Below are 144,179 nucleotides of genomic sequence, written 5' to 3' on the forward strand. Positions count from 1 at the left end.
TTATATATATATATATAAAGAAATACAACAATATTATGTTAGTTCAACAAATTATGATATCTTTAAAAACTTTATGATTAAATTAAAATCAATTAAAATTAATAATATTTAAATATCTACTCAGCTTTCGAATAAAATATTCCGGTAATATTAAATTTGTATCAGATTTGATATTAGTTATTATAGTTTTTCAAAATATAAAACTTACATGTCTTGCACATACCTGTCTCCCACATACCTGAGCTGAGTTACATATTTATTATATTTTGACTAAACATTTATGAATGGATAAAATTTAGTATTTAACTACACATTTAACTACTAAACTGAACTATTCTACATTAATATCTGAAATATATGTATTTATTAGTTTAAAGAATCAGCTATTTTGGCACTAATTTTATAAAAAAATAATTTATTTTTCAATGTTTATTATCGATTAAATTTGTGAATATAAATATATTTTTATGGATATTCTATTACTTTAAAAATTTATTACTTCAATATTTATTTAATAAAATTTAAGTTATTATTATGTATTTAAACAATGTATAATCAATTTAAGTCAATTTAAAGATTAATAAATTGTTTTGATTAAAATTCGGTTAAAAGTTAGTTTACTAGAAGTTTGTATATAATTTGAATATTAATTAAAAAACATTAAAACAATATTTTATAACTTGTGATAAAGTCTAATGAATGGGAGGGCCCTCCTATTGTTTTTAGCTTAAAATACAGTATTTAATAATTACTATTTAACGCATGCGTTAATCACTACTACACGTGTACTTCAATTGAATTGTTATTGTTTTGATTGAATTGTCATTTAGTGTATAAATCTGTAGTCATTTTCCCGATTGTGTCCGCTGTCCGTCATTTGGCCGAATGTCTCACATTTTGTCCGAATTTCTCGTCAATATATTGGTGTTGTCGTTAGTGTTTGGGTTAGCGATTCCCAACAGCGACGACAAGACTCATAAGCAAAAACAAGACGAACATTTGCATGAGTCCAGCGATGGTAATCACAATACAGACTATGATCACAAAGCGTTTCTTGGAGAGGATGCCGACGAGTTTGACCAATTGTCACCTGAAGAGAGTAAAGAACGATTGGCCAAAATTGTGGACAAAATCGATAAGAACAGCGATGGACTCGTCACCACCGATGAACTCAAAGAATGGATTCATTACACACAAAATAAGTATATCATTGATGACGTCGACAGACAGTGGAAGAGCCATACGGGAGACGACGATTCAATGACTCAACTTTTATGGATCGACTACAAGAATCGCACCTTTGGTTTCTTGGAAGATATGACAGTCAACTCTGTATCAGATGTTAACACTTATAAAGAAATGTTGAAGTAATCAATTGCTTATACTCTCTATTATTTGACCACTTTTTAAGATAATATTTTGAATTTATTTGTTAGACGAGATGAAAGACGATGGAAATTAGCCGATCGTAATCAAGATAACTCTCTTAGCAAAAGTGAATTCTTGGATTTTCTTCATCCCGAAGAAGCTCAACATATGAGAGATGTTGTTGTCGATGAAACACTAGAAGACATTGATAAAGATGGTGACGGAAGAATATCAGTTGACGAATATATTACTGATATGTATGCACCCGATGCTTCCGCAGACCAGGTGCCCGATTGGGTAATTAGAGAGAAACAACAGTTCAAAGATATTCGTGATAAAAACAAAGACGGATTTATGGACAGAGATGAGATCAGAGAGTGGGTTCTTCCTCCTGATTATGATCACTCTGAAGCTGAAGCCAAACATTTAATTGCAGAATCGGACACCAATAAGGTTTGTTATATATTATTACCGGTTATAGTATAATATTTTCTACAATTTTTAAATATTTTATCTGTAATATAACCATATATAGGATGGAAAATTAACCAAAGATGAGATATTAAACAGTTATGATGTGTTTGTCGGCAGTCAGGCCACTGACTTCGGCGAAGCCCTTCTACGACACGAAGAGTTTTAAATAGTGATTGCATTCAACTGGTCTCGTATTATATCCATTCAGACAGTTATATATTAATAGTTTCTTAGTCTAAAAATGGTCACAAACTATATATGACTATATATGAAACAAATTCTGTATTTTATTATTAATTTATACAAAACAAAAAGTTTTATATTAAGTTTATATTTGCTAAAAAACTATATTTAGTGATATCGTTGCTTATATCTTATAATAATATAGATTTTATGCAACATTTCTCAAATCTATTACTGACTTTTTATCAGATCTGACTTTAAATATGTATTACTTATAAATATTTTCAAAAAATATTTCTAGTCATCCAAAGCATCTGTTTTTATACTAACACTGTATTGAAACACCAAAAAGTGCCAAAAGATAGGCAAATCATGTATTTATTAGTACTTTTCCTTTTTCTTACTAATGTATTACCGGTAATAAAATTTTATTAAAATTTATTATTTAACATTTTTATTGACAAATAATAAATATTTCAAATTTTATACATTCATGATTTAATAAAAATTAAGCAATAATAATAATTAAAGAGCATAATTATTTGAAGATAATTAAATTGGCATAAAAAATATACGTTTATATTAAGTTATAGATAAAAATATATTTATCTTATATATAGATTATTTTATAAGTAAATTATTATTTTTGTTTTCAAAGGTATTTATATTACGACAAGAGGTTATCAAAAAATAAAATAATTGTTTCGTATAAATCACATGACTTTTGCCTTCAATTTATTTGAAAGCAAATAATATATTAAATAAAATAGAAATTAAAAAATTAATGTATTTTATGTATCACTTTAATAGTGACTTTATCTCTGCTTTTTCCGCGGCTTCCAGATATGTCTGTCCGTCGGGAGTGCGGCCACTCTTGTGTGCGCCGCTGGTAATCATGAGTCGCACACATTCCGTGTGTCCCTCCCATATGGCGGCCAACAGTGGACTTATGCCGTGTTTATCCACAGCCTAAGCGTTAAAAATCGGGTCAATCAAAGTGATAGTCGGCGCCGACTATACTATTATATATTTATGACTTACGTTAAGATCAACTCCTTTACTGATTAGAAACTCAATGATATCTGTGTGTCCATAATCGGCGGCGTAATGAATAGCCGATCGGCCGTCCAGTGAAGCGTTGACATCGACTTTCTGTTGGACACAAAATATACAAAACATCGTTAAAAACAACAAACAATTAATACAAGACATGACTCGTGTCTCACTTTGGACTCAAACTGCTCTATAACTGACTCGAGGTCACCGTTCTTGAGACTCCAGATCAGATCGGATGAACTCATGTCTGACCACTTATATGACCAAAAAATCGGTAAACAAATAGACACTCAATTGGACTAAATGTCACTCAAAAGTCAAAACAAGACTCACTTGACTTCAGTCACGAATAACGTCAACGCCTTATAGTTATTGCAATAGTGTTGACAACAGTCAAGCGATTCATTCAATAATTGAAAACTTAAAGCAATGTATTGTTATTTAATAGTCTTATAACAACTGATTTCAATGTAATTATTAATTCAATATTTTCCATAAATTATTGTTATTTTAAAAGTAGTTTTAACTTTAATTAGTTTTAAGTCAATTAATATTTTGGATAAATTTTGTTATAAAAGTTTACTATTAATACAATAATTATTACTAAACATGAATAAATAGTTTTTAATTAACATTTTATTCATATTAATAAATTTTTTAAAAGAATAAGCATGTTCAATTACACTATTATGTCAATGTCTATCATAATACTGTATAAATAAAATGTGTATAAAATATCGTTATTTCTTTTACTATACCAGTATGTCTTTTTTGGTCAAAATCGGGAAATATATATATATTTAAATTGATAGCTCAATAAATTTATCAATAAATTATAATATATTTTACACAAAAATGATAATTTACACAAAAAATATTGGTGTGTTTTTATATTATGATAAAATTATAGTTAAAATAATTTTGACGTGAATTGATTGATAAAAATTGGTTCATGTCTTTGATTTGCAAATTGACTAAACTTTTATTACTATTTTTGCAAATAAGACATCAATTTAATAATGTGTAAATGCCTTCCGAGATCTACCGTACTAACCGAGACTAACAATCGTTGTTATAATTTATTTATAAAATCACGACAAATCTGATGTCATCTCTTTAATCGACAATTTTATAAAAAGCCAATAAAAAACTGATTTTTCCAAAAAAATTATAATAAAATTATTTCTTGATTTTAATGATTAATAATTTAACGATTTATTAAATTTATAGAAATAATAATAATATTAGTAGTAGTATAATGATAAAATATAAAAATATTAGATATACTTAATTACACTAAAGAGTAAAAGACAATCAAGTGTTGCATCGATGATAAAACTTGATCGCAAATGAGTGACTCAAATCAGGGATCAAATTGGACGACAAATGACTCGTCACAGTGTACTTTAAAGCCGTTGAGAACGGCATTCGTAGCCTTTTCACTGAAATAGTTGATTAGATTAAGATCTTCTTCACTGATTAACTCAATCGTTAGATTTCGACTCGACATTGATGTGGAAACTAATGACAAATACATTTCAAATTAATTGATTTAACATTGAATTGAATGTCAATTTTGCAAACCTTGCGGTTGAGTATTAGACTTCAATTTAGACTTAAGAAGAAGTGGTTTCTTGATATTAGCCAACCGTTGGCCATAAGTTCGTTGTCTTTCATTCCAATCGCTTTGTTCAATGTTGTTGTCGATGGACGACACGTCTATTACTTTGGCCACCAATTTGTGTAATGTATTATTTAATTGGTTCTGTTCTGTGCGGCCGTTGAGTGTGCCATAAGTCGGTGACAGCACTGGTGGCAAACAACTGTTATATCGCATATCATTTCCATCTAAAACAAAGATCAACAACAATGTCAACAATGTGTGACAATCAATACAAACATCAATTGATAGATACCGTCGGGTGAAGACACGGGATTGTCCAAAATGTGTGTCCTTTCGTTGATTTCGTCGTCCGACTTCTTTGGCAAACAACATGACGACAGGTTTCCCATCGCTGGACACCAAATGTCGCAAAGATTACAGTCAATAGTCAATAGACAACACAATAATTGTGGATAAAGTGTGAGACAAACAATCAATAGTACGGTATTTGCATTCACTTTACAAATCAAAAGTCATTTAAGGGTTTCAATAAACGACTGCTTTGTGTTAACGTTGTTTGTCAACAGTTTGACTGAATTACGATATACTGTATTACATAATGTTTAATAACTTTATTTTCATTTAATTGTTATTCAAATGATAATTAAATTGTATATCAATTGAAAAATGATTTCCAAATCAAACTAATTAAGTGATCAAAACTGTGGTTAAATGTTATCATAATATTGTCTTTTCAGTCAATGTGTAGACCGTATACATTGACAGCGCATGCGTTTACAATTTGAAACATTCAATGAATAACACATTATTTGCATTCAATTGAATTCAATTATAATTAATTGCAATTCAATTAATATTCATATCTTATCTAATATTTAGAAACAATTATTTTTTTGTTTAATTATTTTAACATATTTTGTATTTGAAAAATTCAATATAAAATTCACTAATAATCAATATTCATATTATTTAAATCATTTTGTATCCACAAATCAATTATTTACTAGAAATAAAAGATTTGATAATTCAAAATATTTTTATAATGATTTTCATCGATAATACTATAAATTATTGGACAAATATTAAATACACAATATTTTAATACTAATTATAAATTAAATTATAATTAATTGTCAATTTAAGTAAAATTATAGCAATGTATATCATATGTTATAAATATTATTAAAAACCTAATTATAGAAAATATTTATTTGATGTAATTTTTGATGTGAAATAACATTTATTTTTTCAATCAATTACTATTCAGATCATAGAATATTCTTTAATAGCGTAATGTAAACACAAAATTCAACAAAATATTTGATTATAAAAGTGTAAAAACAAACAAAAAATTCATAAATAAAGCATTGAATTGAAGTCATTTTATATTACTTTTTCATCTAAATATCGGATATTTTTTATATTAATATATTATTTGTGTGAACGGCTATATAATTATTAACAATTTTATTTTAACTATAATTAACTTTACACTTAACCTTTTAATATTAAATTAATTTTTTTAACAATTAATGTAGTAATTATTTAATTATGTATCATAAAAAATATTTGCATAATTTTATTGTTTAGATTTAAAATTATATTACAGTGTTTTCAATTATGAAATTACTATTTAGATCCATGTTTTAATAATAGTTTATTATAAACAGTATATATACAGTATATATATATCTATAGTACTATATAATTTGTTCAATGTTTGTATCAAATTTGTGTGACGCAAACAATTAAATTTAATGTGTCGGCGATTATTAATAATTTTAATTTATTAAATAAAAAATAAATAAAATATACTTTTTATAATACACTGAAAGCGCGTAAGTATTGTTGCACGTGTTAACTATTTCTTATGCATGTTGCTCATGCTACATTTTATTACGTGGAGATCTAACGTATATTTAATAAATTAATAATTATTAATAATCTGGAGACACATTAAAAGTAATTATTTGTGTGACGGAAATATACACAAAAATACAAATATTTCCAAATTATATAATTGTATAGTTGTTTAGATTATTTATTTCAATATTAAACTGTTAACTTAAAACAATGATTGTATATCTGCTTAATTGCAATACATTTACTAATTGCATAATTATTAAAACGATAAAATTAGTAAAATGTAGTTATTATGATTGCAAATCTTTAAAATATAAATTGTATTTAATTTTTACATGTACTAAAATTATTTTTAAGATTTAATGGATTGATCTAATAAAGTCTATTGAGATTTTATAATTGTTATAATATTTTAAACTTAATAATAATTTAATCTACTAAAAAATATTTACTAAAATATAGATAACTTTAGGGTAATTTTTAGTAACTTGTTTAGTGATTTTTAATTACATTGACTTAGATTTGGTGATCTAATTATAAATTAAAAAGTTTATTTATCAATGTATAGCCGACACCCTATTAACGATACAATTATTAATAAAAAAAACAAATCATCGATGAATTTGATATCATTTTGTAATTTATTTTTTAATAATAAAAAAATATAAAATTCAAAGAATTAATTGATTTTTTGGGATCTCTTCTCTCACTTAAAGTTAAGGCTTTTTCTTACTATAAAAACCAATAATAGAGTCATTGATGACATCATTGAATGAAATGCAATGATAAGAGAGTGTAATCACAACACAACAGTAATAATAATAATAATAATAATAATAATGAAAATACTAAACAAATGTTTGATTGTTTGGTCCAAAAGGTTAACAAATGAATTGACACTAAAATGACATTTGTTTTGATTAATTAAATATTTATTTATATATTATTATATTTTTATAACAATTAAAGTGAATATTAGTTTTATATATAATAAATTATTTTTCTATACATATATTATATATAAATCAATTGAATATATATTGAAATAAATAAATAAATTTATATTTTGCTGAAGAAGTCATATATTTTTGTAAACAAAAGTCAAACTCAAGTCAAGACATGAATTGTTGACAAACTATGAATCAAAACAATGGTTTGTTTGTCAACATATATGTCATTAAATATAATGATATAATTGTTTTGATTGTCATTTAGGATCAGTTCCGCCACTTCCTCCGCGACGTTGTGTTATATCAATGGTTGGCCACTCGTCGTCACGCGCATCGACGTCGAGTCCACAATCGACGGTAAGTTCATCGGACGCCAAACTTCTCCAATCGGTTCCTCCGCCGCCACAGCACTCAAAATATAATGATTTAATAAACCTTCGGATGGATTGCAACCAAAATGACAACTCATTACTGGCCAATCAATTTGCGGGACACACCGTCTTCAACAATAACCAATGGTCTACAACAAGACCAGTGACAACATCATTGGCAACTCCGCCGCCGATGTCTTCGACAGCCAATAATTCATCATATATTCAATGGCAAAACCAAAGTGTTTGTCCAACAAGTTTAATGACTCAACCGCCACCTCCAACAGTACGTCCTTCAATGTGGTCAATGAGTGGTCCCTCAGTGTCTGCAACTAACCGCACGTCCGCTTTCTTTAATTATTCTTATTCTTCATCTGCCGGAGTATTGATTCATTTTGTTTGCTTTTATGATTAGCTTTTAATAGTATATTATTGATAAGTGGCTAAACATTATTAAACAAAACTTATTAATATTAATAGGTATCACCTGTTAGTCCAGTGCATGGATTGGCACCGATTGCCACACAATTATCTCATAGTCTTTCGGCTCCAACTTTTTCCAGTAATGGTTTCTCAAACACAACATATAATTATTCATTTGTAACCAACGATAGCAAACAAACCATGACATCAAATTCAACAACTTTTGAAGACATTAAAAAACTTGTCACTAATGGTAACTCAAATGTTTACCAAACGCTCGTCAGCAGCGATTCAAAGTCAAAAAGCAAAGACTTAATTGATTTAAATGATAACGAAAATAAAAATGTACTTCAATTGTTTGATCCACTGAGTCTTAGAGATGAAAACAATGAAAATGAATTAAACTTTTCCAATAATTTTGAATTGGATGAAACAGATAACACAGACAACGATGTCATCGGCAAAATGAAATCGCAAACAATGGTTAGTGTTGATCAACCACAGTCTGCATTTATGGTTAGTATTGTTAAGTTATTAAATAAAACAATGATCTTAAACTAAATTATTGTTATTTCCAAAAGGAGAGTAAAAAAGATATAAAAGCTCAAAAAGACGATAAAAATAAGGATACAATTAGTTATAATGATATTAATGAACCATTTCGTGTGACAACAAAGAAGTGTAGATCTAATGAAGAACTGGACAATTTCAGTACTCAACTCATTGCTTTAAGACAACAATTTAAATATAATGATTACATTAGTAATTCAGGACTTGTTATATCTCCTACTCTGGACTCACAACGGGATACTTCATTAAGTGTTAAACTTATTATTGAAACACAACTATCCCAACAACCCGTTTCTTTTACTTGTAATGTCGAGACCAGTATAGAGCACATTATATCGCATGTTATCTGTACTCTTGTTGAAGATGCATCTAATGTGAGTTGAAGATTACAATTGAATGTTATGTTTCGATAAATATCTTTTTAATGGCAATTTAGGTAAAAATGGACGATTATGTACTAAAAGTTTACGGATTAACAGAATATTTTGCAGCCGATTCATTATTAGCCAATTATCTGTATATTCATCAATGTCTGAAATTCGATAAAGATGTTCACTTGAGTTTAGTTTACATAAGAGAATTGAATCGACTGTTTGCTCGAACAATGATTGACGACAATAACATTGACTTTACCGTCGATGAGATTATTCCGAAAGCAATTATATGGAAATTTAGTGATTTAAATACAGAAACTATCAATATTTTACTCGAAAACTTTGACCGAGAGATAAGCAAACTGAGAGCCGACGCTAGGAGTATGTGTTTATTAATTTCTAACTAAATTTAATTATTTAATTTGATTTGATTTTAATTTTGAAGTGTCGAGTGGTGGACAACTACAGTCACAATCGATCATTCAGACAGTGAAAGCCATTTGTACTCATTTATCATCATTAGAGACAATAGCGTTAACGGAATCGGCCGTAAATTTTTCACAATTATGTAACGCATTTGGGACATATAAACGGGATTCAATAACTGCCTTAAATGATAACACAAACGATATTAAAATAAAACAAATACCAGATTTTGATGCAAAATTATGGGAGATATTAGATAATGCATTGTGTAAATTGCGAACAGCTTTAATACAACTCATTTATATCTATTCGCAAACATTTCCCGTTGAGTTTGAAATTGATTGCGATTTACTCAGGAATAAGAAAAAAACCAAAAAAGACATTTCTTCATCAATGGACACTCTTTTATGTTATATTGGGGTTTGTTGTCAATTACAACCAGAATGGATGTCCACTTTCAAGGAGTATAAAGTAAATAAGAAATATTTGTATATTATATATATATAAATTAATTAATTAAATTTTGAACGATAGTTAAGGTTTCGACTGATTCACGGCGATCACAATCTATCGACGGCTACCACCAAAACTGTCAGTACGACTAAGTATTTATTTAATCGTTTGACATTTGATGAATGGTTGCCATTTGATTGGCCCATATTTAATCTTCCTCGTGAAGTTAAACTTGAAATCACTTTAATTGGCATAAAAAATTTATCACAAACTGATGGTAATTCGTCGCCACCAACAGTTTCATCGGGAACTGGTCAAGATAATAAAATAACTGTTGCTACTCAAGAGTTGGGTATTGGATATTTGCAGTTGTTTGATCACAAACAAGTCTTAGTTGATGGACAATATTTGATCCCATTGTGGATAAATTCACCAGAGTTTTCAATTGAAACCGATGCCAAACTTATTAACTCATTTTGTTGCGAAAAAACCAATCCAATTGTTCACATCTGTTTTCCCGAAACCGAATTCGAAATTCGATTTCCAGCAATTATTTGGGATCAATCTAGTGATGCTTCTAAACTTAGGCGAAGTATTAATTCATTGGATTCGGCCACACAGACAGAATTGTATCAATTGTTGAAACGAAATCCATTAGAGACAATGTCTTGTGGTGAAAGAGAACAACTATGGGATCGAAGGTATTATCTCTATGATTGTCCCGAAGCTCTTCCTAAAGTACTTTTGGCGTCACATTCCTGGGAACCGACAGCTTTGAGCGATATCTATCAAATGATGCAACATTGGTCACAATTATCACCTATTGATTCAATGCAACTATTGATGCCCTCTTATCCAGATATTTATGTCAGACAAATAACTGTTAAATGGCTTAAAAAGCTAACTTCGGATGAGTTGTGCGATTTTATGCCACAACTTATTCAAGCCCTGCGGTGAGTCAATTAATTTACATAATTTATTATAAATATTACTAATTTTCATCAATTCATTATTAATAATATTAACGATAAATATTATAGTTTTGACGCTTATATGGATTCGCCGTTGTTTTGGTTTCTTTTGGAGAGTGCATTGACTTCTGTTCGTGTTTGTCATCATCTCTATTGGATCCTTAAGTGCAATATTAATGACCAAACGTTTACATATCGGTCTCGAATATATTTGAACTCATTATTGGCAATAATAGGCAAATCGACAAATTTGATGATTGATAGACAAGAATATCTTTGTCGATCACTTTCACAGATCTGCGATCACGTCAAGACTGCTAAAGAATCACAACGGCTTACAACACTATTAAACGAATTGGAATCAGTTAACGATTATTTGGTTTGTTATTTGACTTATTATTTAACAAAATATAAATAAATCTTAATTTTATTGTTTAAAATATTATAGATTGAAAATCCAACTGTTTTGCCATTGACTCCATCAATGCTTGTCTGTAGTATTGATGTAAAACTTTGCTCATATTTTCCATCTAATTCTTTGCCGTTAAAACTTGTGTTCAAAAATCCTGACACAAAAACATCTTTTTCGTCACTTGAGGCGATCTTTAAGGTCGGTGACGATTTAAGACAGGATATGCTATCGATGCAAATGATTCAGATTATGGATAAAGTATGGCTTAAAGAGGGTTTAGATCTACGAATGGTGACCTTTGGATGTATGGCCACTGATTTTCGTAAAGGATTTATTGAAATGGTTCGCTATAGTGAAACTCTGCGTAAGATTCAGTTAGAGCATGGATTGACCGGTTCTTTCAAAGATCGACCCATTTATGAATGGCTACAAAAGCATAACACATCTGAACTCGAGTATCACAACGCAGTCGAGAATTTTACCTATTCTTGTGCCGGATATTCTGTGGCCACATATTTGTTGGGTATTTGTGATCGACATAATGATAATATAATGCTTACAACTTCTGGACATTTGTTTCACATTGATTTCGGCAAATTTTTGGGAGACGCGCAAATGATGGCCGGTATGTCTTCAATAATATATAATTTATTTAATAAATTAATAGTAAATATATTAAATAAGGCATAAAACGAGATCGGGTGGCCTTTGTATTAACTCAAGATATGGCTTATGTCATCAATGGCGGTGATAAGCCATCGAAAGCGTTTCAATTTTTTGTTGATCTTTGTTGTCAATCGTTTAACTGTTTGCGACGTAACGCAAATTTTTTGTTATCTTTGTTTTCATTGATGATGTCATCGCGTATCTCTGGTCTTAATACTGAAGCCATCAGATATATTCATAAAGCACTTATGCCTGGATTAAGTGAATCTGAAGCCATGTCTCAGTTTACTCGTATGATTGAGGAATCATTGCGATCACGTTTTACTAAATTTAACTTTTTTATTCACAATTTGGCACAATTAAGGTATTAACTGTTGTAGTAGTAAACAGAATGTGATTACAAATTTTAAACTTAATAATAAATTTTGAAAAATATTGAATTGTGAAAATAGGTTTACTGGTGACCATAACGATCAAATGCTATTATCATTTATACCCAAAAAGTTTACCAAAGAATCGGACGGAGAGATTACGGCGCTTGAAGTGGTCGACTGTTATAAGAAGTACGAACAGGAAAAAGTCTATTACTATAGTATTAGAGTTGATCGACAGTTCCAACCCGACCCCAGTTTTATTCACCGATCGTATAGAGAATTCATTGAATTCAATGATAAGATCACTGTTTTGTATCCTTTGGCGAAATTTCATGTATTACCGCGATCTTCGAATTTGATCCGTTCAAACACTAGAGATGTAGCCGTTCAACGAATGCACGAAATCAAGCAATTTGTGTCGGGATTAATGCGTTTGGCTCATGAAATATCTCACTCAGACATTGTTTATACATTTTTTCATCCATTGCTCAGAGATCAGGAGGGAGTTAACACATCGACTACTATTAACATAGCTTCGCCTTCAAGTAATTAATGATTGATTTAAACTTTGCCTAATGTTTGGACAAAAAGTTTTATATTGTAATAATATTATTACTATTTTAGGTCACATTTATCCGTCAACACCTCATTCAGTATCACGTCGTGACACACTTTATGGACCAACGATTACTGGTCAGGTGAAGTTGTCCATTGTCTACAAGAATATGTCTTTAGTCATTATGATAATGCACGCCAAGAACTTGCAATCATGCCGTTCAACTGCACCCGATTGTTACGTTAAGACTTATCTTAATCCTGATCCAAGTAAAGTGACAAAACGCAAGACGCGTATCATTAATAAGTCATGTCATCCGACATTCATGGAAATGATTGTTTATCACGGAATACCAATTGAAAAACTTCAACAAAAGACACTTCAGGTTTATAAGTGTAGTAAAGTTAATGACAAATAATTACTAATTATTTTTATATGAATTATCGATAGGTTTCTGTTTGGGATTACGATAGAGTCACTGAAAATGTATTGATTGGCGGAACGCATATAATTCTAAATCAATTGAATTTAAAACGTGAAACTTGTGATTGGTTTGCACTTCAAGGAAATTAGTCTATTTTAATATAAAAAAGTTTTATTATTTTCATATATATTTATATGCATTAATATAATGTTTAATAACTAACTCTAATAAGAAATTATACTTATATTTATTTACTTAGATTCTAAAATATTTATTATTATTTATTTCTTAAATATTATTTACTACTATTGATATTTTGTTTTTTAACTAATTAATCGTGCCTTTAAAACGCAATCTATAAATATTTATTTTGCAAATATTGTAAAGTTTGCTAATTTTTCTTTATAAAAGTTATATATTTACAAATATTTTTATATGTTTTAAATAATTCTAGATAAAATTTTTAATACAATCATTCAAAGTATTAATTAATGATTTTAAACAAATATTTTATATTTATATTTACTAAAATTTGTATAATTTAAAAAGTTAACGATTTAAATAAAATTCTATATATAAATTTTTATATAATTATTTCAAAAAGTGAATTAAATCAACAATAATTGTCAAATAATTTTATTGAAATTCAAATTAATTAATCCGAAACAAATTACACTTTCGATAAAATTAAAGCCCATTTTTCGAGAGTTGTATTTATTGTCAATAAATATTATATATATATTTATATATATATTTTTGAGGGAACAGTTTGCCTATTAATAAATTAGTTAATAAATATATTTACAGGATTTACTTTTAACATTAAAATTTTAATAATGAATAATTTAACAATAGTTAAAATTATATTAGTAATTTTTTAAATATACAATAGTTAAAAAAATTTTGTTAACATTTTGTAAGTTTAGATAATGTGACCTCAATTAGGAAAATTCAAATCTCGAAAAATTGGCTCAAATTTGTTTTATAACAGACAAAACTTTTATATTTTATACAATGAATGTAAATGATTGAGATTATCATTTGAAAAACAGACAGTAATTATATATAAAATCTATAAAATAAATAATTAATACAAATATGTTTATATAATAATAAAAAGCATAAGCATTTTTTAAATTTATAATAATAGCAAATAGCAATAATACATGAATTTAATGTTATATAAAAAATTGTGTAAAACCTTTGACACCAAATGGAATGTGATTTTTAAAAATTATCAAATCGTTAAAAAAGTTGCATAAAAGCCATTAACAAATCAATGTATAATTTTATATATTTGTAATAAATTTGTACAATTCATTACTTGTGGTGAATTTTATATATATATAAATTTTCTATGCAATAGTTTACAATAAATGTTGATATTTAATAAAAACTAAATATCAATTATTTTTTAATAAAATTATTATACAATAAAACAAATTTTAAGTGCTAATAATTATTTATAACCGACAAGTTTACCAATATGATATATATATATATATATATATATATATATAATTATAGTAAACATCAGTACATTTAAGCAAACATTAATTGGTGCGTAAGTTAAATGATTTAAATGCATAAATTAAGTCAAATATGAGTCTAAAGTTTTAATGGGGAGGGAATGTTCACAATTGGCAGTAATTTGTTGGTTGTGTTTGTTTTTTAATATCAATACTCTAAATAAATAAATATATATATATATATAATCTTCATTATATTTATTTTTATATAATGTTAATATTAAAAAATATTATATAATTGTACAATAATTTAAATAAGTCACAAATAACTTAATAAGAATTAAATAAGATTAAGAATAATAAATAATATAAATTTTGACTCACATTATAATAAATATACATAAATATAGTGCAAATTAAAGTGAAAAACCATAAGAAAGACATACTTTTCCACTAAATATAAACATAAATAAATGAATTGTCAAATACTTAGAATAGTTATTTAAATACATGAAAATAATTAAACAAATGTCAAATTTTTCTCAGTTTTATTATTTTGAGAAACCCTACACCTTATTTGTGATCATTATGTATTGATATATAAATATATCAATTTATATATCAATTATTATGTATATATATATACTGTATATAAAAACAAAATCTCTATATAAAAACTCTATAAAATATAAAACATAAAACAAAAAAATAATGCACATTTAAAGTAATATCTAATTAGATTATTAGATTATATATCATATACTAATTAATTCTTGTATATATAATATTAGTTTAAGAATTATTAAAGTGAGAAAAAATACAAAAGTGATAATACAGTGAATATTTTTATTTAAAAGATTTACAAGTTTTTAGAATTTTTAAAATCATAAATATAATAATATATTTATTATAACTATTAATATAATAATAAATGTACGCAAAAAAAATTGCTGATAACTTGATTCTTAAAAACGAATCGATTTATAATAATAATAATCAAATTATTTGTGTAAAAATTATGGACTTTCATAACGATTTCTTCGACCGTTTAAATATAATAATAAATTTTATCGAAGAATGAAAAATACAAAATTAAAAATAAATGATATATCAATTGATTTAATGATAAACGCTTGTATAAAGAGCTATACTGTAATGATTTGTAATAAAACATATGTCACCGTAAAAAACACTAATTTTTAAGTATCATCTCATCAATAATTTTAAATATTTTTTAAAAATTCACCGATTTGTCAGATAATTATTTAGTTATAATTACAATAAATAATAATTGATATTCAAAATTCATGATTCAAAACAAACCATTCAAATTCAAGAAGAGACAAATGACGAGTAAAGACAAGAATAATGCAATTATTTGTTTTCATTGAATCGTTTGTTGCTTTCATTAAATTTATATAATATATATATAACTTATATATATAACGCTATACTAATATTTCAATTATTATAATATACTATTAGATTTTAATTTAACCTCTTCTATCATTATATATATATATAAATAACCATTCGTTGAAATTTAGTTACCATTAAATTAACCAAACATTTCTATATTTACTTAGATATTAAAAGATCACCAAAAAATTGACTGAAAATAATTAAAAAAAAAACAAAATAAGTTACTTTGTTTTATTAAATAAATAAATTAAAATAACAAACCATAATTAATAAGTAGACTTTACTAGAGATGGTTGACAAATATGGTATTTATTGGACTACCATATCTTCATCGCATTTCGGTATATCAAAAATTTCGGCAAAAAGTGGCGGCAGTTTAAGTCGCGTCCAATTGGATCTAAACCATTGCAAATGATGCGCGTGTTTGAGTCCCAGGGATCGTAGCTCTTGTAGTTTCATCATAAGCTGGGGAAATGTGTGCGGTTCGCTCGGGTGGTTGCGTCCCATCTGCAACTTCAATGCCTCCATAAGCTTCTCCTGACTGTGATCTATGGCTTTCGTATCATAAATACTCGACCTCTCTGTTGAACAAATTATTCATAAAATAATTTATTTAGAAATATATTTTTTAAAATCTAATATATATATATATATATACAGTAAAATATATTCATAAATATCTCAATTCAAATTGATGTTCATTACAAAAATTAATTGCAAATGCTTTCATTGAAATGTTTAAAAATCTATTGAACTTTAAATCTATACTAAGATCTAATATATACTGTATATACTCTACAAGTTATATAAATGCCATAAAACATTAACTATTATTCATTATAAGATGTATTGGTTTAATGACACAAATATAATGACTGTATTTAAGTTAATTTTAAACCAAAAGCCAGCATTCATTGAATTTTCATGCATTCTCTGTACAAGTAATTCAATGTTAAAACTCAATTAGTTTATTGATGTTTATATAACTAATATTTATATAAACTTTCAATATTTATATTTGATTTTCTTAATGACATCTTCTCGCATAAAATCTTTATTAATATATGATTACAACATAAAAATATTATTTCTTTTATGATAGTCATTGAGTAAAATTGTTACGATTTATATTACAATATAATACATCTAAATATACAATAATATATAATATGCTTTTAATAATATATAAAAAATAAAAATTGTTTGCTTCTAATTATATTACAAAGTAGAGTAAAATTTCTTTACAAATACATTCAATTGTTTTTAAAATATTAGAATTTAATTAAAATTAATTTAACAAATTTAAACCATTAAATGTTGTATTAACATTAGACTCATATTAATAATTAAATTTTTAATATATTTTAGATAATTAATTAATTAATATTTTGACCTTTTTATTAGATTATTTATGCATTTTATGGCTAAAAACAAAGTTGGAAATCAGGTTTTTCTATTAATTTATTAATAAAAAAACAAAGATAACTCTAAAATAAAATCAAATATTTTTTCTTTAAAAAAACGATACAAACTTAAAATATCTGGAGAGAGCAATACAATTGTGAGATTAGGTCTACAAATAGCTTTTAAAAAATACTATTAAAATAATATTTACAAATTGGAAATTTACACTTTTAGAAATCAAAATGTTTCAACTTTTGGGCAAATTGTATACATAAAAAACTAAATCATATAATAAAAATACACTATTTCTAACAAAATAAATGTATTTTACTGAGAAAAATGCTTACAGTTTTACTGCCATAAGACATAACCAAATAAAGTATATATAAAGCTATAAAAGTCACGAAACATTAATATCGCTATAATTGTTAAACAAAAGCGAAGGTTAATGGAAGAGAACTTTCAAAAACATTGCATAACATCTCTATTATATTTATATAATATCAGCTCTTTTTAAATATTAAAAATCACATATATATATAACCCTTTATTTTAAAATATTTTATGATTCAATTTTAAATATAATACTCATAAAAATATAATAATAATAAATAAGTTGGATTTTTTTTATAGAGAACATAACTTTATAATAACAATAACTTTATTGGCCTAACCCTAAAATTAGTTGAAGTCCATAAAGATCAAGATAACTAAATGGGAATCTTAATGGGAAACTTGTTTTTTTGTCGATAGTCAGCACATTATATCAATATCTGATGACTGGCTAATCATATCACTTGTGAGCACAATAACCGTTCAATGGTTTGTTAAAAAAATATTAATAAACATTTTTATCGATAGATTTGATAATTGTAATCATATGAGACAAAAAAAACATTTTAAACCACAAAAATAAGTTACCATTACTTTGCAATTCATAATAATTATTAAAGGAAAACATAATTATGACTACATTATATGGTTATAAGATATGCATACATTTATATTATGATAATTTTAAACTACAGGTATATATAATTTATTATATTTGCTTAAAACTAGTTTAAATAAATAAGACATTAGTGTCAGATATTTCGTAAACTTGTGAATCAACAAAAACCTTAGGAAATCATTAATCAAAAAAATGTGTAATTAATTTGCTTAAAAATTGACAAATAATTTTTGAACATCTATTTTTAAGATTAATTATAAACCTGGTTTAGTATATTGTGAATTATAAATTGTAATTTACAACTAATTGTTTATATAAGACATGGATATAAATATAATAAATGATAATAAATACCTGATTGTAGTAAAACGATTCCAGCGAAGAGACCAATTTCGGTGTCGTTTAATTGAAGATTGTTTAACACAACCATAAAGTTGAAAATATTTGCCACAAATTCATGCTATGATTAAACAGACAGCGAATTCAGATTTCAGATAATCTCCGATAAATCCGTTTTATATAATATAAAAAGTTTTTGTTGTATGCATTCATAAAAAGACACAACAAATAAACAAACAAACATTTATATATAAAATATTATAAATAATGTTATATTAAAAATATAAATATATAAAGTAACAAACAAACAAACAAATGAAACAAAACATTTATAAAAGTAATAAAAGAAATAAAATATTAAATTAAAATAAACGATGAAATGAAAGCTTACGTCAAACATGAGCTCCATTTGTTGTCTTGTGATGTATGAGCCGTCGGCAAACGTCAATGTATTGTCTACAGTGTTGATCATCCTCGAGATGTGAACCAACCAGATCTCCACAAATCCTAACTTAATGAGTATCAGTTGATCGTCTTGTGACAGATCTATAAAACCGGGAACACGTTTGGCAAACTCGACCACCCGTTGTATGGATGGCGTCACCAATACAGCAAAGTGTTGCCACATAACTATTTTCTTCTGCTCTAACGAATCGGCCGCTAACCCTGAGTTGGATGTCGGTGTGTCCTCACCACTACTACCCGTCTGGTAGTCATCCAAACTCTATAAATTATTTAACCAACAATTAAATTAGTTATCTAATTAAATAGTAAAATATCGTACAAAAATAGCTGGTTTTCGTATCAATCCTCTAGTTTTCTCCTCAGTGTAGGCACAGTTTGCGTGATGTGCTTGTGATATGGTTAGGATTATGTCATACATCGCCAACTGCTTGTTCTCCACGTCTCGCGATGACTGGTCTGCTTCTGATTGTGTAACCCGTGACTCTTCTCCCCTCTCACGCGACCTTTTCGGGACCCGACCGTATCTAACAGCTATTTATAGTCAAACATACATTTTATTAATAAATAACATAAAATAACATATTTAAACATAATTAGTCAAAGTTATATTAATAAATTTGTTTATTATTTTTTTTATAGAAAATGACAACAAATTTATGATTTGCTGCCAAATATAACAGTAAGTAACCTAACGTACCCTTAATAGATCACATCATTTAATATTTATTTAATTAATTTAATACTAACTTTTCTTATGATTTAATTGATATAAATGTCTAAATTAACTCTTTGAAAATTATTTAATTCAAAGACACTGTCTTAAGTAAACATATCTATTTAAATATTTACTTAAAACAGTATACAAAAAATATTTAATTAAATTCATACATTTGGTCAACTTTCACTTATAAACTAAAAAAATATGATAAAATATTAAAGAGAAAAAAATTAATCAATTTGTTAGTTGAATATAAAGCCAAAGACTGGGAGTTAAGGCTATGAAAGCATCACTTTTTATCATACAGTCATTTCAACAGTCATGCCATTCAAATGTTGTCTAAAATTAGATCCCAATGTCTCTAATGTTTTTGTGAAACACGAGTTTTATGACATAAAAATCAAAACAAGTGCCAAAAATATATAAAATCGTGGTCTCAGAGGCACACAGTCTTCTCCTGGCAAGACCTTTGGCCAAACTCCAGCCCCCTATATATACATAGGATATATATATATATATATTTAGGGGGTCCCATCCTATCCAGACCTTGACTTTAACATTCATTCATTAAATTAATGTTTCATTTATAAGATAAATATTTTTAAAAAATAAAGTGACATTAATAATAATAATATAAAAAACAAGAACTAATTGTATGCAAACTATTTAAATCTAAACACAAGTTAACACTTTTTTCTCTCTAAAATAAATACACAATAAATAAGAAAGTATTTCAATATATATAATAGTAAACTTAGTTAAGTCTTAAAATAATTAATAGACTTATTTAAGTACATTTATATCACACATTAATTTAAGTGCCAAATAACTTAACAACAAAAATATAGAAATCATTTTCAATTATTAGTTGTATTTAACTATCATTTTTTAAAACTAACAAAAAAAAGTTTGCATCAGTTATTCATTGTATAACTAAATTATATGATAATAATGTTACGAAAACATACAATCTCTGGACATCCCGACGGCCAAACATTTCTTGAAACGACAGTATTGACAGCGATTTCTGTTGAGACGAATCACTAGACATTTGCCATCTCTTAAACACCGGTACTCTATTTGCTTCTGAATTGATCGACGAAAGAATCCCTGAAATAGTGGATCAGTTAGTAGTCATCATATTTTAAGACAATTTAAAATCAATTGGTTTGACACATACTTTGACGACAATCAATCAAATTAAATGACTTAACAATCAGATCATATGATTATATTAAAGTTTTATTATTTATGAAGAAATCGTATGAATTATTATAATAAGCTTTTTATATATTGTGAATAAATTAATAAATACTTTTAATATACTATTATTATTATTATTATTATTATATATATATATATTTAGTAATAATTTTTAGTTATTGACTTTTTTTGAAACAAATAAAATATATTTTACAACAAAACACAACAATAATACTAATAAATTAATTAATAATAAATAATGAATTTAATTATTTAAATATAATATAATAATATATAAAACATACAATTAATTTAATAGATTATTATAAATCACTTAATATTATCAAACACTTGTCAAACATTGGATTCAATGTATGACAATATTAATCAATACATAGAATATAATGTTAATAATAAATATTGGCATAAAAATAACTTTTAAGTTTAAAACAAATAAATAAATATAAATAAATAAATAAATAAATATATTATTATATTATATATAAAATTGTTATGAAAAAAGCCAATCAATTGTTTTATAATAGCTTTTTTGTAGACAAAGAGAGATACAGTCAACACCACAGCCCTTACAGAGCATTACAGCCACGCATACACTCTATGGAGACGCCGACTCTCCATAGATGTCATACCTTATATCATAACTACCCGTTCCTATCATCAACACTACTGTATTAAATTTAATATTAATTATACATTTCTGCCCAATAATTAATTATTTATTTAATTGATTAATATTAAGAGTTTATATATATAGTTATAATTATATCAATTTATTAGTATCATTAAATTGTTGTCATATAATTGTAAATATATATTGTATTTTGAAATAATTGAACTTGGTATTTGTCTAGATATCAATATTTTTTAAAAGATAACCTTGTTACAATATATCTATTATATAACTTATTATTTAATACATTAGACATCAATGCACTTTAATGTTTATTAGAAATGGTTTATTCAAATACATAATGTAAAAAATTACAACAAATTATAGAAATATTTATTTTAATAATATTATAAGTATATTAATGAAAAAATATTTTGTTTGTGTTATTATATAACTATATTATACTGTATTATATAACTTATTATTTTTTGATATAACAATTATAAATAATAAATAAATGAAACATTATATGCAATTTTATTTGTTTTATTTCAATTGTTGAAATACAAGAACTACTACTCAATTGGCAAATACGATATATAAGGCTATCTTATTTGAAAAGTTATTGCACTAATATTAATCAAATTAAACACAAAACACTCATAGATTATATTTCATGTAAAACATTGGGTAAATAATAAGATTTGCTTAATAAAAATCAACGAGTTTTCTAACCGATTTGCATGTCTATTGGCGTGAACTCAATAAAAACATATAATATTTAACAATAAATAAACAAAACAAAAAAGTTATTAACTTATTTAAGACTGACTTCTAGATAGAAAAAATAACATGAATTATGAATTTTCTATATTATTTATACAATATAATATTTATATAATATAAATATTATTATTATTAATAATAATATGAATAATAACAATAATTAAAGATTCAAAGAAAATAAAGTGAAATTAGGTTTATATAGTTAATATGCATTGGAGAGTATATAAAATTGACTTTTAATTATAAAATATATGATAAGACCAATTGGCAAATAAAATCTTAAGAAATATTATAGTTTTTTCATAAACAACAGCAACAACTAGTCTTAAACACCAATTGGCGACCCATTGGCGACCCAATGGCACCGATTCACATCAATTCCGGTTATATTATGATCACTGTATTCAGTGTTAATTTGAATACAACTTAAACTTGTAATTGAAAGCAAAAGTGAAAGTTATATAATTTATTAGGAAGTGTTTCAAAACTATAAAGTGTTTCAAGTTTTCGATTTATAGGCTATAGTATAGAGTATGACCTCATTTGGCATAACTTTTCAATTCATGTGAAACTTTCAGTTATGAATGTTTATGATGTTTTGTAAATTTGTATGTGTATGTGTATGTCTGTGTGTGTGTGTGTGTATGTATATGTGTATGTGTATGTGTATGTGTATGTCTGTGTGTGTGTGTTTCAATCTGACAAGATATCTAAATAGTGTTTTATTTAATATAAACATTAATATAACACAATTTAAGCTAGAATTGTGTATACAAATACACACACATACACACAAACTCATAATCCTTTAAATTAATAAAAATATTTTAAAACGAAATTTTCAAATAAAAAAAATTAATTGAATTGAGAAATTATAGTACAATATTTAATAATTTGTACTTATAATACAGTATAATCACAGTATTGAAATTTTGTTTAGTTTTTTAAATGATAACTTAGCTTAACAAGATTTAGGTCAAAATAATCGTTTATTGGCTATCAATTAGATCTCATTTTATTTTGATTAAGAAAATTGATAATTAAATATAACATTATACTAGTAATTTTGCAAATTTATTATTATTGTTATTACAATAACTATTATTTTTTTAGTAAAAATTCATAAATTAGTGGAAAAAATACATGAAATTAGAGAAAACCGGAATTAAATATAACAGTAAAACAAAAAATATATTTCTCGTAATAATTAATCATAAATCTAACTTAAAATACTATTAAATATTTACAATATTAATTATTAATAATTTATTAACACATAAATAATTTGAAAAATATTTAGAAATGAAAAGTCTTTTACTGAGTAAACATATAATTTATTATTTTTAATTGATTGTAGTCTACTTTAATTTAGCAAAAATATGGTCAAACATAGTAATATTAAAACTATAACATGGTTTGTCACACATACCTTACAGCCCTCACAACTGGTCACTCCATAGTGATAACCGGATGCCTTATCGCCGCACACTTTGCACGGAACAAATGATTTGGTCGGAGTATTGCTGTTAGAGTCGGCCGCAGCAAAACTATTGTGATGTGAATCTGTATAATAAATAATATATATTAATATCAATTAAATGACATTATTATTTATATATTAATTTAGTGATACATTTTTAAAATGTACACTTTTTAAACATCAAATCAAAAATTTAAAACAACATTTGTATTGTTCACTATTTAATTTTACTGTTTTTTATATTTTTCTAATTTTATCTATTAATGGCATATTTTTTATTATTTATTCATTTATAATGTATTATTAAAACAATTTAATGTAAAAATGTATAATAATAATTTACCAAATTATATATATAAAATGGTTAGTATTTACAAAAAAATAGATTAATTGTATTTAATAAATTAATGAGCAAAATTTTTAAGCAACACTTTATTATATTATATTATAGTTTTAACGCTTATTATTTTAACATACATACACACAYACACACACACATACATACATACATACATACATACATACATACATACATACATACATACATACATACATACATACATACATACATACATACATACATACATACATACATACATACATACATACATACATACATACATACATACATACATACATACATACATACATACATACATACATACATACATACATACATACATACATACATACATACATACATACATACATACATACATACATACATACATACATACATACATACATACATACATACATACATACATACATACATACATACATACATACATACATACATACATACATACATACATACATACATACATACATACATACATACATACATACACTTAAATATTATTTGTTTAAAACTTAATTATCGATTTAAATATTTTTAATTTGAATAATTGAGAATATAAAAATTAAAGAACAATATATTTTTGTTAAATAAAATACAATTATAAAAATATTACTAAATATCAAAATAATATTTATATTAATTTAATGTACAATTTGGCCTTAATTTATCTTTTGAAAATTTAAATATATGTAAAGTAGAGTATATTATTATATAGTAATACTAATATATAATATAATGTTAAATAGTTACGTACTGTATATGTAATGACAACAATAATAATATTAATAAATTAGTTTAACTTAAATATTATCTATATAGAGAAAGGTATAATAAAAACAAAAATTTCAAAAATTAGAAGAAAAAATTAAAACAAGTCGATGAATATATGCGCAAAATATACTTACAGTATATAATATATATATATATTATATATATTATATTAAATACTGTATCATAAGTATTATTTAGTATAATAACACATAATAAGCAAAATATAAATAAAAAGAGAGTGAAATGGCAAACATTTAATAATTTCATTTCCGGGTTGACCTCCAATAGCGGGACACAAATAATAATGTGTGCAATGAAATACTTAGATATACTGTATCAGAGATATCATATGTGACTATTGAGATAATCGGGACATTACAGCATTTATTACATATATTTGTGTTAAACATTATCTTAATCTTTTTGGGTCTCATTTGGGCCACTTGTTTATTAAGCCATATAAATGGTGATTAACACCATTGTAAATGTATTGAGACCACTAAAATCATATAAATTGATTTTAATTGTTTAATTATCAAAAGACAATCAACATTTAAATTTCAATTTCATTATAAAATTTAATTAAAAAAAAAATGACTATATTTTAAAATAAGTATAATATTAGCATATTATTTTGAAATAAATATTGTCTAAAACTTCAAATCATTAAAAAACATTTTTATGCTAATTTTATCTCAAGAAACCATAAATGCAAATAAAATATTTTTATCAATTTATATTAAAAGAGCGAAATTAATCTAAGAAACTAGTCTTTCCTATTTTGCAATTGATTTTTATTAAATATTATTAAATAAAATTAAATATTTTATCAATACTGTTCATTACATTACTAATGATAATTATAACTATTATTATTATTATTATTATTATTATGTTTTCTTCCGCATAGTTTATTTTTCATAATTCTAACTATCAATAAAAAGCTGGTTTTTGTTAAATAAAATATATCTATAATTTACATTTATAGAAATTATTCAAAATTTTTACCATATTTTATAATAAAAAATATCTTAACAATTATAAATTAGTATTTATTAAAAATTATAACTTGAAAATATTATTATTATTGTTGTTGTTGTTGTTGTAATGCCTCTCTATTTTTCGTCTCCTTATCCCTGTTTGTATATAATATTTTCATTTCATTTTTGATGCCCTGAGAGCCCCTGTAGTCTGGGGCACAGGGCTTCTAATTCTTAGTTAAGCAGACATAGCATGTATGGCATACATGTATTTTATATACTATGCAAAACAAGTAGCTTATAATTTCTCTTTTCATAGGAACCAATGGTCATCACTAACCGTGTGGTTCACTATCACTGAGTGGTACCAAAACACTTATATTACATCTTATTTTTTGTTTGTCTTTTAAAATCTAGTTTTATATTGCTTTTCAATGTCTTATCTCATAAATTGTTATATAATGTTATACCCGTATTATGTTATAAGGGCTTTAATGCTATTATAAACATAATAATTATATATTCATTGTTTTGTTGTTTGTTTATTCACTTAATGATATTTTTCTTTCCCACTTTTCAATCAAAAACATAATACAGATTATAATCTGCTATATAATAAAGTTCAATAATTTTGATGTAATTAATATTTTCAAAATGATTTAATAAAATAAATGTAATTATTATATCATTCTTCATTCACAATTTAATATTATTTAATCACTAGTTTTATTTTTTATAATATAAAAACATGAAACTAATAAAATACATATTATTTTTTTGTAACAAAAGACAAGAAATTTGCTAACAGGTAAGTGCATTAAAAATAAAAATTTAAAGGAAATTTCATAAATATTAAATTATGTTATTCATAAAACGTATATTTCCGTAATTTAAAAATTATAATAAAATTGTGAAAATTTTTTAATTAACAAATTAATGTTGAATATGTATTTCAAGTATTTGAAAGCATTTTTTAATAACTATTTTTAATTTATGTCTAAAAAATTCAAACACAAATATATTTTAACATTTATTTTAATTATGCTTAAATTAAATATATTTTAATTTTGCAACTTTTCCTAAATCTCTATATTTAATGCAATGAATAATATTAAATGCCTAAAAATTTTGCAAATATTTTTACAATAATAAATGTTTATTTCAATAGATGATAGTCTGAGAGGTAGAAAGCGGGAGAGAGAGAGTAGTAAATTGTGTGATCACTGATCATACATTGTTCACTGTTACTAGAAATAGCTGTAAACCATAGCACCATATCGTAGTTATTTCATGGGATAGTTGGGTCGCTAAGAAATATATGAGAGTGAGAGGAGGGGCTCATTGATCATACATACAGAAAATTTAAAGGAAAGAGAGAGAGAGAGAGAGAGAGAAAGGTATATGTTAGAGACAAACTGTGTTTGTGCTAAACATTATTTTTAAGCCATATAATAAAAGCAAACCATAAAAGTAAAATTTGATTCACACACACACACACACACACACACACACACACACAGAGAGAGAGAGAGAGAGAGAGAGAGAGAGAGAGAGAGAGAAATAACTGTATCGAAGACTTGAAGGCAATACTTAGTGTCAATGACCTAAACCATCCTCGAGATGAACATCTATTGGCTTTTTCAGTCCATCACAACTACCAGTGCTGAAGCTATAGCATCGCTACAATTTTTAATGCCTCACCGAAGCGTTTGTGTCAAAATATTTATTTTTATAATATAAATATGGCTTTAAAAATATTAAATTTGAATATAAGTTTTATTTTATATATTTTAATTATAATTAATGATAGGCTCAAGATTTAAGAGTTGACACTTAAGTGAAAAAATTAATGAGTCTTTTAAATTATTGACTTTAATACATGTATTTCATTTATATTTGATATTAACATTCATATTTTTGTAAACAATTAAATTATTTATATATAATTAATAATTAATTATTAGTAGTTACTAATTGTAGTGCATTAAGAGTTTAATTAACACGAGTCCTTAATCAACAAATTGTGGACAAAAATTATTTATATAATGTAATTTAAAAAAAACCTTAATACTGTATTTAATAGTTTTCTTTTTGTGTTAAGTCATTAAAATACACATTTATTTAAATTATTAAATTAAAACTAAAATACATTGTTAAACCAGTATATTATATTATACTGTATTATATAATATTGGTTGAAATAATTTTATATACATTAGTTTTTTTACTACAATATATGCATATATTGCATAATTAATTATACATTAATTTGCAAAAAAAACTGCATATTGTAACCGAAAATACAACATAATAGTTTGTGATACAATTAAGTAAGTTATGTATTAAATGCTTAATATTATTATATATTATTTTTTTATGTTTAAAAATAATTAGCACCTGACTATTTTGTATTATAGTTATTATTTTTATATTATTTTTATATTACAATTTAAGAAATACATTAAATCATTTAACATTATATTCTAAAATTATTTTAATTAAATATGATTGATATTACTTACTAAAAATGCAAATTAAAATATTTTATTTACTGTATGATTTATTACATTTTATATGCAAATTTTAAATATGCAAAAATTAATTATTTAAAATCAATACTAAATAAATAAATTTATAACAAATCTAAGTTAAGATTAAACTTTTTTTGTGCAATAAAACAAATTATTGAGTTGAATACAATATTTAATGATATTTTTTTGTAATTTTGTAATAAAAATAAACAAGAATACAGTATAGTATCGTTTATATAATAAATTATTTAAAAAACTAAAAATTATATCATATCTTTAATTTCACATTTTTCAAATAATAATGGAAAATAAATATTTTAAAATCATTATATAACTGTTAGATCTAGAATTAGATGATATTTACCAATAAGTTTAGTGCAATAGAAAATGACATCAAATAAAGTAACATTAAACAAATCTATAATGTAATGGCACCTGTAGTTATACGTAGTAAAACATAAATATTACTTCAATTGTAATTATACATTTAATCAGATATTATAAAATAAATATTAAATATGCAATATATTGATAAAGATAAATAATAAATGATTGATAAACAATATAAAGAAAAAGATAAAAACAATTTTTATTATTATATATCATTATTAAACCAATAGCAAGATATTGTGATAGTGATGTAAAACCTTGTATATTGTATAATATAGTGCAATAACTAAAAATATTGGTATTATATAAATGCTGTTTGAATGGCAAGTGTTGTTCACTGTGTTTGGGGTCAATGTCTCATCACTGAAACAACTTTCAAAGTTTGTTGAACTCTCTCAGAGAGAGAGAGAGAGAGAGAGAGCTTTAACTAAGAATTGGATGAACGATACGATTGAGAGAATATCCACTGTATATATATAAATGTTTGGTTCATGAATACCACCAAATTTTTAGATATCACAAACACATTATAATATTAATGCCAATAATTAGCATTTACTCTCAAATACCTTTATATATGACTTAAAATAAGTAATCACTTATTATTTAAGTTATATAAATACTATATAAACTTTGTTAATAATATCTAATAAATTAATCAAATTTCATTTTTATTTTATTTTTAAATAATCAGATATTTTAATAAAATTAGAAAAAAATTCTAATTAAAAACATTTTAGACTCTAAAATTTAGAGTATATTAATTATCGGATAACTATGACTTACAATTTTATTAATGTTTTATATATAATTTTATTATTTTACAGTACTTATTCGATGATTATAATAAAAATAGCATACTATTAGAATTTTGATTAAAAAATAAATAATTTACTTTAAAAATTTATTAAAATATTTGTAATTGTTAAAAATGTATGTTAGTTAATTTAGTCTAAACCTATAATTAAATATGTCTACTGTTAATATTCAGTATATAATAACTAGTTATTATGAGAATAGATATATTGAAAATAATAATAATTTTAACTACAGTATCGCTTCTAAATTTGATAGTTATTCGAAATATCATCGAATCAATTAATATACAATTTTAAAATAAAATTACTAATTTCAATATAATGTAAGATTCATATTAATTTGTTTGAAAACTTTTGAAAAAGTTTAAAATATATTAAATGTTATTACAATTTAAATAAAATATTAATAATTAGCAATCTTTAATAATATGTTATTTCAGAATTGCGTGTTTAAATTGATTTTATTTATTGAAATTTATAATTAAATAAATATATAAGTAGATATTTAAAATATATAAATATAATGAAAATATAATATTATTTGTAAAATAATTAATTGATAAATAAAAAATGATATTTAATAAATAGAAATTTAAATAAAATACTAACTGTAGAAGAATTTTGATACTAATGTTCACTTAATTGCATAATATTTAATATTGCTAATATGAAATAATAGTATATATATATCATATATTAAAAAATAATGACATAAATAACATTAGTCAACAAAATTATATTTTTAAAATAATATAACAAATTGTTCTGTAATGCAAAACAATGAAAATAAAAAATGTAATAAAATATAAAAAATAATGATTTGATTGGACTGTCATTACTAGAAACGACATTATAATTGTATAGTTAATGTATTTGAGACAATAGTGACTAAATGATAATATATTGATGAAAAATTTCATTGTCAGTGTTGCCAATGTTGTCAATGGGTGTAAACCAATAGACTATATGAAAAAACTGGCTGACAATCAACATATTTGATGTATTTTCTGCTACACTGTCATGTCATAGACCGCTAACACAGAGTCAACTAAGAGATCACCGCACACACCAATTACAGGTATATACACACAGGTATATAATATATAGTATGAGTGTATTGGGTAATACCTTATTGAGTGAGTCCCGGTGTACTGTATATGTTATACACAAGTAAACCATTTAAGGCAACGAACTCTCACTTAAAAATATTTAACGACAACGAACTCTCAATAAAAAAAGCTGTCAATGAAATAAAGTACCATTTGTTTGGCCGATAATAACATACATAAAATGATAATAATATTGAGAAACACTTTTTTACAGTATTTATACAAAACATTTCAATACCAAAATGTAGAGTGTATTCAATTTTAAGTACTTAATATCTAATAAATACTTATACAGTATATACAGTACTATATAATACATGTATTAATATTATTTTTAATTAATTTTTTACTTATAGTGAAGGATAAACTCATTGATAAATAATAAATTTTGACAAAATTAAACAAAATATTTTTAATGATTATATTTATTGTATATGTTTTCTAATAAAAATATTATATTTTTTAAAATAAATTTTTTAGTAAAACTTTTTAAACTAATCAATAGATAAATTTTAATGCAGTATTTTGAAACATCAATACATTTTATCATAATTGTAAATCAATGACGAAAATTTATTTTTTTTAATTTTTCGTATTTTTATTCTGATTTTTATCATTACTTTATGTATCTTTTGAACTCTATTTTTCAAATGTTTTTGCTTTACTTTTTACTTTAAGTTTATTAGACTTTTTTGTCGTTGTTATTTAGTATTATGTAATTCAATTATAATCACAATATATAATACAGCAAATATTAAAACTTTTATGAAAAGTAACATGATTAGACAAGTTTAACAAACAATAAAATATTCAATGAGATTATATATGGTATATATATAATCACATAAATTAAATTTAACAAATAATACAATAAACATTATTTTTTATATTTAGAGAAAAACAATATAAAAATAAAGAAAAGTAAATAATTTTTTTATTTATCATTTTTTTAAGGGATATCTTTTATAAAAATTATCTGACAATTGCATACTTAAATACTATTATATAATGATAAAGTATTTAATAGTTTTATTATTATAGATTAATAATTTTATTTAAACTGTAGGAAATATGTTATAAAAAACAATCGTTTAAATGATTTTGAAAATTTAAAATATGAAATTTTTGTTAAAAATCCCTATTGAATTGATTATAAGTAATTTTTAAAAAATAATTGACAGCGCTATTAATTAGACAAATCTTTTACAATTTCTAAAAATATTTAATGCAAATGATAATCGTTTATAGATATTATCATTTAATATTAATTCACTGTATATTACATGTGAATGGAAGGGAGAGACAGATAGAGAAATTAAAAATCATGAAATAAATGGATAATATATTAAAATTAATATTTGAAACATATATATATATATATATATATTAATTGTATATATTCTATTTAATAATTGTAAAAGGGTTTGTATTATATATATACTATATTTATATACTTATATATAACTTGAAATTAATAGTATAATTATTTTTTTAATGAACAATAATTTTGAAGAGAGAGAGAGAGAGAGAGAGAGAGAGAGAGAGAGAGAGAGATAGTATAGTTGGTATACGAGATCGATGTCCCTTCACTTGAAAGTTGAGGGTTTAATGACCTGCGGAAGCAAACCTCTCTCTCATAGGCCGTTGACATTGAAAAGGTAACAAAACTCTCAGTGTGTTTGGTTTGATTGCATTGAATGTAAAACGTGTGCACAACATATACGAAGTTATTATATAATGTAATTTTATTAATAAACTGTATATTCATATGTATGACTACATAACACCCCATCACATATGCATCCCAACCCTGAACTTGACACAAATCCTAAACATTTGTCTAATAATAACTCATTTACTTTTCACAAATAAGTTATCCTTTAATATCATCCATTTAATCGATATTCAGATTAAAAAAACACTTTTCAATTGTATATCGATTTTCAAAATAAATTATTGAATTAAAAACAAATAATGAGTTGTGAAAATAGATATTCTATGATTGATTTTAAAAAATATTTATTAATTATTTTAATTTAAATAATATAATATATCGATATAAATAAAAATGGCAATTCAATATTAAAAAATATTATTCAATTCAAGATTGTCTAAAAAAATATCAATAGTTGAGATCAAAACCAGAAATACGACTCATTATTGATGGGAACACAATGTTTGTCTATTTATCATATAATATGATATTCAGTGACCAAAGCAATGTATGCAATACTTAATAGCATTTAAGAGATAAGAAAAATATAAGAGAAATAAATTGAATCAATGAATACCTTGAGAAATGTTAGAGTTTTTATTTCTTCCACTTTTGACTGCTTTATGAGTCGGTGAAGAACTTTCGGCTAATTCTCGTTTTGTTTCATATATAACAGTAACCGGCGTTTGGCCATTAGTGCGGGCAGTGGCAGATCCCACATGCATACCATTACTGGTGACAAGTGGTGGTGAAGTGGCCAAAGCCGGCGGTGACCCATTCATAGGGTTTCTATTCATTGGTGTTATGAGAGACTGCGGTTCAGTTCCCGGATAGGGTGGTAACGGACCGTAGTCTTTGGCCGTATATACGCCATCGGAAACTGAGTTGGGATCATAAATACATGGCTTTTCATCGTACTCTTTCTTAATCGGCTCATAGAAAGACAGGGGAAAGTCGTTCTCAAATAATTCTGAACCTAATTTGACGGCAGATTCTGGAGATGACGTCGAACTCGTGACCGGAGGTAATACACCACACGAGCCGTCATCCAGTTTGAAAACATCCATTAATTTGAGTCTTTTTTCGGCAAAACGGTCGCCGATATGTGGACATGAATCACAAACAGTGGCCGAAAGTTCAGATTAAGATCCTCGTGTCAGATGTGATATTGAATATAGTATTTGAATCACTAATCAGTTATTAAATAGTGACACACTTTATCATATAAAACAAATATAAAATCCAAACAAATTGTGTAAACGTATGAATATAATTATATATATATATAAAATCCCGGATTAATTAATAACAAATAAAAGACGCGATGATGTTATTGATGGTAAAAGTTTGCAAACAATTTAAATATCAAAACTTATCAAACCTTTTACGTCTAATTGAAACAATGTTTTTACTCAATAATAAATTTAATAATATAAACACTAAAAAACAGATTATAAAAATAAAACTTTTTTTTTAACTAAATAATTAAGTCATACTAAGGCACAGGTATCACATAAAAAAGCATTTGATATATGAAGTGTACATTAAGGCAAAGTCAACATCAAGTTTATATGAAAACTTTATGTGAAAATCAAAACATTCAATGTATAGATATGTTGTGTGGACTAAACATTTTTCAAAGTGAGAGCGAGTATTACTATTTAGTGAGAGGAGAGAACAGTTGTATGAGAGAACAGGTCGACGTCCTGATCGCTACTAACACTGACTGACTAATGCCAAACACATCCACCAAAAAATGGTATTCACTTTTGGTGAGCCAACCCCTCGCTATGTGGCCCACCATTAGGTATACACAGACTTGTTCTCCCAGTCTTTTCTCTATTCATTTAACTCAATACAACAGTCTTGAGTCGCACACTATCTCACATACGGAAGCGATATTATTGTTGAACAAAATTATTATAATAATTAAGTGAAACAGTTATCTTATATTTTTTAGTGAAATTTGGGATAAAAAATCAGTTTAATGTTAACAATTATAATTTATAACTTGTTTAATCCAAATTTTCACCAACACTTATATGTAATGCAAATTTTATATAATTATATCATATTTTTCATATTAAGTTAAACATATATTTATTTTACTTATATATTATATTAAGTAAATAACTAAAAAAATAAAATTATCATTGGTTATAATTATTTTTTTATATATCATACAATAACATAAATGCATTTAATTGGTATTATAAGTTTACAATTATGTCACGTTTTCAATAACTATTTTTTTAAATTTAAAGTAGTACTATATTAGAGGTATATAATTATAATGAAATACATTAAAAATATTAATACAATATTAAAATTAATGTATAAAAGTGATTATTTATAAAATCTCTTGATTTTTTCAGATCACTTATAAAGTAAATGTTTATTAAAACCAAAATTATAGTTTTACATTAAGTGAATGACTGAAGAAATCAAGAGTAGAGTGAATGTAAATATACACTAATTAATAGATAAAAGTGATGGATAAATGGTAAGTCAGTAGTTGTGTTATAAAAAGCTATTAAATGTAGGGAACGGGTGCTTTAAGAATGGGTGATAATATTGCTGTACGGTCTGGTTTGACGGTCTCTCTCTCTCTCTCTCTCTCTCTCTCTCTCTCTCTCTCTGTATGTATGTATGTACTGTATTCATATGTAATGGCAAATTTAAAATGTTAGCTAATGCATAAACTGTTTCAATAATGTGGAGTCCAATAGTAGAGGCATATATATATATATATATATATAACATATGACACAACAATTTATGTCAGAGTCATGGCTTTTGTTGAGACTTTTTTTTGTTATCCGCCGCCGACTTTCTCACAGGTATGTTAAATTGACGTAATTAAGTATTTTTATCTATTTATTTTCTATACATAAGCTATTAATTTATATTAAAACTAATTTAATATTTATTTTTTTGTAGTTGAAAAAATTTTCGGCGCCTTCGGCGCCAAAAATTGGTAGGGGGCCCCCTAACTTTTTGGCTTCATGCCAGGGGGTAAAAAGCCAAAATTTCTATCTTCAAAACATTAGAAAACACGACTATTGGTGTATTTGCAACACTTTGAATCCGCTGTTATTTTTTACCCTAAACTCTATATCTACAAACAACCATCACTTTTGGTTTTTGCCTTAATTCATGTATATATAGTCTATAGACTCAACTTTTATTTTTGGTCTATATTTCCATTTAGCTCTTAATGTATTTTCCATCAATAGGTAGAACCCCGGGATGTTAGCGCACAACAAACGGCTTCTCAGAAAAAATAATAAACTAATGTTTAAAAAGAACCCATTTTTTGTTCATTCAATGGCTTCAAGGTCTGGACAGTTGTACTCTGTCTATACATTGACATTATAGTGAATATAAGAGTGGACTACAAAAAATAACATTTTAGTAAAGGGGATAAATCTGAAATACTACCTGAGCTGTACCTGTAGCTATACTCTACAATTTAATATGCTATAGGCTATAGCACAGACTGGTCAACAGCTTATTATTTAAATTATATATGAATTTGTATTCACACAAAAAAACATTTGCATATATTTTTATAAATAAACTGAAAACATATAAAAGACTTTTCTAACCAAATATAACAAATGTTTAGAATATCAGCAAAAATAGAGTAGAATTAAAATCATTTAAATATAAATATTATTTCGTTTAATTGAATATTATAGTAAAAATAATTTTATTAACATTTATACTTAAACGCTACTCTATTATAAATACTATAATAACAATATTATAAATATTTTAGTATAATTAAAAGTTTAAGTAAAAATTTAGTAATTTTACCACAATTTTATCATATTATAGAATACACTTAAAAGATTAAAAGATAATTATTGTAAAACTTTGATAATCTCATTAAAGAAGAAAGAAAAATTACAATTATAATTAAAATTGTGATACATTTGGTCATTAATAGATGTTTTTGTATATCGTATTAGAGACCAAAAAAGCAATAAAAGTTAAGAATAATTGGTAAAGAAAAGCGATTGTTTGCGATATACAGTACACTAGAGAACAGTAAAGCAATTCAATATACCTGTGCTTTACTACAACTACAGGTGCACTTGTGCTTATAGTTTTGGCTCATTTTACTTTACTTTATTTTACTGTCGCTTTCCTAATGCTTTTCATTGTATTATTTGTGTGCTTTTGTCCAAAGAATAGACCAAACAAGGGGAGAGTGAGTGAGTGAGTGAGTGAGTGAGTGAGTGAGTGAGTGAGTGAGAGAGAGAGAGAGAGAGAGAGAGAGAGAGAGAGAGAGAGAGAGATTAAAGTAAATGAGAGGGAAATCTAGGATTTTTCTATTTTTTCTGAAATTCAATTCAAATGCTTAAAATGAGAGATTGAAAAAGCATTTATTATAAACACTGGTCTATTGTACCTATTTATACAAAGTTTGTATTACAAACCCTATGTCTCCCATGTCTGACCATTATTTAAATATTTAACAGTAAACAAATCAAACTGTGTCTAAAAATACAAACATTTTATTAAAAACGTTTAAAACTAAACTTTCATTGCTTTTATAATATCAATATTAACTAATTTATTTCTAATTTATTTCAATTAAAGTTTTAAAAAATTTATTTGAAATTTATTTGAAAAAATAATTTGATCTGTATTACAACTATTAGCTAAAAAATAATGTTAAAAAATAAAATAGATCTATAATATACTGCTATTTACAAACGTTGAGACATTAGTCTTAGAGATTAAAAAATTTCAAATTATCTTTTTTTCTAAAAAAATCACTTTTAATTTCAAACTTTTTCAAGTTATTAATTACATTTGTAATCATATAAACAAATTTAACTCAGGCTTTAAAAAATAAATTCAAAAACATTGAAGAATTAAAAGATACATCTATAATATTTATACATAATGTCGGTTAAACAATAAATATATTATATAAACTTATATTAATATTTTTATAATAATAACCTGTAGGTAAAATAAAATAATTATATCTATAATTGACTATAAGCCTGTATATAGTAATTTGCTTCAAATATAAAATAATAAAGAAAAATTGTAAAGTTTTACATTTTTCAATATTTAGTATTTCTGATTTTAAAATGAAAATTTTGAGTTTATGTTGTAAATAACGATTGGGTCATAAGTCATAACTGTTAAGATAACTTCAAACTTAAATAGGTTTTATAAAAAGCAATGTTAAGATTTGTAAATTACTTTCAGAAATTGTCATTTTTAATCTAAAAATAAATATCACAACTGTTACATATAGTCTTACAAAAACATTTTTAAAAAGTTATTAGTTTTAGTTCATTTAAGTAATCCATTCACTCATCCCATTAATTTATAATATTATATTTTTATATAAATGTCACCAAACTATAGAGTCCATACCATTAATATTTGGTTATTTTTATGTTTAAATTTTTCTCATTAATATATTTATTACAAACAATGATTAATAATATTATGAATAATTTTATAATAATTAATTTAAAAATTTTATTTTATGATTTTATAAATTATCATAGTTATATATTGCTGTTAAAAGTATGTAAAGTATATCATATATAATGCGGAAATTTGCCGAAAGCTATCATATATTTACTGTAAATTATAGTTAAGTTTAAATAAAAATATTTTGAAAGAAAAATAAAGTTTTAGCACTCAATTCTGTTTAACCCTTATTTGAATGCAATGTCGTCCATAACATAACATATTTATTAAGCAAAAAACATCAAATATGAGGTCTGGTTTCACTTTAAATTGAAATTATAATTTAGATTTTGTTAAATAATTTAATTTTTTTGTTGTTTGTCATTGTTTTCATTTTGTTTAAATCAATAATTTAGAGAAATATCTTATTAATTTTATTTTTGTTTAAAAGCATACAATATTTGAATATATAGCCTCATTATTTACGATAATATTAAAATATTTTTTTAAGCTTCGACTAATTAAAAATATTTTTTATTTTAAAATAATTGATTCAATATAATTGACATAAAAATTAATGATTAATAAAAATTACCAAAACCGCCAATTTATTTTTTGCTATTAATATTAAATTATGCTAAAAAATCTTAATTTTATATAATATATAAAATTTTTAAAAAGTTATATTAATTCACCATATTATAAGTTATTATAAATATTATATCATCAAATATATATATAGTGAATAAACAATTTTACTTTTTTACTTCTAAACATGTATATAAACATAAAACTAATTTAAACATTTATATATTTGGATATTATGTATGTATATTGTATTACATCAATATTAAGTTTGTATTATATTTAAAGTCATTTTACATTATTAGTTATTGCATTAAAGTTTGCTCTAACAATACATCAGGTCATTAGTGATAACTATTGATAATTATGGTTAATTATATTGTATTTAAATAATTATTTTTTTTTGCAAATTTATACTATAAAATATTTGTGTGTGTCATTAAATAATAAATATATTATGTACCTAAAAACTATACATTTTACTTATATATATTAAACATTTGTACCGCATATTTATATAAGTTACTGATTCTTTGTATTGCACAGTATATTACAGGTATTTATAGTTAAAGTATTGTCATTTACTGTATTTTAATATATTAATAACTTGAAAGTTTACAAATATTTTATTACAAAGTTAATTTTTACAAAATTGCAATATATAATATAATATCTAAAATATTAATAGCATTTTAATTTATAGCATTTAAAAAATAATTAAATTAGTCGAAATGTTTGTTAGACACTGAGAATATATTGACCACTCCTTAATATATATTTTTGATAAAATTTACACAAAAAAGTAGAACACATAAGTAAAAAATACATAAAAATTGGGACAAATGTTAGGTATTTTGTGTGAAAATGTCAACAGTTATACTATAAACGGTATATTCAGACATAAGTATATTATATTACTGTACATAAAATAGAGGAGACGGTGTCTATGAGTGTGAGAGAAACGGATTGAGACTAAATAGGGGGCAAACGGTATTCATAATAAAAAAAAAAGGTTTTAAATGCAAAGTGAAAGGCTATTATCAATAGCATAAAGCAATGGAAATAACAATTATTATTGTAGTGAATCTCATATCGATTTTTCTGATTATTTACTGATAGAAATTGAACGGAAATGTTGTGAGAAAAGTGTGTTTTAATATATATAAAGAAACGTTAAGTCAAGTGTCAGTCGGGGTTTGGGGTAAAGATTACGGTACTGAAGAACCATCGTGTGTACAGTAATTTACTTTATTTTACTGTACTGTACTGTACTATACCATCCCAGTGCTGGCATCCGCTCCCATTACTGACTCCCTTTCAATTTGGGAACAGTCATAACAGTCATAACAGTCATAACAGTCATAACAGTTCCATAACGTTTGTGACCCGTTATGTAAAAACTGGACTTATAATCAATAATAACATAAATCAGGTTTTGCTAACATATGTTGTTTGTTATCGTAAATTGCAAACACTTTTCCCAATGAAATCACTTGCCATTTGGGACTTTACTCTCTTTTGTCAATATAGTCATATAAAACACTTGTTCACCGAAACAATTATTTTTTAAGTTTTAATTAATCCTAATATTTTGCACAACTATTCAAATTAAAAATATTTTGTTTCTAATATTATATTAAATATTAATATATTTTTGTATTTAAATTTTATTAAATTACTTGACATTCTAAAAAATATTATATAATTAAATTATAAAAATAAATAGTATATATATATTAAAAAAAAATTATAAAATATAAATTAAAAATAATATTGAATGATTACTCCTTTGTATTTTATTATTATTATTTATAATAATCAGCAATCATTGGAGTGTTATTTATAACACATGGGCAGTATTTTTCAAAATATTGATTAATCATATTTAACAAATTAATCTTAAATTACAATATATTATATAATTATTATTAACAATATATACTTTAAGTATTATACTATAATAATAATCAAATATCTTGTACCGTAGTTGAACTGTCATGTTATTTTGATAAAATAACTTTTAAAAACAAAATAATATTTTAAAAATAATCTATTGTATAGTTAAATTTTTTTCTTAATACTTAATAACAAAAACATAAACATTAAATAAGTAAAAGAAAAATACATATAAAATAGATTTACAGAAAAAATATTTAATGAAAATCGATATTGATTTTAACAAAACTATAGATCTAATGATTTATATATATTTTTTAAAAACTGTATATAATTTTTATAAAAAACATGATTAAGTTTTGGTGTCATTTGTAGTGAAAGTAACTAAAGAGTATTGAGAGATACGAAATGAGGGCAAACTTGGCCTCAATTTCGTCTCAAAAGCACTTTATTTCCGATTTAAAAATGAGAAGAGAAAGAGAGAAAGAAAGAAAGAAAGAGAGAGAGAGAGAGAGACCTCTTTTATATTTATTTGCATTGTTATTACTATAAGTTTAAATACCGGGCCACTGGGAAAATAGGCTTTTAATGGGGGGGACAAACACTGTATTTAGGTTATGATTTCACTAGTTTTATATTCAATAATAATGATAATTCAATGTTTTACAACTGAATTTATTACAACACATTGAAGAAAACAAGTGATAATTTTAATTAATATAGTTTTTAAGAAAACGCAAGCAATTTTTTAAAATAATTTTTTAGTTTGTTTTATTTTAGTTTTATTACTACATCATTAGTTATTACATAAATATATATATATATATATATATATAGTATATATTAATTTGTTAAATAAAACTACTATTTACTATAATAATTTTATTTAAAAAAACTAAAATTATCATTTAAAATAATATTATAATATTGTATTAATTAAATAGCAATCAGTTAAATAAAATTGACAAATTAATTGAAATATTTTGATCACTAATACCTCGACTGCACTTTTGATTGCTATTATTTCAACAGAAGATTTATAAGTAAGTCCTGTCTAATGGATTAACTGAATGAACATTACATATGAATTACATAATTTGAATATAAGATAAATTTAATATAACTCTAATAATATATCGACATATTGTATAACAGATATTTTATTAAATTTTACTGTAATATCAGACAAGAGAGAGAGAGAAAGAGAGAGAGAAAGAGAGAGAGAGAGAAAGAGAGAGAGAAAGAGAGAGAGAGAGAGAAAGAGAGAGAGAGAAAGAGAGAGAGAGAGAAGAGAGAGAGAGAAGAGAGAGAGAGAGAGAGAGAGAGAGAGAGAGAGAGAGAGAGAGARAGAGAGAGAGAGAGAGAGAGAGAAAGAGAGAGAGAAAGAGAGAGAGCGAGTAACTAAATTATGTTATTTATATTTATAACTCAATATTTAATTGAAAAATATAATCAAAAAATAACATTTTATATTTTATTATCTAAATTGTTGTTTAATTAGTATAATTTCTGTTTATTTTATTTTCAAACCAAAATTATTTGTTAACATATTTGTTAAACATCTGTCAATTTGTCAGTGAATAGCAACCTATTGTCTCGAAATTTCCTCAAAAAACAGAAACTGTAAAAGAGTTATATCAATATATATTATGGATTTATAAATATATACCCTAAATATTATATTAGTTATAAATTAAAATTCATAGTAAGGCGTTGTTCACATATTACGTTCGCATTTGAGGGGAGGGGGGTTGACCAAAGCGAACTTTTGCGAACGAGCGGGAGGGGATGGGTATAGTCTTTAAGAACGTTCGCATTTAGATAATATATTATTTCTTGTGGTGGGGGGGGGGGGTAGCGGTTAAGGACATGCGAACGTAATTTTTTTAAATGACTACATGCGAACAATTGCGAACATAGGGGAGGGAGGGGTCTAGATTTCTTAAAAAGTGCGAACGTAATATGTGAACCACGCCTAATAAATAAATTGATTTATATTTTCTATAATTATTTATAGAATAATTAAAAGATTATTAAAATAAAAGTGAAAGTGAAAGTCAAGCTAAATATAAATTCATAATAAATTCATTGTTTGTTTGTTTATTGTCACAAAAGCTTTACAACACAATACTTTAAAGTATTATTGAAATATTTATACTATTATACATCAAACGCGTGTATATTATTGGTTTACAATAGAAAATCAGTTGAAATACAAATGAAATGTTAAATTAGAAAAAAACCCTTTTATTGTAGAATTCAACCCTTTCTTAGAGGAAATTTGTCTGAGATTTTCGTTCATAAACTAAATTCAACCAAATAATGATATATACGTTAAATGAATATATTAGGTATTTAATACATATAATAAAGTATTTCAATAAATATAAATATAAGTTAAATAAATATATGACAAAAACTTAGTATACGTTTATTTTATATATTGTGTTATCTGTATATTAATGATATTAATTATTATGTCATAATCATGTAATTTAACAAAATATCTTATTATTATGCATTAATATTTCAAATATTTTTTAATTTGATAATTTATAATTAATTTTATAAAACTATTCTGATTTTTTAAATAGAAATTTATAATATAAATTGAAAAAATCATATGCAATAAAATACAACATTTTTATTAAATAGAATTATAAGGATTTTAGTTAATTTACAATTTAATATAGTGTACAATAAATATAAATTATAATTTAGTAAAATTATTTAGAAAAATTCTATCTTAACAATGATATTGAAAAATATATATTTCAATTGTTTAATTAATAATTTAAGAAATATTATTAATTTTATTTTTAAATTAATTAATAATAAATTTTCAAAAAAAAACTTGAAAAGTTTTGTTTTCTGAAATCTATACGAGCCTTTTTAGTGTGTATGTGTGTGTGTGTCTGTAGCATATTTTTTTGCGAATTTTGAAACTCTGACTTCAGATTCGGTTAGAGGACTACTAATAATGAATTGAAAAGTTGCATTAAAATTTTGATATCTCTTCGGAAACAAAGAAAATGGCGGCCAAAGTAAAAAAAATTAGGTAAAAATTTTAACGTTTAGAATTGTAAAGAACATTAAAAATGGCGGCAAAAATATAAAAAATGTTAAGAAAAATTTTTTAAGTATAGATTTGAATAAAACATCAAAAATAAGGATAAAAAAATATGCATTAAAATTTTTATATCTACGGGAACAAAGAATAAGTATAAGCGGCAAAAGTATAATTATAGATTATTATTTTGTTATACTAAATCATTTGAGTAGTTGTTTATTTTGTCATACCGAGTCAATTGATACTCTACATGTTTAAAGTTGTATTTATTTTGTCATGTTGAGTCATTTAATACCATACATGACAATATTTATATTATGTACACTACATATATAAATTAAGTTCGTATCACAAAAATATTGATATCATTAACTTTTAACTTTAATAACTTTTTTATTACATAAGAAAAAACAACAAATTTAGTATCAAAACAAATATCAGACTAACTAATTTCTAAGATAATTGATAAAATTTAATAAATTATTAAGATATCTATAAAAATAGCTCAAGAAGTAAGAAATGGTAAAAATATTAATTACAAAAAGTATTTTCGTGAAAACAAAACTTAAAAAATTATTAACAAAATAAGTGCATTAAATTGGTATAAACGATGTTAATAGCGAGTATTTCCTCCGCTGACATCTATGACAGCTTGTAATCTTCTGGGAACACTTTGGATCAGTTTTTCGGTGACTTCTTGTGGTATATTTTTCCAAACATTAAATAGTGATTCTTTAAACACAGAAAAACTTTTTCTTTCGCTTTTTTGAACACGTCTGTCCAATTCATCCCATAAATGCTCAATAATATTGAGGTCCGGGCTCTGTGGTGGCCACTCAAGTGTCTCAATATGGTTGTCAGACAACCATTTCTTAGCCAATTTCGATGTGTGTTTCGGATCGTTGTCGGCTTGAAATACAAAATCGTTGTTAATTTGGAGATCTCTTGCGCTCTGAATCAAATGTGGGGTCAAAATATCATTAACGTAAACATAGCGATCCATAGTTGATGGTATTTCCACCAAATGGCCGACTCCCTGGCCTGTCATACATCCCCACACCATCACTGATTTTGAGTGCTTTACTGTTGGGCATATATTTTCGGCATTTAAACTTTCGCCTCTCTTTTTCCACACTCTTTGGCGACGTTTTGTGTTAATTATCTCAAATTTAGACTCATCTGACCACAAAACCTTCTTCCAGAATGACATCGGCATCCGGATGTACTTTCGTGCAAAGTCTAACCTTTTTCTCTGATTTGTTAGGCTTATCATTGGACGTCTTCTAGCAATACCACTGTAATAACCTATTTCACGGATCCGGCGTCTAATGGTGTTGTTATGACACAAAATATTTTGGTCGGCTAACTCTTCCCTTATCTCATCGGTGGTTAACTTCTTATTTTTTGCTACTATTCTACTTAAAATCCGATCTTGTTTTGCATTTGTACACCTTTTTCGACCACTTCTTGTGAGATTTTTAACTGTCCCGTACTTTTGGACTTTTAGTACAATCGATCGGACAGTATTATCTGTTGTTGCAAACACATCTGCTATCTTTGCGTATGACTTTCCGGTGCTGACTCTCATATCATACATTTGTTGACGAATTTTATCTGAAAACTCTTGTATTTTAACCATTTTAATGATAATCACTGCATTTACTACTCATTTACATGTATTCAAATCAATAACAATGCATTGGAATCAATTGGTCCCAACAATGTGTCTGAAATCACGCGCGTTTCAAAAACACGAAAATAATTTTTGTACTCAAATTATTGACACCTATAACTTTACCTTGATATATTTGGTGATTTAAATATTAGTTTTTACCATCTAGTATATCAATTTAATTGTGAGTTATTACTCTCTAGTTTGATACTAAATTTGTTGATTTTTCTTATGTAATAAAAAAGTTATTGAAGTTTAAAGTTAATGATATCAATATTTTTGCTATACGAAATTAGATAATGTTTGTACTGTATTTAAATTTTTATATGTTATTATATAGCCGCTATATTTATACAAACTAATGGTTTTTAATGCTATTCAAGTTTTTTTTTCTGAAAATGCTTTCTAGCATTCTTAACTGGTTTTATATTAAAATTGGCAAAGTATGTAAATTAAATGTTATTTAAATTCATAGCGTTTAAAAAACTAAATTTTATTAAAATTATTTTGTCATAAATTTAGATCATATGTTGTTTGTTATAACTAAGAAAATAAATTATATTTATTTTGATGTCATTTAGATATATAATAAAAATAGACTAAATTTAGATCTTTTTTATCGATCCATTTTTCATATCATTAAAAAATTAAACAATAATTTTGTCATATATTGCAAGGAAAATATAAAATGTTTTAATAGAAAAATTATATCATGTTTTCTAATTTACAGTATGCTATTGTAAATATATACAATTGAATTTTTAAGCAATACAACAAAATTTCATATATCATTTAAATTATATATATATATATGAGTATTTGTAATTTTAATAATTATATATTTATATACATATTTTATATTTAGTTAGATTATATACACAATAATAAACATAAAAATGTGTTAAGAATTACTTGTGTTAGCAAATGAGTATAAATGGGTACATAATATATATATATATATATATATAGAGAGAGAGAGAGAGAGAGAGAGAGARAGAGAGAGAGAGAGAGAGAGAGAGAGAGAGCGCGAGCGAGAGGTATTCAAGAGATAGTTGAGTTCAATGAACCTCAATATATATTTTCATTTATATATATATATATATATATACTGTTATATATTTGTATATACCGTATATAGAGAAGCAGAGAGGCGCAAGAATATATATATATATCTAATATAATGTTATATAGAATTATAAGAGAAAATTCAATGTACAGTACAGTAGAGTACATTTCTATCGATTAATAGAAAACTTAATCATAAATCAAATTCTCATATATTATGTTAAATATTATAAAAACTTCAATATTACAAATGTTAACTGTGTTTGTAAGTCCATATTATAATTATTTATATAATTAAATTCATTTTAGATATAAATCATTGGTTTTTTTAATAAATAATTTTCAAATGATAGCTTAAATTGACGACAGTTTCATTAATAACACAATGTATATAATTATTATATGCATATATTGTTATAATTATGAAAAATTAATCGTAAGCTCAACTCAATTGGTAAATATTAATATGTCAGTAAAAACAGATAAATATTTGACAACAATAATGAATGACTAAATTGTTAATAAAACAATAATTGAAAAAAAAGATCAAACCTTTAGTTTCGCATTTCAATTGAAGGGCTTTTTTGATTTCTTGATTTGATTTTCTTGAGTTATTAGTCTTAGATGTGTTGGCAGTATTTGAAGTGTTAGAGTCAGATGTAATAAATGATTCTTCGCTAAGACTGACCGTTGAGGTGACAATCTGTTCCTCAGATATGGTTGAAGTATTGTTGGCCGACTTGCGAGACACTCGCTTTGGTCTTACGCTCGCCTGTATTGCTGTCATTTGTTTTTTTTGTTGCGATTATGACTTATGATTTTTATAAACCCGTTTACCCGATAATATATTAAAGTTTGATTAGTCAATTGTTTTCTTTTTTGAAAAATATCTGTAAAAATATATAAATTTACAATTAATTAAATTTAATGATTACCTGTGAATGAAAATGTTGTGCAATAAAGTTTATTTTACTATAGAAATGCAATAACAAATGTATATTTTATTTATACCAAATGGGAATCAATTCTTTTATCAAATAATTACAGAATATTCTTAATTATTTAAAGAAAAATTATTCTGAATGTGTAAACTTATAAAGAAATAAATAATACTCTAATGAAAATTATAAATATATATTTTTGTAGAATATTTTATGTAAATATAGTAAATTAATTTATACTAATATTTACAATAATAATAATAATAATAAACATAAGAACAGGTAATCACAAATAAATAAACTACTATACTATACTGTATCAATTTACTTACATTTAAATTATAAATTGTTTGCGTGGATAACTGTTAATTATTATATAAAAATTGATGTCATAAACAAAATATTAAAACAAATAAAATGATTGTTTGTTTTGAAAGACCGAAAGATGTAAAAAATAAAAGTAAAATATATAGTATTTAATCGGCGATTAATTTATGTAGATATGACTCGATTGAAAGGCATAGTGTTTATGAGTCGACGCCTCCTTTTTGAAGTTACATTTATTTACAATTATACAAAACGTGAACACAATTTATGTTATTAATAATTATATAACTATATTTTATATATATAAGCAAATATTTTTGAGTCAATTTTAATGCAGACCAATGTAATAGCTCTAAATGATTGGCAAACGAGGTGTATATGAAAATAAGTGCACAAATAGATATTGAAAGTGAGTTAAAATCATATATAACGCGACTGCAAAACACATCCCTCTTATGGAGGACTCTTGTGATGTAAGAGTCGATGCTTTTGACAGTATTTGTTGGACAGAATCGTTGGCTTCTGAGTTCGTGAAGATATAAATATCACTTTTGTCAACAGCACTGGTAGATAGCAATGGCATTGTTTGTACACATTTGCGCAAACGTTATATTCAATCTATGAATGAATATACTGTATATACAGTACAATATTCTACGGTATGTACCGGAGCTTTAATAACCAGTGCTTCAGTTCATTGAATTCTTACATATATTCTCTATCCATTTATTCAGTCATTATTTTCAATCTTTTATTTATATTTATTTATAAATATCTTATTCATTCATTTATTTAATATTTGTTACTTTGTATTTTTCAGTTAAAAATATATAATATATTATAATATCTTAAATGATAAATTTTTTATAATATTCTGTAATTAAAATTGTCACTAATTTAAATAAAAATATATTAAATCTATACAGAAAAAAATATTTTCTATTATATCATAAAAATAAATTGTTAATATTATGTATATTTGATAGCTAAATAAGTAAGGTTTATATAATGCTGTTATAACATTATCTTGTGTTTGGTTTAAATAATTAAATAACAAGGAAGTAATTTTAAGTATATATGTAAATGTAACTTATTTGACAAATTGATATAAATTATTATTATACATTTGTTGCAATAATAACTTCAAATTAATAATAGAAAAAATATGTTTAAAAATTTAGTATCCAATATAGCAAATGTAATTTTACAAAAAGAGAAATAATATGTTAGACTTATTTAAAAAGATATTTTATAATTAGATAAAACAACTGATTTTATTTAATAATTACATTAATTAATTAGTATATATATATATAACATATATTAAACTTGTTACTTAACCATTATTTATGCAACACTTAAATATATTATATTAACATTATTTGTTATTTGAAAATTAAAAAAACAAATAACATGAATTCTATAAAAAATACTCAATTTTGTAATAAATAATTTTGAATAATTAATTACAAACGTTAATATTTGAAATAAACTATTGTACACCTAATAAATAAAACTATTAAACAATGAAATTATTAAACAATATAATGTCTGATAAAATAAAACCAATATTTTAACTACCATTAAAGACTGTATTTACTTTATTAAATAATTTAATAGTATTTATATGTTTTTATAGATAAAAGTGTATTTAACTATGAAAAAAGATAAATTTAGATATTAAGTGACAAATGTGTCGTTAATAATGAGCAATAAAAATATAACAAAATATCTTACAGTATAGCAAAAATTACTGTAAAAACTGTTTATTATTTATGTACTGATAATATTTTGTTAAAATGTATACTCAAAGAAAACTTTATTTTCCCAAAATAATGATTAATGACAGTGAAAGTAAGTATGATGTCAATGATATGCATAGATTATATGAAAATATTATTACAATTTTTATTATTTATTAAAATTTAATTTTTGTTTTGTAAAGAGTTTGTCTATTGTTTGGTTTGATTCACACAAGAATTAATAGAAACGATAACAAGTCGTTCACACTTTTCCAACACAATTAAACCCTATATATATTATATTCAACAATAATATCACTGATTGTGTATAACGTTTTTTACTACTTTTGTATTAATATATTAATATTATCTCATTTACACAAACCATTTGTTTGACATCAGTGAGATTGAGTTTTTCTCAACTCAATGTTTCAATAAATACAGATCACATATATTATAGTATTAAATAAATATAAATTATATCTTATTCAATAGTGTAAGCAATGGCAATAAGACATTCAACCTATTATATTATTTTAATCTCACATTTCATTTGTGTGGTGAATATACAGTATATACTTGTAGTTAAAGCAGAAAAAATATAACTCTCTCTCTCTCTCTCTCTCTCTCTCTCTCTCTCTCTCTCTCTCTCTCTCTCTCTCTCTCTCTCTCTCTCTCTCTCTCTCTCTCTCTCTCTCTCTCTCTCTAACAGCTCTCTGTTTTCCTCTAAAACACAATACATCACTAAAATGTTTTTCCTTAGGCTCCGGGCTTACACATAGACTTCATAGAAGTTCATTGACTATTGCCATCGACAACTGCATCAGCAAAATCAATAAAATATATAACAACAAAATAATAAAAAATAACATTATATAATAGGTTTATACAGTATTGTACATTGCATTGCATACAACTACAAACAAACATCACATCACTGGAAAAGCAACATCTTTTTGATGCAAAAAATAACATTTCTTTTAGAAAGTAACCATCATTTTGATGCTATATTAATATATATATATATAAATTAAATTTAAATATATTGTATGTGTCATTCAAATATATTTTGTTATTTTAATAAAATGAAAAAATAGACAAAATATTTTAAAGTATTATAAAAAAATATATTTTATTTATCTCTTATTCTTTTGCAAAGACTACTGAAGTTAGAATCAGTTGACTTTCTTTTACATATTTCTTGCATTAGATGACAATGAGAGCATAGTTTGCAGTGATTCCATGTATTCTTTACACATCTTTTACAGACATTGCAGTGTTTGTATGGTTTTCCATCTCTTGCCGTACAATCATTGCATTGAAAACAGTGTTTATTATTTTTAGACACATATTTACAACAATAATCACAATAATAATATCCATCAGCTTTTGGTAATTCAATTAATTTAAGAGAAATGTTTGTAAATATCCTGACCGGCGAACCAAACTTTCGACCAGAGTTTGTATCATTAAATTTATTGTGATTTTGATAATCTACCAAATAATCAGACATTAAAAGACCGGGTATTTTGTCGGTTATACGCTTTTCGTTAAAATAAGGAAATATTAACATTATTGGAAGTGTTTCATTTTCATCTGCAATCGAGTGATATTTTCGCCAAATATCACTAAACTTTCTTAAAGTTTTGGCCATTGCTTCAATGAGACCACCAAAAGGTGGATCGACTATAATAACAATCGATTCTTTAGTTGATTTTTCAATAAATCGCATAAATGTGGTCTCATCTCGAGTACCATTGAAAAAGTAATTATTAAATAAATTAAATTTTAAAAACTTTTTAGGAGAATAAAATTGTTTATATCTGTCGTCGATATCTAACAAAATACTCTTAATGTTATCGATTCTTCCGGATGTCAAGTGTTCATGAATTGTTGGACAACCTATACATATAACTGATGTAAATTTGTTTTTAACAATAATATCATTGACTATGAATTTGATGGTTTGGTCGGCAAACAAATATTGAGCGCAAAACTTATTGTCAGTCAAACTTGTCATCAATTTTGTAGGACTTTTCAACTGTTGTTCAGTGATATCACTAACAATATAATGTGTCTTATGATCAGACAATACATCTTCTGTGCCAATAATTAGTGAACAGTTTCGACAAAATTTCAATCCATTTGATGATAATTTCATCAAATTTTTATCGTAAGAGTATTTCAAATTGATTTCATTTTTTGTTTGTTGAAGTTGTCGTTGAAATTTGATTTTCAATTGTTTCTTACATTGAATTGTTTGCCACTCTTGTGCTGTCAAATAAAACGGACAGTCCTTTCTTGTCCGACAAGAAGAACATGAATAGAATCTCTTGTTTTTGTTGTCGATGTCTTCAAATAGCAAAGTTGGTCCGTGAATGCACTCGGGATTGACTAAGAGGTCGGTATCGATGAGCCGAATGCGGCCAACACTTGTCGACGACTTTGGTTTCATCTGACCTATCAATTGATGGCCACTCTATCGGCGATCACTTGTTGTCATCCAAAACACGTTTGTTTACATTCACTGCATTCACATAACATGTTTCATACAAAAACACATTTCACGCAAAATCCCCAAAACGTTGTTTTATAACTAAAGACTATATGTTTAGAAAATAATAATATATTAATAATTAAATTATTATTAAAAGTTATTATGGATTATAAAATAAGTATTTACTATACAATGTTTATTAAATTTAATTTGATTTTCATAATTATTTTCCTAAAATCTATAGTTTTTAAAACTAAAAATATAGTCTTTGCTTACTTTAGCCCTATATTTAAGTGTTTAGGGATTTGTCGGTCGATTCCGATAATACACTGACTGTTAGTGTTTGAAATGATTTTGAAGATAATGAGGAAACAAGTGATTAAGTGATGATTTCAAACATCATTGAAGACTATTTAACATCAATTGAGACCAATTGATGACCCAATTGTGTCGGCAAACATGTCAATTGGTTAAGCAATTAATTAACAAATTATGGCAATTGTAAGTAATCTCCTAATTATCAAATGAATATGATTTGTGTATTTCTTGTCATCCATTGGTTATTATCTCTTCATTTTATTTATTGAGACACAGAATGAGACAAGAATTGGTTTATTGAGTGTCAATGAATCCAACCATAAGATGCGGATCATTGTCAATGGCAAACAACTTATTATACAAGAGTGCTATCATAACATTGATGACCACAATAAGGCGTTAAGTCGTGAGTCCATCGACGACAGGTCCACACAATCATCAGATGAGGTGATCAGTGGTGTCACTAATTAATTTTTTTTAATGTCATTTATTACATTTTATATAATTAAATACAACATTTTGTGTCATATAGTCTAATAAGATGACCAGTCGTTTAGTGATCTTACACCGACACGAGTCGTTAGGTTTGGGTCTATCAATAAAAGGTGGTTCAGAGCACTCGTTGCCAATACTGATCTCACGTATTATCAGCCAAAGTCCCGCTGATATCAGTAAACAGTTGTTTATTGGCGATGAAATACTAGCCGTTAATGGCATTGAATTTGATGGGACGACAACACATGACGAAGCATTAAAACATTTGCGACAATCGGGTGATGATATAACACTAAAAGTTAGACATCACAGAGTGGCCAATATTTATCGAAGAAATTGGCGTAAAGATGACAATCATATTATCGATTTGCCAAATGATAATCCTCTGATCAGGAAGACATCGACACTTGACTTAAATAAAACAAAAGAGTTGTGTAAATGTGATGTCAAGTCAACCAATTGGAAGGAATGTCTACGAATGGAACTCTTCTTATCGAGTCTTTCACAATACGTCTCGTTTAGCGACAAATTGCGTGATTCGGGATTTGAAGTAAAGGCCATCAATGGACAGACAGCTGTCGTTCAGTGCGATAATCAAGATATGTGTCAACAATGGTGTCAAACAATTACTAATGACATTAACAATCTTACATATAATCACGTAAGTCAATGATTAAAATGAATTACTGGTAATTTTAGTTGAGTTTCTAAGTTTTATTAAATTTCAGATGAAACTCATAAATAAATCGTTGCCAAAGTCAGAACAGATACTATTTATGGGTTGGATTGCAGAATGTCAAACAAGTGGATACCAACCGAAACAAATCTATAAGTGGTCTCAACAATATCTCGTTGTGAAAGGAGGTTTGGTTCATGTATTGAAGAGTCCGCCCGATTCACTAATTGAAAACAATAATAGCAAACTGACCACTGATCTGATTAGTAAATCATTATATTACTATAATTGCTATCAATCGGTATTTCGGTGCATCAAATCAAATGAACAATTGGATGATAGAAGAAACACTTTTGTTATTCAAAGTGCCGATCAGTCATCGGTTAAATATTTTGCCGCAGAAACTAATGATGATTTGGTTCATTTTAAGAACGCATACCATAGAGCTAACTATCATTCCGTTACACAATTAGGGGTATAAATAATATATATTATTTAGTAATGTATTTATTAATAATGTTTTTTTAATTAATTTTATTAAAGAGCAAAACATTTTCGGTTGTTTGCGACAAAAAGTCGACTTCGCTAACACTTGACTGGTGGATGGGGTTTGCTCTGTTTGACCCCCATATGAAAGAGTACAAATGGATATATAAGTTTCATCAATTGAAACACTCATCAGATGACGGAAATCATAAATTGTCGCTCACTTTTGTCACAAATCCCAGCGATAGTCGTGTCACTGAAACTCAACTCATTGAATGCAATCAATTACAGAATCTCTTGTATTGTATGCACGCTTTTCTCAGCGCTAAAGTGGCATCAGTTGATCCAAGATTTTTGCAATCATCTTAAAAAAGAGAGTATTGTTTAGTATTATTGTAGGATATGCTTAGCATTTATTTATAAAATGTATATTTATTATGTAAAATATTTTATTTTGCAATTTATTAGCCAAAAGTCACTGATTTTTATTATTTATATGATAATTGAGTGCAACGAGTATTAGTCAATTTATACACAAAAAAAAAACAATTATTTATTTGGGTTTTTAAAAAGAATTAAATACAGTATTTATATTTATTATAGTAGTAGTAATAATAATATACAATATAATATATATAAATTATGTATTAATGTAATTGATAAAAATGGATTGAATTATTTGCCAAAGCTTATTTATACACGAATTGTTATATTATGTAATAATTTTAAATATATTGTTAGTTTTTTTTATACATTTTTGATAACATTTTAAATTAATGATATTCATTATAATGTCATTTTGTTAGCCTTTTTGATGAAGCCTTTTGTTAAAATAATAATTTATATTTACTATTGAAATGATGGTGCGTTAGAAAATTGACTAAAGTTTTGCAATATTAATTTGCCTTAAATTATATGTTATATATGGGCCATAAAAATATTTTGCATTGTGTTTTTATTGAATAAAACTGATTATTAATAAAATTTGTTACTTATTTACAACCATCATCAGGGTCATCTATTTAATAAATCAATTAAATTAGATAAGTATATATAAAGAAGTATTTCATTAATTATGTCCGAGTGGTTTTCTAAATAACTTTTGATCTGGTAGAGATAAATTATTTCTGTAAAAAGTTTATAATTTAGTTATTTTCGCGTGATAATAACCACTTTTCATTTTTAAATTTAAATCACGTGATCACATTTTTAACGGGATGTTTGCAAACCACTGTCAAAACCTAACCTATAAATGATTAATGATAAATGATAAAAATTTTATAGCAAATTTGTAAATCTTAAATTGATAATTTATGGGAAGAAAATTTTTTGAAATTGGTCGAATAAATTTTCTATGACTTTTCGAACTTGTGGAAAAACACATTATATAAAATAGTCGAAAATAAAATGACGTTATTTATGGATAGTAGACAATTATTAGATTTTACTACTATTACTTTTTCTAAAAACAAAATTTTTTTATGTCGAATATTTTTTCAGATAATTAAATTACACTAAAAAACGCAACATTGTAATACGATAATGTAATTTTTATTTAAATTTGATTATCTAAAAAAATATTCGACATAAAAAATTTTGTTTTTAGAAAAAGTAATAATATTAAAATCTTTATCTAATAATTGTCTACTATCCATAAATAACGTCATTTTATTTTCGAATATTTATATAATGTGTTTTTCCACAAGTTCGAAAAGCCATAGAAAATTTATTCTTCGACCAATTTCAAAAAAATTTCTTCCCATAAATTATCAATTTAAGCTTTACAAATTTGCTATAAAATTTTTATCCTATCATTATAGGTTAGGTTTTGATATAGTGGTTTGCAAACATCACGTTAAAAATGTGATCACGTGATTTAAATTTAAAAATGAAAAGTGGTTATTATCACGCGTAAATAACTAAATTATAAACTTTTTACAGAAATAATTTATCTCTACCAGATCAAAAGTTATTTAGAAAACCACTCGGACATAATTAATGAAATACTTCTTTATATATAATAGTATTTTATTAATATGTATAGTATATAACTTACAGACACATCGGGGAACCATTGGTTCCCAAACACCATATTGTGTACAAAGAGCATATCTGGGACCAACTAATAGATAATTGTGAGCACATGTTAGGGCACAATGCCTTCCGGCTAAACCAGTTGGTAGGCACTGACCAGTTAACAGTCCATTATGTGCCGGTATTGCAATACATTCTGTGATAAGTTTATAATTCATAATATATGCAAATATTAAGGAATAGCTTACGTCTTAAACAGATACCAATACGTCCTCTCCATTTGCCATTTGAATTACACGTTAACGTTGTTGTATTTCGTCGACCGGCCATTTGATAACCTCTTTTGCATTGAATCAAACATTTAGTACCAATTTGTCCGCGAAAACAAATATCATTAGGTTTAACCCCTCGGGAAAAATTAAGAGATCGACAACTATCTGTACTATTAGTGGGACTTATAGTTGTTTGAATGCATTCAAAATCATCGGTTGACTCACTCCATGTGCCATCTTCTTGACATTTGACTACTTTGGTCTGAGAAATGTCTAATAAGAAAATGATATTTTTTAAATACATCAAAACAAACAATTAAATACCCGATTCACACGATAGTGTACAGGATTGATCAAATAGACCCGGAGTACAGGCGCCACTCATGATAACTCCTTGACCCGGACTTAATGGTGGACACTCTTTAGGTTTACAAACGGCTGGTTTATCAGTCCATTGTCCGTCGGGATTGCACGTCACAGTAGTTTGTCCATCTAAGTTGAAGCCATTGGAACAGCTGAATGAACATATGCCCGACGGAGTTCCCGGACTGCATGTTCCCGATGCTGTCCCGTGTTCGGGATTACCAATATTTGGACATTCAATGGTTGTATCGGCAGAAAGTATAGTCTTATTACTATTCATACCATTTGATGCTTTATTTATGAACTCATATTATATTTTGAATTTTTAAAAAGATATAATTTATATTAATATGAAATAAACTATTAAACAAACCTTGACTATATGTAAGTATTATTATTAAGGAAATTGAGAAAATTGAATGAAAAATTGTGTTAAATGTGTTTAACATTGTACTGTATTGTATATATAAATTTATATAAAATGTATTTATTGTTTAATAAAATTGTCATTTTTATATCCACAACAAAATTAATATATTAATTGTAAATTTTTTCTAAGTGTTTATTCATATTATACGATAATTATTTTTATGGATGTTTAATTATTTTATTAATTATGGAAAATTTTAATTGTTAACTGCTTGTAAAAATGGAAAAGTTTGTTTAATTATTTTTAATTTTTTGTTTATAAAATATTATTTATTTACTGTGTTATCCATTAATTATTTATTCATATGCTTTATAAGTACTGAATAAATAAATATCAAATATTTGACAGAATCAGAGAAAGATATATATATACAGTATATTCTCTATTAAAGCTTTAAGCAAACAATTTATATGAATATTTTAAATAAACATTAAAAATCAAAACCCTTTAATTTAAATATATACGACACTAACCAATACCTTTAAAAGTGAAAATTGTAATTAAATTTAATAAATTGGATAAATTGATAGACTTTAGACGTACTAATACAAGTGGGCGGTGGGACAGACCATTGACCTCTTCTGCATAATATCGATCCAATGCCTACTAACTGATAGCCTTGATTACATAAGACACGACATATATGTCCCTCAATTCCTGGCACACACCAGCCTTTTGTTTGACTACCCGAAGGTATCACTATAGGAGGACATTCTGTAAACAATACATTACTTAAGATTTAGTGTTAAATTATTTACAAAACTATTACCTCTTAGACATCGAGGAACTTGTCCTATCCATCGTCCATTTGATCCGCAAACAACCGTTTGATTGCCGATAAGTCTGAAACCTCTATTGCATTTGATAGCACATGATTTACCGATTTGTGGTAAACGACAATCACCATAAATATTGCCTCCAATTGATTTGACAATAATTGGAGGACAGACACCTGAACTACCAGAGCCAGATACTGTAGCTTTGCTATGAGCCAAACATGTTATTTTCATGTTAAGTATATCAGGATTACTCCATTTACCATCCGAAGTGCAAATCACATTTGGTATAACTGGTGTCAATTTAAAACCTAATAAACAATTGAATAAAATTATATTTATTATTTTAATAATATTATTATTATTCATATAATATGCAAACCGTTTGGACAAATAAATTGACAATTTTGCTTATAAATGCCTGGAGTACAGACACCTTTTAGGGAACCGTTAGGCTCAGGTCTAGTCAAAGATGGACATTCAACTGGTTTACATTTAGGAACTGCTGAACTCCAACCTTTAGATTCACATTTTAATTGCGAGTTTCCCACTAAAATATATCCATTTTGACAAATCACTTGACATATTTGAGACTCGGTTGTACCCCTCACACACTGGCCCTCAAAATATCCATTTAATGGTGGATTAAGTGCCTGACATGTTGTTTGTTCAGACATACAAACCGGTATATCTTTATCCCATTTACCATTTTTTAAGCACTTGATATCATATATTTTGCCATTTTCACACATAATTTTACAAATTTGATCAGGTTCACCAATTGCACAATTTTCTAGATAAACACACGTTTAATAAAATGATTAAAATAACATGTAACTAAACTGTAAACAGTAAACTGTACCTGATAATTTGGAATTTTTAATATCAGAAATAATCGGACATTTTATAACTTCATTTTTAATACATTTGGGACAACACTGTCTGTCCCACTGTCCGTTTGTCAGACAAGTATATATTGAATGTCCGTCCAATTTATAATTTTCTCGACATTTGTATTCACATGTTTTGCCACTTTATAAAACACAATATTATTATTATATGTATTAATAATATAAAAAAGTAATTTTTATTTAAAAACCTGATTCCCGACTCACATATACCCGTCCGGATACTGTTATCTATTTCTTTCAATCCTTTAAATTAAATTATAAATATAATGGCAATGAATATAATTATAATAGTTATTTACTATATACCTGAGCAAGTTATGGCAGTATATTCACAAACAGGTAATATATGACTCCAATTACCTATTATTTTAAAGAATTAAATGATACCTTAAATAAATTATATAATATAATAAAAATACCATTTCTTTTACAGGTGATTGTCTTTGATCCCATTAATCTGTATCCCTTATGACAAACAACACTACAATTATCGCCTGGTTTACCATATTTGCATTGTTCAGGTATTTCAAAGTCTATAAGAAAAATAGTGGTTTCAAATATATAATATAATTGTATTTATTTACTGTATTTAAAAAACAATAAATAAACCTCCGTTTTTAGGTACAACTAGTTTTGGACAATTTTTAATACATTGAGGAATATCTTCTAAATTCCAGCCATTTTCAGTGCAAATAAGACTTTTGTTAGGTCTAAGTTTGAATTCATCATAACATTTGACAATACATTGGTCATCAAGTCTGGCATTTTTACATTTGCCTTCTGTATAGCCATTATTCGGTGAAGTTATAGTCGAGCACTTTCTTTGACGGGACACACAAATCGGTAATTTTGATTGTGTCCTAATCGGCAATTTTGATTGTGTCCAACCATCTTCAGTACAAACAATTTGTGGTATATATGGAGTCAATACAAACTCTGAATCGCATTCAATACTACATTGTTGATGAAGATCAGGTCGTTCGCAGTGACCACTAATAAATCCATTATTTGGTGCAATTATATTAAAACATTTTGATTTTACATTTTTTATTATAATTTTACACTCAGGTATGCTTTGTGGTTCCCAACCATTGTTAGTACATCTGATAATTGGTGTGTTAGGGACTAAATGATGGTCAGAATCACAACCAATACTACATTGTTGGTGAAGGGATGCGTGATTGCAGTGACCGCTCAAATAACCGTATTTCGGTCCATCAATATCTCTACATATTTGACCTGAAAATTAAATAAAATTTTATTTTTTGACTAATTTTTTTGGTCAAAAAACTTACTTAGAATTAAATTCATTTTAAACAATTCAAATATAAGTATAAATGTTTGTTTGATAAAATCCATATCATTAATATTTGAATTAAAGTTATTTATCCATTTAATTATTTTTTATAAATTAAAACATTCAAATATTATAATATTATTTAAAATTATAATAAATAACTTTATGTTATATTAAACAGTATTTATAAGAGAAAATTTAAATGATTTATTTATTCAGTTTATTTATAATTAAATACAGAATTAAAATGTTGCGTTAATTTAAATCATTTTCTATAACCGTAAATACAGTTATGTTTATTTAAAATTATTAAAAAAAGTTAAAATCAATTAATTATTATAACATTATAAAGTATAATATTAAATAAAGAGGATTAATATAATTAAGAGATTAATATTACAAAATATTAAATAATTTAAAGTAAAAAACTTTTTCATTTATCATTTGATCCGTTGATAGCAATAGGAACCACCCTTTCTTTGCCCATCAAAAGCGGTAATTGTTGTTTGTTGGCCACAATAGTTAACACACCATTTGGTTTGAGACTTGAAACGACATCCTCTGGTTTACATCCATCGGGTAAAGCATATCTGCGAGTGAACTCACGTGAGACCCATCCATGACTATCACATCTCTCCTCATGTTTTCCGTGAATTTGAACACAATTGCCAACTGTTTTGACCTCAATTTCTTCGGGCTTGAAGTGACTGACATCCAAATTAACTGAAAACTTGTCGGCCGTGTTGGCCACTTGTGATGAATCAGTCGATTCATTAATTCTGTTCATCGATCGGTTCAAGACATCGTCAAAATCTTGTAAATCGAGACCAAAATGTTGTCCAAACAAACTTCGCGGCCAATCATACCGATCGCGGTATCGGCGGTTCAAAAATGGATGATTTGCTAAAAACAAGTCCAATGACATCGCTTTGATAACAATTATACAAATTATCAAAAAAATTGCTATAATATCGAAAAAGTGTTGAAAATTTTCAATTTATTTGTCACAACTTTAAACAAATTTTTTTTTCGTTTTCACTGTTATATACTTCAAGTGTTTCACTGCACGGCTTATATATAGTGTTATGCAGTGAAACGCGAAAACTCTAGAAATGTCTATAAAATTTGCTGTCAATTCATTGCTATGTAAATTGTATACTAAAATTGTATGCCTTTTAGCCATACATTGCAATCACTTATTGTAACGCAAGTCTCGAACATTCATAAGCATTGACTTTAAATGTTGTCATTCAAAGCATAGCATAGAGTTCGCGAAAATTCCAGTGCTTTCGACTTCACTGCAAAACACCTATATATATGTTGAGCTCCGGTTTGACTGACATTGCATTGAAAAAAAGTTAGAAAAGTTATATAACTTTTGTTGCGATTATCTTTCAAATAAATTAATCAATTGTTTGTTTTTTGATATATATATATATATATATATATATATTTGTGAGTCAAGAACTATATTATAATTGAAATTATAATTACGACATAATGATGTATCACATGTTGATGCCGTGTACGCCATTTATCGACTATTGGCCCGAGACTATGCTAATGCTGGACACGGATCAGTTAGCAAATGCAAAACCAAAAAATCAAATGAGACGACCAAATGATGATAACCGACAAATAGCTAACTCATCACAAATAGCTAATAATGTCCACAAATTTATTATTCGTTTGGATTGCAATCATTTCAAACCAGAAGAACTTGAAGTCAAAACTGACGGCAAATTTTTAAAAATTCATGGAAAACATGATGAAAGATGTGATACTCACGGATGGATTGCACGTGAGTTCACCAGAAGCTATGCTCTGCCCGATGACTGTGACTCCGATACTGTGGTCTCCAGTATTAACTCGAAAGGCATTCTTACTATCGAAGCGAAGAAAAAGTCGAAAGTCATTGAAGGAAATGAAATCAATATTAAAATAAATGTCATCAATGGTAACGACATAAAGGATAAGACAAATAATACCGATAACAACACCAATAATTAGATAATTGTTTCAAAAAGTTATTTAATTTAATTTGAGTGCATTTATTACAATATTATAAGTTACTATTTTTTATGTTTGTTATTGTAATGCATTTGTAATTGTATTTAATATTATACTGTATTTTATTTGACAATACTTAATTAAATATCATTTTATTAATAAAAAATATTGTATTTATTTATTTATACCGGTATTATCTATTAATACTATTGTAATTTATACTAATGTATATATTAATAAATCATACATTAATCAATTTAACTAAAACTAGATATTTATAATAAATAAAAATGTTAATTATATTTGTATTAATTATTAATATCAAAGAATTGTGGAATTTTATCGATGACTTCAATCTTTGGTTTTGTTACTAACTTTTCTGCAGAAGTTTTGTGATATTTAGATAATGTTTTAATTGAATTTAGTTTTTCGCCACAGTTTTGTTCATTTAATAAATTTTCTGATTTTTCAATTTTATTATTTTCTTTGTTCTGCTTATTATAGTTAATATTTTTATCATTTCTGCGAACATGTCTTTTATCGTACAACTGATCCGACATCAGAGTTGTTGAAGACTTTTTGTCTGTTGAATCATTTGATGTTTTATATTTTGGCGATTTGTTTGAATGACTCTTTTGTTTATATTCTTCGTTATTATATTTTTTAGTCTGTAATTCAAATGAATTGTTGAATTCGTCATTAAATTCTTCGGGAACATTCAGATTGTTTGATAATCTCAATTCATTTCGATAATTGGGAACCGTTTGCGAACTCTTAAGCAAATCATCGAAAAATGCTTCCGATTTGTTTTCATCGTTGAAAATAATGTCCGATATATTCAAGAAATCTCTGTTTTTCTTCAAACTCGTTGTTTTAATGAAATCATTTTTCTCATTCAAAAACTGTGACAATAGTTTTCTGTCCTCTAAGTTATTAGTATTGAGAATTGCTTTCGAGTCTAAGCTTTTAGTTTCATTGACTCCATTATAGGTCACATATAACTTACGATTGTCGGCACAAAATATTGGCACATCAGGTGCTAAAAGTTCATTTGTGTCGCACTTTAATCAATAATAACAATAATAAATGGTTTTAATTTAATAATTTATTCAAATAATAATATTATATAACTTACAAATTGAATGGAAAAATAATCGGAATCGTATCGGGGATTAAATTCCATTAAAATTGGATTTAAGACTTTAGCGCAGATTGTCGATGGCTTAGACTTAACATTGATGACCAATCCGTTTGGCAACTTTACATCAAATGTTATTCTTTGCTCTACTCGTATCTCATTGAATGTCATATGCAAAACATCACAATTAAGATCCAATGCCTTAAAAAATATATTTAATAAAAATTAAAAGTTAAATTAATAATTAAAAAAAATACTAAAATTACAATATCTGAATTGACAGGAAAGGCTTCAAATGCTGTATAATATAAAAATTTTTTCTCTAAAAGAATTTCCAATAAATTTTTCAGAGTTTGTGATTTCGTTATTTTGACTCTTTCTTTCGGACCGTCGCTAAACATAACGGTCAGCGACCGGAGCGCTGGACTACTGAATTGGGCGACAAGATTATGATTATTACGATTTGGTGTCAAAGATATATTTGATTGAATCCATTGAATAGATTGCATTTGTGTCGATCGCATGTCTTTTTGTCGACATTTTATGGGATGAGATTCATTTGGACTACAAATAGTTGAAGAATGGTTTAGACTATTGAGACTATTATCACAAATTAATTTATTTTTATTGATTAGCCTTTTCTTTGGACTTAAATTTTTCAAAAGTTTTTGTTTATAAATTCTTCGATTCATTTGATTATTGGTTTCAAGTTTTCTTAATTTTTTGAATGCATTTTGTCTGTAACGAGAACTAGTTATTGGATTGACTTCTTCTAAATTCTTAATAATTGGTGAATAACAACACTTTTGGGCACTTTTAACAATATTTTCATGAAAGGCATTGTCACTCATATTGTTGTTGTAAAATGACTTTAGAAATCGTTTATAACAATCATATTTCATTAAATTATAAATCTGTAAATAAATTAATAAATTAATAATAACAATAAATAAAAAATTAAAGTAATTTATTATTATTATTATTATTATTATTAATACCTGTTTTTCCGGTACAGCAAATAACTCTTGTTTGGGATCTTTGAGATTGTCTTCTACTGAATGAATGGCAAGACTGTCGACATTGACTGCATCTGAAGCCCCGGCACTCAGGTATTTATTGTATATATGTTTTGCAAACTCCACCCTCTATTCAATAGTAATGTTAATAACATAATGTAATAAATAAGTTATATTTAATTATAGATATATCAACAACAAAATTGTTTATAATAATTAGAAAAAACTTACTTTTTTATTATCCGTAATTTTCTTATACTTTTGACAACACATCCAAAATTTAAGATTTTCAATACTATACTCTTTATTGAGAAACTCCTATTTATATATAATATAATAAATAATATGATTGAAATTAATCAGATTTGTTGCTTAAAAGTGTAAAATCAAATCAAACCGAAAACAATTTGACACCAGTTTTGTCGTTCAATAGTTTGTCGAAATCATGGATCCAATCGCACAAAAATTTAATATCTTTTGACAATTCATTTGTTAAGTCCATTGCATTCAATATATATATATATATATATTCTATACTTTTATCATTAAATTTTTATTAATATACAACTAATTTATTTATTTCTAACAAATTTAGCAAATCTAATAAATAGTAATTTATTAAATTTGTATAAATATTTAACTTATTTTTTTTGTATTTATATATTTGTGTGAATTTAAAAAAAAAAAAATAATTCACAAAACTTTTAAACCGTTTCACAATATTATACGACAAAAATGTTGTTTGAATATTGAGAGTCAAAGAAACTATTGGCTGAACTAATGCTTCAATTGAGGAACAGATGTTAAGGAATGGCATAACGTATGGATAACTGGAATGACTGCCACACGACCTATCCGTGCGTTTCAATGCATCAGTGCTTTCCATTGCACCAGTAGTTTGGTTTTCACTAGTAGTTTGTCTCACATAAGAGACATATTATACTAATGATAACTTTTTTGGTTTTTAAAAAATTATTATTTGAATTTTATAATTGCCTATAATTTAACGATATGTTAATTGTGTAATTAGTTATCTAATAGAGTATATAATGCAACTATGATTACAATTAATAGAGTATTTATTAGTTATATTACTTTTATATACTAATTATATAAATTTAATTATGATTACATACTTAGGAATAAATAGATTATTAAATATATTAACATCTTAATAAATTTGAATAATAGTAAAAACATTTTTACATAACCTTTATTTTAAACATTATTCAAATTATTACAATAAAAAATAGTGTAACTAAATAACTAAAATAATGATAATCTTTAAATTAAAAAATTTAATCTTTTGTTTACACAAATTTTTGTTTAACAAAAAAACAATGTAAGAGGAAATCCATACATACGGATGTGCAAAGATCCCACTCTCTATAGTATAGACTCTATATATAGTCAACAAATTATTTTAACATTAATAACAGGAGGCTAAATGTCAAAATTAATAAATTAACAGTAATTATTTCAAAAATTTTAATATAAATTCTATACAAATGTTTAAATAAATTTCCTTTTGTTATTTCTATCTCATTGTCATAATTATATATTTTTAAAATACATTAGAAATGATATTACAATTGAGTTTTCTATTGATAGGACTGTCGGCAAACTTAGGTCAAGAGTGGACTTACGATGGTATGTATAGAGACTCTATAGTGTATCTAATAATTATTTAATAATAAATAAAGTATTTATTAATAATTATTTAAAACTGTATCAAATTGTTGTTATAATAGTTGCTAAAAAAGCCAAATAGTTATTTTTATTATTATATTTATTTTTTAATTGCATTAATTTTGATTAGATTGGATGATAAAAATAAAATTTCATTTTTTTCTTCAAATCTCAGGCGCTTATTATCACTTAAAATATTTTTTATTTTAGAAAAATTTCTCAATAGTTCTATTATTAACTCAATAGTTGTCAAAAAAAAATCCAAATAATTATTGAAATAGTTATTTATTTATTTTTAAATATTTGCAATCATACAAGTGATAACTGATTCGCTTGTTTTCAGCATATTTTCAACAATGATTTACACAAATATACTAATTATTTCTGTTGTTAACAACAAATAATATAAATTAAAACAGTTTTATATAATTTTGTACCACATATTGTAATATTTTATATTTTATTTTAGTATTATAATTTAAAAACGACGTTTATTATAACAAAAAATGCATTTCTAGCCATTTTTTAAATAAAGTTTTCAAAATAGTACAGTATATATTAGTTTTTTAAATTGTATAATACAAACAGTACATTGTACTGTATTATACAAAGTCAAAATTCAAAACTTTATATTTTCCAACCCTGGTATTTATACAGTTAAATATGAGTAAAAATTTATAATTAATAAATTTTAGATATTGTATGTATTAAATACAGATTAATAGATAATTTATAATCAGTGATTATATGATAAGTTAAAATATATTAAAATAGTTAATATCACAATTCATTATTTTACATATTGTTAGATAATTAGTAAATTAGATAATACTTTACATATTTTTTTGTCATCATTTCATTTCTACTCTTTTAGTGACTTTTAAGACTAAATAAAAATTATTTTCTTTTTTTAATTAATATTTAGATAATATTAAATTTATAATTAATTTTTAAGTTTACTTATATCGAGTAATTATTTGACATTTATTTAAATTTATTTTTGATAAAATATTTTTATACTAAACAGACCAAAAAAGTTGGAAACTATTGTATCGAAATTGTGGTGGATATAGACAATCGCCAATTAATATCAACACTAAACAAGTTATTAAAAACCGTTCAATTTTCTTGAAATTAGTTAATTATAAAACACCACAATTCAATATAAATGCCAATAATAATGGACACACAGGTTAATTAATACTTATTTTTTGCATAATATATAATATAAAAATTATATTAAATACTATTTTACATAATCAGTTACCTATTATACTGTATTGTACAGTATATAAAGTTAGTCAATATTTATTTTAATTATTGAATTGAATATTTTTATTTAAAAATTTGTATATACTGTACGTAATACGTATCTAAACACAAAAAACAGTAAGATTTACATTAAACTCTCGAAACCAAAGACCTGAACTGACGGGAAGTGTTGTCGACAACAAAGTCTATGTGTTTGAAGAGTTACACATTCATTGGTCTGATAATAACTTAGAGGGTTCTGAACACTCAATAAACGACTATTTTTCATCGGCTGAGGTTTGTTTGGATAAACGTTTCAATACTAACTAAATTAATGTAACAAAAATTATCAATTATTAGATACATTTTGTTCACTTTAATCAAAGATATGACAGTTTGTCGAAAGCCAGAGATCAAAGGGATGGCTTAGTTGTTCTCACAGTTTTAGTGCAATTGTCTAGAGTTGACAACAAAGCCATTGAACCACTTATAAGAGTTTTACCACAAGTTTCGCGATATAATAGTTCAGCAATCGTTAAAAATGCCTTAATATTAGAAAAGTTATTACCGATAAATAAAGAGATCTTTTTCACATACAAAGGCTCACTGACTACACCTCCATGTAGTGAAACCGTAAAGTTTATCATATATGCTGATCCCATACGTATTAGTCCTTTTCAAGTTTGTATTATAAAGTAATTTATATGACAATGAAATTAATCAATTTGTTAAAACTTTTTTTTAATAGTTAAGTCAATTTAGACGATTACATGAAAGACCTCTGAATGGCAGAAGTTTAAAGATATTTAGTAATACTCGAGATATACATCGCAAGAATAGTAGGATTGTTGAGGTATCAGATGTTAGATTTGGTGACACAAGTTCTGGTAGTGATGTCGATGATTTCGGTGGCAATAATGATATTGATTACTAAATGAATATTATTAGGTATTTATAACAAATAAATTATATAAAAAAAAATAAATTATTGAAAACTGTATTATACTATCGATTTATTTGATAATATTCTGCTATTCTGATTACAAAATAAAATACAGAATAATATAAATAAATAGTTGAAAGTTTGTAAACTCATTCGAGTTTTATTTAGTTAATTGAAATAAAATAATATGCTTTTCTCGTGAATTAGTTTAAAAAATATTTTTAAATTTACGAATTTCTACAATTGAACTACTATTGCATTAAAACACAAATTGATACAAAAAAAAACTTTCCAAAAAGATATTTGATTTTATCGTTTTTTAAAAAATGAAGATAACTTTTAAGTCATTTGATTCGTTCATAAAAAGTGAGACAAATAATCAAAATGAAAGTCTGAATAATGAGAATATGGCCGACAAAGAGGTGACAGATATGAGGATAACGGGTTCACTCATACATATCTATGACGCGTCTCTATACCTAAAGACAACGCTAAATGATACGCGATATCAATTGGCCCAACAGTTCATTGAGGACATCCTATCAGATCCGCCGTCACCACTCAATGCCTTCATTTCAGTTCATATAATTGTAGGTCAATTAGAGTTTCATCGTAACTATCTGTCGGCTATTAATATAGTATTTATGTATTACTGGGATATTGTCCGCAACGACAACATTATTAACAAGATTTTACTCAATTTGGAGAATAGCTTTCAATTTGAAAATACATTTATCCGCGAAACCATTGTTAGGGCCGACAAATGTCTCAAAAAAATTGAAAAAGAGATGACAACTATCAGTAAGACTATAATGACGGCGGATATCATTATTTGGAGATATTGTGAGGAATTGAATCAAATTAAGCTTTGGTCCGACAAAACCAATGTTAACAGTATAACTAAAAATAATTGCAATCAAGTCTTTAATATTAATTAATTTTTATATAATGTTATTAATATATAATTTTTATATACTGTAAATATATAAAAACATTTTATATAAATTCAATAAAAATAAAAAATATATATAAATTAAATTTGATAGTTTCGAGTTTTATTTAACATAAATCAATGATTAAATTATTACAATACTTAATAATAATAAGTATTACTTATTATGATTATAACTAATCGTTTTGGTCATAATCTAACGTTTAATTAAATTTTGACTGAAATGCCAAAACGGTTTGCGTTAAGAAAACAATTATGATTTCAATTATGTAATAAAATATAAAAAATTTTGTTAGTTAGGGTGCCTTCTCTTTGAATGCCTCTTCAATCTCAGCGATCCTGCGCTCCATTTCATCCTTTTCCTTCCGAGACTTTCCTTTTTCAAATTTGGTTCTCTCTTCAAGTGTCATATCGGCCAACACTTTGGTGACAACACCGGTAGCTATTGTATTAGTTTTATCTCTTATAGTGAATCTGTCTCCCTGTTCAAAGATCATCGGTCGTAATAACTGTCAAAACAGATTCAATACCACATTACTAATAAATAATTTCAATTGGCATTCGTTTGGGACATACCTTAACAGACACGTGTGAATCTTCTCCGGGAAGCATCATATCCTTACCGCTGGCCGACAATTCAGCCAAACAATCCCATGTTTTGCAATACATTTGGGCTCTTTGGGTGTTGAGAAATGGTTTAGGAGTACCTCCCTCTTCCTTTTTAAGCATATATATCTGAGCCTCGACCACATCTGCCGGTCTGAATGTGCCCGGAGCTCCTACAGCCATTCCACGGCGAACTTGATCTCGTTTAAGGCCACGTAAAAGTGCGCCCAAATTGTCGCCGGCAACCGCCTCGTCTAATGTCTTGTGAAACATTTCAATACCGGTGACAACTGTTTTATGAGAGCGAGCGTAACCTAATACTTCTACTTCGGTTCCTTTTTTAAGTCGGCCTCTGTCTAAACGACCCGTTACTACAGTACCTCTGCCTTGAATACCATAAATGTGTTCAATAGGCATTAAAAATGGTTTATCTATATCGCGAATGGGTTGTCGAAAATGGTTATCAATTGTGTCCAAAAGTGTAACAATTGAAGTGCGGCCGATGTCATCTCTTTTGCCTTCCATAGCAGCCAAAGCTGATCCAAAAACAAATGGCACGTCGTCTCCCTTATAGCCTAACTCAGTCAACAGTTCTCGTAACTCCATTTCGACTAATTCTGTCATTTCAGTGTCAGCCGCGTCTACTTTATTCACATAAACAACAATATCTTCGATACCGATCTGTTTGGCTAATGTCAAGTGTTCTCTAGTTTGAGGCATAGCTCCGTCGGTGGCGGCGACCACAAGAATAGCCGCTTCCATCTGATTGGCGCCGGTTATCATGTTTTTGATGTAATCTGCGTGTCCGGGACAGTCCATATGCGCGTAATGACGGGCACCGGTCGCATACTCCACGTGTGCTATCAATACAATCAGATTAATACAAATGTCAATAACTTAAGTCTGAACGCATTCAAGACAAACCTGTATTGATAGTAATGCCTCTCTTTCTCTCTTCGGGTGCATTATCAATTTCGTCGTACTCTTTAACTTTGGCCAACTTTTTCTCGGCCAACACCTTAGTAATGGCAGACGTAAGTGTTGTCTTTCCGTGATCTACGTGACCAATGGTTCCGATATTCATATGCGGTTTATCTCGTTTGAACAGTTTAGGACCACCAGGTATTGGAGGACCAGCTGAAGACAGACATCGTTGAGCTGACAGACAACCAATCGACAAGTATTTGGCGGCCAAATGATTGCCGAAACCACTTTTCAGACACAACAACAACGAAGACATTGTTTGTTTTCTTCAATCAATTAACAGCTGATAATGTTTTAGGTAAGAAAAATGTGTGAAAAATGTGATATCAAAACAATGATTGCATCAGAAATATGGATCAAATGGTGACAATTAAGACAATTGTGTGGACACACATGCAATTAATACCCGATTTTATTGAAGGAGTGTCCGACACGTGACTCAAAGTAAATAATAATTCAATTGATTTAAAGACAAATAGACTTTCCGTTTGTTTGATTCACTTATTTGTAAACAAAACTTTCGGTTTAGAAATCAATTGGTATTACAATTGATATAATAAGTGCAGAGATGGCGATATAAGTCATCATAAATTGACTATAATTTGTCATCAATTTAACTATTTTTTAATTAAAACAAATAATAATTTTATTTAAAAATTAATTTAATAAATTATTTTTTTCAATGTTTTTATAAATTTATTTTTCCAAAAAAAAAACAATTACAATTATAATAATTATACAGTAATATAAAGATTTATTTTGTGTTATGTATATCAATATTAATAAATTATTTTAAAAATATTAACAACCTTTATTATAAATTAATAGTACATATATACTGGTAATTGCTATCTTAAATTTATTAATAATATTAATTACAAATGTAATTTATAAATATATTCAACATTAAATTATAAATATGTCAAATTTATATACAATCTGTTTATATATATATATATATTTATAAATTATAATGAAATATATTATAAATTATGACTAAAAATATAGAAACTCATTCGTTAATGTATTATTTAATTTTAATATAATAAAAATGTTATTAAATATTTATTTACATAAATTTTATTTAATAGAGAATAACAAATTTAATTATGCCAATATTATAAAGTAATAGGTTAAGTATATATACTAAATTAAGTTTTATAATGATAATTAGTTATTGTTTGATTTAATCAAATTAATTACAAATATATTTAATTGTATTATATAGCTATAGTCATATTAATTATATGTTTAATTCTATTTATAGATACTTTTTTGACATTTTGTGTTATTGTAATACAGTATACGATTGCTTAATTGACAATCAATATTAATATCACGTTTATGATAATCACACAATTATCAAATGGAAAGTATCTCATATTGAAAAAATAATACTTAATTATATTTAATTTTATCTAAATTTTAACTTTTGATTATTGATAGCAAATATAAAGCATTAGATAGAAGATGGATGTGACCATTAGTTATCAAATTTTAAAAATTGTATAAAATATTTAATATTTCATTATCTTATCCAAGATTTTGGTCGATTTAAAAACATTTAACTTTCTATCAAATCGATTATCCCATATATACTCTACTGTACAGTATTGTCTAATTCAATAATTTCCAAATAGTTTATAATCCATTGTAATTTAAATTTTGTCGAAATAACTAAATAATGTCAATTACAATACAAATAAAATTGTTATAATTAATGTATTTTAATATTTTACGTTATTAGCATATTTCAAATGAAAACCAATTTAAAAATAAGACTGCACTTTAGATTTTTTTATTAGTTTTGATTTTATGGTTTTATTAAACATTAAATAATGTATATTTTATAATCTCCAATAGATATTATCCATATATTACAAAAAAATTACAAAATAATATTTTAAAAATAAAATGTATATAAATTGGTAAATACACGGTTAATCAAAATGTATATAAAGTATAATCTAATACATAATAAAGTATATATTATATATAATCATAAGTATGACATTAGTTAATTTTCAAGCTATTGGGTAATTTCAATAAATAGCATTTTAACTAATTAATTAATAATTCATCAATGTATTAATAACGTTTATAGTAATTAATTTTACCTAAATGTCAAAATTATATTTGTGACAAATAAGGGCACAAATAGACTTAAATCTCACGGAATGTTTAATTATTTACAGATAAACAAATTGATTACATAAAGCAATCATTTATAACAAATATGTATTTAACTAAAAGGTAAGGTTAATGGGTAACTAAATGGTACTAATTGTTGGTATTGTCGGGTATTAGCCATTAATTTATGTACAGATGCCTCATGACGTCTAAGCTTGTCTTTGACGATAAAACTTTTGCCACAATTTTCGACTTCACATTTAAACGGTCGAGTATTGGTATGTCGTCTCACATGAATTGTTAGTTTATTATTATATTTTGAAACATAAGAACAGTTAGGAAAATGGCATTTATAGAGCCGGACACCGGTGTGTGTCTTAGAGTGTCTCAATAGTTCAACACTAGTGGCGAACTGTGCGCTACAGTCACTCCAACCGCAATGAAACAGTTTTTCTCCGTTATGTTTTTGAACGTGACTTTTAAGAGCTTCGGCATTGACTGCAGTATAATAACAGTGCGGATATTGACATTTAAATACCTGTTGCCCAGTGTGTGACATCATATGAATGGTTAGATTTTGCTTTTTATTGAATTTGGCGTCACATCCCTTCCAATTGCATTTATATGGTCCTTAAAATTATATTTTAAAATATAATTACTGATAATTTATCAAAAAATAACAAAAAAAATGATAGATTTATAGCTTGCCTTACTTTGACCCAAATGTTTATAGACATGTATGACTGCGTAACTGCTCTTTTGTGTTTTGAATAGACATCCATCCCATTTGCATTCATACCAATTGCCATCATTTTTCACTATTTTATTGATATATTTTTCAACATTTTTTATCGATAGTATACCATAATTAGAGTCTTCGCAGACATCGTCACCTCCTTTGATGGCATCGACAGTCATTGTTTCTTGTGATTCAAAATTATTCAAATTAATAGTCGTGTCCTCCAATTCACTGATAATTACTTGAGGCACTAAGAGATCCATTTCGTCATCATTAAAGTCATTATCATCTTCCATGTCGTCGTTGGCAACTAACGGTACGACTTCTTTATTATTATTGTTTGGAGAAAGCAAAGCACTGATAGATCTTTCATTGAATTCATTGCGAGCTAACTCTTGTTTGTCCATTAAATCATTGGACAAATTATGTACTTTTTTAGTATCTGTAAGACTAATCTCTAAATCGTTATTTTGATTATTTTGAATTAAACTCAAAAATGCCATATTTTGTTCACTAATTGATTTTTCCAGATTTTTCTTAGCGTGAATTGATTTGTGATCTTTTAATTTCCAAGAATCGGTAAATTTTTTATCACATTCATCGCAACTGTAAGGACCTAATGAAAACACACAATCATTAGCTGAAAAATATTCAATAATAATAATAAAGTTATGTATATATCTTACGTTCACCGGTGTGTGAGCGCACGTGACGAACCAAATGATTGCTTTTATTTGATCCATAATTACAGTCTTTCCATTTGCAGAAATAAAAAGTGATTCCATTGACTTTGCGTCGCTCAACATATTGTTCCACATTCTTAATAGACATCACTATATCCACAGGACTTTTACCTTTAAAAGTCAATCTATTCGTAGGCGGTGTTTGAAGTGTTGGCATTGCTGGAAGTGGTGGCGAACATAAACTTTGCAGTAAAAGTTTGTTAGGAGTATAATATGTTAGATTGGGTACAGTAGTCACTGGTGTTGTTGTGGTAATATTACCAGTGTTTGGTATTGATGTATGATTGGTGCTTACAGTAGTCGATACATTAATATTATGACACAGTTTGTGATCTCTTAACTTCCAGCCATCGGTAAACCTTTTACCACAACCGGGAACATCACAGCAATGGTTTCGATCATTAGTATGACTGCAAATATGACGAACTAAATGATTACTTTTGTTACTAGAATAGGAACAGTTAGGCCATCGGCAAAAATAACGGGTAAGACCGTCCACTTTTTGGCGCTCGACATACTGTTCAACATTTTTGATAGACATCACCACTTTCTTGGGGGTCACTTGTTGTGTCATTTGTTCGTCACTCACATTAAATGTAATTTTGTTGAGAGATGTATTGGTCATTGAATTGGCATTATTTGTCATATTTGTCGAACCATTCGCCATAATTTGCATCAAACTGTTCACTTCGTTAACGATTATCTTATTGTCAATATTATCATTAGTTTTATTGTTGAGATCAAAAAACAGATCGACTGAATTTCTATTATTGGTGCCAATAGTGTTAATCACTTTTCTATAATGAGTTAATTGATGCTCTTTTAGTTTGTAGGCATCACTAAATCGTTTGCCACACTTTGGCCACTCGCACTTAAACAGGCGCTCATTCACTGCCAGTCCATGTAATGTCTGTATATGTTTTAATATTGTATGACAATTATGAGTACTGTAACTGCAACTAATATTTTTACATCTATACCACTCTTTTCCATCAATAAGTATAGTATCAAAGTATTGTCCAACATTGCTGACAACTTGATCAGTACCGGTAGTTGTGGTCACATTATCCACATTATCAACAGTTGAATCGACTTCACTAACAATACATTCAGGTATTAACAAACTTAAGTCACAATTTGAATTGTCGTCATCGTCTTGAAGATCATTTTCTTGCACTTCTTGACTTAGATCTGTTCTAACAATAGTTGTTTCATTCATCTTATCATCAGTTGAGGAGTCATTTAGTCTTTTGTTATTTGCATTAAGCATTTCAAAAAATAGTTTTAATTTTTGATCATTTTTGTTGACATCATTGGAGGCACTGGCAGTAATAGACATTGCTTTTCGTTGATGTGTTAATATATGATCCTTTTGTTTCCACGAATCGGTGAACTTTTTGTCACAATTAGGCCAACTGCATGAAAATGGTCGTTCCCCGGTATGCTTACGTATATGTCGTACCTAATCAATACATATTATAGTTATTATTTTGGTACATAAAATATCAATATTTAGATACATATTATTAAATTACAGGTATTTAAAAAAATATCATATAATTTGTATTTTAGCATACCATAATTATATAAGAAAAAAATATTTTAGTAATTAATGTTTGTGTTGTTAGTTAATTAAGCGATTATCTTAAACCAAATAATATATATTATATAATTATATATACGTATTAAGTGTATAATCAAGTTTATCATCAATTTATTTCAAGAGAAAATTTATCCAAATTCTGTTTTTTTCTTTATATTTTGAGATTTATTATTATTATTATTTGTTAACCAAAAATGGACTTACAATCAAAGTTCAATCAATTAATACTATCTATCATTTAATAACTATTTAATAATGTGTACAAAATTTAATAATAAAAACTAATATAATTAAATTATATTATTTAAAAATGTTTATAATACTAAAAATCCATTAATTTGTAACTTAATATCTAATAACAGTAATATTTTTAAATATAGTCAAACTTGAAAATATTTGTTCAATTATTTAGGTGTTTATATGATATGCCCACAAAAAATGGAGTTCAATATAATGTTAGGGCGAACCCAAACCCGCTTTTGGTTGGGCTCTCAAAGATTAGACTGTAAACTGATAGCTGCGGGGGGTCTCTATCAGTCTCAACCAAAAAAACATGAATTCCTCAATACTAGGAGGGGTCGCTTACATACAGCAGTCAACGTATCATATCATTTACAATTTAATTTTTGCTATCACTATAATAATATTATTAATTATAAAATAAAAGAAAAATTTCTATAAAAAATTGAAATCAATATATAAAATAGTAATAAAAACATAAGTTTACTGTAAAATTTTAATAATATAATAGATTTAAAATAAATAACAAGTACAGTATGTGTACTGTATATGTTTAACCCATAATAAAGGGTGTATTTGTGTTATTTTATTTATTATATTATTAAAAAAAATTTGCCTAAATATACGACAAAATATATGTTAAAAATTAAGTCACGAAATGTTTAGTTAATCCCATATCTAGATATGAGTGAAAAGAGAGAGGTTTGTGACAAAAATTTAGGTCAAACCCATGCATTTGATAGAGGAATAGGGTGTATACCATACATGAGTGAGGCATAGGGTGGGGGCCACTCTCTACTTAATGGGGGAGTAATTGGCAACCATTAAAATGGTGGTCAAAATAATTGGCACAAATGGCTAATAAATTAACACATATTACTGTTTATTAGGATTTTATGGATTAATTTAACAAATATTGGATTAATTAAAGTGATAGACAGAGACAAATAGACAAATTTACCAAATGGTTAGATTTATTGCTGGCGTACTGACATTGTTGCCATTTGCAGTGATACCAAGTAATACCATTAATCTTTCGGCGTTCAACAAACTCTTCAACATTACGGATACCATCGTAAACATGGCCAGCGTTACGGCCATCAGTGTTGGCGGCCATCATATCGGTATCAGTTCTAGCGATCAACACTTGTTTGGCACAATCATTGACACTAATTGGTGGTAATTCACTGTTGATATCATGTCTTTGATTATTATCATTGGGACTCAATGTAATACAAAACTTATGGTCACTTTTGTCGACTGATTCTTGTGTTGTTTGTTGATCTCTCTTCAAATGTGTGTCCAGAAAGTGGTTGTCTTCAAGTTTTATCTCCCAATCGATGTTTTGTCGCTTAATATCCAATAATTCAGACAATAAATTGAAATCATTTGCCATAATTTTGTCGACAAATACATTAATTTTCACACATTTTGTTTGACATTTAAATCGCTGTTTATATCATATATACAGCAATGATATGAATCAATGAAATACTTTTGGGAAATACAGTGACAGTAATGTTGTTGTTATGCAAACACTCATACACTCAATGAATTCATTTTGAAGGCGTTTCTAACAATACGGGACGGTATCATCATTACAACAAACTTTATATTTATATCATATTTAACTAAATTATTATTATTTCTATTAATTAGTTAAAACAATTAAAATATTCAATTTAATTCAAAATATAATTTAAAATATTTATAATAGTTATTTCAATTGTATATAATTTGTTTAACTTAAAAATTCTTATCAACTCAATAGACAAAATATTGAATACATGTATAAGAAGTGTTTTAATTTTATTTTTTAGTCAAATATTTAAATAAAAGACTATTACTTACAAAGTTTGGTATACAAGTTGTAGATAATACAACACATATGCAATTATTTTATATTAAATTATTTTTAAATAAAAATATCAGTGACTAATTCAATAACAAATATAGTACTAACAGTTGGAAAAATATTCATAAAATGTTTGTTCTCTAATATTTTACTCTCGAGAGAAAACATACTAAAAATCTTAAGTAAAAAATAATATATTTATAATTCTTTAAAAGTTAAAAATAAATTGCATATTATTGAGTCTCAAATTATAATAATATCTGAAAAGCTATTTATTTATCAATTATAATTACTACAGTATGATTATATAGTTATTTTAAAATTAATCAATTATATATATATATATATATATATATCAAGAGTATCCGGGTATTTTGTTAAATATATTTGACCCACAATAGCATATTAAGTGATCATCAAAATACTCTTTTATATACTTTATTTATATTAGTGTTGTTTATTATAATAAATTACTGAAAAGATGAATTTGAATAAATAATTTATATTTATATATATTCTATATTTTAAATAACAACTAAATTTAACTCTAATAAAATGAAAATTTTATTTATTTTACTTTTACTGATAAATTATAGTATAATTAGCTATAGTTTTCCAATAATATTAGAAGCGAAATACATTTGGAAATATGGGGTGAAATTATTATTATATATTTTTATATACTGTATTTGAATAATTGATTGATGTATTTGTTTTTACTACAAAAAGGACCCCAAATTTCTATACCCGTATATAAATAATATACCGGCGGATGAATGGAGACAAATACAACATCGAAAGGTTGGCTCTTATTCATGGCTCAGAAACAATCTACCATTCTTTGGATAATTTGAATAATAAATAGTATTATTATAATAATTTATTATCAAAATCAATATTATATATACCAGTATATATATACTTATTAAATATTACAACTTTAAAAATTATACAAATTAAATATATATATATGCTATAAATATGTTATATTTTAAACTACAGTAATATCAATATTACAGCAAATAAACATTTTGTATTACAGCAATAATTATTCAATTTGATATATAAAACAATTTGTGCCATTATATGGCTTAACAATACACATAACAGTAAACAACTATAACTAAATTTACTAAAATACATATAAAAACATTTTTTTCTTATTTAAACTCTTTTTAATAAATGACAAAAATATAAAAAAATAAAATCGTATTAATAAAACAAAATATAATCCATTATATTTTAAAAATATGATAAGTAATATAAATCTGCAATTTATATCAATAATGAATATTATTAAGAAGATTCATCAATCAATTCATGATAAGTAATAGAAAATAGATTATTAAGAGACTATAAAACGCTTGTTTTGTGACGATTTTTATGCAAACGAAGTGTCTTCTCATTGAATGCCTTGAACTGACAGTTCTTATAATTACATTTTAATAGTTGTGGGGCTCCTGTATGTGACATTTGATGATTGATTAGCTGTTGTTGGTCAGCAAAACTAGCGCTGCATTGATCCCAATTGCAGGTAAATAGACTAATATTCAGATGTTTCTGAATGTGTGTCATTACATCCTTTTGTTCGTGTGATCGGTATTTGCATTGACGAGGATTCCAAAGACAGACATACCATAAGATTTTATTATATTTTCTTTTAGTGATATATTTTGTAAAGCAATCATTTTCAGTCTTATCTTCATTAGTTCTCTCGTAAAACATTGTGTTTTCTACTTCAGCTTCTTCTTCATTAAAATGAGTTTCCGGTTCTTCAATCTCTTCATCTTCGTTGTCCTGAACATCGTCATCGATGTAGTCGTCATAATCTTCTTCAAAATCAACATATCGTGGATTCTTTTTGGCCGTTCGTTTAGGAACATCTCTTCTCTGACTTGTAGGTGTAGTGGCGTACGGATTGTCATCATTGGTTCCATTCATAAAACTTGGTTTAAATATTCTTAATTTAGAATTATCGTCGCTGTAGTCATCAAAATAGGTCTGATCGGTGACGTGTCGTTTAGTATTTTGTTGATAAGTATTGACAACTTTAAAGGAGTTCCTATTACCGATGCGTTTCAAAATAATCTTAGCCTTTACGCCGTGATGTATACGCAAATGATTTTTAAGATTACAGGCAATCGTAAATGGCTTTTGACAATAACCACATCTGAATGGCTTTATTCCTATAAACAGATAAATGAGAGATCAGTCTGAAAAACATCAAACAAATTCAAATGTTTACCCAAATGACTGCGGATGTGATTGACCTGAAAAATCATAATTTACATTAATATAAATAAAAACAGTTATCAATTGATACATACGATAGCACCCGACCATTTACTACCGTAAGTGCAAGTCAATGGTCGGTCTGGTTGGTGGTAATGACACGAATGCCATACTTTTCCGTGTTTTCTTGTGGTCATTATGTATGTCCGGACACTTTCTATACTGCTGTCAATTTTACTCACTTTCACTGGTGGTATGGTTTTCTTCTTAATCATCTTCACTGATCGACTTATCCGTGTCGACACTTTTGGCACTATTGATGTTGACGTTGTATTTGTCATCAACTTATCTTCACTATCGTTGTCAACATTTGTGTTATTGTTTTGATTTGTTGTGTCAATATTTATGTCATCAGTGATGGTCAGTCCTGTTTGCGGTGGCGATCGGTTATGTGTGGCCACAGCAGTAATACCATTATCTTCACTATGCGAATAGCATTTGTCGATTGAATGCTGGTTTAAATCCAAGAAAGTGATTCCATTGACTTTACAGATGACAGTCTTGCAGTTCATTTGTTTGGCCATTATTTCGGTGGACAAGTCATCGACGATACGATTACACGTGTGTTGTGTGTATGTGTCGTGAATTGAATCAATCATTGACTGCAATATTCATGTATTCAATGCATTCACTGACAAAACAATAACAAAAGAGAGACATGTTTTCCAATGTATTTCCAATGTATTCAATGTATTGCACTTTGGCTTAACATTTCAACCACTCGTCAAACATATATTTAACGCTTTTTAATGCTTTTAAAGTATGTTTGTATCCAATCAATCAAATAAACAATCAATTAATTAATCTATCAATCATTTTATGCAAACATTAATAACAATCAAATAAAACTGAATGTTAGTTATTTAAAATTCATTGATTAAAAAAATATTAAATTAATTTATTATAAAAATTTATTTTATATATTTTAATATATATTTCCAACTCATTTCTACCAAATAACCAAAACTATTATCAATTTTAAACAATTCCAAACCGATAATAAATTTAAATTTTTAGATTTATTAACTATATTTTAACTAAATGTTTACCCAAATTATGGTAATTTTCAAATTATCACATTATTTTGTCCATAAAATCAATTTTATTATGTTATATCCAATTGACAATATTTTCTAACCATATCTAATAAACTTAACTAAGTTATACTGTACTGTATTATAATAAACAGTTATTAAAATGATCAATGTCGTTTTGAATAGACAACTAAACAACAAAATAATGAAAATCCAATTGAAACCAAAAATCTTTATTTAGTTTATATTAATTCAATTGAAACAAATAATTATTTGGGTTTTCGGAAACACTTTTTTCGTTTTATTGTCCAATTTATTTAACATATGAATTATTATTACAATTTATATCTATTATTAGTAATTTAAAATTATTGTTTAGTAGAATAATATGTTATAATGTAGTAACATATTTATTAATATAAATTTTTCAATATCATACACTACTTAAATCTATTAATGGATTTTTATTCAAATTGTTACATACTGTAGATAAACAATTATTTAAATAAATTTAGTTACAGTATAATCTCAATACACAATAATTAACTTTTTTTTATAATTACCGTAATACCAAAATATGCTAAATCAATATTACAGATATACGTATAGACTTATATAATATACAATATATAGACTACTATTGTTAAACCTAAATATTACACCCAAAGATAACCAGATCATATTGTAATAATGGTATTCAAATCAATATAAATATTTTATTTAGTAATAATCATATACGGTATTTATGTGGCATTATATTTTGTTTAAATTTTTATTATAATTAGCAATTAATTAATTATATATTTATTTTTAATTATTCTACAGTATACTCGATAATTATAAATATATAACTGAATAATGTATTCTATAGGATACCAAAAAATTATAAGAATCCATGATTACAATTAAAGTAAATATACTTGTATTGTATGCAAAATTTATTTTATTAATAATTGGTTGTCAAAAAATAATAATCTGTTTTAATATACATTTCAAAAATAGTTGACTTTATAAGTATAAAAATAAATTAATTTTTCAAAAATTAATATAATTAAACAGTAATAGTTAAACAGTATTCTAAGTTACTAAGATGATATTAAATATACACATTTATTTATTATTATTATTACTATTATACAGTATGTGTGAACTGAATCATAATTAAATAATTATCTGTAATGGTATCTACAAAACTGTACCATTATTCATAAATCAATCTAATCAGTAAATAATAAAAATTTACTTTATATAATTAAATAATTTAGAAATGAGTTTTTTAAATTTAAAAATCAATCTCAAATATAATTAATTTATAATTAAATTAAAATTTCAAACAATCATGTTTTATAATAATAATGTTATTATTATTTTGAAAAACTTATTGTACTGTTTAATGACAGATATTATAATTTATGACATATTATAATATCAATATTGTTTTATCGATTAAAACTCTTTAATGACTGATACCATTAGTGACTAAATGGTTGATCAAATGGACATTAATTTTTTCGATCACTTTTTGGTTTTATGTACATTCTTGTGATTGTTTAGATTGGTTTTCATCGCATATCGATTTCCACAGATATTGCAACTGTTAGAAAAAAGTTTGAATAATCATTTTGTTTCAATTAATATAAAATCTAATAATAATGTAAAAATTTTCATTGATTTTCTTACACATATTGTTTGTCGTCGAAGTGGACATTCTTCATGTGATAGATAATAGACGTGGCGTAAGGCGTTTCATAAGTACAAAGTTTACAACACCTCCAAGTTTTTTGATCCCTGTGCTGAACATTGAAGTATGGTTTGACACTTTTAATGCCTACAATTGTTGGCTTCTTAGTTAGCAAATTGTTATGATTGTCGGATACCTTGACTTTTAAATTATTATTATTGTTATCCATGTTTTTGTTGTTGTCTTCCACTTTAAGTTTAGGACTTTCCGGTCGAGTCTTAACAGAAATAACTGACTTTTTCGTATTTCGGTTAATAACATATTTATTAGTGATTTTATCGACAAATGATTTCTTCTTTTTCTGAGTAATTACTTGTTTTACTTTGTTTTTAGTGAATCCATTAGTTTGTTGCATAAGAGCACTATTTGTTGAGCAATGTTTAGACTTTTGTTGCAAACTTTGTTTTTGACGATGAGATCCATTGAATAAATTATTTGTGACATCACTTTCATTAGTACTTTCATATGGATTCTGGTCTTCATTATAAGTGGTAATGTCTTGTGATAATCGACGTTGTTTTCTGGCGACGTGTACTTTATGATGATTACGAAGATTGGATGCAATGGCAAAACTTTTATCACAACCGGAATATTCACAGACAAATGGAAAGTATTTCATATGATTTCTGATATGATTTGCAATGGCATTCCTCCAGAGCGACTGATAGCTACAGTTCTTCCATTTACATAAAAACAACTGACGACCACCCGATTTGGCCACTGATAAGTACTGTTGATAACTGTCTAAGTTTTGTTGGCAATCCATTAAATTTTCTTCTTGTTTGATATAATTTTCACAATTGTTTTGCGGTACTAATGAAAAGTTACGGTCGAAGTCATCCAATAATTTTTGACAATTGTCTTCATAAGATTCTTCTAAAGGATCTATAACTTCTTGTTTGACTCGATTTAAATCGTAATTATCATCGGAAACATCATTATAATAGCCATCAACCTTATGATTGTCAATAATAGGTGATTGTTGGTCATCATCCGGGCTATCGCTGTAATAGTAGACATGATCTTCGCTATTGCTATCAAAGTCTCGGCTCAACCGTAAAACGGTATGTCCTTTGACTCTACATATAATCGTAATATATTTGGCCATTCGGTCACCTTTTTTACAGCATTTACTATTAGTTTGGTGTCTATATATATAATAATTTCAAATATAAATAATTTTTTAAAAAATAATAATATATTATCTTAAATATTATATTATTAATTTATTAATTGAGTATATAATAAATATTCTACTGTTTTTAGCTTAATATTTTAAAATAATGATGAGTCGGTTAATATTAAAATTAAAACAAATGAATAAACAATTATATTATCAAAATTAATATAATGCTTTAAACAATATTAATTATAATTATATATATATATATATATATATATATATATATATATATAATGTGACATTTTATTGATTATTGTAATTTACAAATCAATCAAAATTATGGTAAAATTGAGGAAAATAATCGTATATTTCTTTGAATTATTAATTCACACATTTTATGCTACATTTACAGCTAGTTTTTAGACACATAACGCACTGGAAGTATAGCACACACACACATACAGTACTGTACATTACATACCGTTTGACACCATATAAACCAGTTATATGTAATAAAATCAATGTTTTGAAAACTTTTTATACAAATGGATTAGTAAAATATTATTGAAAACATATTGTAATTTGAATACTTATTTATTATGTTTTTAATATGTTATCGCAATATTTATTGCCAAAACAATCATGATTTTCACTATAATTAAACTTTTTTGCTATCCGTTTAGTGACACCACTTATATCATTAAACTTTAAGTTAGTTTTTAGTTATATTTCTATTAATATTGATATTATTAACATTTATTACTCTACTATACATATACAATGTAATTAAAAATTTATTATTAAATGTGGATATATATTTAATAATAATTGAATTATAATTTATATATCTTGTATTAATACATAAAATTTACAATATATTAGTTTGTTTATAGTTTTTTAATCAAGAAATTTGTTTCCATATTTTATGAAAATTATCATTTAAAATAAACTACTGTATTATATTATTGTAGTAATTATCAAAATTATTAAAATAATTTTATACTAGTTCTACATTTATCAATCAAATTATTTTTATTATATAAAAAATAAATTACAAGTATAATTTTTTTACAATAAAATCTATACATACTTTATATACAGTATATATAAATAATTATTTTGTTTAATAATAATAAATGCAATAAAATAAAATAAAAACTATTATTTGATAAGACATAAAATTTTTTACAAATTAAATTATAGTTATAATTTATGATCCCTGCATGCAATGCAATACAGAGTAAATACATTATTTAATTAAAAATATTTATCAAGAATAAAACAAATCTGAAGGTCGCCTAAAAAAATTACTAATAATATATATATAAATTTTTAGTTTATCCTTCGATATTATATGATCCATATAAGTAGTAATTATTTTTGTAAAATATTAATAATAAATTTAAATTTTTAATGATTAATCACGAAAATATATAGCTAACAGTTATTAATACAACAGTTAACTGTTATATAACGTATAACACACACACACACACACACACACACACTATATATATATATATATATATATATATATACGGTAAAAGATTAAATATATATATATATATATATATATATATATATATATATATATATATATATATATTGAATATACAGTATATATACTGTATATTAAGTTAAAATTATATAAATATCAATTTCTATTTTTGTCTATATATATAATCTAATTTTGACGTAAAAATGCTAGAAACAGATATTTCAAAATTACATTTTTATTTAATTAGTAACTATTTATCATAATTTATATTTATAATAAATTTTACTTATTTTTCATGAGTATTACTAAAATAAATGTGTACTGCATAATTTATAACATTAAATCATTAATATTATAATATACTATATATATATATTGACTATATGCCGTACATACAGTATATAATATATGCAAAATTAAAATTGAGTTGATAGCGGATGAATTAATAGTTTATATATTGTTATAAACTAAAATTTTAATTTACATAAAATAAAACCTTGAGTATAAATAAACAATTACATTTACCTGCTGAATTTTGTAATCACTAGAAATAATAAATATTTAAAAAAAAACTAGTTAATAATACAGTATTATTACATTAATATATTTCACGAAAATGTTTAATAATACTGTAAACATTAACATATAATATCTCATACAAATGTCAATATTTATATTGGCTTAAAAATAATATATAATCATAAATATACTATCAATTTAAATTTATATATACTTTAGTTCGTGTACTGTACTTAATCATAATAACATTTTACTACAGTATAACTGTATATCTATGATAGTAAACAAAATTATTTACAGTACAGTATTGTATTGATTTGCTATAATTTTACTAAAATCCAAATTATTTAATGTTTAAATATTTAATAAAGTTTTAGATAGTTTATAGCGTAATACTGTATTTTATATACTAAAATAATAATAATTATATTATTGTAGTAATACTGTATGTAATTGTAAAGTAAATGTTTTCCTATACTAAAAATACAATTACACAGTATTTAAAAAGCTTTGAATAATTGAGTAAATGCTATACACTTTATAATAAGTCATATTAATTAATTAAAATTTTAATTATACAGCACATAATGTGTCTTAAAATTAATCCTTATATTATCACATAATATAATGATTTATAGAAAATTAAAAAGAATATATTAAATCAAAATTCTTTAATATTAAGCTATAAATGTTACTTAAATATTAAAATATACAAAAATCAATACAATAATGTTAATAATTACATGAATCTTTAGTTAATATTTTATAATTATAATTTTTAATGCAATAATTATGTTAAAAATTATTCTAATAATTTAATATATATTTGAAACAATAAAGCAAAATATAAAAAGGTATTCATTAGATATACTATTTTAATATCATTTATATATAAAGAGATGGCAATCCTTGTATCTATTTTTTTAGATGTAATATTTGACTTATGGTTAACCACATCATTAAATGGGATCAATCATATCTTTTATTAAAACAAAATTAATAATATTAAGGTAAGGTTTATAGAAAAAGTTATATAACTTTGAGTACGAGAATATCCGTCACACAAATCAATTAAATTTATTTTTAAGTCAATTATTCACAACTATCATTGGTCACAATATACATATATAAATATCATATATATTTTCAAATCGATAATTTCGATATACATAAAATTATAATTCGTGTTAACTTAACTTTCCTAAAAGTATCTTAACTTTAATAAATTATAGCATAAACGCATAAAAAAGTTAACTTAATTGATTAGAGGGGGTGTGAATGGGGTTCGGGTTTAAAGTTTTCAAAATATACATCCTATTATATCTATTACAGTATACCTCATATAATTGGTTTTTATTTAATTAATAATTAATCGTTAAATTAATTGCGATATCATTTTATCAATTTACAAGCTATAAAATTGTAAGCTATAAAATTACAAAAATTATAATAAATATAGATATATATAAAGAATAATATCTGAAAAATGTTTCTTTTTATCAAATCTATTGAAATATTAATTAAGTTTATTTAAACAAAATGTCATTAAAATTTCTAACTAATTTGTAATATTTATTATAATAATTATAATAAATATAATAAACAATATTAGATAAGGACTATAAATAATATCTATAAAACTGATTGAGTTATACAACATTCATCAATGTATAAAACAAATACCTGTATTTAAATTTAAAAAATAAATAAAACGTTATTTATAAACAAGCATTACGTTTACAGTACACTTGAATTATATATATATTTAATTTCAATTTAATTGTTTATATAATGAATTAGTATTATAACATACAGACAATAAAATTAATTACTTACCAAAATGTAATGCAAATTATTCAAATATAAAATTCAATTATACATATTAAACATACTATATATATATATATATATATATTTATCGACATACACTTTTGAGGTTAAAATAAACTCTTAAATCATAAAAAATATTACTAAATACTAAATAATTTATCTATAATATTATTGAATATAATAATAAAAATAAATTAATATTATTAATACTATATATAGTATGTTTATGGATACAATATATTGAAATATTATGAATTTAGCTAACTAACTATCATCAAAATATTAGTATTTTATATTATTGTACTCTATATATACAGAGTATATAATTTATATATAACTATATAACTTATATGATTTGTTTGAAATAAAGTAGACTTGAATTTTCAAGTAAACAACAGAGCATTTGTGCCATTTTTTCTCTTATTTTTTTGTACAACACATAACTCATAGAATAAATTATTTGTATAAAAAAAAATCATATATAAAAAATAGTTTTAAAAATTTGTATATTTTTTCTAACACCAGTAAATGTAATAAATATACTCAACAGTGAATATGAAATACAGTAATAATAAAATACAATAATAAAAATAATTTTATTATTATTGAATATAAAGTATTATATCATATGTACAGATTTGTTTGGCTTATATAAGTTATACTGTATATTGATAATACTTTAGTAATTTATATCTATTTTATTTAAAATAATTCATATTTTCAAGTACAGTATTACAGTACATACATACATACATACATACAGTATATTTGTATTATTTGAATTTAGTTGCTTATTAATAAAAAATTACTGTTAATTAATTAAATTAATTAATAAAAAGTTTCCAAGGTTTTAATAATAAACTTGGTGCATATTTTAAAGATACAATATCATTGAAAAATATTGTTAAATCACATGAATTAAAATTTGCTAGACTTAGTAAAGTATAAAATTAATATAATTGATAAAAATATTCGAGTAATAAAAATATATATCAATTTTTTTTCTTCATAAATAATCATAATTTTATTTTATCAATAATACCATTTTGATGATAATAAGTACAAATTAGTTCATAAATACGTAAAATATTTTACCATGTTTTAATAATATTCAAACATTATCAAGGTAATTACATTGACTTAAATTAATTATATCATATTGTTATTAAAATAAACAATTGATATATTGACTATAATTTTCAATTATATTTAAATTATATTATTTATTAGAATCATATTGTTTAATTTATTTTCATTTATGTTTTATAGACATAAAAAATAAAATTACTATCACTTACCTTGCTTAGTTACGTTATATGCACCCACTGAAAATGTGTTGTAACTGTGTATTCATAATATCTAGGCTTTCAAATTGATTTATGTTATACTAATAATATTTATTATACTGTATTATACAATATGTTAAATGTTTTAAATATAAATATGTGTCGTTTTATGATATCCTGGTGAATGTGCATTGGCTCACTTAATATCAATTAAAATTTATATATTAAATAACAATATTTATGTAAAGTTAAACTACCTAATTTTTTCAAAATTTAATAACTAATAATTTTTAATATAATAAACAAATTTTCAATTTTAATATAGCCTATTTAGAATTTGAATAATTAGTTATTTTTAAGTTTTATAATTATTAATTTAATTTTCATCTAGATAAAAATAAGATATTAACAAAATATTAATTTTTTTAAACAAAAAATATTATTTTATTTAAATTCTCATTTTAATGTGTCATTATTAGCACATTAATGTAAAAGTATAATTGAATAGCTAATTAATTGTTGTAATTAAATATGTAATGTTATTTTAAAATTTATCACTAAAATGTTATATAAAAATATACATATTTTAAATTCTTTAAAAAATAATATTTCTAATAATATTTCTAATAATAATAATAATACGATAAAATTAAATTATGACTTTTGTGTAATCACAATCAATGTTTATTTCAGAGCAATATTATCTGATATATCCATGAGCTTTTATGATTTAAAACTAATTATTACAATATGATATAATTTATATAAATATTAGATATAAACTGTGAAATATTTTTTTCTAGTTTAATATGAAATCACAAATAAGGTAATTGTAATAAATTTCTCTAATAGTAATTATTTATTTGTGTTAATTTTTAATTGTTACATGGTGACTTACTAAAAAACAAGTGTTATATCATATTGATACTGTTTTTAATAATTTGTTTAACCTTGCTTAATTTATACACTAAAATCTATTCAAATAATTTTATAAAATGGAATTATGATAATTTAATTTTATATCTTTTAAAGAATTTTTATAAATTATTAATTATAAATATATGTTTTTAATTAAGTCAATTAAAAACATATTGTAGTATTTATAAGTGATTTATTAAATTTATATTCTATAATGTCATCAATTGACCAAAAAATTGGTGCAAATCATAACATATATCGTGGACTTTATCCGATACGAGAAGTGAAACAATATTATCGGAGAGAGTTTGTTAACGGAAAACCTCTGTATATCTGTTTGTGGGGCGACTGTGACTTCAAGACATGGAAGTACTCACAACATATCGCAAGACATATTCATTTGAAACACATCGGTATTAAAGAATTGAAATGCGATGAAAAGGGATGTGAAAAGACATTTAAGAGACCGGAAAGTCTGGTTCAGCACCAGAAGAATCATTTGTGTGGCTTTGGTATCGATTCACTGAAGATGAAAGACCCGAACAATGTGTGCGGAGTTAAGAATATTAAGAAATACTACTTCCGAGAGTTGGATAACGACTACTATGTATTTGGATGCAAATGGACGGCCTGTGAGTTCGTGACCAATAACTCGGGTAGTATTAGAAGACATGTTCACAATCAGGTATTTTATTACAGATACTATATTTTATTATTATTACTACATTTTATATAAATTTAAAACAAATTATTATTATTATACAGTATTAATTTCAATGATTATAAAAATTAGTAACAAATCTAATATAATTTACTATTAAAGCTATCAAATTTGAAAAATATAAGTAAAATTATGTTAAATCAGTAAATATTATAACTATATTAATAGCATATATGCCCGCATTCTTTGGCCAATAATAATAATAATACTACTGTGGATAAAATATCTATAACTTTATCGAAAAATACTCCAATAATTGATTCAAACAATAATTACAATGTGGATCAACCAATGGTTGAGATGATAGAACTGGATCCACAATCAATCATACCTAAGATAAACAATAAAATTAATTCAGTAATTGATGGAAATGATGACAACTTATATGACAATCCGACCAAACCTATTGATATAGAGGACGATATAGAGGCCAACGCTATCTACAAGTCAACAACTGGTGGTTTATATTCTTTGAAGAATTATTCAGATCTCTATAGAAAAGTCAAAATCGATGGCGAAGTGTATTTCAAATGCAATTGCAATCAGTTTACCACAAAAAGTCAGATAAGTCTTGTGCGACATATTTGGACAGACATCGGACGCAATGAGTTTGACTGTAATGTCAACGATTGTGACGCAAAGTTTGATAACGAGTTTAGTCTTTATAAACATAAGAAAACTGAACATAACTTTGAATCAAATAATAGTAATATAACTTCAAACACATGTCTCGATAAATATAACGATTCAAAACAAACTCACAATTATTTAACACATAAAAGCATTTCTGATCCATTAAATGGATTGTCAAGTGTTATCATTACACCGATTCCTCGTAATGTTAGCATTACTCCCGTATCACTTGTCAATGGCCAACCATTGCCGCAATATTATGACACTTCTTATATAAGCAAAAGTGTCACTCAATTGGTGCCAAACAACACACCTCTTGAAAAGTTTAGTCATTATTTTATTAGAGTTTTAGTTAACAACGATATGATATATGAATGCAAATGCGGATACTATTCAACAAAATGCAGTCATGAACTGATCCAACACATCCAAACAGATCATAAAGAGTTGTACGCATTTGACTGTCAACAGTGCAGATCTACTGTTAACCACAACTCTAAACATTTATTACCAGTAGTTCCCACTCATACATCCTTTCCATCTATTCCTCCAAAGCCAATAAATAGCATAATATATACAACTAATAAAACAATTAATACTTATGTGAATATAAGTGATCACTTGGTTGTCAATCAAACTCAAGTACCGGTATTTTCTAACAAAACTTCTGTCATTACATCACGTTTTCATACAATTCCTTAATTTTAAATTAATTTTGTTTTAATTCTGTAGTATTAAATTGTTAATATTTTAATAATAAAATAAATAATTTTATTAATTATTAAAAAATATAAATACTGTAAGTAAAATGTTATATTATTTTTGTTTGGATCAAAACTTTTTTTTCATCCATGAGTTTGTTGTTTTCATAAAAATATTTTAGCTTTAGTTTTAAAATTTTGAGTTTCATAAATTTAATTTTAACAATAACTTATATCTTGTATTATAAATATTGAATTTATATATATATATATATATATTTGTTTTGTAAAATTTTGATAGATATCCAAAAAATTGATTTTATCTATTTTGATAATTATAAAATATTACAATACAAAAAATTAATATTAATATAATACTGTATAACTTAATTTTTATACATATAAATAATATATATTGTTTTTAATTAAAAAATAAAATATTTTGCAAATATAAAATAGAAGGTTATTATTATAAATAATAAAAAATAATTTTTACCATATCTGTATGTAATATTATTATTATAGTAATTATATACTATATTATTATTATTGTTAACAATTAGTTCATGTTCTTGTTTATTTTTTTGCTGGTATCATAATTAAACCAGTTGAGAATGCTAGAAAGCATTACCAAAAACAAATTTTTAACGCATAAATTACTTGTTTTTGTCATATTATAAACAAAATATTTATTGATTTTCTGATGATGCAAAATTTCTGTAGATGCAAAATATATGATGATGCAATATATCTGATGATGCAATATATCTGATGATGCAATATTTCTGATGATGCAATATTTCTGTAGATGCAATATATCTGATGATGGAATATATCTGATGATGGAATATTTCTGATGATGCAATATTTCTGATGATGCAATATTTCTGATGATGCAATATTTCTGATGATACAATATTTCTGATGATGCAATATTTCTGATGATACAATATTTCTGATGATGCAATATTTCTGATGATGCAATATTTCTGTAGATGCAATATATCTGATGATGCAATATTTCTGATGATGCAATATTTCTGATGATGGAATATATCTGATGCAATATATCTGATGATGCAATATTTCTGATGATGCAATATTTCTGTAGATGCAATATATCTGATGATGGAATATATCTGATGATGGAATATATCTGATGATGCAATATTTCTGATGATACAATATTTCTGATGATGCAATATTTCTGATGATGCAATATTTCTGATGATGCAATATTTCTGATGATACAATATTTCTGATGATGCAATATTTCTGATGATGCAATATTTCTGATGATGCAATATTTCTGATGATGCAATATTTCTGATGATACAATATTTCTGATGATGCAATATTTCTGATGATGCAATATTTCTGTAGATGCAATATATCTGATGATGCAATATTTCTGATGATGCAATATTTCTGATGATGGAATATATCTGATGCAATATATCTGATGATGCAATATTTCTGATGATGCAATATTTCTGTAGATGCAATATATCTGATGATGGAATATATCTGATGATGGAATATATCTGATGATGCAATATTTCTGATGATACAATATTTCTGATGATGCAATATTTCTGATGATGCAATATTTCTGTAGATGCAATATATCTGATGATGCAATATTTCTGATGATGCAATATTTCTGATGATGGAATATATCTGATGCAATATATCTGATGATGCAATATTTCTGATGATGCAATATTTCTGTAGATGCAATATATCTGATGATGCAATATATCTGATGATGGAATATATCTGATGATGGAATATATCTGATGATGCAATATTTCTGATGATACAATATATCTGATGATGCAATATTTCTGATGATACAATATTTCTGATGATGCAATATATATGATGATGCAATATATCTGATGATGCAATATTTCTGATGATGCAATATTTCTGTAGATGCAATATATCTGATGATGGAATATATCTGATGATGGAATATATCTGATGATGCAATATTTCTGATGATACAATATTTCTGATGATGCAATATTTCTGATGATGCAATATTTCTGATGATGCAATATTTCTGATGATACAATATTTCTGATGATGCAATATTTCTGATGATGCAATATTTCTGATGATACAATATTTCTGATGATGCAATATTTCTGATGATACAATATTTCTGATGATGCAATATTTCTGATGATGCAATATTTCTGTAGATGCAATATATCTGATGATGCAATATTTCTGATGATGCAATATTTCTGATGATGCAATATATCTGATGATGCAATATTTCTGATGATGCAATATATCTGATGATGGAATATATCTGATGATGCAATATTTCTGATGATACAATATTTCTGATGATGCAATATATCTGATGATGGAATATATCTGATGATGCAATATATCTGATGATGCAATATTTCTGATGATGCAATATTTCTGATGATGCAATATTTCTGTAGATGCAATATATCTGATGATGCAATATTTCTGTAGATGCAATATATCTGATGATGCAATATTTCTGTAGATGCAATTTATCTGATGATGCATTATTTCTGATGATGCAATATTTCTGATGATGCAATATTTCTGATGATGCAATATATCTGATGATGCAATATTTCTGTAGATGCAATATATCTGATGATGCAATATTTCTGTAGATGCAATTTATCTGATGATGCATTATTTCTGATGATGCAATATTTGTGGTGATGAAATTGTATTTTTATAATGATTTATAGATCATTTTATAATATATTAATTTATCCGCAATTTTCTCTGTTCTTGATGAGGTAAAAATTTTAATTCTGATTCCTATACTTTATTTTTGATGCATAATAAAATCTAAACCAAAAGTTTCAACCTAAATTTTTTATACTTTGGCCGCCATTTTCTATGTATCGGAAAATATATTAAAATTTTAATTCTGATTTCTATACCTTACTTATAATGGTTTGTTCAAATCTTATCTTTAAAATTGTTAACTAAAATTTTTTGTACTTTGGCCGCCATTTTCTCTATGTTCCTGAAGAGATAACAAAATGCTGATCCCCTATACCTTATTTTTGATGATCTAACCGAATCTGAAATCAGAATTTCAAAATTCACAAAACACACACACACACACACACACACATAGAATTCATTAAACAAATTTGAAAAAAATTTGTTTGAAAATATTTAGTACAATAGATTTTATTAAATGAGCCTTGCTTGTTTGGCAATTTTGCTACATACAAGTAACAGCTTTAATAATAATAATAAATTATTTAATGATTTAATATTGACTTTGTAAATATCATTGTAAATGAGGTCAATTTAAACGCGAATATACTGTGTATTATAAATTTTAACAGTAAATATGCAACACATAAATGACTTGATTAACTGAATAAAATGATAAGATTGACCCGTTTTAATCGTGGCAAATAAATAACTAAATAACTACATATACACTACAATATAGTATAATTAATTTATGTTTACATTTTACTGTCAATTATAAAAAACCTTTGTCTATTATGTTTTGTGTTGAGATAATATCACCATAATAAAAAATAATATAAAATATGCACAATAGTTAAATTTAAACTTATAAAACAACAATTATCAAATTTTTCCCATATTTCATGATTTTTTTTGCTTTAGAAAACATATTGATTTGGGTTTACTGTCAAAACAAATTCAAGTTCTAGTCTATAATACAGATCTTATATAATATTTTAAAAATTATCTATACATAAGATTCTACAATTTTTACAGTATATAACAAATACTAAATAATTGAAATCTCATGATTACAGCAATATATTAATAAATATTACATAATTTTTATTTAAAAATATTACTAGATACATAAATTTGTAAAAATAAAAGGAAGTTACAAAAATATTCATTATTTTTTAATTAAATTAATTGAAAATTTTTATTTAATGTGTGCATTTGATCCATAATAAAATTATAGTTTTACATTATTTGTTATAAAATTTTAATATATTTTTAAAAATTGATAAAATATAAATTTAGTGTATGAACTGTATAAAACATGTCAATTATAATTAATTGTACAATTTTGTATCGGTATAAGGGTTTCAATTATGCAGTTAATAGCTTGTTTTTAATTTATTCATGAATAATTATATATTTATATAATTTATATGCTAATTTTTATTATATATTGTATTATAAATTAAATTTTTTGCAGCATATGTTCATAATTTTGTTTAAAAAACAAAATCTGAGCTTGTTTTTAAAACTAATATTATCTATAACAGATAATATTTTAACTATTTTTTAAATCAAATATTTTTATTTTCTTTTTTTATAATAATGCCAATGAGATCATTATTATTTTTTAAATGTTGATATTTAAATAGTTAACAAAAACATCAAGATAATATTCTATGCCATATATATATCAATTTACAATGATCGGGTATAATCTATTTTCAAGGTAATAATATTCACACACACACACACACACACACACACACACACACACACACACACACACACACACACACACACACACACACACACACACACACAATTACACCTTACCCATATAATTTTTTTGTTTATTAAGTTTGTTTAATTAAGCAATATTGCAAATTATCCTTGAAGAGAAATATTATATTTAAAACTTGAATAAAAATATCAGCACCATTTGGTTTGCATGAATACCGTAACAATAAATGCTTACGACAAACATGTAAAATGAGATCCTATTTAAATGTTTTTTTAATATTATAAACTGTGTATTTATTCAATAAAGAATATATTTAGAAAAATACAGAGAGAGAGAGAGAGAGAGAGAGAGAGAGAGAGAGAGAGAGAGAGAGAGAGAGAGAGAGAGAGAGAGAGAGAGAGAGAGAGAGTACAGTTTAACAGACTTGAACGACAAATAACAAAATATGATTACTTATAATAACTTATGGGTCTGTCCCATATGTTTGCTAAGGGTTTAACCCGTTATTTTAAATATATTTAAAAATTATGTCATAAATAAGTACATAATAAGTCTAATACAATGCTAGCCTATATTTACTGAATAATATAAAATAAAATATTTATATAACATATAGTATATGACAATTGTCAGCAAATACAAGTATTATATGATACTATAAGCAAATAAATAAATTAAAAAATAATAAACTGTATATTAATAAATATAACCCATGATAAATGCTATTGCATGACAACTCAACAAAACTATTTTCAACTAATTAATTTAGAGTAAAACATAAAATGAGAACAATGGCATTACCTATTATATATTTAGTTGACAAAACAGGTATTTTTGCAATATATTGTTAATATATTATGCAGGTATCGATAAATTTCATATAAAAACTGCTTATAAACTCAATATAATCTAAATAGATTGTATTTTTTAAATAAAAATCATTAATATCATTCTCATGTCATCATTATATTATTGTTTAACTTTTGTATAAATAGAATATATTATATTCTTTTTATAACTATTATATAATTTATTTATTTTATTCAACAAATAACAAAATAAATTTTTATTAATAAAAATATTGTATAATTATTATTATATTTTTGAAAATTTAAATTTTTTTATTATTTATTTTAAAATTATTTTTAAAATATGCCTCTACTATATTGTTTTAATTAACAAAATACCTAATAAACTATTTAAATATTATTTGTAATAATATATAAATTTATATAAATCGATATATAATATACACAATTTAATTATTAAATATTTAACATAAAAATATACTGTAATCTATAAATATATAAATTAATTTAAATGTGCTTATTTTGTAAACACTATTTTAGTTCAAAGTCTAATTTTTGAAAAACTTTTACCAATTGCCTCGTTATTAAAATAGTGGTTAAATATTTGTTGTTTGCATTTAAAGGAAATTAATATCAGTTAATAATCAGCTCAGGATATTTTTGAAGGCTGTTTTGTTTTGCCAGATATTTAATTTTTAATAAATATTTTTTAGTATTTTATGTAATAATTTTTTTATTTTCAGAATTATATTAATATAAAATCAATTAAGGTATCCGTCTATAAAACCTTGTTTATGAATAAAAATATTTGTCAAAATTTATTTAAAAAGCTAATAAATATCACTACAGTATAAAACTCACAAAATTAGTATATTAAAAATTAAATATTTAATATTTTTAAAGGAACATATCATTAATCAATTTTAGTAATAGTTTCTATAATTTAGCACAAAATAAATATTCATATAATACAATATTAATTTAATTATTTACAATTTAAGTGCTACTATAATATTAAATTTTTAGTTTAATTTAACAATAGCACACAAATAAGTCATTTTTATTATTATATAACGGTATAATCAGATACATGTATATTGATTAAAAAACAAATAGAAAATTATATACTATTTTTTGTGTTTAGAAACATAAATAACTTTTAATTAAACTACATATACTGTACTGTTTATTATTATAATTTATTTTAAATATATATTATAGAAACACAATAATAATAATAATATTGTCCTATTTTAGTATATACTAGTTAGTCATTAATGTGAATGTAGCCCACGGGTTGACTGTCGTTGACTGTCACTGTTACTTATAATTAATTTTAATCTAATCATACTTGTCCCCATAATACATATTGTTATACAATTGAATGTATATATTAAGCATGAAATAAACATAACACACACACACACACACACACTGTTTTGAGTCATTTAATTTTATTGTTTATTTTATTTGTTTGTTTTTTATCTCTCAAAATAATTAAAACTTATGTTAGCTTTCAATGTTATTTAATCAAGATGCAATTTTTATAATTATATTAGATTATAATCTTACAGTGCATTCCATAATTGAGTTTTCCAAATAATAATAAAATGTTATCTCTTTAAAAAAATAATATTAAGTTTATTCAGGTTAAATTTTATAAACAAGTTTATCAACTTGCAAGTCTAATGTTACTTTAATGCTATTTTATTTTATATTGTATTTTTATAAAATAACTTATTATTAATATATATACTACAGTACTGTTAATATGTTAGACAATTATGCTAACAAATATTCAAAGTTAAAAACACATAATTTTAAATTATAATGTATTTAAGAGATAAAAAAGTAATTTTTCATAGTATTGTAATTTTTAATCGTTAATAAATTAATATTAAAGTTTTTAATAATAAAACAAACTAAAAAAACAATAACAAGTTGTGCCACATAAATAAGCCATAAATAGCAAGGTTAAATACCATTATTAGGAAATGCCATTTTTGCTATCTTTCACTCGTCATAGAGTATGTATGTATAGTATGTATAGTTTGTGTAATAATGTATTAATACTATGTATGTCTCTAGAGTTCAAGTTTCATGTTGTGGTATCACAAGTGTTACTGAAACAGGTATTTGTAGATCCGGTTCAGATAATCAAACAAATATCTATGTTATTCACTTAAATTAACTGACATTTCTCTTAATATAAAAGTTATTTTTTACTATCTATTCAACTAAAATTCAGTTATATAACTTATATCATATTAGTTAGTTTTTTATAATGTCAGTGCTCAGGTACACATACCACCAAACATACACTCACTCACTCACTCACACTCAGTTAGCAATTTTTGTTGGTATCCCGTACATGTTAGCGCTAATAAATTAATTTTAAGTTTTTTATGTATAGTATTGCCTAATAGTGTTAACTAGACTATGAATTTGATTGTAATGCAAAAAATATTTTGAAAAAGTTATTCTGATTAGAAAAGTGTGTCAAAGTAATCATTTGATAGGGTAGACATACATACACACACACACACACACACACACACACACACACACGTACTCTAATGTGTTATATACTGTATTATGTATATCTATACTATATATATATTGTGTAATAAAAAGCTGGTTAAGTTTTTTTCTCGACAATTATGTTAGAAAAACAACAACAATAACAATAAGACCGACGAAAACACCAACATTACGGTTATAGTTATATTACAAACATATCGAACCTACACTAAAATGCCTACACCTCCTCTTAGTTCAGGTGCAATATGCAAACATAGACATCAATACATATTTATGTATGAATATAATAATATTAGTTAATATAAACATTTGTCATCAATTATAAAATGCAAACTAATATATTTTTAATAAATGTTTTACATTAAAAATCTGTTATATAATATTCTAAATAACATTATTATATTTAATTATATTTCAATATAAATAGTTTAGTTGCTATATATTCTGTAGTTTTCGTTTAAAACTCAATCAATAAACAGATTCTTGTTTGACATCACAGTAAACGGTATATAATATTTAAATGTTAACTAACTTTAATATAAAAAAGAGAAATTATTTATAAATTTTTTCATTATAAATCTATGACATCAATTGTAAAATTATAGTGAATATACAGTAATATCAAATGTTAAATTGTACAAAAACACGTTGAAGGAAAAGTACTGCTATACAGTAATTGATGATTACAAAAATCAATATGATCTAGTTTAATTAATGTAGTAACCATAACTTTAGTGTGGATTTATGATTATACATATTCAACTAATATCATACTATAAAATATGTAATATATATATATATACAGTATATACGGTATAGCAAAGTACAGTATTATGTAGAATATAAAATGCTTAACAGTAATCAATGAGTTTTATGGTCATATAGTAATAGTAATACTAATTTAATATATCATATAAAGTGTATATAATATAATATGTGAGCAATGAACCAGTTGCAGGGTTGCACTGTTAGTTTAATTAGCTCATGGATTGCATGAACCACGTCATACCTGTCCCGATGCTTTACTCGATATACTCTATGACTGAATATAATATTACAAAACTATGTTATGTTATATAAATTTATATACAGTAACATACAGGTATAATAGGTATTATATATATAGTATGTGTGTGTAATATAATATATATATATAAATAAATATACTATATATTAATTTATATACATACATACATACATACATACATATTGTAGTTTATTTGGCGTTATATAATGCTATATAACATGTAGGTACTAAAAATTGCTCATAAAATAGGCTTATGTTGAACACACCTATGCTGTGTTGGACACACCTCTAACTATACATTTTGTATTAATATGTTTGCTATGAGAAAGGTATTTATCAGAGCGTATTATTATTATTATTATTATTAGGATTATTAAAATATTATTAGTACAGTAAAACTGTACACTTTATTATATGAGATATTCTACAGTATATTATATAAAGTTTATACTGTATTATAATTTATAAATAAATACAGTGACGTCATAACACCTTTACACACAAAAATATAAATCTCATATAAAGGTAACATAACTATAATATTACATAAAAAGTTATACACAGATATACGAGTATATGAAATATGTATATATATTATATTAAAAATATATGATCTATAAAACTGATCATTTATTATATTGTATAATACAGTGACTTTTAATAATTCAATCACATTCATCCATAGCATACACTTATTTAGCAATAAGGGTCTGTATTTACAACAAAAACTAGTTTTTATCTATCAGTAAATAACAATATATGATAAGCTAGCAAACTATGTGTACAATAAAATATCCTAATTTAGTTTAATTGCAATCATAACTTCAATTAAAAGGCTAATAACACATCAAGTATTTTATATATATATAATATATATATCAATAAAAACATCAGTTTTCGCAACACTAGTCTAGACTTTCGCAATACTGTAGTGTAAAATAATTAAGTATTTGAAAACAAATATTGTTTTCGGGAACAGTTAGCCCGTAATAAATGTTACATTATATATGAATTGTATGTATAATAAAAATTCACAATTTTGTTGACCTGAGCCTAAAAACACATAATATATATATAGAATATTTAGTATTATATGTTATATGCATTATATAATAATAATTATATGATACGGCATATAATATATACTGCATCTGTATATACTATATATACACATCAACCAAGATATTTGCTATATATCTACGGTATATACAGTATAATACAGTATAATATGAGGCAAAACAATGCATTTATGATATGATCGACGACTAATTAGGGGTGAACTCACATATATGGCATACACTTTGGCACCGCTTATAATGTACGGCAACTCATACATACATACATACATACATACATACAATCATATAATACCAATACAAACTAGTTTGGGCTATAAGTGCTGCGTTAATCTAGAACACTGAGCTGGTACAGCAACATTAGATGACCTATCATACATACATACATACATACATATATAACACTGTATACATAAATAAATTTTTAGAGTTACGTCAATATACTCCATAAGCAAGTTTAAAGAGTGGGATGAACTTTATAATATAGGCATTACATATGAATATATATATATATATATATATATATATATATACAGTATATACAGTACACTAATCAAGTATTGCAGTTATATATTGTTTTTTCACAGACATAGCTGTGTCAGTATATGTTTGTGTGTTGGTGTCACTGTCTATATGTTTGTGTTAACAAGTTTTTTAGACAAAATATATATATATAAAGAAATTTTATTAATTAATTTCTTATATGAAATTTATAATGGACACTTTTTAGATTTTAAAAATAACATATATTTTTATCATTTTTCTTGATTAGTTAAAAGTTTACAAAAGTTATATATTGAATGCTAATCATAAAAACATGATGTGATTGTTTTAAAAAATAAATTATAATTACTATTTGAATTTAATATTTCAATAATGTGTGGTTCACTATAATGGGAGTGTAGTGTATAAACATATTAAGGCAATCATATATAATATATTAAAACATATATATAGTAATGAAATATAGAGTATATATCAATATATATATATAGAGTGTATGGCATAAGCAGTAGTGGAGTGAATGCAATACATTATACGAGCAGTGAATGCAACGACATATAAGACTTACGGTATATTATATGCATTCGAGTCAATAGTATTAGAGTTAACTGTAATTTAAATGTAATATTCAAACCAAACATTTGATTTGTGTTCAAACAAACAGTCACTCAATGACTGTCCACTCAATTGACAAATAAATATAAAGTTTTTAACAAAAATGTTATCAAAATTATTATTATTATTAAGTAATCGATTGATGACTCGTTTGTCATAATAATGATCACAACTGTGTCTCCCAAATGACAATCAGCTGCTAATCAAAAGTGTTTTTTCAATTGTTATTATTTTTTTCTACATCTTCTGGTTTTTTGTTAACAACACATCTGTGTCACAGACGGTCATCAACACAACACTTGATTCATACCAATACATCACCTGAAATGTCAATCTGATCTGAATTATTGAAAAGACATTGAACTACACGACTGTTTTGAATGTCATTTTGTGTCAAATGTTTTGTTATAATTATATATCATATCATATATATATCTCAGACTTCTTAACCCATTTAAAAGATCATAAGTTAAGTCTAACCAGTAATGAACTCTTGTCTGACCAATGATATCATAATTTGGATGTAAATCTATTTGGATGATTGACGCCATCATGACTTCGGCGGACAACAATGTCAAGAGTGGTGTCAATCACAACGTATATAAAGGTCTTTATCCGATACGAGAAGTGAAACAATATTATCGGAGAGAGTTTGTTAACGGAAAACCTCTGTATATCTGTTTGTGGGGCGACTGTGACTTCAAGACATGGAAGTACTCACAACATATCGCAAGACATATTCATTTGAAACACATCGGTATTAAAGAATTGAAATGCGATGAAAAGGGATGTGAAAAGACATTTAAGAGACCGGAAAGTCTGGTTCAGCACCAGAAGAATCATTTGTGTGGCTTTGGTATCGATTCACTGAAGATGAAAGACCCGAACAATGTGTGCGGAGTTAAGAATATTAAGAAATACTACTTCCGAGAGTTGGATAACGACTACTATGTATTTGGATGCAAATGGACGGCCTGTGAGTTCGTGACCAATAACTCGGGTAGTATTAGAAGACATGTTCACAATCAGGTATTTTATTACAGATACTATATTTTATTAATATCCTGTAACTTATATATAGATATAATTGTTTATCTGTTCAGTGATTTAACTTATTGCTTATCATTAATAATTGATTTTTTAATAATATTTTAATTACTTTTGTATAATTAATAGAATATATAGTATATATTATAATAAATTAATTTATAGTAAATATTTTTTTTAATAAACAGTTTAAATTAATTTATGATTCTTTAAATTTTTTATTAGCATTTATGTCCGCATTCAGTGGCCAACACCAACAATAGTTCTTCAGATAAGAGTTTTCTGGATGAATCAGTTAATGATGATAGCATTGATAACACTAGTTCTCTAAATGATGGCAATATTAGTGATGCAGATGTAGATCAGCCAATGGTTGAGATCATAGAACTGGATCCACAATCAATTATACCAAAGATAGACTACACGAATGATGCAATAATTGATGCAAATGATGACAACTCTTATGATAATAACGCTAAGCCTATTGATATTGACTCTGATATTGAAGCCAACATCGATAGTACAACAACTGGTGGTTTATATTCTTTGAAGAATTATTCAGATCTCTATAGAAAAGTCAAAATCGATGGCGAAGTGTATTTCAAATGCAATTGCAATCAGTTTACCACAAAAAGTCAGATAAGTCTTGTGCGACATATTTGGACAGACATCGGACGCAATGAGTTTGACTGTAATGTCAACGATTGTGACGCAAAGTTTGATAACGAGTTTAGTCTTTATAAACACCGAAAAAGTGATCACAACCAGGATTCAAATGGTTTGACCAGTTGTCGCAATGATACTACCGGTAATGGTAAACATCAACAAATGCAGAATTTTCATAACAGCTATCACAGTAACTCATTAGCAGTTAAAGACATACATAAAGGTCTTTCCCGAAGTGATAGTCCCGTATCACAAATGAATGGCAACTCTTTAGGCAATATTTATAACGGAATGGAATCAGATATGAAATCTGTAAACATTAAACTCGAAAATTTTAGTCGATATTTCATAAAAAGATTAGTCAATAATGAGTTGATATATGAGTGCAAATGTGGACACCTGTCCACTAAATCCATGGCCACACTAACCAAACACATACTGAACGCCCATAAAGGCATTTATGGTTACACTTGTGATCAGTGCAGCGCTCAGTTTGATGACGAGTCAGCTCTTTTTAAACACAAAAAGTTTGATCACATCTCCAACTTATCGATGGAAACTTCTTTAATATCTTCAAAGTCTGAAAATGACATTAAATATGCAATTAATGATTCAATTAACAGTTCTTTTGTTAAACAAAAGACACAAAAGTCTGAGCAATCTATTAATGGATTAAATTTTAGAGAATTTTACGAATCAGTTATCAGTAATAATAATGAATGGTTTGTTTGCAAATATAAAGACTGTGAACATACAGAACCACAAGAGACCGATATTATTGAACACTTGAGTCGACACTTAGTGGATGAACAAAACCAATGCACAGCTAAAGGTATTGATTGTCGATAATTATATTATTAATATTTTGATTTACTTTATTAATTCATTTTAAATATAATTTTAGTTAAATTGGAGCCAAACTTAAGCTTATTTTTTAATGAAAACGAATTGAATCTTCCAAACAATATTGAGGGAGAGATCTTACATATGAATACAAAATCAGAAACAAATTTACAAATGAACAATAATGTCAACAACAATGACACAAATTTGGATCTGTTAGTCGAAGTACGGGTTGTGGACGGAAAAGACAGGTTCGCCTGTAAGTGGAACGACTGTGGAGTCGAAAGCACTACGAAGAGTGGCATTTCGCGGCATATATTGAACAAACACTTGAATCTTAAAGAAACGACTCCTATTGAGCCGATAGACAGTTATAATGAATCTAAATATTGGGAAAAGCTTTTTAGTTCAAATAAAAATTGGTTACAAATTGGATCTCATTCTAAGGAGGCATCGCTACTGGACTTCCCGCCACCCATTTTAACTCCTTTTTCTATTGAGTCATCTCAAGCGCTAAATCAGGTCTTTATGGATAATAGCCAGTGGTTGGAAAAGATGTCATCAATGGCAGCAAAGCAATCATTTAAATCTCATAATAGTGGCGATGGTTCGGCAAATAATGGATTAAATAAAAGCTTTGATGACAAGGATTCGTCTTTAATGAAAAAACACTTGAATATCAGTAATAATGAAGAAAATATTCTTCTGAGTTGTAAAGGATTGGTAAGTAATGATTGATAACTTGAATTGATTTTAATTAGTTTTAATTTATTGAATTATAGGCTTCGATGTCGAAAGTGAGACAATATTATGAGAGTCAAGTGATAAACGGAGAGAAATTCTTTTTGTGTAAATGGCAGAGATGTGAGTTCAAGACTAAGAAGAGTCAAAAGATAGCACAACATATAAATCTGTCTCACATTGGAGTCGAGTTTAAGTGCAATAAACCTAATTGTAATAAAGTATTTAAGAATCCAAACACATATCGAGAACACCAGAAGAATCACATTTGCGGGTTCGGTATATTTGGTTACGGATCTAAAGGAGTGATCGGTGTTTGTCGTAATGAAAATTTGAATAGATATCGGGAGAGAGTGATCATCGACTCGAAGAAGTTTTATCGATGCAAATGGGAAGACTGTAATGCTATTACTCGATATCATATGGCAATGAAACGTCATCTTCACGGGTATTATATCAGATATTTAAAAAAAAAAATGATGGAATGGTATAAAGATTATAATATTTGTATGTATTTTGTATAGTCATGTGTGTCCTTATCGGGTAAATCTGAAGCTAAAACAGAACCAACAGGTGATAAGTGATATGAAATCAGATAATTGGAATCTGGATTTGGGTTTGGGTTCGGGTTCAATACCGTCGACTTCAACGACATCGATGAATGAGATGACCGGTGCCGAAGACATGAGCTCATCATCGTTGTCAGTGTCATCTGATTCTAACAGTGATGCCATACATCATACAAATAAAAATACAATTAAGAATAATAAGACAACATATCAATGTCGAAGACCGAAATGTGGCCAAAGTTTTGTGTCAAATGAAGATCTAATAAAACACGAAAACTTTTTGTGTGAATTGATTAAAAAACAAAATAACAATTCGATGAATGAAAATAATTTGATGGAAAATATGTTAGGAATGAGTCCGAAAAGTATGGATATGAATGAAACTAATGGTTACACAAGTATTATGCAAAACACATCGATTGCAAACATTGAAATGATGGCAAATGTGGACAAATATATTAGCAAAACAATGACCAATGGAGTTATGTATTACTTATGTATTTATGATAATTGTCAATACAATTCAAAGTTATTGGATAAAACAATTGAACACATCCAGAGTCAACATTTCGACTCAGAGCTTAACTTATCTCTAAACGGGGCCAACAATAACAATATGCATATAAAAAACACTTGTATCCAAAGCAATGGTACTAAACGAAGAATTTCCGTTAATTGTTCTGAAACTGAATCTCAGGAATCGGAGAACTTAAAAGAAAATTCTAACAAAAGATCTAAAACTATAGAAATCATAGTTAATGATAGCAATCAGTCTCCAGTTATTACCACTTCTATACCATTGTCTACACCGACAGCAACTATAACGGGTAAACCAACAGGAATTGGCATAAATTCTATTCAATATTCAAAGCATACCATCAATGGACAGATATTATTATTCTGTGCTCACGACGGCTGCGAGTTCTTCACAAAAGCAATGAATGAAATGGAAAGACATGCGAATGAAATGCACACTCAGTTGTATGTTTGCGATGTGACCGACACTTGCGGTAAACAGTTTAGGACAGCAATTGCCTTAACTCAACACAAATTGAATCATATCTGCGGCTTCAATATAAAGGGTCGCAAACCAACCGGTGTTTGTGATTTGGATAACATTAGGAAATATAGAGATGAAGTGGTTGTCGACAATCGACTGATATATCCGTGCAGATGGTGTCCGGACGTAACATTTGATAACCGATCAGTTGCTTTGGCACACATTCATAACAAACACTTGTGCCCTAACCGACTGTCCACTGGTACTCAAAATATACAATCTTTTAATCGTAATATTGATCAGAGAATTGTCGATTCGAACCGCAAAAAGCCAAATCAATTGAACCAAATTATGATAACATCTGTCAATACAATCAAAACAATCGAAGTATTTGAAACAAATGCAGAAAAGCTTTAAAGTACTTCTTTTTTTAGACGCCATTCACATACCATTCATATTGATATAAAGTCTTCTCTTTTGACACCAGATTTACAATTAATTTAATTGTAAAATTGAATGCAATTTTTAAAAAAACAAAATGATATTTAATATAATTTATTGTTTGTCTAAATGTTTGCAAATATATATCAAATATAATATATATTCTTAAATATAATTTCTTCCTTAAGTTAAGTCTTCTTATAAATAGCTAATATATTAATATAATATATAATATATACATTCATATATTTAATGCAATTATATATATATATACATACAATATAAAACTGCATAATGTTTAAAGCAATTTATTTAATACTCATTTTTCTACCAATTTTGAAGATAACTATATAAACAACAACAAAAAGTTTAACAAACAGCAAACAAATGTTATTATAATTTATTGAAATATATTTGTTTTTTAGTCTTTAAACCATAATTATTAGTTTAAATATATATTTAATATTTATTTATATAGAAAAATGCTAATATTTGTTTTTATTTTATTTTTTGGATTTATTATTTGGATTATTCCTTAAATTTTACTAATTTTAAAAATATACATATTATTTAATTATTAATAGTTATGCACATTATATATGAATTATTAATTATTTATTGTCACTTAAATTATTTATTATTCATTTTATTATTTATGAGCTAATATATTAATGTATTTATGGATAATAAATTAAATGAAATATTTACAAAACATTTAGTTATCGTTCATTTATAAATTATATAAAATTATTTCTAATACAACAGACACTGGTTTCACAAAAACCATATTTAAGTGAAACAATCAAATGAATGGATAATTTTATAGCAATTTTCAGGCAAATTCGTAAGTATTGTATTATAATAATAAACTTTATATAGTATTACAATATAATCCATAATAGTTTGCTTTTATCTTAAATGGATTAACAAATAATTAATATATTTATAGTTTTTATATGCATATTATAAGTGACAAACTGGCAATTTATTATACATTGTAAAGTATATCATAATTAGAGTTCGATAAACATTCAATGGGAGGGAATTGCTTTAAAAAATCCCTTCAATTTTCTCGGAAAATATTATATTTTCCATCCCTTGATCGTTGGAATGGAAAATATATTTTATATTATTATTAATATTATAATAAATTATAAAAACTTAAATATTTTGCAAAAAAATATTGAAATATTTAAAAATAAATTTAAATTCAATAAATTTATTAAATTAATATTTAATTATTCAAAATATTTCACATTTATGTCAATAAATTAAGAATGAGAGTGACTGAAAATTTTGAAAATTAATACTAAATATTTTAAAAATTAAAATAATTTTTTTTAATATAGAATATATCAGTTTATGTGAAATATTAAAAATAATAATTCTAAAGAATCGTTTGCCTAATAAATATCAAATATTTACCGGAACTACTGTACAGTATATTTGTTTAAACAGTAAACATATACAGTATATATCAAAAATATTTATATATTTATTGTTAAATCAAATATTATACATACATATATATATATATATTATTAATAGGCTTTGCATTTGAAGTTATTCAACTATTTTTACCGATATCGGAGAATAAGCTCATATTAAATATATGAGTTTATCAAATAAAATAAGCAAAAATTGTTACAAAATTTTATATTACCTATAAATAACTTTTTAATTTGTTATTAACTTTTATCAACTTTTAGTCAACTTTTGGTTAATTGTTGACTAAAATCCTTTAATTTTACACAATTTTATGAAAAAATAATATCTAAAATTTGTAAAGCAATTGTGTACAAATGAAGAAACAAATAATAGTTTAGAGAAATAGTGTCATCCCTTTCCCTGTCATCTATTTCTCTGTCATTCCTTTCTCTGCCACCCCTTTCCCTGTCATCCCTTTTCCAGTCATCACTTTCCCTGCCATACCTTTCCTTGTCATCCCTTTTCCATTTACACATCTATTCTAACACACAATTATAAGTTGTTGGTAGACTTTGTCCACATTTTAACACAATGTTATATACCTTTAACTTATATAATGTACAGAATATAGTGTTTTTGGTGATAATACTGTAGTATTACAATTAGATAATTATACAAATGAATAAATTTTGTTATATTTTTGTTAAACGCATTTTTATTAAAAATAAATTTCGACAAAAAGTTTGAAAAATAAATGTTTTTAGAGCATAACTCTCTTAAGGAACAAAATTTGTATAATAATTTCATTTTTATTTCTAAATATTATTTAAAAGCAACTACTCATCAAATAAAAAGAAAGTTTTAATAACACATTATAAGTTAAAACTTTGTTTTCAATAAATAATTGTAAAATAATAAGAATCATTAAACAGATTATTATAATGCAAATTAAATAATTTAGAAAAACAATACTATTTTTACCGTAAAACAAATGATGAAACACTCGAAGACATGAATTGTTTTTATTTTTTTTTGTTGATATTATAAATTATAAATACTGTATATAAATATTTTGACAAATAATAATAAATAAGTTAAGCCATAGTTTTGATGGATTAGATTAAGATTTGTTTTAACGTAAAGAATGACTCGACTGATGGCTCTTATGTTGTGACGAACAACTAAACCGCTTTTCGCAACCATTTATACCGCAAACAAACGGCTTGTCGTTACCTAAATAATTGCAAAATATTTAGAAGAAAAAATAAAAATTATTCAAACTTTGAAATTAAAAACTTAAATATAAATATAAGTACTTACAATGACGTCTAATATGTCGAATCATATTATGCTATAAAATGAACAAAAAAATTATTTATTTAAATACATAACTATAAAATTGACATTTTTAAAGACATAAATAGGTTGACATACTTTAAAATCGGTGACATAAGAGGTGTATTTATCGAGAATTCCCGGAGAATACGATCGATTTCGAGGAACGGTAACAAAACAGTTGGGATAATGGCATACAAATACTGTTTTATTGTCGACCATAATTTCTTCACTATATTTAACAAAATTGTCGAGACTTTCTTGAGTGCCAAATGTTCCCAAAACTTCGGGTTCTGTTTTGCCCATTGAATCCAGTGATGAATTGCTCTCACAGTGCGACTCATCAATCAATGGCAATGCTGTCGGAGGAGATGTCCGATCGTTAAATGCTTTAGTTTTGCGAAAATTAATTATCGGTTTCTTTTGATTGTTAGCTAACATGCGATTGGGACAGATATGCTTGTGATGGCTATGACTGAGAACATTATTACGAGTTTTGGACACAAACTTACAGTCCGTCCATTTACACGCATAGACTATATTATTATTAAACAATTTTTCGTCGCAATACTTCTTGATATTATCCAAACTGCAGACACCATTGGATTTGCGACCTTTGATACCAAATCCGCAAATGTGGTTAACTTTATGAGCGTTCAAAGCAATCAAATTCTTAAAATGTTTGCCACAATCTTTAATATCACATTCAAATAAAACATGCGATTCCTTAATGTGATTCTTAATATCAACAAATTCTTTAGTATAATATTTGCATTTAAGTGTATTATAAACGCAAAAATAATTTGGATCGCCGTCTATACACTTGATTTCTATAAATTTTTCGATATTCGTATAATTTGTTTGAATACTCTGTAAACCCGATGTCGACGGCTTTACATCTAAGTTATCAGTCAAACCAGTAAAGCCATCGCTGTCTTCATAATCAATTGGTTCAACTTTAATCTGGGGCTCAAATATTGAAATAGGATTTAAGTAATCGTAAGATTCACCGGAATGACCGAAAGTCGATCCACTATTCAAATGGTGTAATATATGATCATTTATTTTGTCCTTAAGTGGTGTAACATATTTACAGTCGTCATCGTATTGACAGCAATAATAGATTGTATTTTCAAATTCTTTAATTTGAATATAAATATCAATCGATTGGTTGTTTTGTTGAGAATTCTGTTTTCTCTTTATTTGATTATTTAGTGATAAGTTTTTAGCAATGCTTTCGTTAATTGCATTGACGTTACGTCTAATTTGTTCGCTAAGTTTAAGTCTATTATTTTGAGAATTATTATTTTTATTATTATTACAATTATTAGTTATATTATTAGTATCATTATTGCCATCAAAGTTATCACTTAATTGATCATTTGAATTAAAATCATCTGAATTTTCGATTTTAATATCACTAACAGTCCTGTCTTTGAACTGACAAAACAACGTCTGGTGTTGTTTTAACTGCTCTTTAGAATCGAAAAATTCGTTGCATTTGAGACAACAAATGAATTGTTGATTATTGAATAAATCAAAATCAATATCCAAATCCATAATCTCTTGTTTTATAGCCATTGGTGTCTGATGTCTAGTCAGATGAAGATTCATACGAAAGGGACAGATATGTTGAGAATGAATGTGTCTGAATGTATAAAAATTATTACAAATAAATAGTTTAGAAAAACATTACCGTAATTACCGGTAACTTAATTGCATTACCTCTTCATTCCGGTGAAGTATTTAGTGATTGCGTGACAACACTTACATCTGTAGTATTTTTTCCCCTTTACTATAATTCGTTCCCTGTATTTGAAAAGATTTTCATTACGACAGACACCGATCACTCCTTTAGATCCATAGCCAAAACTGCCGAATCCGCAAATGTGATTCTTTTGGTGTTCGCGATACGAATGCGGGTTTTTAAACACTTTATTACAATTAGGTTTATTACACTTAAAGTCGACACCAATGTGTGACAGATTTATATGTTCGGCAATCTTCTGGCTCTTTTTGGTCTTGAACTGACAACCACCCCATTTGCACCAATAGATCTTCTCTCCATTGATTAAACGTTTGTTAAAATATTGGGTAACACTCGCCATACTCGCCAATCCTTTACAGCTCAACAAAACATCACTTCTGTTTTTATCAATACTGATACGTCTTTTCTCTAACAGCTTACTGTCCGAATCCGGACAAACAGATTCTGTTGTATTTAAGTTAATAATTTGTAAATTAGGCGCAAGTTTTGGTAAATGAGGTCTAATTTGACTTTTCGGTTGAGCTTTTAATTGAGTTTTTAAATGAAGTTTAGATCGAATTTTCAATTGACTTTTCATTTGAGTCTTTGATTGTGATTGTTGTTGTCGTTTCTGTTGTTTAACAGAAGAAACTGATTTTTTAATTTCTTTTTGTTGTCGCGGTGTTGTATTGTTTGGTTTGTTGGTCGCAACCTTTGTCCCATTATTTGTCTGAACGGGTGATTTACCGGTAGTTTGTTTTTCACTGGAAAGTCTGACTCCCTTTTTGTCAAATAATAATTTATCCCAATATTCGTATTCATTGTGTGTCTTTGGAGGACATCTGATCCGCTTTTGTGTCAAATGATTATTTATAATATGTTGTTTGAGAACCATTCGTAAGTTAGACCCAAACAGACAGTCCGGCCATTTGCAGAATAATTTGTTAGTGCCGTCCGTTTCCCTGCAATCGACATATAATTCCCAACTATTGTCACTCTTAACCAACTGATCCCTACTGTTTGTACCATTATTTTCGTTCACCGAATGTTCGTTACGTTTATGACTTTCAAAACATTTTAAATACGAGAAATGTTTGCCACAATCAGGAACCTCACAGACATATCGACCCGTTTTCCTCATTGTCATCAAATCGTTGCCGTTCTCAGCCGTGGTCACTTCAAGTGCATCTATTAATCACATTCAACAGCAAATTCAAACAAAAAAAGAATTATAGGAAAAGTTGAGTAAAAATACCGGTTTTGTTGTCATCGGTGTTGTCTCGATGTGTATGTCGTGTACAATGTATTTGAACATCATTTTCATCTGCTGTCTCGTAGTGACAGTCCTTATGTCGACAGACAAACACGTCTTTATCGGTGTCTTTAGCATACATTGAGTGACAGGTGATGTCGGTGTCCATTATCTGCGGGACACTAATTGTTCCGATGATTCAATTGGTGTCACTGACAATAGATGGCCACTATGGCGGCGGTTAAACAATTGTCGACCAAATCAAGTGATGGTAGACATGAATCAAGACTTTTGTGGTCAAAATACAAGACATTTAACACAAAGACATTGCAATCAATTTAATAATGCATTCAATTTCATAACACAATACATAATACTATTATACAGTATATTGAAAGGTATAATAGTATGCAATAATATATTAGGGATTGTATTGTCATTGAGTCTCAATTTTGACTAAAATTTACAAAACTATTTCTATACAGTATTTCTATACAGTATTCCTGGTATTCCTAAGCACTGGTAGATTGAAATTTGCAATATTTTAAGCACTATTACAATGATATTGTTATTATTTAGTGATATACTGTACAGTACTTTACACTGCTTTTAATATTTGACTTTTTGTTTTGTTTCACATATTTTCTGTAAAAACTTTTTTCTAGAAATTCGTGATAAATATTATTTGAATGCCATTTCAATTTTAAATCCCTTACCTCTTAAAAGATGTAGTTTTAATACATTTACCACAAAATTGTATATAATTGGAGAAGTCGTGTCTTATATTAGGGTCGACTCATTAATTGAATGGTTTCTTTTAAGTAAATTTATTGTATGCATATACTGTATATTGAATAGATAGTGGAAAGGCTGCTTAGGGAGAGGTCGACATCAAACACATCCACTAAAATGGGAGTTCGAGGGGTAATATCAAGTGAGAGCTAATGTATTATATCATATAAATATATATATAATTTGTATGAGTTTTATATTAGGAATTGAGTTAACATTGATTTTATTATGCAATTATACTGTATATATACGGTAGATGTATTGCATTGATATCATAAGCTATAATTAAACATTAACAATATTATAAATATGACCCACATCATTTTTTTAGTAAACAATTCTACATTTTGTTATATTTGCCGCATATTTTCTATTACATTAAAGCATAAATATTATTATTATTATAAATTGTTATCATAATCAATGTAGTAATAATAGACATTATTTGATTTTATCATTTTAAGACATATCACCTTGTAAATTTTTATTTAAAAATAAATCATGTTGATTTTTTTACTAATACTTGTATATAGTTAATAAATAAATATATTTATACATTTTTAAATAAATTAAACAATTTATTAATAGTTAATTATTATTTATTGTCAGATTTTTTAATTAAAATTCTTTAATAAAAACAACACAATTACATGTTTCAGTATAGAAATAATTTTAAAAATATACGAAAAAAGATATATTTAAAAAAAGTAAAAACAAATGGCTAAAAATATATGAATAAAACAATCAAACATTAATATTGTTTGATATAATTATATAAAAAAATATCAATTTTTGTTATAATTATTCTTAAATTTTGTTAATAACTGTTATTTTGAAGACTTGCAGGAAATTTGTGAATTGTTTTAAAAAACTAACGATTAGTAATAAATCAAAATATTATTAAAATTTACTAATTAATTAATGATACGAATTCTTCTATTATTTAATTAAACTAAAAATTCATATTATTGTTTCGTCAATAAATTTCAATATTATTATTACTGGTTAATTATGTTTTATATTTAAAATAAATAAATATATTTATAATAATCATATCAAGTTATGAAATAACAATAAAATAATCCGAAATAAGTTAAACAGTATTGCATTTTGTTGTATAAATATTTGTCAATTAATTTGTTTCATTATTTGCACTTAGTTTTGATAAATGTTTATTGTTTAAAGTGGACAATCTATTGGGACAGATATGTCGGTTATGAATGTGCGCTAAAGCTATCAATCGGTTATCAAATGTTACGTCCGGACACCATCTGCACGGATATATCAGTCGATTGTCGACAACCACTTCATCTCTATATTTCCTAATGTTATCCAAATCACAAACACCGGTTGGTTTGCGACCCTTTATATTGAAGCCGCAGATATGATTCAATTTGTGTTGAGTTAAGGCAATTGCTGTCCTAAACTGTTTACCGCAAGTGTCGGTCACATCGCAAACATACAACTGAGTGTGCATTTCATTCGCATGTCTTTCCATTTCATTCATTGCTTTTGTAAAAAACTCACAGCTATTGTATGAACAGAATATTAATGTCTGTCCATTGATAGTATGTTTTTCAAACATGACTTTAGCTATTTTTGTACCCAATGTTGTTGATGAAAGTGATGATTGATTTGATGATGAAGTACTTACATCTATAATGATATTATTTTTAGATTTTTTGGCTAAATTTTCTGATTCCTGAGATTCTGTTTTCAATGAAATAGCAGATCTTTTTGTGCCATTTTGCTGAACACAAAAATTATCATTTATTTCACTGTTGGCTATATTTTGATTTTTATTAAGCTTTAAGTTAATTTCAGATAAATGTTGACTCTGGATGTGTTCAATTGTTTTATCCAATAACTTTGAATTGTATTGACAATTATCATAAATACATAAGTAATACATAACTCCATTGGTCATTGTTTTGCTAATATATTTGTCCACATTTGCCATCATTTCAATGTTTGCAATCGATGTGTTTTGCATAATACTTGTGTAACCATTAGTTTCATTCATATCCATACTTTTCGGACTCATTCCTAACATATTTTCCATCAAATTATTTTCATTCATCGAATTGTTATTTTGTTTTTTAATCAATTCACACAAAAAGTTTTCGTGTTTTATTAGATCTTCATTTGACACAAAACTTTGGCCACATTTCGGTCTTCGACATTGATATGTTGTCTTATTATTCTTAATTGTATTTTTATTTGTATGATGTATGGCATCACTGTTAGAATCAGATGACACTGACAACGATGATGAGCTCATGTCTTCGGCACCGGTCATCTCATTCATCGATGTCGTTGAAGTCGACGGTATTGAACCCGAACCCAAACCCAAATCCAGATTCCAATTATCTGATTTCATATCACTTATCACCTGTTGGTTCTGTTTTAGCTTCAGATTTACCCGATAAGGACACACATGACTATACAAAATACATACAAATATTATAATCTTTATACCATTCCATCATTTTTTTTAAAAATATCTGATATAATACCCGTGAAGATGACGTTTCATTGCCATATGATATCGAGTAATAGCATTACAGTCTTCCCATTTGCATCGATAAAACTTCTTCGAGTCGATGATCACTCTCTCCCGATATCTATTCAAATTTTCATTACGACAAACACCGATCACTCCTTTAGATCCGTAACCAAATATACCGAACCCGCAAATGTGATTCTTCTGGTGTTCTCGATATGTGTTTGGATTCTTAAATACTTTATTACAATTAGGTTTATTGCACTTAAACTCGACTCCAATGTGAGACAGATTTATATGTTGTGCTATCTTTTGACTCTTCTTAGTCTTGAACTCACATCTCTGCCATTTACACAAAAAGAATTTCTCTCCGTTTATCACTTGACTCTCATAATATTGTCTCACTTTCGACATCGAAGCCTATAATTCAATAAATTAAAACTAATTAAAATCAATTCAAGTTATCAATCATTACTTACCAATCCTTTACAACTCAGAAGAATATTTTCTTCATTATTACTGATATTCAAGTGAGTCTTAATCGATTCTTCTTCATCTATGTTTTGTTTAATTTCGTTACTACTTAATGATTGAAACGATTGCATTTCGGCCATCGATGATAATCTCTCAAACCATTGATTATCATTAACAAAAAAATCTTTTAAAGTTGGCTTTACATCGTCATCACCGGTAAATGACACCAAAACTTGTCGTTCATTAACTAAATCTTCTTCGTTATCGTTATTAACTTTTTGTGTCACTTCTTCATTGATGATATCTATTTGTTTGTTATTCTTTGACTTCTTGAACCAACTTTTACTTGAGTTCTCAATCTTTTCCCAATACTTTGATTCACCACTTTGTTGATCATCAGTAATGATATCATTTAGATGTTTATTGCGGATATGTCTTTGAATGCAACTCTTCTGATTGGACTCAAAGTGACAATCAGTCCATTTGCAGGCAAACCGTTGTTTATTATTATTGATTCGTACATCAATATACTCATCCAACTGATCCATGTCTTGTATGATGAGTCGACTTTCTTGTGTCAGTTGTGTACCGACTTTACTGTCACTTTTAGGCATCTTATGGTAATGACATTGTCTTGTGTTAAGACATCACCAAATTAGGTCACTTTTGTTGATAATTAGTAGGAATTGGTGTATCATTGGTGTCATTGATGTCAATGTCTCAGATAGTGTGCCCTCAAGTGCTTCCCATTTGTCACTCATATAGAGTTCATTGACAACACATAAACATATATTAAACTGTGAGTCAATGCAATGCATTCACGCAATCATTGTATTGACATTCTATTGAACTCAACAATCGTTAGTCAACTTCACTGTAAATACTGTATTCAATACATAACTCACTCTATAATACATCAAAATATTATAAAGTATTTAATAAAAAAAATGATTTCAATTAAATCATTTGAAAACAGTATACACTGTATATTGAATACAATATCTGTTATTTAGTTTTATTAATTTTATTTTAATTATAACCATTTAATTATCATAACTTGAAAACATTTATTTTTTGTTTGTTTAAAAAATGTAATTATTATGACTCATATAATATGTTTGGTTATAAAGTATTATATAACTTATATACTGTACTATACATTAAATATTGTATTTTACATTAATTTATAAGTTTTAGTGCTTAATATGGGATGAATATAGAGGTCGGTCTCTATAATAGGTATCAAATATTATATAACTTTTTATAATAATTCAAATGTTTTGTATGAATACTTTGGTCACTAAACTTACATTTATATACAGTATATACAGTACAGCGTATAATACTATATAATATTAATACTTAAATATTTTATATATTTATGACAACTATTTTAATTATAAGCAAAATATAAATTTTATTCAATTATGGCTTTGAGTTAATTCATGTTATAATTTGAAATATTTGAAACTAGCAATTAGTTTGATATAAAAATGATTTAATATCATATATTATACTTATATACTCTTTTAATAATCAAACATATAATATGAAATATATTAATAAAAGTGTCCTTTCATTAAGTTTTAATTTAAAACCAAATCTGTATCAAAATTTATATATTAATAATTATATATTTAACATCTTATATACAGTTTTTTTATAAGTATAAGATTTTAATATCTATTAATATCTCGAAAACTCTTAATATTTGACAAATTTTAATCAGATTTCTTTTATTTTATAAATTCACCCCCGATTTGTAAATTAAAAATAATATTTTATAATTTATCTAAATTTGTAAAAATTAAATTTAAATTTTTTAACATTTAGTTTTTAAATAAAAAATATTTTTCATAATCTATACTACTATATAATTTGTTCAATGTTTGTGCCATTTTCTGTCACACAAACAATTACTTTTGATGTGTCGGCGATTATTAATTATTTTAATTTATTAAATAAAAAAAAATTAAATAAAATATACTTTTTATAATACACTGTATATTATATATAGCGCGTGAAAGCATTGTTTAGTAAAGAGATAGATTGAGAGAGAGAGAGAGTATTGTTGCACGTGTTAACTATTTATACACATTTTATTACATGGATCTAACTATTAATAATTACATATAAAATTTAAAATAATTTTTATGATTCATCAATCGGGGAGTCTATCTATAAATTAAATTAGCATTAAAATGGTAGTTTTAGAGATATTAATAGTTTTATCGGCTTAAATCTATATTATAGACAGCCAGCAAAAAAAGTATTGTTTTTATGCAGTTATTCATATATAAAATGATAGTTTTATTACTTAATTATTAATTAGTTAGGTTAGTTTGGGGTGAGTGTGAGGTTAGGAAGTGGTTGGGTGGGTGGGTATAGGTTTGGAGCAATTAATTGTCTACTGGCTGTCTATAATCTAGATTTGTTCCGTTTTATCATATTTAGATAAAAAATAGGCTTAAATCTATATTATAGACAGCCAGCAAAAAATTTTCTACTGGCTGTCTATAATATAGATTTGTTCCAAAAAATATTATATATATTGTATTAATACATAAGTCATTGTCTTAATATTAGTTTAAAGGTATGAAATCATATTTGTTTTTAAAACAATAATACTCTATATAGTTTTACTATTTATAGTTTAAAACTATATACAGTAATACAGCAACAATATAAACTTTATATTGATATTGATAACAAAATTTTATATTTTATACTGTATTTAATACAAGAAATATTTGTTGAATTATAATAAGCAATACTTTTTAATCAAAAATACATAAAAACTTATTTTTTAAATGTTTTGTTTCAATTATTGGGGATTATATAGTATAGCTCCCACTTGTTGTTCACGAGTTTATTATTTAATTATATATTTTAATTCTAATATTATTGTCGCGTGAATTACAATTAATTTTTATAGATAAATAAAAGTTTATTATTTTGTTAATTGATCTCAATTGAAACTCAAATGTGGCAAAAAATCATTATTATTTAATGATTTATTGTTAACTTAACCTAACGTATTAGTGTTTGCTCCGTTACCTAACCTGGTGTTCGATCCGCAACCTTAACCTAATTATAATGGTATTACACAAATGTTAACTTAACCTAACCTAATGTATTAGTGTTCGCTCCGTTACCTAACCTGGTGTTCGATCCGCAACCTTAACCTAATTATAATGGTATTACACAAATGTTAACTTAACCTAACCTAATGTATTAGTGTTCGCTCCGTTACCTAACCTGGTGTTCGATCCGCAACCTTAACCTAATTATAATGGTATTACACAAATGTTAACTTAACCTAACCTAATGTATTAGTGTTCGCTCCGTTACCTAACCTGGTGTTCGATCCGCAACCTTAACCTAATTATAATGGTATTACACAAATGTTAACTTAACCTAACCTAATGTATTAGTGTTCGCTCCGTTACCTAACCTGGTGTTCGATCCGCAACCTTAACCTAATTATAATGGTATTACACAAATGTTAACTTAACCTAACCTAATGTATTAGTGTTCGCTCCGTTACCTAACATGGTGTTCGCCTTGAAACCTAACCTATTTTTTAATGATATTACTATTTTATACAGTATTTCTTCATTTATTATATAAAAAATTATAAATTTAATTATAAATTAAAAATTAATTATTAATACATATTATTATTTTTTACTTATTTGTTATATAAACATATTTATTTATACCGATATTAAATAAAACAATTAGAACACGCGAGACTATAAACTTTTTAATTAAATATATTAAATATTAATGTCGTTACAACAAGTGGGAGCTATACTATATAACAACCCAATTATTGTTGAGTAAAATATAATTTACTAATAATACATATATTTATATGATATCGTATATCACAGGCATATCATATTATATTGTGTTGAACTGCGGTTTGATGTTTGATACACAACTTAGAGGAATAGGAGAGCACCGGTTGTTATGCGTGGGTCGGTATGAGACCTACAACCGATTATCAACCAATTGCTTATAGATTATCACCTGAAGGGTCGGTGTGAGACCTATCGGATGATAAAAGGGTTGATCACTTGCAGTAGTGGTGGCCAAGCGTAAAGCTAGAGCTGATCCCAATCTGGATGTCTGTCCTATCTCTTGATATCACGCGATACGGAACGGTAGGTTAGAGTTGATGGACAACCGGGTTGTATGTATGTCTTGAATGATGTGTACAACCGGTTGGACTCTTTAGATGATAGTTACAATAATGATAACAGCGATGGCTATGAATGGTATGATTAACACAAGTATAAGATAATTATAACAATTTATTGATTAGTTTAAGACAATTGAGGATACAATGGATTGTATGGTTAAAATGGTGCTATCAGTGGAGCACATGTATGATGTGAGTACAGTATGGTATGAGAGTCAGGTATGACTGTTGTGTATGACGGCTGGCACTGTACTAAAGTAGGTGTAAGTAATACACTTGTTGAGAAACTCATATTTTATATTTTATTTAGCCTTAATTTTAATGTTTATCTTTTGTATTATTTTATTGATACCTATTTTTGTGCATTTAATCCCTTATTTTTAATTCATTTATTGATTTGATCGCTCTATACCTACCTTTTCCTATGAATGATCGATCAATGACACCAATAACTGGCGCCAAGTGATCGATCAATACAACTGTCCTTATATTCAAACAAACCAATAGCCGTACACCAAATACCTATACATTCCTCTCTTATAAATACCAGTACTGACACACCAGACAGGCAGTGCAATCCTAAACACCATTACTATCAGTCATTATACTGTACACACCATTGCATTCACATACATGTGCTCTTAAATTATACTACTTTTATAACCATTGTTTTAACTACTATTTTAATTGTCTTAAGTATAATAAAGTATTGTAACTAAACTGTGTCTAAGTTATTGTCTGCACCTAATCACTGGATCCATCATCACATCCACACTATCATTCATCTCAAGCATTGTTTGATCGATTACCACTTCAAGTCTACCATTTCGCTGGCCATCCATACAAGTTATCGAAGTTATCAATAGTACTAACGGATCGATCCCTGGCCTACACTCCGGTCACCACTACTGCAGATCTGTACATCATTTTGATTGACACATAAAGTGCCTTTCAAGTGATCACTAAATCAATTGAGAAGTCTTTGACCGATCAATTGATACCGTTGTGGGAATTGAGGGAAACTATCTGTTATTGGTCTCATACCGACCCACGCTAGACAACTGATCCATAAGTTTAACTTACTAACCACAACACACTATTTATAGTTTTATGAGAGAGAACTGGTAGGTGTAGGGATAGGTTAGCTATCATTGGATAGTTTGAATATTGGAACCGTTGAACGGGTAGTTTGGTGTCAGTGGTTTGAGATCAACAAACGGTTAGTATAGGGAACGGTAAGTATTAGGGATATTGTGTGAAATCAATACTAGGAATTGAGCACAAAATAGGATACAAAATAAATATATACAAAATTACTGAGAATTTAAATACAAAAATACTTTATAACTAAATTAGCTTAAGATAATGTAGTATACGTTACAATTGATTATGAAATAGTGATCACATGGGTTGGAAAAATACAAGGTTTTCAGTTTTGGATTTGTAAAATACAATGTATTTTACAATTATAGAAAAATTACATTAATAATTATAAAATATTACAAATTACATAATTTTAATATCATTATTAGAATAGTTGTTTTCTAAAACTAATAAAAATTAATATTAATTATTTTATTAATATATTTCATTACCAGAATTAAATTGAAGTTATTTTCAAATTTTTTCAAAATAATTATTATTACAAAACTTGTGTTTGTTTGTGAATTTTAGTATTTTTGTTATTAAGTGGCGCTAAAATTTGTTTGTAATCCAAAATTGTCATATAGTTTACATTGTATTATACATACACTTTGTCTTTGCCAACAACTGATGATCAGTGATGACAGTCTGTATGACAAATGTAAATGTTGTTCACTAAAGGGATTTAATGATAAACTTATCATTTGTTATATTTGCACAAACTTTGTATACAATTAGCATACAGTATAGTATACTACAGAATATTTGAATACTACTGTATAGTATACTTAGTATACGATAATCACTGATAACTAAACTAATAATAATAATAATATTTTGCTGTACTTTGGCTTATAATTTATAAGTAATAAGTTATAAATATTGTTATTATAAATGATATTTTGTTTTGAATAACATATTCATTGTAAAGTAATTCAATTTTAACAATAATTATTATTCAACAAAAAAACAATTTGGATAAATTTGTGACATTTGTACAATTATTACAAAAAAATTATATTAATATAAAATGTATATTATTTAGTAAAATGATCAATGTACTTTATATTAATTTTTATAATTACGGTTACTATAATAAATGTTGATATACAGTATGTAAACGTATAAATTGGACAGTAATACCTTGGTGCAACAACTTTATCCAATAGATGTCTATCTAATGCAAGTCTATGCAAATACAATGATATCATAGTATTGTCTAAATGCATATGTAGTCTATGAATAGCATAAAAACACATATTTTCAACTATTATTTTTTTAATCAAATCTAATATTATAATTGAAATTTTTTATTTATATTTTATTTATTTATAGTAATAACACTTTTTAAATAAAAAATTTCAATTATAATATTAGATTTGATTAAAAAAATAATAGTTGAAAATATGTGTTTTTATGCTATTCATAGACTACATATGCATTTAGACAATACTATGATATCATTGTATTTGCATAGACTTGCATTAGATAGACATCTATTGGATAAAGTTGTTGCACCAAGGTATTACTGTCCAATTTATACGTTTACATACTGTAGTAAACAATTTTGCATTTATTGAATGGTCCCTAGAATTGTATTAAATATCATAAACTTTTCAATGCATTTGTCAATACTATACAGTAATTAGGGTTAGATTGAGATTCCCAGGGAGGGAAGTTCCCAAATAAAATCCCTCCAATTTTCCCGGAAAATATGGAAAATATATTATATTCCCTCCCTTGATCGTTAGAAAGGGAATATATAATTTGTCATGCATTAAAAAATACCTAATCTCAATGACTATGTGCTTCAATTGGGACCAGTATGTTAGTAATAACTCAATCAAAATATGATTCAAATATTATTAAATATTTAGTAAAAACATTAAATACATTTTGTAGACATTTACTATACAAACGTGTTTTTAATTAAACATTATGTAAAGTGAGTTAGGGTACGATAGGTGGTACCACAAGGAAATGTCTTCCCAGGGAATTCCCAGGGAACAGGGAATATAAGGAACTTATGGAAAATAAGACGAGGGATGGAATCTGATCTAACCCTAACAGTAATAGAGTATTAATAGAATATTTAAAACTAAATTTAAAACTATTTTTACTGTAATTATCGAAAAGTTTTGTTTTTGTTATCATATATTAAATGTTAAATAATATTAATATTATATTAAATAAGTAAACATTTATTTTTTGGGATTAAAAAAATTGATGTAATGTGTTGTCACAGTTGACTACAAACATGTGGTCTTATTATTATTAATACAAACTTGTATTAACACAACACAACACCAATGGATAACATTGAGACCATCGATGAAGACGACTGCGACGGTAATAAAACACTTGATAACCAGTTTTATGAATGTCTAGTCATCGATGGCCACAACAAACGGTTTGTCTGTAAATATGAAAACTGTGAACAAACAGAAATTGATGAATCAGTTATGATTAATCATCTAAGTCTACATTTGGTCCAAGATTTGGTTGATAATGACAATGATATCAATGGTATGCAAAACATTTATAGCAATTTTGTTACGGTTTTACTAATAATTTATGTTTTGTTTTTTAGACATTCAATGTCAGGAAGAAGAAGAAAAACAAATTGATTTTCGAGTTGTTATCGATTTGTCAGAAGAATCCAATAATTCTAATGATTGCGAAAATACCGACAATTTATTACCTAAAGTCGATATAAACTCATTGAATAACGGTTGGGAACAATGGATTCAAAGGAAACAAATTGATAGCAAAGACATACATTTCTGCAATTGGAGTGACTGTCACTTCGAGACTGATCTGAGAATCAAATTGAAACGACATATTATGAATAAGCATTTGAATGACAAGACTGACACAAATATTCAGAAAACAGATAGTATTTGTCATCAAATATTCAATCATAACGAGTCAGTCGTTAAGTTTGAATGCAATTCAGAAATTTCAAGAAATACAGCAAAGTATGAGAAAAGTAAAACTGCAGCGAAAGATATGAATAAATTGAATGATATGCCAATTGAAATGAAAAATAACGATAATTCAAAGTTTGAGTCATTTGTAAGCAATTTGATTGATGTCAGTGTCGGCCAAAACGGTCGGTTAAGTCTCAAAGGTATGGCAAGTGTTAAGAAATTGAAGGATCACATTGACTGCAAAGTAGTGGATGGCGTCAAATGGTATTACTGTCGTTACAATGATAAGTGTAACTATCGGTCTAAACGCGGACAAGCACTTTGTATTCATATCCATACGGCTCATATTGGCGTCTATCTCAAGTGCTTTCAAACCAATTGCGGTAAAATTTTCCGCACGGCTACCTCATGGCGTGAACACCAGAAATGTCATGTCTGCAACTTTGGATGCAAAGGAGTTACTGGTGTTTGTAGTAATAGAAATATTAACAAATATCGAGAAAAGGTGGTCACAGACACAAACATAAAGGCCTATCGATGCAAATGGTCCGACTGTAACACTACAACAGTCCATTCATCGGGTATTCGGGTAATTGTATAGTTATATAACATTTAATTGATTAAAAATTTACATTATATGCAATAATTTAGTGATTACCGGTAATTAATTTGATTTGTTATTTATTTCAGAGACATATTCATAACACACATATCTGTCCCTATTATAATAGCGATGTTTGGAAAGACAAGTTTAATGAATCTCTACAGAGTTGTGATGATAACAACAATAACATATCCAACGATTATATTATTAAACCAAAACAACAACAAAAACAATACTTATGTCACAATAATGGGTGTAAATTGTCTTTTTATAATGAAGTTGAACTCAGAAGACACGAAAAATTGTTTTGTGAGTTAAGAAAATTCTCCCAAAAATCTGCAATTAATAATAAAAGAGGTTTTACTAAAAACAAAAATAACAAGAATAATGAAGGGTATGGTAACTATAAATCGATTGTTAAAACAAATAAAAACAGTTTAAATATAGTCAAACAAAAGCAAAAATTGTCTAAAAATGTTACTAAAAATGAATCTAAGATAACGAAATCTTTAAACAATATCAATGATTGTCAAACTAGTAAAACACAAGTAAATGACATAACAACTAATTATCATCAAATTAATCAGTTAATTAATAACAAAGATATTGATCCCAAATGCCAGAAATATGTGGATATTAGTATATTTAATGGTAAACTCTAAATATGTATATATTTTTAATTATCATTTAATTAATTTTAAATGTTTTTTAATTTTATGACTTTTAAAGGAGACGATTATTTTTTATGTAAATACTATGACTGCAAGTTTTCAACAAAAATTGTTTCCAAAATTAATGAACATATTATTCGTCTTCATTTGGGATTAAATCGTATTCCCAATAATGAGATGAATCTCCGACTTAGAAAACAAGCGAATAACATGACACCTGAAGAATCTTCAAATCAATTGGATCTGAGCTGTGGTCACACAAGTGATAACAATAGGAAGTCATTTAACTTTAAAAGCCTAACCATTCCATTGAAGAGAATCCATTCATTACACGAAAATAAAAACGATTATAAAGTAAAGAGACAAAAGATTTGTAATAAAAATAATCCAATAAACAAACCACAAGAGACAGTAAATAGAGAATTGAGGTCAAAGATCAAGAGGACAGCCGATAAATTAAAGAAAGTGTCGGTAAGTGATGTCAATAAAGATGAGTCCACTTTGATTAAGATTACTGATAATAGTCATAATCATAACAAATGTGAAGATATGTTATCACAAGAGAATGATAACATAAATAATGATAAAAATGTCAAAACAATAAGCAATGATTTCATAAAAAATAATTATGAGATTAAATTAGTGGATTCATTGTCAAACTTTTTCTGTAAATACGATATCAAAAGATGTCGATACTATGGATTTGATTTACAAGAGATTGAGGAACATATTCGTGACAAACATTTAGCGTTTTGCTGCGATATCAACAACTGTACCAAAGAATTCAAGAATCAAAATCTGTTGGATGTCCACAAACGTAATCATAAGTGCGGTTTCGGTATTAAAGGCATGAAACCGACGGGTGTTTGTGCTCTCAATAATATTCGCAAATTTAGAGAAGAAAAAGTGTTTAACAATCAACTACTTTATTCGTGTCTTTGGAAACACTGTTCTTATATTACTGAAGACAAAAACATGTGTTTAATGCATGTCCACAATCGACATATTTGTCTCAATAGACCTAAACATTAGAAACAATTTCTTTTAAAAAGTCATAAAATTTAATAAAAATCTCATATTTTTTATAAAATTCTAATAATTGTAAAAATGACTTATATTTTTATACTATATTATTATCATTTATTTTTGTTTTATATATTTTTTTGAATTTACATCTTAAGTGAAGTTATTTAGAATAAAAACAATAAGTAAAAAGAAATCACTTTTACTTAATTACTTTAATAATATATATATAAATATTTCCTTCATTTACTAATTTTTATTCCCGGAATTTATTACTTTTGTATTATTAGTTACAAATGGATTTGAAACCCAAACAATACGATCATTAATAGACTGTTGTTGTCTGATATTATTTGTTAATCTCATTGCACTTTTAGTGTTTGACTGTCCAAAAATGTGTCGAAATTGATCCAACTTTGATGATAACAATGCAAAACAATAAAATAAAGTTTTGTTAGCATTATATTATTTATTGGTCGTTAACAACAATTATTATTTGTTACCTGCGATGAGCTAATATAGAGTGGATCAACAAATATGATGAACACAACGCTTTGACTACACGGCGGTGTTGTCAAAGAACCGGAGTATCGGTAAAACAAGTTCTTGTTTTTGGGTAATAAGTCTTTCAAACTGATGGGTAGATTAAGGTTGACATATGAATCAAATTTCTTTATGCGATACAACTCTTTAGTTATCGGTGTAATCACTTGATTGTTGATATCATTGACTTCAATGAATCCAAAATCTGTGATGACTTTTGTCTCAATAAAAATAGTGATTACAACCAAACCATCAGTTTTATTGATAGCGTTACTTATATTACCGTATAATTCATTGTAATGAACCAAATGAACCTTTTTTAGTGAAAATAAAAAATATTTTTATTAATACTATACCTTAATATAGCAATCAATTATAATAATGAAATATTGTCATCACCTCAGCTGATCTAAAAACACCATTTATTGAATGCTCTGAACCATTAAAATCATTGTTTCCCCAATGAAAATGAAACGAATCCAGAATATACTTCTTGTAGTCGACAGCTCTACCAGTAATGTATGGCATTCTCTCCTTCTTATGATTTGACGATAAAAATACACGAACTTTGAGATTAAAATAAAATACAATTAATTGTGAATTTGGAAATAATGTATAAATTTATAATACCTGTGTGTCCATTATTTTCAACCCTATACCTATCAAACTGTATATCATATTTGTAAAATTTGATTTGTAAATTGTTATTAATTTTAACTTTAGTCGTATCTATATTTATTGGTGATCCATGTTTTCCGTGACATAATTTAAATTTTCTATTCCAGTGATCCTGATCTTAAAATTGCATATTTTTTTTAAAAAATTAGTTTTATTTATTAATTAAACAATTTTTAAAATCAATTTTCAAAATTTCTTACTTTCGTAACTCCATTCTTCATCCTTATTTTGAATCATTGAAAATATTATTATTATATGAATACTATAGATATAAATTAAATATTTTAATAAAATGTTTGCTAACATTTTGGAAAAAAATATTAAATTTGCTATTTTTAAAGAATAATTTTTATATTTATATATTAATTTCTAATAGTAAACGAAGAAATGAACTTTTAATTTGTTTAAATCATTTTTTTAGAAAGTTTTATATAATAAAAAAAGTTTATTGAATTATTAATAGAAAAACAGGTGATTCAATATTTTTTATCTATAATGTAATAAAATCTGTTATCAAAATGTTAATCTATTGATTCATAGTTAGTATTTTAATAATTTATCTCAATATTAATCTTTTATTTGTCCATAAAATATGCAAATTGTATAGAATTGTACTCATTTCATAAATAAATTTATTAATGCTATCAATAATTAATGGTAAAATAATTAAATAAAAACAATAAATTTTCTATAAACAATTTTATTTGCTTAACCTTTAAAAAAATTATTAAAAAATAAATGTATGTATAGATAAAGAATAACATTTTATAAAAAAAAAAACAAAACAGAAACAACATTTACTGTAGAATAATATGGTATAGGTTTTAAAAATAAATAGAAACAAAATTTGATTAAAAATATCAAAATAACAATTTGTCGATTTGTTTGTCAATTCAGATGTCAAATCAATGTTTGATGTTTTCAATAAATTTGTTAAATTTTGAAACACTTGTTATGAATTGCTGTTCGATAGCTATTATAAAATCATTGGTAATCTCTTGACATCTTTTTGTTAGACATTCTGTTAATTTATGACTTAAGTGTTGACTAATGTGTTCAATGATATCATTAGTGAATACAGAATTAAATTCACAGACAAAGCATTGAAAGATAAAGCGATTCTCTGAACGAAATAACTTCTTTGAGCTCTTTATTTCGATAAGTGATTCAATACTATCAACACACGTACCAAACAAAAGCTCAGACATCTCTTTCTGTATTTTGTTCGACAAATTCACTGACTTTTGATTTGAGTTTTCATTTAAAGACTGTTTTGACATTTGCATTGATTGGCAACATTTGAATGTCATGTCGAGTGGCGATTCATGTGGCAAATGATCGTTATTGTGGTTAGAACTCAATTGATGACAATTTTCAACTAAATTCTGATGATTTATCTCATTAACTAATGGCTTATTATTGCGTTTATTTTTGATGACATATTTGATCACTTCCTCAAAACCATAATCCGACAAATTGGTAGAAATATTCTCTTTGGATCGGATCTCTTGTTTCGACTTCGTTATAATCACCTTATTATTGGTCACCGGTTTAGGCTTTATATCTAATTTTATTTTCTTAATCATATCAATTGTTTTGGCAATTGGATGACTATTGGCATCGGTGACACTCAATGGTTTGGAACCAATCATTTCATTGTTGGAATGTCTGTCTTTGAGATGTTTATTGAGTAACCATTTGGTGACAAATCGTTTGGGGCATAGATTACAATCAAAGTGATACTCAAGTGTCGAATGACTCTTCAGATGGAGAGACAGTGCTTTGCGATTCGTATAACTCTTTATGCAATTATTTTGAGTGCATTTGAATCTGTATTTTAATGGTTAATAAAAATATTAGATTTAGGTTTAGACTATGTTTGCCATCAATTCGTACGGTTTGTCTTCCATATGTCGGATCACATGAACGCGTAGTTCACACTTCTGGTAGAATTGTTGGCCACAGTTGTTGAGCCAACACTTGTATGGCTTTTCATTGATATCTGAAGAAAACAATGGATCAATCAATCTATAGGTCGTACCACTCGTTTCATTTGACACCACACTTACGTCTTCGGATATGTCGGACAGCTATCGACGACTTGTTGGTCGAGAAATGACACGATTGGTCGTTACAGTGATAATAGTAGCGACCATTTTGAAAGACTTTATGAAAATGATTGCAATATTTGTCTATTGAATCCAAGTGTGGATACTTTTGGTCCAACTCTTTGTCCACCAAATGTTGGTATTGATGTATCACTTGTTTCTTTGGTCTTTTGGTCGAATCATTAGCCGATTTGTCATCCATTGAATCCATTTGTGTCTCCATTACATCCAAAAAATGTCTTCAAATGTCTTCACTTGTATTGAAATGATGTCAACATTTGATGAATCAATCAATTAATCGAATGATTGTATCGTTTGAAGAGTCAATGTATGACTCAGTGAGTGATTCAATGCACTAAAGGTATAGTCAATGAGTGTATGTATTGTAGAGTATATTGCAGTGAAAGCATCACTCAATTAGTCAGTAATTCTAATGAAATCTAAACCAAAGTTTAAACTTTAAATTATAAACTGATTATTGGTTTCTATTGATAACTGCAATCCGTTTACAACTCTAGAGTCTATTCATCACTCAATCACTCAATCAATGTATTAATTGTCATAATTTAGATATAAGTCATGTCTTTAATGTTTTTCAATAATATTTAAACAAATAAATACATCAATTATATTGAATAAATTTACAAAAATAAATGTATCATTTAATGTAATGTATAGACAGTTCAATACTATTTTATATTGAATAATAAAATGTTAATTTTAGGTAAATGTTAAGTTAATAACTTTTTTTGTATAGTATTTTATTGCTTTAAATCAATAATTGTTTTATAAAACTTTTATTACTTATAAAGAAAATAATTTAAATTTTTAATTTAATAATTAAAACAAAAATATTTTTGATAGTATTAACTATTTGTTAGAATATATCGTAAATAGTTTTAACATAATATAACAAATAGATAAAGATTTTAATGTTTTTGTTAAATATCTGTAAACTTTTATACTTAATATAACTAAACATTAGTTTTGTCTTATTTTGTATATTATATACTCTGTATTAATGATGTAAAACAAGATGTTTGTCATGTCTTAAACCAAGACGTCAAGTGATAGAGTAGACCAACACATGAAGTGACAAAACGGGATTTTGGCAAAAGTTATACCAATACTATGTTTAATATTTATATATCAATAGTTATAAAGTAGTTTAGTATAAAGTATAACATGAAATATTACACGGAATATTGAAAAATAAATTAGTATATATTGAATACATTAATTTATATATAGTATATATATATATATTATATATTATTAAAATCAAAAGCGTATGATTGAAAAAGCAATTATATGTTTAAATCACGCAAACAACTAATTATCCGACAATATTAATTTGTACTAATAATACCAACAAAAAAATAAAAACAATTTTAGGCAAATATACTTTATTAGACTTATAGGTGCTATTTTGCATTTGTTATAAATGCCAATAATAGTTGTTTCAAAAATCATTTAACAATACATTAAAACATACATATTTTGTTTACGAGTTTCTAAATTTTATATAATCAAGAAAATCAATAATTTAATAGAAAATAGTATACTTTGATATGTAAAAAATAATATACAATATTTCCTACAATTTCTAGAATTTAGATTATTGTTGATTATTGTAAGTTTAACTTTTACAATCATAGATTTTATTATATAAAAATATATATTTTTGAATAACATTTTGTTGTTATTAAAATAATGATATTATATATTTTTTATGTGAATCTTGTCTTATTAATAGTTGTTTCAATCATTTTGAATATAAATTATACTGAAAGTAATGAATGTGTAAACTATGATAGATTTGAAAGTGCATTGAAAAGTACTCTAAAGAGTTACAGTCAAAGCAAAGATAACTCGGAGGACAACAAAAATGGTATCAATGGTACCGAAGATGGTATTTATTTATTTTTAAAAACATAATCAGATAATTATAATTGAAATTCAATTAAATTAATAATAGTTCCCAAAACTGCTGAAGAGTTGAGTGTAGATAAGGAACAGATTAAAAGAATACCTATTTGTAAGTCATTGTAGACATTGATTTAGTCAGTGATATATACGGTATAATTAAATATAAGACATTTTTAATAGATGATGGAAAACCTTTAAATATAAATATGACTTTTTACATTGATGATATTAATTCAATATCAGATATTAATATGGTATGTAAATCCAAAATTATAAAAGACAATAGTTTTTTGAAAAATTATATAAATCTATACATTTATACAAAGGATTATAGGGTTGACTTCTATTATAAGCAACAATGGCTGGCAATGAAACCCGATTGTCAAATGTATAAGAATTCAATGATTGGTAGAAATATAAGTCTTGTAAATGTCAGTCAAAGTGATAAACTGATTATCAATAAGGAGTACTTCACGCTATTCTGGATTCCAGATATTATGATCTCAAATGCTAAAGAAGTCAAACAACAATCAGAACTCATTGAAACAATTCTTTTGCAAATACATTTTGTCGGCAATAATAATGGTTAGTATGAGTGGATCAGTTGAATATTACAATAATTATAATTAAATTGTATAAAAAATACAACAGAAGACTGTTATATGGAGTATTTGGGCCGATATTACTCGATAGTCTCGTGTCCGATGGACTTTCGTGACGTACCCATTGATCTCCAGAAGTGCTCCATTCAAATGAGGAGCTGTTTGTCTAATATTATCCATTTATTTAGTCAACTTTTTTTTATTTTTTATTAATATATATTTTAAAAATATTTGTTAAAAATAATTAGTTGCATTCAATGAGGACAGAATACAACTTAATTGGTCCCGAAATGTTGAATTCAATCCCGATCTTAGACTTCTTGAGCACGATTTTGAGATAACTCAAGAAAGAATAACTACCGAAATATTTAAAGGTTTTAACAAATAATTTAAACCTATTTTAATATAAAATGTATTAATTATTAAAATTTGATTATAATTTGATTATTATTTGATTAGAAACCTATTCGCTGTTAAAAATTAAAATAGAATTTCAGCGAAAAATAGCCAACAAATTAGTTGGAATATATACTCCAAGTTTTATCATTGTTTTGATCACATTTTGCACGTTTTGGTTGGGAATCACTGCTGTATCTGAAAGAGTTACCATTGGTATCACAGCTTTGTTAGCATTGGTCACACAGTTTAACGAAGTGCGACAATCACTGCCACCCACTTCTTACACAACGGTTCTCATTTAAATAACAAAGAGTTAAATATTTGTTAACTTTTATTTATGACCATTTCATTAAACAGGAAATTGATCACTGGATGATAATGTGTATTGTTATGGTGGCCGCACAGCTGGTCCAATGCACTATTGTTGACTTTGTCTATCATCGACAACAACATCAACTTAAGGTCAAGAAAACACAGATTGATGTTATCAATCGATTTAGGAAATCAGCGCAAAACAAACAAATCGGTGGCAAAGGACTAAAAGTTGATATTTCTAATATTGATAGTCATAATCATGATTATCATAATAATAATAATTCAAAAGAGGTTTTTAATTTTATTGAATTAAATAAATCATATCTTAATTAATAATATTTTTTAGGCTAAAAAATGGCTTAATTTAAAAGTTAATGCAAACCGAAAGCCAAACTCTTGGGACGATATGTTCAAAACTAAAGCAGCAGTTTATAAGCCGCCTAACAATGACAACAACAATAACTTGATTGTTAACAAATTATCCAAAATAATGGGTAAATTATTATCAGTACCGGTAGGACCTGATAAGTCTGAATACCTACCGATGCGCATCGATGCCGTTTCACGGATATTGTTTCCGATGACATTTGCAATTATTTGCATATTTTATTGGCCATTAATGTTGTCGAAAGCTTTTTAATTATATATTTTTTATTTAATTAAAATAAATAGATAACTTGTATATTATTATACTGTATAGTACAGTACAGTATAATATTTTCTTAATATTTATTGTTTTTGCTTTTCATTTGTTTTATACACTTTTATATACTTCAATAACTTTTTTTAGATTATTTTTATCTGCAAAACAATATTATATTCACAACTGATTGATATTGAGTTATAATTTTGATAAACTGTTGAATCGCGTGAAAAAAGTGTATCAAAAAAGTAAAGAATTAAGTGTTTGAAAAATATAACGTTTAAATCAATTGATTGGTTTCACACAATATATTTGGTGACAATTCTTTCTTCTACTTCAATAGTTTTGATTTAAGATTATTCACATCAATCACATATAGACTCATCCAAAGTATTTGTACTTTATTTTGCAAACTAATGCCATTCAATAGACAAAACAGAAGTGGATCCAAATCCAAAGGTGATGCCGATAACAGCAACAAGAAGTCGCAAATGCGGAGAAATTCAATGACCAATAGCTCCGACAACAGCAACAAGAAGTCGCAAATGCGGAGATTTTCAATGACCAATAGTTCCGACGAAAGCGACGGTCACAGTCAGGACCACAATATCCTGATGCTGGGACTCCGCAACTCCAAGACTCCCACCAAAGGTCGTGGTCAGGACACAGATGGAGAAGAAGACAATCTGTTTATGGCTTTATTTAAGAATTCAAAGGGTGAACCCAAGGGCTCGGCAAAGAGGAGGTCATCATTGGATGAATCGTTACTCAACAGTCGACAATCGAAATCTGCTCGAAGTGGACGACGAGCTATCACTGTTCAAGAAGAGTCTGATGATTATTGCACTGAAATTGTGGAACAGTTGAGACACAACAACAACTTATTGATCGATGAGCTAAAAGAGTCGCGCAAAGAACACAAACAGTTGAACGAAGAAAACAACAAACGAGTGGTCGATGCCATCAAAGAGATGCAGTCAGACCTGAAAAACACTTTATTGGAAGTATTGTCAAAATTGGTCAATAAATAGTCCATCTTTTGATTGGTTTGAATGCTTAGACAAAATTTTCTCAGTCATTGCTCTTCTCATTCATTTTCATATTTCATATCAAAATTTTAGTCTTTATTTTAGTGAAAAAACATCTGTTTATTAAACTTTTTACTATTACCTGTAATTGTATTTTATTTTCTAATATTCATTAAAAAATTATTTATTTATTATTTGGATTAATTTATATAAAAAATATTACCGGTAATATTTAAAATAATATTTATCGTATAATATTACAGATAATATCTTTTAATATAATTTGTATCATTTGTTTTATAATATATTTTATAAAATGGGCAAAAAATATATTTATAATTTATTTTACTATACAATATTACAATACAATACAACTCTAATTATAATATATTGCATAAATTAATATTAATATAAAATTATAATTAATAGGGTATATTAAACGGATAGTACTTATGTTTTTTGGCATAATCTACGACATTATATCTTAAATTTTTGTTTAGACTATCAATAGCTGTCATATCACTGTCACTAAGATTTAGATTAAATATTTCATAGTCTTCTGCAATATACTTCTTACTCGTGGCCTTCGGAATGACGACAATACCTCTCTGTGCCTGATATCTGATGAGTACCTGAGCGGCCGATACGTTGTGTTTATCGGCGATCTCTATTAGTTTGGTTTCATTCAACATTCTCCCGGTTCCCAATGGACTGTATGCTGTCAATACAATGTCATGTTTAGTACTGTAGTCCAGCAATTGTTTTTGATTAAGATATGGATGACATTCCACTTGATTGACCATAGGTTTGACTCGAGCCATACTTAGGATACGGTCGACCTGTTGGTGATTAAAGTTAGACAAACCAATTGATTTGGTAAATCCTTTGTCATAGACATCTTGCATCCCCTGCCAGGTCTCCACATAATCGACATCCGAGAAAAGCACATTTCCTTTATCATCAACGGGTGTCGTCATATTAGTACCTTCTTTGAGACCAAACGGAAAATGAACTAAAAATAGGTCGACATAATCGAGACCTAAGTTGTTTAAAGACTTCTTCATGCCCTCCATAACAAGCGGTCGACTGTGAAATGTGTGCCACAGTTTGGTTACAACAAATACATCTTCACGTTTCAACTTTCCTTCGCTGAACACCTTCTTAAGAGCCCTTCCAATGTCTTTCTCATTATCGTAGAGATAGGCGGTGTCAATGTGTCTGAAACCGACATCTAATGCATTCAATACAGATTCATAGATGACATCTCCTGTTGCCTGATATGTTCCCAGACCTACGATCGGCATTTTCTGGCCATTACTTAGAGTAATGGTTGTGGGAAGTGATTCACTTAATGTTAAAACAGTACATACTATCAAAAGTTTGCTAAACATTTTGTTTAAAATTATTTTTAATATTCAACTTATAATAGTTGTATAACTGTTATATTTTTTTCAGTTTTTATACCTTGACTTAAATACATTTAATAATTTACTTAACAATTAATTATTTGAAACTTTAGATATACTGTATACTATACAGTGTATAGTACTTATCATTTAGTGAAAGTATTTGATAAAGTATTGTTAAGTTATAATACTTTGAGTTAAATATAATCTATATATTTAATATTGTAGATTTTATAAACTATACTAAATAAAATATATTAACTTTTATAAAAATAAATGTTCTTAACTAATATCATTAAATATTTATAATTAATATTAATTTTTATATTATTGTTTGTACCTATTTATAAAGTACTGATTTAAATTGTTTGTTTTTGATAAGTTAATATTTTATTTAATAAAATTGATCTGTATTATTCAATAAAAAATTAACAATATAAACAAGTAATAATAATATTTTTTTCTAAAAATAAAATTATATAATAAAGTATAATATTTAAATATTAGGATTACAAAACTATTTAAAAATTACAACCATTAAAAATTAAGACTTCATAATTTATTTATTAAAATAACAAAATCTCATCTAAACTTTTAGTAAATGCAATATCAATATCAATACAATAATAATAACAATTTAAACTTAGATTTTATAAATAATATTATACAAAACTTATAATAATTTATAGTACAGTATTAGAAATTTATGCAAATGTGAAATTATTTTATACATTTTGAAAAATTCAAATTTTATAAAATCTAAGTTCAAATTGTTAATACTATTGTAAGTAATTACGAATAGAAATATACTGTATATAACAGTATTGTTTTCTAAGTATTTATGATTTCAATTTTATTTAATAATATCACAAAAAAATTAATTAAAAGCATTGATTGAACTATTAATTTACATATCAAACACTACATTACTGTATTGTATATTGTTTTGTATTCAATTAACTTAATCATAACGTGATATAAGTTTACAAACAATTTAAAAATATATTTTTAAAAAGTATTCATTGATTGAATCATTTGAATACTTTATGACATAAACTGTAAGTCAAATAATAAAGCATTAAATGAATCGATGAATGCATTCGACTATTGATTGACACAAACATTGATTTAATTGTAGTTTTTTTAGCCAAGAATTTGTCGACCATTGGATCAGCTCTTGAGTAATGCCAAAGACGAGATCCAGTCAACAACAATCATCAGATAGTTTGTTGTCAAAGAAGATGAAAATGAGTGGTAATTTCATGAATTTGGACGACGAAGTGGTTGAACTGATTTTGTCCGACTTGTCTCTCGTCAACAAACTGTCCATCAGATCGGTTAACAATAAAGTGAAGACATGTGTGGATCGATTGTTAGCCAAACAAAAGTGCATTACATTTATCAACACATATGGCCAGTCATGCGACACAATGCATAAATACGATCCGAAACATTTGGTCCAAATTTACCGAATTGGCGGCAATTTTAACGATAACAACCATTGTTTGGTACAATTGTTGGCCAAATTACCAAATTTAAAACACGTATCATTTGACAACAATATTACGATCACTAACCAAATGTTAGAGTTTATCTTCAATCGTAGTCCACAATTGGATTCACTATCTTTAATGGACTATCGTCTCAATTACCACGTATTTGATTGGAAACGATTGGGTAAACAATTGGCTGATAAACTGATTTCATTAGAAATTGAATGCCGAATGAATCAACAAATATCTGATAAAGAATTATCTCATTTGGTGTCACAACTGGTCAATCTTCAAGAGCTTAAGATAGTTGGCAACAGACATATGGAGAAAGTGTTTAACAATTTGGGTCCAAAAGTTGTCAAACTTGAGCTAAAGTATTGTTGGAAATTAACAGTACCCGAGATAATGGTATTAAAAGATAAGTCATTGGAAAAACTAGTTATTTGGTTTCAACCGCTGATGAGTCGGTGTCACGAAGATATTTTTGATTGCATTTGCCAAAACCTGACGGATCTAAAGACACTGAAATTTAATCATTTCATGAAAATTGACTCAATGAAGATAATCGACAATCTGAACCAATTGAAGACATTCAACTATAACTTCAGTGGACATCTTCCAACTCAAGCTCCTAATATTAATTTCAGAGTATATTTTCCCCTTCCGTTTGGCTATTTTGCTCAACCGATGCCATCATTATTGTCACTGAAATTGACAAATATTTCATTAACACCATTGGTATTATCAAAATGGCTAAAGATATTGCCGAACCTACGAGACCTATCATTGGACACTAGGTTTGACTGTATTTGTCTTCGCAACACAACCGGTGGCTGTCATTGTTGTGTTCAGTCGTGTTTCATGTATTTATCTCATCTCAAGAACTTACGATCTCTACATATGGCTAATCCTAACACAACTCATTATTATGAATGGCTGTCACTCGTGGATCAAATTACAGACTACACATTAATAGCGTCTAAAGTGAGTTCAAAGTTTTTAATTGTCGTATTAAACACATTGTTAATGTTGGCAACGAAATCCAATCGTATTATTCGGGTTCGTCTATTTGCCGCCAGTGACCATATTCGCCGCAATATTGATGGTATCAATTGGTCCGGTACTAAACAACTCAGAGTCATAACTGATTAATTTTTTTGTGACTATATTTATATTTATCAATAAATTTGTATCGTTTGATAAAAAAAAAGTTTATAAAAATCTATATAAAAAACTTTTAGTATTTCCAATTGATTTCTAAATTAAAATGATGTTATATTGAAGTGATAAACAGTAATATATAAATAAGTTTTTAATAATTCTTTAAAAGAAGTTTATTATCGCAATTACCGTAAATTCTTTAATAATGTTTTGATTTAATTAATATAACTTAATTAACTAAATTATACACTTAATTAGGTTATATACTTATGTACTGTATGAACATTTCTAAATTTACATTAATTGCTACTCATATTAAATATTTTTACTGTATTTGTTAAATAAAAAATACTGTATATTAACGGTAATTATGAAAATTTAATTGAAAGTCATCAATAAAATACTGTTTAGCCATAGACTATAGTCATCTATCAACAATATACGGGTATATTTTAAAAACTTATAGTATATAATAATATAAAATAATGGTTTAAATTTTATAATTCAATAATATTTTAATAAAAGGCATTTATAACTACAGTATTAATATATTGTTAACATACAAATAATACCTGTATTTTATATTTTAAGGTAAACTATTTAGAGTATTGCAAAGTTTGTATTCAATGTATTGTACAGTAAAAAACAGTAATCAATAATTTCATTTATGTTTTTGTAATTAATGTTATTTAAGAAGAATATTACATTAATTATTAATAAAGTAATTTAACTACAATTGAGTATTGATTGAAAATTTAATACAAATATATGTTATATTGTTATTTTGAAACCAAATATGTGTTATTAACAAATAGTAATCGTCTCCTAAAAAAACTATAGGAAACTATTACTTAATGACTATATTTGAATCATAGATTGATTAAAACATTGATATTGATTGTGAATTACTAATATTATAATTTATTTGTAATTTTTAAATAGCATTGAATCAATAAATTCAATTGAATATGACTATACAATAGGCTATATGTGGACGTCGTTAATGTGTGCCACCAAATGATTGAATATATGTTATGTTTTCCGCTTCCGTTTTCACACAATTTGTTGTGCTTTGCATTCATTGATTGATTAATTCAATTGACTTATAGTGTGTTCACTGCTTCTCCAAAACACTTGAATAGGTATTTAAAAAATATTTAAATCTAATTATATATAAATTGATTAAATAGTTTTGTCACACGTGTTGTCATCATTTGTGACCATTTGATGTCTGGCCAGTTGTGGTATGAATGACACTTAATCAGTGACCAGTTAGCGGACACCGATTACCGAATCACGTGTTGTCGGCACTGATTGGCGCCATTTATAGCCATTGACAACGGCTTGACTCTGATATGTCCATCAAATTAATGACACATTTTTATGTTTCTTTGATTTAGAGCTGATTTAGTCATTTTAGTCGAGACTCGTTTGAGTGAAGAATAATCGTAAGACAATGTCTGGTGATAAGTAAGTTTCAATTAATAAGACATGAGTTTTACAATCACTTAACCAATTGATGTTCACAGAGGAGTCATTGCCAATCCAAACGCTGATCCCGAAGGAGGAGAACTCGACCCGAAGCAAGGTTTGTGACCACTAAATAATCACTTGTAATATGTTTTCAAACTTAATGTATTATATAGTAAACGCATTGACCGCACAAGTCATGAATAATCCCGAAGTGTTGGCAGCAATGCAGTCAAAGTTGGCCGGAATGATAGGCATGTCGTCCGGATATTACGATTCACTGCCAAATATTGTTAAAAGACGAGTAAAGGCACTCAAGAACGTACAGATAGAGAAGATCAAGATTGAGGGCGACTTTTACAAAGAGTTACACGAATTAGAAGTCAGATATGCGGCCAAATATGTACCACTTTTTGAGAAACGAACACAAATTGTGAACGGAAGCTATGAACCTAACGATGAAGAGGCCAACTATCCATCTGATGAAGAGGAGGAGGAAGAAGAGAACGAGTTGAGCGATGGCGTCAAAGAGAAAGTGAAAGTTGAGGACAAACCAGAAGATAAAAACATTAAGGGTATTCCCGAGTTTTGGTTGACTATATTGAAGAATGTGGACACATTTGCCGAGAATATTCAAGAGCACGACGAAGACATACTTAAGCATTTGATTGACATTAGAGTTACACTTATCAAAGAGCCGGCGGTATTACTAAGATTTTTAATAATATATTTGTTTTATTAATGTTATTATTTTACGGAAATCTTATTTAGGGCTTCAAACTTGACTTTGTCTTCAGTCCTAATGATTACTTCACGAATGAGATTCTCACCAAAGAATACGAATTGAGATGTACTCCAGATTTTGAGGATCCGTGGAGTTATGACGGTATAGCTATTGTCAAGTGTAAAGGGTATGACATTAGATCCAGTTTTTATAGTAAATAGTTTGACAATTCATTATTACAATTAGTTGTCAAATCAATTGGAATAAAGGCAAGAATGTGACTGAAAAGACTGTGACAAAGAAGCAAAAGCATAAATCTAAGGGACAGATCAGGACTGTCTCAAAAACCGTCAAAAATGACTCGTTTTTCAATTTCTTTGATCCACCAGAAGGTTATATAACTATATTTAATTAAAATGTATAAAATATAAATAATAATTAATTCTATAAATAGTTCCCGAAAAGCTTGAAGACTTAGAAGACGAAACACATGCCTTACTTCAGGCCGATTGGGAAATGGGAGAACTGCTTCGTCAAAATATAGTTCCGCGCGCTGTTCTGTTTTTTACTGGTGAAGCTCTCGATGATTATGACGAGGATTACGATGAAGATGAAGAGTCAGAGGAAGACGAGGAGGAGGA

The 144,179-nt window shown here is 26.0% G+C and overlaps 28 protein-coding genes across 33 annotated transcripts in view; 11 read left to right on the top strand and 17 right to left on the bottom strand.

Moving 5' to 3' along the window:
- The first annotated feature begins 751 nt into the window (after positions 1-751).
- Positions 752-2,522, top strand: LOC128952390 (calumenin-like). Its single transcript, XM_054297784.1, has 3 exons — positions 752-1,367; positions 1,437-1,821; positions 1,904-2,522. Exons 1-3 carry the CDS (start codon positions 886-888, stop codon positions 2,006-2,008), a joined length of 972 nt encoding a protein of 323 aa, XP_054153759.1. The 5' UTR covers positions 752-885; the 3' UTR covers positions 2,009-2,522.
- A 170-nt stretch (positions 2,523-2,692) lies between these two features.
- Positions 2,693-3,503, bottom strand: LOC128952402 (myotrophin-like). Its single transcript, XM_054297797.1, has 3 exons — positions 3,252-3,503; positions 3,067-3,177; positions 2,693-2,994 (listed from the first exon to the last, which is right to left on the bottom strand). The coding sequence occupies exons 1-3, from the start codon at positions 3,324-3,326 to the stop codon at positions 2,824-2,826; spliced, it is 357 nt and encodes a 118-aa protein (XP_054153772.1). The 5' UTR covers positions 3,327-3,503; the 3' UTR covers positions 2,693-2,823.
- An 826-nt stretch (positions 3,504-4,329) lies between these two features.
- On the bottom strand, positions 4,330-5,292 carry LOC128952398 (uncharacterized). Its single transcript, XM_054297792.1, has 3 exons — positions 4,998-5,292; positions 4,666-4,929; positions 4,330-4,602 (listed from the first exon to the last, which is right to left on the bottom strand). The coding sequence occupies exons 1-3, from the start codon at positions 5,092-5,094 to the stop codon at positions 4,445-4,447; spliced, it is 519 nt and encodes a 172-aa protein (XP_054153767.1). The 5' UTR covers positions 5,095-5,292; the 3' UTR covers positions 4,330-4,444.
- A 2,358-nt stretch (positions 5,293-7,650) lies between these two features.
- On the top strand, positions 7,651-13,715 carry LOC128952370 (phosphatidylinositol 4-phosphate 3-kinase C2 domain-containing subunit alpha-like). Its single transcript, XM_054297756.1, has 13 exons — positions 7,651-7,721; positions 7,784-8,271; positions 8,370-8,828; positions 8,894-9,256; positions 9,319-9,637; positions 9,702-10,153; positions 10,217-11,088; positions 11,176-11,485; positions 11,555-12,143; positions 12,203-12,548; positions 12,637-13,103; positions 13,183-13,499; positions 13,565-13,715. Exons 1-13 carry the CDS (start codon positions 7,706-7,708, stop codon positions 13,685-13,687), a joined length of 5,121 nt encoding a protein of 1,706 aa, XP_054153731.1. The 5' UTR covers positions 7,651-7,705; the 3' UTR covers positions 13,688-13,715.
- A 2,778-nt stretch (positions 13,716-16,493) lies between these two features.
- LOC128952378 (ecdysone-induced protein 78C-like) lies at positions 16,494-34,277 on the bottom strand. Its single transcript, XM_054297768.1, has 8 exons — positions 33,659-34,277; positions 24,357-24,490; positions 21,276-21,417; positions 19,909-20,120; positions 19,516-19,848; positions 19,140-19,245; positions 16,691-17,010; positions 16,494-16,619 (listed from the first exon to the last, which is right to left on the bottom strand). The coding sequence occupies exons 1-7, from the start codon at positions 34,146-34,148 to the stop codon at positions 16,739-16,741; spliced, it is 1,689 nt and encodes a 562-aa protein (XP_054153743.1). The 5' UTR covers positions 34,149-34,277; the 3' UTR covers positions 16,494-16,619; positions 16,691-16,738.
- A 16,679-nt stretch (positions 34,278-50,956) lies between these two features.
- On the bottom strand, positions 50,957-52,395 carry LOC128951206 (rRNA N6-adenosine-methyltransferase ZCCHC4-like). Its single transcript, XM_054296456.1, has one exon. The coding sequence runs from the start codon at positions 52,277-52,279 to the stop codon at positions 50,957-50,959; it is 1,323 nt and encodes a 440-aa protein (XP_054152431.1). The 5' UTR covers positions 52,280-52,395.
- Positions 52,396-52,641: 246 nt separating this feature from the next.
- LOC128952381 (gamma-1-syntrophin-like) lies at positions 52,642-54,701 on the top strand. Of its 2 annotated transcripts, none has more exons than XM_054297773.1 (5): positions 52,642-52,822; positions 52,910-53,086; positions 53,172-53,795; positions 53,863-54,285; positions 54,354-54,701. In XM_054297773.1, exons 1-5 carry the CDS (start codon positions 52,814-52,816, stop codon positions 54,663-54,665), a joined length of 1,545 nt encoding a protein of 514 aa, XP_054153748.1. In that variant the 5' UTR covers positions 52,642-52,813; the 3' UTR covers positions 54,666-54,701. The 2 variants fall into 2 exon arrangements, with proteins under 2 accessions (XP_054153748.1, XP_054153749.1); XM_054297774.1 differs by having other exon boundaries at positions 52,916-53,086.
- Positions 54,702-55,288: 587 nt separating this feature from the next.
- On the bottom strand, positions 55,289-57,359 carry LOC128951207 (E-selectin-like). Its single transcript, XM_054296457.1, has 5 exons — positions 57,339-57,359; positions 56,927-57,256; positions 56,579-56,875; positions 56,353-56,526; positions 55,289-55,314 (listed from the first exon to the last, which is right to left on the bottom strand). The coding sequence occupies exons 2-5, from the start codon at positions 57,243-57,245 to the stop codon at positions 55,289-55,291; spliced, it is 816 nt and encodes a 271-aa protein (XP_054152432.1). The 5' UTR covers positions 57,246-57,256; positions 57,339-57,359.
- Positions 57,360-57,863: 504 nt separating this feature from the next.
- On the bottom strand, positions 57,864-60,393 carry LOC128951208 (P-selectin-like). The gene is made up of 11 exons (XM_054296458.1): positions 60,378-60,393; positions 60,147-60,321; positions 59,692-60,074; positions 59,502-59,615; positions 59,389-59,442; positions 59,271-59,325; positions 59,034-59,203; positions 58,554-58,964; positions 58,165-58,482; positions 57,939-58,109; positions 57,864-57,874 (listed from the first exon to the last, which is right to left on the bottom strand). Exons 1-11 carry the CDS (start codon positions 60,391-60,393, stop codon positions 57,864-57,866), a joined length of 1,878 nt encoding a protein of 625 aa, XP_054152433.1.
- Positions 60,394-60,736: 343 nt separating this feature from the next.
- On the bottom strand, positions 60,737-61,425 carry LOC128952399 (alpha-crystallin B chain-like). The gene has a single exon (XM_054297794.1). The coding sequence runs from the start codon at positions 61,302-61,304 to the stop codon at positions 60,813-60,815; it is 492 nt and encodes a 163-aa protein (XP_054153769.1). The 5' UTR covers positions 61,305-61,425; the 3' UTR covers positions 60,737-60,812.
- A 454-nt stretch (positions 61,426-61,879) lies between these two features.
- On the top strand, positions 61,880-62,389 carry LOC128951209 (alpha-crystallin A chain-like). The gene has a single exon (XM_054296459.1). It carries the CDS (start codon positions 61,880-61,882, stop codon positions 62,387-62,389), a length of 510 nt encoding a protein of 169 aa, XP_054152434.1.
- Positions 62,390-62,759: 370 nt separating this feature from the next.
- Positions 62,760-65,045, bottom strand: LOC128951210 (regulator of G-protein signaling loco-like). Its single transcript, XM_054296460.1, has 7 exons — positions 64,941-65,045; positions 64,775-64,861; positions 64,526-64,672; positions 63,794-64,441; positions 63,525-63,728; positions 62,920-63,450; positions 62,760-62,768 (listed from the first exon to the last, which is right to left on the bottom strand). Exons 1-7 carry the CDS (start codon positions 65,043-65,045, stop codon positions 62,760-62,762), a joined length of 1,731 nt encoding a protein of 576 aa, XP_054152435.1.
- Positions 65,046-66,123: 1,078 nt separating this feature from the next.
- On the top strand, positions 66,124-68,417 carry LOC128951213 (carbonic anhydrase 6-like). Its single transcript, XM_054296461.1, has 4 exons — positions 66,124-66,193; positions 67,623-67,780; positions 67,844-68,164; positions 68,232-68,417. The coding sequence occupies exons 1-4, from the start codon at positions 66,124-66,126 to the stop codon at positions 68,415-68,417; spliced, it is 735 nt and encodes a 244-aa protein (XP_054152436.1).
- A 1,095-nt stretch (positions 68,418-69,512) lies between these two features.
- Positions 69,513-71,524, bottom strand: LOC128951717 (elongation factor Tu-like). Of its 2 annotated transcripts, XM_054296977.1 has the most exons (4): positions 71,375-71,524; positions 70,909-71,251; positions 69,955-70,844; positions 69,513-69,887 (listed from the first exon to the last, which is right to left on the bottom strand). In XM_054296977.1, the coding sequence occupies exons 2-4, from the start codon at positions 71,222-71,224 to the stop codon at positions 69,675-69,677; spliced, it is 1,419 nt and encodes a 472-aa protein (XP_054152952.1). In that variant the 5' UTR covers positions 71,225-71,251; positions 71,375-71,524; the 3' UTR covers positions 69,513-69,674. The 2 variants fall into 2 exon arrangements, with proteins under 2 accessions (XP_054152952.1, XP_054152953.1); XM_054296978.1 differs by lacking the exon at positions 71,375-71,524 and having other exon boundaries at positions 70,909-71,348.
- Positions 71,525-73,125: 1,601 nt separating this feature from the next.
- LOC128951716 (zinc finger protein Xfin-like) lies at positions 73,126-77,969 on the bottom strand. 2 transcript variants are annotated; one of them, XM_054296975.1, is made up of 4 exons: positions 77,385-77,969; positions 74,524-76,042; positions 73,812-74,453; positions 73,126-73,728 (listed from the first exon to the last, which is right to left on the bottom strand). In XM_054296975.1, the coding sequence occupies exons 1-4, from the start codon at positions 77,817-77,819 to the stop codon at positions 73,211-73,213; spliced, it is 3,114 nt and encodes a 1,037-aa protein (XP_054152950.1). In that variant the 5' UTR covers positions 77,820-77,969; the 3' UTR covers positions 73,126-73,210. The 2 variants fall into 2 exon arrangements, with proteins under 2 accessions (XP_054152950.1, XP_054152951.1); XM_054296976.1 differs by having other exon boundaries at positions 73,615-73,728; positions 73,807-74,453.
- A 1,662-nt stretch (positions 77,970-79,631) lies between these two features.
- On the bottom strand, positions 79,632-81,285 carry LOC128951214 (zinc finger protein 236-like). Its single transcript, XM_054296462.1, has 3 exons — positions 80,606-81,285; positions 80,524-80,548; positions 79,632-80,464 (listed from the first exon to the last, which is right to left on the bottom strand). The coding sequence occupies exons 1-3, from the start codon at positions 81,167-81,169 to the stop codon at positions 79,632-79,634; spliced, it is 1,422 nt and encodes a 473-aa protein (XP_054152437.1). The 5' UTR covers positions 81,170-81,285.
- Positions 81,286-83,106: 1,821 nt separating this feature from the next.
- On the bottom strand, positions 83,107-84,990 carry LOC128952186 (zinc finger protein 708-like). Its single transcript, XM_054297532.1, has 3 exons — positions 84,950-84,990; positions 83,285-84,493; positions 83,107-83,198 (listed from the first exon to the last, which is right to left on the bottom strand). The coding sequence occupies exons 2-3, from the start codon at positions 84,451-84,453 to the stop codon at positions 83,120-83,122; spliced, it is 1,248 nt and encodes a 415-aa protein (XP_054153507.1). The 5' UTR covers positions 84,454-84,493; positions 84,950-84,990; the 3' UTR covers positions 83,107-83,119.
- A 5,743-nt stretch (positions 84,991-90,733) lies between these two features.
- On the top strand, positions 90,734-92,575 carry LOC128951215 (uncharacterized). Its single transcript, XM_054296463.1, has 2 exons — positions 90,734-91,204; positions 91,409-92,575. The coding sequence occupies exons 1-2, from the start codon at positions 90,734-90,736 to the stop codon at positions 92,573-92,575; spliced, it is 1,638 nt and encodes a 545-aa protein (XP_054152438.1).
- Positions 92,576-103,517: 10,942 nt separating this feature from the next.
- Positions 103,518-109,004, top strand: LOC128952057 (uncharacterized). Its single transcript, XM_054297388.1, has 5 exons — positions 103,518-104,652; positions 104,896-106,168; positions 106,241-106,902; positions 106,962-107,368; positions 107,445-109,004. Exons 1-5 carry the CDS (start codon positions 104,161-104,163, stop codon positions 108,904-108,906), a joined length of 4,296 nt encoding a protein of 1,431 aa, XP_054153363.1. The 5' UTR covers positions 103,518-104,160; the 3' UTR covers positions 108,907-109,004.
- Positions 109,005-111,490: 2,486 nt separating this feature from the next.
- On the bottom strand, positions 111,491-115,067 carry LOC128951216 (uncharacterized). Its single transcript, XM_054296465.1, has 6 exons — positions 114,696-115,067; positions 113,419-114,628; positions 113,049-113,341; positions 111,793-112,832; positions 111,679-111,709; positions 111,491-111,591 (listed from the first exon to the last, which is right to left on the bottom strand). The coding sequence occupies exons 1-6, from the start codon at positions 114,859-114,861 to the stop codon at positions 111,491-111,493; spliced, it is 2,841 nt and encodes a 946-aa protein (XP_054152440.1). The 5' UTR covers positions 114,862-115,067.
- Positions 115,068-116,595: 1,528 nt separating this feature from the next.
- Positions 116,596-119,349, bottom strand: LOC128951855 (uncharacterized). Its single transcript, XM_054297140.1, has 3 exons — positions 118,467-119,349; positions 118,001-118,407; positions 116,596-117,925 (listed from the first exon to the last, which is right to left on the bottom strand). Exons 1-3 carry the CDS (start codon positions 119,073-119,075, stop codon positions 116,617-116,619), a joined length of 2,325 nt encoding a protein of 774 aa, XP_054153115.1. The 5' UTR covers positions 119,076-119,349; the 3' UTR covers positions 116,596-116,616.
- Positions 119,350-122,457: 3,108 nt separating this feature from the next.
- On the bottom strand, positions 122,458-130,497 carry LOC128951217 (putative carbonic anhydrase 5). The gene is made up of 4 exons (XM_054296466.1): positions 130,461-130,497; positions 129,982-130,148; positions 129,543-129,896; positions 122,458-122,496 (listed from the first exon to the last, which is right to left on the bottom strand). The coding sequence occupies exons 1-4, from the start codon at positions 130,495-130,497 to the stop codon at positions 122,458-122,460; spliced, it is 597 nt and encodes a 198-aa protein (XP_054152441.1).
- Positions 126,028-129,034, top strand: LOC128951764 (uncharacterized). Its single transcript, XM_054297034.1, has 5 exons — positions 126,028-126,337; positions 126,402-127,330; positions 127,432-127,996; positions 128,075-128,487; positions 128,703-129,034. Exons 1-5 carry the CDS (start codon positions 126,121-126,123, stop codon positions 128,721-128,723), a joined length of 2,145 nt encoding a protein of 714 aa, XP_054153009.1. The 5' UTR covers positions 126,028-126,120; the 3' UTR covers positions 128,724-129,034.
- A 567-nt stretch (positions 130,498-131,064) lies between the features above and the next one.
- On the bottom strand, positions 131,065-132,815 carry LOC128952117 (zinc finger protein 717-like). Its single transcript, XM_054297453.1, has 3 exons — positions 132,330-132,815; positions 132,157-132,262; positions 131,065-132,090 (listed from the first exon to the last, which is right to left on the bottom strand). Exons 1-3 carry the CDS (start codon positions 132,589-132,591, stop codon positions 131,166-131,168), a joined length of 1,293 nt encoding a protein of 430 aa, XP_054153428.1. The 5' UTR covers positions 132,592-132,815; the 3' UTR covers positions 131,065-131,165.
- On the top strand, positions 132,671-136,253 carry LOC128951218 (glycine receptor subunit alphaZ1-like). Its single transcript, XM_054296467.1, has 10 exons — positions 132,671-132,696; positions 134,186-134,280; positions 134,347-134,406; positions 134,541-134,551; positions 134,624-134,882; positions 134,949-135,059; positions 135,148-135,273; positions 135,359-135,588; positions 135,656-135,841; positions 135,960-136,253. The coding sequence occupies exons 1-10, from the start codon at positions 132,671-132,673 to the stop codon at positions 136,251-136,253; spliced, it is 1,398 nt and encodes a 465-aa protein (XP_054152442.1).
- Positions 136,254-137,706: 1,453 nt separating this feature from the next.
- On the bottom strand, positions 137,707-138,675 carry LOC128951219 (1,5-anhydro-D-fructose reductase-like). The gene has a single exon (XM_054296468.1). It carries the CDS (start codon positions 138,673-138,675, stop codon positions 137,707-137,709), a length of 969 nt encoding a protein of 322 aa, XP_054152443.1.
- Positions 138,676-139,667: 992 nt separating this feature from the next.
- On the top strand, positions 139,668-141,375 carry LOC128952042 (uncharacterized). 2 transcript variants are annotated; one of them, XM_054297366.1, is made up of 2 exons: positions 139,668-139,748; positions 139,829-141,375. In XM_054297366.1, exon 2 carries the CDS (start codon positions 139,875-139,877, stop codon positions 141,333-141,335), a length of 1,461 nt encoding a protein of 486 aa, XP_054153341.1. In that variant the 5' UTR covers positions 139,668-139,748; positions 139,829-139,874; the 3' UTR covers positions 141,336-141,375. The 2 variants fall into 2 exon arrangements, with proteins under 2 accessions (XP_054153341.1, XP_054153342.1); XM_054297367.1 differs by having other exon boundaries at positions 139,684-139,748; positions 139,838-141,375.
- A 954-nt stretch (positions 141,376-142,329) lies between these two features.
- Positions 142,330-144,179, top strand: part of LOC128952856 (nucleosome assembly protein 1-like 1-B) — a 2,780-nt gene continuing 930 nt past the window's right edge. Inside the window, exons 1-7 of one of the 2 annotated variants that reach the window (XM_054298310.1) lie at positions 142,330-142,486; positions 142,745-142,814; positions 142,874-142,932; positions 142,991-143,517; positions 143,586-143,725; positions 143,785-143,930; positions 143,993-144,179. The exon at positions 143,993-144,179 is cut by the window's right edge and continues 308 nt beyond it. In XM_054298310.1, the coding sequence (XP_054154285.1) occupies positions 142,801-142,814; positions 142,874-142,932; positions 142,991-143,517; positions 143,586-143,725; positions 143,785-143,930; positions 143,993-144,179 (1,073 nt within the window). In that variant the 5' untranslated portion in view covers positions 142,330-142,486; positions 142,745-142,800. The remainder of the gene's footprint in view (positions 142,487-142,744; positions 142,815-142,873; positions 142,933-142,990; positions 143,518-143,585; positions 143,726-143,784; positions 143,931-143,992) is intronic. The other variant, XM_054298311.1, reaches the window with a different exon arrangement.

Source organism: Oppia nitens, unplaced genomic scaffold, assembly GCF_028296485.1.
Source record: "Oppia nitens isolate AA-2021 unplaced genomic scaffold, nextdenovo-longstitch-racon4-pilon3 scaffold1_pilon_pilon_pilon, whole genome shotgun sequence".
NCBI classification, from domain to species: Eukaryota; Metazoa; Arthropoda; class Arachnida; order Sarcoptiformes; family Oppiidae; genus Oppia; species Oppia nitens.

Bases quoted from the DNA above. Each gene is read 5' to 3' on its own strand.
- LOC128952390 (XM_054297784.1), top strand. From the start codon at position 886: ATGTCTCACATTTTGTCCGAATTTCTCGTCAATATATTGGTGTTGTCG. The intron at 1,368-1,436 runs GTAATCAATTGC...TTTATTTGTTAG, and splicing joins ACTTATAAAGAAATGTTGAA to ACGAGATGAAAGACGATGGA. The intron at 1,822-1,903 runs GTTTGTTATATA...AACCATATATAG, and splicing joins CAGAATCGGACACCAATAAG to GATGGAAAATTAACCAAAGA.
- LOC128952402 (XM_054297797.1), bottom strand. From the start codon at position 3,326: ATGAGTTCATCCGATCTGATCTGGAGTCTCAAGAACGGTGACCTCGAG. The intron at 3,178-3,251 runs GTGAGACACGAG...TGTGTCCAACAG, and splicing joins TAGAGCAGTTTGAGTCCAAA to AAAGTCGATGTCAACGCTTC. The intron at 2,995-3,066 runs GTAAGTCATAAA...TTTAACGCTTAG, and splicing joins GTAAAGGAGTTGATCTTAAC to GCTGTGGATAAACACGGCAT.
- LOC128952398 (XM_054297792.1), bottom strand. From the start codon at position 5,094: ATGGGAAACCTGTCGTCATGTTGTTTGCCAAAGAAGTCGGACGACGAA. The intron at 4,930-4,997 runs GTATCTATCAAT...TCTTTGTTTTAG, and splicing joins TCCCGTGTCTTCACCCGACG to ATGGAAATGATATGCGATAT. The intron at 4,603-4,665 runs GTTTGCAAAATT...ATTTGTCATTAG, and splicing joins GTCTAATACTCAACCGCAAG to TTTCCACATCAATGTCGAGT.
- LOC128952370 (XM_054297756.1), top strand. The intron at 9,257-9,318 runs GTGAGTTGAAGA...ATGGCAATTTAG, and splicing joins TTGTTGAAGATGCATCTAAT to GTAAAAATGGACGATTATGT. The intron at 11,089-11,175 runs GTGAGTCAATTA...TAAATATTATAG, and splicing joins CAACTTATTCAAGCCCTGCG to TTTTGACGCTTATATGGATT.
- LOC128952378 (XM_054297768.1), bottom strand. From the start codon at position 34,148: ATGGATGTTTTCAAACTGGATGACGGCTCGTGTGGTGTATTACCTCCG. The intron at 24,491-33,658 runs GTATTCATTGAT...TTTATTATACAG, and splicing joins AAACTCTAACATTTCTCAAG to ATTCACATCACAATAGTTTT. The intron at 19,849-19,908 runs GTACGATATTTT...AATAATTTATAG, and splicing joins TACGAAAACCAGCTATTTTT to AGTTTGGATGACTACCAGAC.
- LOC128951206 (XM_054296456.1), bottom strand. From the start codon at position 52,279: ATGAAACCAAAGTCGTCGACAAGTGTTGGCCGCATTCGGCTCATCGAT.
- LOC128952381 (XM_054297773.1), top strand. The intron at 53,087-53,171 runs GTGATCAGTGGT...TGTGTCATATAG, and splicing joins CCACACAATCATCAGATGAG to TCTAATAAGATGACCAGTCG. The intron at 54,286-54,353 runs GTATAAATAATA...ATTTTATTAAAG, and splicing joins ATTCCGTTACACAATTAGGG to AGCAAAACATTTTCGGTTGT.
- LOC128951207 (XM_054296457.1), bottom strand. From the start codon at position 57,245: ATGAATAGTAATAAGACTATACTTTCTGCCGATACAACCATTGAATGT. The intron at 56,527-56,578 runs GTAAGCTATTCC...AACTTATCACAG, and splicing joins TATTGGTATCTGTTTAAGAC to AATGTATTGCAATACCGGCA. The intron at 55,315-56,352 runs GTAAGTTATATA...TTTATTAAATAG, and splicing joins AATGGTTCCCCGATGTGTCT to ATGACCCTGATGATGGTTGT.
- LOC128951208 (XM_054296458.1), bottom strand. The intron at 59,616-59,691 runs GTTTATTTATTG...TTTTTCTTATAG, and splicing joins AGTTGTACCTAAAAACGGAG to ACTTTGAAATACCTGAACAA. The intron at 59,326-59,388 runs GTATATAGTAAA...TTTAATTTAAAG, and splicing joins TACTGCCATAACTTGCTCAG to GATTGAAAGAAATAGATAAC.
- LOC128952399 (XM_054297794.1), bottom strand. From the start codon at position 61,304: ATGTCATTGGACTTGTTTTTAGCAAATCATCCATTTTTGAACCGCCGA.
- LOC128951209 (XM_054296459.1), top strand. From the start codon at position 61,880: ATGATGTATCACATGTTGATGCCGTGTACGCCATTTATCGACTATTGG.
- LOC128951210 (XM_054296460.1), bottom strand. From the start codon at position 65,045: ATGGACTTAACAAATGAATTGTCAAAAGATATTAAATTTTTGTGCGAT. The intron at 64,862-64,940 runs GTTTGATTTGAT...ATATATAAATAG, and splicing joins CTGGTGTCAAATTGTTTTCG to GAGTTTCTCAATAAAGAGTA. The intron at 63,451-63,524 runs GTAAGTTATATA...TATTGATTAAAG, and splicing joins ATTATTTTTCCATTCAATTT to TGCGACACAAATGAACTTTT.
- LOC128951213 (XM_054296461.1), top strand. From the start codon at position 66,124: ATGATATTACAATTGAGTTTTCTATTGATAGGACTGTCGGCAAACTTA. The intron at 66,194-67,622 runs GTATGTATAGAG...CACAAAAAACAG, and splicing joins TCAAGAGTGGACTTACGATG to TAAGATTTACATTAAACTCT. The intron at 68,165-68,231 runs GTTTGTATTATA...TTTTTTTAATAG, and splicing joins TACGTATTAGTCCTTTTCAA to TTAAGTCAATTTAGACGATT.
- LOC128951717 (XM_054296977.1), bottom strand. From the start codon at position 71,224: ATGTCTTCGTTGTTGTTGTGTCTGAAAAGTGGTTTCGGCAATCATTTG. The intron at 70,845-70,908 runs GTTTGTCTTGAA...TTGTATTGATAG, and splicing joins AGGCATTACTATCAATACAG to CACACGTGGAGTATGCGACC. The intron at 69,888-69,954 runs GTATGTCCCAAA...CTGTTTTGACAG, and splicing joins ATTCACACGTGTCTGTTAAG to TTATTACGACCGATGATCTT.
- LOC128951716 (XM_054296975.1), bottom strand. From the start codon at position 77,819: ATGGCAAATGATTTCAATTTATTGTCTGAATTATTGGATATTAAGCGA. The intron at 76,043-77,384 runs GTAAATTTGTCT...TGTATTGATTAG, and splicing joins GCAATAAATCTAACCATTTG to GTACGACATATACGTAAGCA. The intron at 74,454-74,523 runs GTAAGATATATA...TGTTTTCATTAG, and splicing joins GCGCTCACACACCGGTGAAC to GTCCTTACAGTTGCGATGAA.
- LOC128951214 (XM_054296462.1), bottom strand. From the start codon at position 81,169: ATGATTGATTCAATTCACGACACATACACACAACACACGTGTAATCGT. The intron at 80,549-80,605 runs GTATGTATCAAT...ATGATTTTTCAG, and splicing joins GTAAATGGTCGGGTGCTATC to GTCAATCACATCCGCAGTCA. The intron at 80,465-80,523 runs GTAAACATTTGA...ATCTGTTTATAG, and splicing joins TCACATCCGCAGTCATTTGG to GAATAAAGCCATTCAGATGT.
- LOC128952186 (XM_054297532.1), bottom strand. From the start codon at position 84,453: ATGGCCAAATATATTACGATTATATGTAGAGTCAAAGGACATACCGTT. The intron at 83,199-83,284 runs GTAAGAAAATCA...TTTTTCTAACAG, and splicing joins TTCGACGACAAACAATATGT to TTGCAATATCTGTGGAAATC.
- LOC128951215 (XM_054296463.1), top strand. From the start codon at position 90,734: ATGTCATCAATTGACCAAAAAATTGGTGCAAATCATAACATATATCGT. The intron at 91,205-91,408 runs GTATTTTATTAC...CTATATTAATAG, and splicing joins GAAGACATGTTCACAATCAG to CATATATGCCCGCATTCTTT.
- LOC128952057 (XM_054297388.1), top strand. From the start codon at position 104,161: ATGATTGACGCCATCATGACTTCGGCGGACAACAATGTCAAGAGTGGT. The intron at 106,169-106,240 runs GTATTGATTGTC...ATATAATTTTAG, and splicing joins AAACCAATGCACAGCTAAAG to TTAAATTGGAGCCAAACTTA. The intron at 107,369-107,444 runs GTATTATATCAG...TATTTTGTATAG, and splicing joins ATGAAACGTCATCTTCACGG to TCATGTGTGTCCTTATCGGG.
- LOC128951216 (XM_054296465.1), bottom strand. From the start codon at position 114,861: ATGGACACCGACATCACCTGTCACTCAATGTATGCTAAAGACACCGAT. The intron at 113,342-113,418 runs GTAATGCAATTA...TTATACATTCAG, and splicing joins TACTTCACCGGAATGAAGAG to ACACATTCATTCTCAACATA. The intron at 112,833-113,048 runs GCAATAATGATA...TTCAAATTAAAG, and splicing joins ATTAAGTGATAACTTTGATG to AATTTGAAAATACAATCTAT.
- LOC128951855 (XM_054297140.1), bottom strand. From the start codon at position 119,075: ATGCCTAAAAGTGACAGTAAAGTCGGTACACAACTGACACAAGAAAGT. The intron at 118,408-118,466 runs GTAAGTAATGAT...ATTGAATTATAG, and splicing joins TTCTGAGTTGTAAAGGATTG to GCTTCGATGTCGAAAGTGAG. The intron at 117,926-118,000 runs GTATTATATCAG...TATTTTGTATAG, and splicing joins ATGAAACGTCATCTTCACGG to TCATGTGTGTCCTTATCGGG.
- LOC128951764 (XM_054297034.1), top strand. From the start codon at position 126,121: ATGGATAACATTGAGACCATCGATGAAGACGACTGCGACGGTAATAAA. The intron at 126,338-126,401 runs GTATGCAAAACA...TTTGTTTTTTAG, and splicing joins TAATGACAATGATATCAATG to ACATTCAATGTCAGGAAGAA. The intron at 127,997-128,074 runs GTAAACTCTAAA...TGACTTTTAAAG, and splicing joins GGATATTAGTATATTTAATG to GAGACGATTATTTTTTATGT.
- LOC128951217 (XM_054296466.1), bottom strand. From the start codon at position 130,497: ATGATTCAAAATAAGGATGAAGAATGGAGTTACGAAA. The intron at 130,149-130,460 runs GTAAGAAATTTT...TTAATCTCAAAG, and splicing joins TGAAGAATGGAGTTACGAAA to TTCGTGTATTTTTATCGTCA. The intron at 129,897-129,981 runs GTGATGACAATA...TCACTAAAAAAG, and splicing joins GTGTTTTTAGATCAGCTGAG to GTTCATTTGGTTCATTACAA.
- LOC128952117 (XM_054297453.1), bottom strand. From the start codon at position 132,591: ATGGAGACACAAATGGATTCAATGGATGACAAATCGGCTAATGATTCG. The intron at 132,263-132,329 runs GTAAGTGTGGTG...TGTTTTCTTCAG, and splicing joins TGTCCGACATATCCGAAGAC to ATATCAATGAAAAGCCATAC. The intron at 132,091-132,156 runs GTACGAATTGAT...ATTAAAATACAG, and splicing joins CGACATATGGAAGACAAACC to ATTCAAATGCACTCAAAATA.
- LOC128951218 (XM_054296467.1), top strand. From the start codon at position 132,671: ATGATTGTATCGTTTGAAGAGTCAAT. The intron at 135,060-135,147 runs GTTTGTCTAATA...AAAAATAATTAG, and splicing joins CTCCATTCAAATGAGGAGCT to TTGCATTCAATGAGGACAGA. The intron at 135,589-135,655 runs GTTCTCATTTAA...TTCATTAAACAG, and splicing joins CACCCACTTCTTACACAACG to GAAATTGATCACTGGATGAT.
- LOC128951219 (XM_054296468.1), bottom strand. From the start codon at position 138,675: ATGTTTAGCAAACTTTTGATAGTATGTACTGTTTTAACATTAAGTGAA.
- LOC128952042 (XM_054297366.1), top strand. From the start codon at position 139,875: ATGCCAAAGACGAGATCCAGTCAACAACAATCATCAGATAGTTTGTTG.